At 37.3% G+C, this 144,179-nt stretch overlaps 2 protein-coding genes and 1 long non-coding RNA gene across 5 annotated transcripts; 2 read left to right on the forward strand and 1 right to left on the reverse strand.

Moving 5' to 3' along the window:
• Positions 1–6,356: 6,356 nt before the first annotated feature.
• DTD2 (D-aminoacyl-tRNA deacylase 2) lies at positions 6,357–14,445 on the reverse strand. 2 transcript variants are annotated; one of them, XM_042873936.1, is made up of 3 exons: positions 14,313–14,445; positions 8,652–8,721; positions 6,357–6,638 (listed from the first exon to the last, which is right to left on the reverse strand). In XM_042873936.1, exons 1-3 carry the CDS (start codon positions 14,418–14,420, stop codon positions 6,385–6,387), a joined length of 432 nt encoding a protein of 143 aa, XP_042729870.1. In that variant the 5' UTR covers positions 14,421–14,445; the 3' UTR covers positions 6,357–6,384. The 2 variants fall into 2 exon arrangements, with proteins under 2 accessions (XP_042729870.1, XP_042729799.1); XM_042873865.1 differs by having other exon boundaries at positions 6,357–6,710.
• On the forward strand, positions 11,339–16,208 carry LOC122181499. 2 transcript variants are annotated; one of them, XR_006179456.1, is made up of 4 exons: positions 11,339–11,379; positions 12,336–12,436; positions 14,068–14,146; positions 16,163–16,208. It is a non-coding gene; the product is annotated as an uncharacterized LOC122181499 (long non-coding RNA). The 2 variants fall into 2 exon arrangements; XR_006179469.1 differs by having other exon boundaries at positions 14,077–14,146.
• Positions 16,209–24,471: 8,263 nt separating this feature from the next.
• Positions 24,472–105,314, forward strand: NUBPL (nucleotide binding protein like). The gene is made up of 11 exons (XM_042873748.1): positions 24,472–24,600; positions 25,705–25,852; positions 29,739–29,773; positions 41,371–41,461; positions 52,237–52,276; positions 52,364–52,454; positions 72,449–72,542; positions 84,339–84,424; positions 88,700–88,820; positions 92,633–92,715; positions 103,738–105,314. The coding sequence occupies exons 1-11, from the start codon at positions 24,472–24,474 to the stop codon at positions 103,798–103,800; spliced, it is 981 nt and encodes a 326-aa protein (XP_042729682.1). The 3' UTR covers positions 103,801–105,314.
• The last annotated feature ends 38,865 nt before the right edge of the window (positions 105,315–144,179 follow it).

Below are 144,179 nucleotides of genomic sequence, written 5' to 3' on the forward strand. Positions count from 1 at the left end.
CACATCTGAAACTGTTTCCATAGCGTATCTCACAGAAGGCAACTCTACAAACTCCTGCTGGCGAAGAGGTGTTATTTCCAATACTCCTTGTATCAGAAATAATGTACACCTCTCCCCCCAAAAGAATTATTTGCTCAGTTAACCTCATTTTGATGAGCAAATGAGTTGCTGCTGCTCAATAGAGAGCAGTCTGCCACTGGACTTGTAGAAAGGTCAAGCAAACTATTTGTATTCAAAGGCTGTTTGTGCTGTGGTGTGTTCAGTAATAAAGTCCTGTAAAAACAAAAGGTACTTTCTGATGTTCTTGGGGTAGCAGAAGGACCTGGAAATATATGTGAAGGGTCAATTATGTTTAGGTAATAAACAATAGAAATACTTAGAATAGTTTTTAGAAAATTTTCCTGTTATTACTACTATTATTCACTCTGTTGTGGTGACAGGCAGAGGACCTGCTTGCTATTCAGTATTTCATAATACTAAACGTTATGTAAGCATAGAGCAAGACAAAGCACCTCTCAGAGAGAAATACAGTGTTGCACACTTTTTCTAAGAGTCATTCCTTCTAGACCTCAATATACACAATGTCAGCTCTAAGCAATGGTGTTTTAATGCCAAACTGACACAAGTCCGTAGGAGCAATGAGGAACAGTGGTGTGAGGTGTTACTTTCATCTCTGAGTACATGAGCTTTCAGACTGCTTTGTGCCAGCAGCACTTTATGAGGATAAGAATCTATGCTTATTGGTTTTATAGCTCACCTTGATTCTTTAATATGATTTTCCTCTCCTAAATTGGTCAACAAGAGTGTTAACCATGCATTGATTCAAATTAGCATGTACTTCAGCAGTAATACATGCCATTTTTATCTTAACCCTTTTCAATCTGAAATAGTTATGCATTCATAGTTTTCTGTTCTGAAACAGTCAAAAACAGGATAATGAGATGTATTCACCCTGTGTTAATTCAGTTCCCCATCACTCCATTAGACCTGACTGAGCTTCAACAAAAAATATTTAATAAAATAAGCAAATAATTGGCAAATAATTGCAACACATACAGCTGCTGATCAATCTTCTCTTTATTAGTTTATTTTGGTAAAGTGGGTTGAATGATTTAGTGCATGAATTAGTTCTGCCAAACAAATTTCAGTAATGGTATCTCTTCAGTAACATATGCCTCCAAGAAAACCTTTTTTGTTGTTTGTTTGTTTCTTATAGCTTGATGACTCTACAGCAACATAAAAGAATTCATTCCTCTGATTTCAGTGGGATCATGTAAGTGTGAGTAAGAATCACAGGACTAGGAGCAAAATCAGATGAACTATCACCAAGCAATTATATAGCAAACAATACCAAATTACACTATATTTTAAGATCTTTGTAAGGAATATCTCAGATTAATTTTAAGCTTAGACATTTATCTTTCCTTTATTTTTTGCAATAATATTAAATTACACAATCTAACTACCTCTTCAAGTACAGAGTCACACTGTTAAGGTTTGATTCCGTAGTTACACCATCAGCAACTAGCAATTTACAATTGGCTTTAATCTGAATAAAAGCAATTGCTTCTAAGCAAGATAACATGCTTATTTCTAGAACTGATGTAGCCTTTAGCATCCATGGTTGTTTAGTATTGTTCCCTCAGTTGACACAGTTAACTGTGCTAGTGCTTTTAATCTGCAAAGTGAAATACTTATTTCCCTCAAGTAAGGGCTTTCTGGAGACAAGTAGAATCCAACACAGTATAAGTGTCCCAGCTTTTGCAAAGTCTTAGTTATAAATCTTCAGTTTCTCTGTATTATTTTTTTTGTTTTGTTTTGTTTTTGGTGGTTGGTTTTTTTTTTTTCTTTTTTTTTAACAGATTGAATATTTAAAGTGATATGTAGTTTAACTTAATGCTTACATTCTCAACATAGTTGATTGTTGTACTAGCATAAAATTCACAAAAATCTTAATTCCTGTCAAGCAATTACAGAGTCCTGGTGTTATTTTTAATCCTAAAATGTAAATAATAGGAATATACAGGTCTAGAAAACATTACATACAGTTACCAAAATGGAACTGTGAGATAAGGAACAAAAATGCCCTGTCCAACCATGGCACATAGATCCCAACTGTTCAACATGTGAATAAAAGATCAGTCTTCATTACTAAAAATGAATAACGTGTATTTTTAAGTACACTTTAAATACCTAAACAATCCTGGATAAAATATTGTGACAAGAATTAGCAGCACATTAATATATTCTAAATATGGTTTGCCAACTGATTATTAAGGGCTCCCAGAACTCTTTTGCTTTTATTGTTAATCCAAAAACTATTGTGCAATTTCATTTCTAACTAAGCACATTTAAACAAGCTAACCTCTTCACTCACACTATTAATGCACATTAATGTAACAGGGCATATATTGCATCACTTAAACAAATAATACAATCACAGTGAATAGAAAACAGTCAAATTCCCTGTAATGACACACGTGTGAGCTAGAACAATGTGACAGGAAAGTCATTTATCTGCATTTCCATGCTGCGTAAGCAATTCCTATTTTTGAAATAGCATAGAGTTATTTGTGTGATTTCAGTTTGCTGAGGTACTCAGTGTGCTTTGTGGACGTTAGCTCAAAACACATTTGTAAGGGAGAAGCTGAGGTACATGGTAAAGAAAGACAAACTTAGGCAGCTTCAACAATATGGAAAGATGTAAGTGCATACTGCATTCTGAAACAAAATCAAGAACACACGGGTGGGTTTTTTTGCCTTCAGTAGAAGAGGAGAAAAGCAGTGGTTTTTAAACATCTTTTTTGTCTCCATGTTCACTCTGTCTTATACACAGAAAAAGTGGAGCAGAAAATTGCTTTGCCCAAAGCCACACACTGACAGTGGACAGTGCTGATTTAAATAGAAAATGTGCAGCACAGTCATATTATTCAGGCTACTCTGACTACTGTTTTGTTCTCTTGTCTACCTATACCATTTACTTTTCAACTGCAGTTGCAAAACACTTCCAGTAGCATAATTCTTGCCATTATATCACAGTGTATGGACCCCCAAATTCTGAGTTGCTTTCAAGGAACTTGAAGAGATTAAGAAAGAATAGGAGACACATAGCACTGAGTGACATTCTCAAATTGTAGATGCTCATTTACCAAATTATACCAAAGAGTATAAATCAAAAACTGTATTTCCAAATGTGGATGAACATCTCTACAGCCACTCTGTTCTCCAGAACAGAGTTGGTCAATTCAGGGACACATGTTTAAGGCATTCAGGTAAAATGCTGAAGGCTACTCAAAGAAAGAGAAGGGCCTGTTTACTGTAGTTTGGTGAAGACAAGCTTATTGTGGAATAGGTTTCAGAGAAAGTATAGACATTTATGACCTTGCAATTCTGGACTAATATTTTTATGTTGCATAGTGTATTTAACAATAGAGGTGAAGATTTACAGAAAAGACATGGAAAGGAAGCAGGAATACTGCTGACTCAAAAATGAACTATTGCACCCCTAGTTTTATGAGAGCACAGTCCATAGATCATGCACGCTCACTTTATCCATACTGAGTGTGCACACTGCAAACAAGGTCATAAAAACCTGTCAGAACAGTTCCTCTGTGATGATAGAATTGGAGGCCACAGTAGAATACTATAATGATTACTCATTTCATTGTTTAATTCAAGGAAGTATGGAATATTAAACATCATAGAGAACTGATATTGTCTAAGTATAGAACAGCAGAGTTATTTGAGCTTTCGCGTAGTCATAGAATAAAAACTAAAGCAATGCCACGTCATCTGTTTAAATCATATACTCATGTCAGAAAGTAGTGAGCATTTGGCTTAAAAATAATTTTAATCAATTTCTCCATCAGTATGGTCCATCACATTTAGAAATAGCTTATTTTAGTAAATGGATCATGAATCAATAGTAGACATAAATAAAGCAGTACAAAGGGCACATCATGCAGCAAGCTGCCAATTGCTGTGGCAGAAGATGGCAGAAATCAGTGTCCCAGGAGAGATACAATAAATCAGAAACTGGCAGATAATACACAAAGATACCACCTTATAACAGAAACTCAAGATTTCTGTCATCTCCTAAGAACTACTGAAATACAGAAACATTTATATACTTTATATGACACATCAGCTCAAAATGGAATTTGGTCTGAAGTCTGTTATTCACTAAATATTTTCAAGTTCATTCCTCTCAGGGTTTGTGTAGTCCTTGAAGTATAGAGAATGAATTGTGAGGCTGCTGAAGATCTTTCTGGAGACAGAAAAAAAAGACACTGTTCTGCAGACTTTGTGTTTTAGCTCAAAGGATCAATTCTTGAAAGAAACTGTATAACTGTAATTCCCGTACAGTCAGTGAGAAGTGGTGTTACTCAGCACCTTTTAGGATTTGGCCCACAATAGGAGAAATAAAATTGGTTTTCGCAAGCAGACAAATCATTACAAAATAGTATTAGTTATTCATATCCAAACAATTTTATTTAAATGTCTCTAAAAAGAAAACTCATTTTATCTGTTAGTATTAATAAATAAGTATCTTGTTTGGAACCCAGCTAATATTTCTAGGTCATTTATGTGAGTAGATATTTTCAACTATGAATTCTTGACAGTTGGAATTATCAATGTCCTTAAGTATTTCATAGTCACTAACCATAAATTATGTTAATGTGAAAAATACTATTACTCTTATGAAAACTATGAGCTTTGTACCTAAAGAATGATCCTCATAGTATAATTTGCAAATTAGACAGTTATATTTTATTAAAAATAAAGTTAATGACAGAATATTTGTAAATACCACAATTTAAGATTGCACAGGCTGGCATGAACACTAAGCATGAAGTTTTACATCTTTTCCAAAATAATTTATCTTTTAAAAATTGAATCCTGGATAATTACTGAAAAGCAAATAATTGTCTAATTTCACTTTTAAACCTTTAAAATTACTGACTTGATAGAACAATTATGCAGCAACAAAGGAGAAACTTGACTCAGGTTGAATGTACTTGAACCAGTTTTCAATTTGCCACATTGTAATGTTTTGTTCTCACTGCCTTACAACACAGATTTTCCCCACTTTATCTTCTTAATGCTGCCTGTTAGTAATGTTGATCATAGTACTGCATAGGATGTCAGTTGGAACTGAGACCCCAAACGTGCTAACACTGTGAATATAAGAAAGAAAAGCTAGTCTCTGCTTCAGATCCAGTAGATAAAGAGTCAAAAGGAAATAATACAGGCAGATAGAACAATGAGATTGCAGTATACATCATACAATTTTTGTTATGTCTACATTTTAGTATTCCAATCCTTTTCCTGAGGCCCTGTTAGAAAATAACTGTATGGACAACAAGACAAAGGTAACAAGGACATAGGACAAATTATAGCAAGCAGCCCATCGAAACACATCTGAGGACATTGAGTGCAAACTTCCACAAAGCAATACAGTGGTTCTGCCTCAATTCCAGTTTCTGGATGTATCTCACTATTTCTTCTCACAATGCCTGCATAGGGTATGTTCAGTCCCAGTACATCTGAAAGACCTATCTCTACACACACTAGATGAGAAGAAAAGCCTTTGTTACTTAGTAGCCACCATCTGAGAGGCTAATAATTCAATGGATTTTTGCTTTCAGTATCTTTATGAGCTAGATAGTATTCAATAGATGAAAAACAAAGACAATAACTGTCTGACCTAAGAAATCAGGTAAAAAAAATAATTACATCTACAGCATTCCTCCTGGCTCTTAGTGGTGCCAAAAGACAAGAGAAAGGGCAATGGGCACAAACTGGAACACAGCAACTTCTAAATGACAATAAAACCTTCTTAACTTTGAGAGTGACAGAGCACTGGAACAGGCTGCCCAGAGAAGTTGTGCAGTCATCTTCTCCGGAGATATTCAAAATCCACCTGGATGCTTTCCGGTGCAACCTACTCTAAGGAACCTGCTTTAGCAGAGAGATAAGACTAGATGATCTTCAGAGATCTCATCCAACCCCTGTGATTCTCTTTATTCCATAATCTTCACTTTCTTAAGTGTACTTTACTACAACTTATGTAATACTTCTGTAATTAGTTTGAAGTAACAACTGTATGCACTACCCTACTACTAAAATTCAGGCAAAAAACCCCATCCAAATGAGACATTAATTGGATCAATTTTAAGAATATTTCAGATGAATATGTTCAAAAAACACATGCTCATTATTGTTAAGCAGTCTAAGGCATTCTTCTATTTAATGAGATTAATAACACCAGCACAGATGAGTGCATGTCCTTCTTATATTGTTCTTCCCAGATCATTTAAATATATTAATGCTTAGAAAAGAAAAAAGACAGCCAGTATTGTAACTGTGATAGTATTTATTTTTTCAGAATTCAACTAGATGAGTGTAAGGTCCATTTGTATCCAGCTTTAACACCTGCCTGTTTCCATATGTGCCATGTTTAACAAGAACACCTGCTTCCATGCATTTGGCATTGGCAGCCAGTTGCTTTTCACACAAAGTCACAAACTGAGAATAAAGTTCCATTCCTTTTTCTTTTTCAATGTTTGCATGGTACTGCATCTTTCTTCCTTTCAGTTTACCACCCAGCGTAGCTTGTGGTATGATGAGCACATTGCCTGGTAAATCAAGGACAGATACGTACTCTCCATTTTCATTTTCACTTAATTTAACATTCAACAGCACATTGACTGCAAATAAAATAAAAATTAATATACCATTATAAAACTAGTATACCATTATAAAACAATATTCAAGATTCCACAAGATACTTTAAGATAAGACTAGTCACTCAAGCAAAAAAAGCTGACTGTTACCAAAACAAAACAGACAGTCATTAAATACTATTATCCAGTTAAGATTTCAGAGTATTGTGAACAGCACAAAGGATATTCATATCAATGTAGTATGTCTAAAGAGTTACAGTGGGTGGGACAATGGTTTGCTCTTTGAAATCCTGCAGCTTATTCTAGTTGGAGCTCCCCAGAGGAATCCAGGATCTAACCAGTGACCCTGAAGTAATTACCTGATACTCAGGCAACATTTACACAGGAGCTTACATTGTATGAGATAAGGCCATCTTCAATACACTGGGAGACACTTCTGTCCTGACTTTCTTCTCTTTATGGTCAGAATAGATGGCAGCAGTATCCAACAATGAACTGATCCAGCTGAAGCCCTAGGCTCAGCAGTTTGGTCTCAGAGTAAGCACCCTTTAGTCTCCCTCTCAAAGACATGCAAGTGTCAGCCTGCCTTTTGAGAGGGAATGTAAGCAGGTAGGTCAGAAATGCAATTTGGTCCATTAAATGCTATGCGTAAACTTACAGATAGAAATGTTGTGTTTGATAACATTTTCTAGTGTTTCTATAACAATCAAATGCTTCCCCCAAAATTTCCTCCAACTCCTTAAAAGCTGGGAGAATACTAGTCATCTCTCTAAACCCATTAAAAACACACTAACTTAAACAGTATCAAAACATATTAAGAACAAAAATATTCCATAAAACAGATACTTGGGAAGATGGCATCTCCTAATAGCAAACAGAACTTTCTTTTTCCAGCCTATTCCAGCTGCCACAAAGCTGAAAAAGTGATTATTCTCGAGTCTCATAAAACTCTCAGAAGCACAAGATTTTCATTTCATGCTGTTTTAAATATACCCAAAGATTTCATCTTAGTTTAGCATCACAGGAAGACCGTGCCCTTGAAGAACAAGAGCTATTTTCAGTATTTTCAATAACACCTGTGCTTGCACATTGCTAGGCCTTTCTGCTTGTCCCAGCATGCAGCTTGAAATAGACTATTGTTACATGACCTTCTGTGAAACTACCATGTCAGCAACCCACAGAAACAGGGCACTTTTATGTGGAACACATCACTGAATTCTCCAAGTGATCCACTGCTAGTGATAAAGAGGCACAACAAATTAAATAAAAGTAAAAGAAACTAACAAAACAAAGCAAGCAGCCAACCAACTGCAACAACAAAAGCTAAAACTACCCTAGAAGAAGGCAGACAGAAATCACTAGAGTTTGACCTTATTTGGAGCATCAGTTCCACATGAATGTAAATGTTAAAAGTGCATGTGAAGAAGAACAAGTGAACTACAGATAATGCTGTTACTACTACTGATTCAGAAAGGCTAACAATATGTAGTATGAGATGGGAAGGACACCAGTTAGTTATCCACCCAACTCCCTCTACTGGCTATAATTTTAAACATCCAGCACATGTAGGGAGATCAAAATGAAAATACTTCTTAAATAAAGCCATGAATTATCTGCAAACCATCTTCTCTAAGTTCAATTCTGTCCTTGACTGAAGATGCTGCTTGATACTTGTAATACATCCATTAATAGGTGCACCGCTTTGTTTCCTAGAGCGTTTTCATCATGAACTTTCAATGTGAACAGATCTTGTAACAGGTGAATCATGAACTGACAGTCAGAAGAGATAAGGACAGCTGTCAAATGAAACATAACTGATCAAGCTGTTCTTTCAACCACCTGATTAGTTGGGAATGATGCTATGATGTTTTTTTGCCTTCTCATTTAAATGATTGTTGCCTTTTCTGCCACTACCATTTAGTTCTTTTTGAAACAATACAAGAATTCATACAGATTATATCATACCAATTTTTGGAATAAGATCCTCATCAGCACCTTTGAAGAAGCATATGTAGATAACAAGTCCTCTCTGGATCTACAAAAGATTAGAGAAAACAATATCAATTTTTCTCACTGTCTACCATGCAGGTTTATCCTTAAAACTGATACAGAAAGGGACAAAACTACAATGACAAAATTCCCAAGATTAGTTTTACTTATTCCCTATAGCTTCAGATTTCAAATTTACTTACAGAAGTTTATGAGATATCAACTGATTACCTGCACAGTGCTGCTACCATGCAATAAAGCCAATTTGTTAGCTGCATGTGAAGCCACACTTTGTTGTAATATACCGTGCACAGTATTACTGTTTTTACAGATCAAATAATTTACATATAGTTTACATACATACAGTATGAAACTTGGCTTTATTTACAACTATGAAATGTCAAATACTGTGGGATTTGTCAATGAACAGAATTATATTTTGATGTTAAAAGTAAACTAGTAAAGGATAATTCTAACAAAGCAGTTAATTAAACATTTAGATGCGACAACCAATTTAAATATGATGACCAACAGTTATGAAGTTGTCCAGAATACTAGAAAGTTATCAAAAATGTTATCCATCCATGAAACCTTTTTGACAAAGTGTGACTTTTCCCTTGATTTGTGTGGGATAAAGGATATGTCACTTCCTTAGCAATTTAAGAGACCACTAGAAAGAACTGGCCATTTGAGGAAAGGATTAGGTCTGCAGTAACAAGAAAGCATAAAACAACTCCTTTTAACTTTTTTTTCTCTCTGGCTTAGTTCACAAAGAATACATGTGTGACAACCTGTGGCTTAGTTCACAAAGAATATGTGTGTGACAACCTGTGCTTTATTAAGAAAATAGAGCTATTTGGCTACACAACCAACAAGAACGATGTTTCATGTTCAAGTATATGTTAACAATTTAACCTCTTCAGGAAAACATAGAAAGCACACACAGCTTGACAAAAAAAAAATCATACCCTGTCACTGCTGTTTTGTTAAGAATAATCATCCTTCCATTCCTGTTAGAAGGAAAATTAACATCAGCACAGAGAAAATATGAAATGCTACCAAAGAGATGCAAATTAGATCGGAGCAGGAAGGATTCTTTACTTTCAATGTTTTAAAAACAAAAACATAAGAAATATGAGTATTTTTTAAAATAAACAACAAAAAACACACAAAACCACAACCCTTTGTCTTTTCCTTTCCTTTTTTACTTATTCTTTTCTTTATAAGATAGAGGCTTTTAGTAAAGAAAAAAACTATACACATGAGATTTCATTCTTTTGTTATTGTGGAGACTGAACAAAACACTCAATGCAATGAGTAAGGAGAGCTATATCTTTGTAATTATTTTTCTAGTTACTAACATATGGAAAAAAAGAATGCTCTTCACAGCCAAAATGTCACATGCTGAGATTCTTTCAGAAGCTATAAACTGCTCCTTACAAAACTCATTCTGACCACCACAAAATATTACACAGGTTTCCATTCCCAAATGATTGTCATATTTCATAAACAGTGAAATAAATTGGATGCCCTAAACGCATTGGCATTATGGCATTTCAAATAGCATTTCAAAGGCTCTATTCAAATGACAGAAAGAAATAAAAGCTGCTAAAGGATAGACAGTCTTACTTGCTTAGCTAAATATTAGTTCCAGAACCAGACTAGCATCAGGATGTTAATGCACATGTATCTATTAATAAAAATTATTAAGTTGGTCAAACACATTCACACTACATGTATACAAACACTAACTTAGAAAAAAACAATTGCACTATAATGCACACCCCCCCAGATAACTACTACTCCAATCTTAAGACTTCTGAAAGTTTTTGAATATTTTTACATACAGAAGTAACAATATTCTGCAGAATACTCATTTAAAAAGAGAAAAACAGGAAAGAAAGCCAAATTTAGGACTTTAAAAACAGATAACTAAAAATCATTATTATTAGCTATTGCATTAACTAACGTAGTTTTCAGTCTCTTATATGATTTGATGTTTAATTCAAAATATACTTTTTCTGTCACAAAATTTTATACGTATCAGCTTCAACATCTGTTATGCTCAGAAGGATTAACATAGTAGAAGGGCAACACATGAATGGAACAGCAAAGAGACTATTTTAAATGAAACAGTATTACAAAAGAAAAGGTGCTCACCCATCTAGAAAGGTCCAGGCTCACAGAAAGAACTTCACCAAAGAGAAATCTGCAGAGACCCTTCCTCAGTGGCAGTCAGCCCTTAAATTGGGTCTAAAAGAGGTGCAGCCAGGCTCCACCCCTTCTGGTCACACAGCTGAATTACCTTCACCTGTGCTCCCCTGCCTGACCAAGTCCTTTCCCCAGGTGCTCAATCAGTGGTTCAGACCATGACTCAACAGTTACCGTACAGTGTTTCACAGCAATTAAATATGAAATGCAAAAATCTGAATTCAGAGGCAAGTAAATGCTGAGAATGTTTCTGTTTTTATTATATGCTGTATGGGAACTGCTGAGTCACGGCCTGAACCTCTGATTGATCACCTGAGGCGAGCCATGAGTCAGCCAGAGGAGCACAGCTGAAGGCAATTCACCTGTGCTGCAGGAAGGGGTGGAGCCTGGCTCCATCCCTCCTAGACCTATTTAAGAGCTGACTACCAGGGGGAAGGATTTTGTCTGGAGGTCCCCACTTTTGGTGTTTTTTGTAGGTGAGCATAGCATACAGGTAAGCCTTCCATTAAGCCTTCTATTTATTCTCTCTTGTTATCTTAGTTTACTTTGCCTAACTGTCTTGTTCTTTTTGTGGTTATAGCATCTTAACATCCATTGATTATACATATGGTTATTATATTCTAGAACGTTTAGAAGCTATGCTATGGAGACTATCTAGTTTCCCAAGTTGAAACTCATGGTTTCAACTGTGATTGAGAACTATATTTGAACACTTATTTACAACACGTTCAATCATGTTTCAGCCTCAACCTGTTATATGTTACTTTCTTCTTTTCAATTTTCTTAACTGAGTAGGAGACTTAAAACTGAATTTAAGGAGCTTCCCTAATGGTAACATATGTCAGTCCCTAGGTCTTACACAGGTATTTCACGTGTCCTAGCTGATCAGAGCTACATTTAGCCCATGAAATGTCAAACAAAATAACACAAATAAGGAAGTTACAAATGCAACATGCTGACAAGCAAACAATCACTGGAAAGAACTTACGTAATGAAAGGCAGGCAGCTGTGCTGTGTGTATTTCTTTTTATCAGTAAAAAGCCTACATAAATAAAACAGCAAATCAAGTTACTCTGCAACACTGGCTTTTACTGTATAACTGTCCTAAGTAATATCAGAGTAGGCACACCTGTATCACAAAGGGCTGAAGTACCCAGTCCCTCAGGCCATGTAGCAAGCCTTAGCCACACTGCTTTTTAGCTCCTCTGCAGGATAAACGACTAAGTCCTCTTCCTACCCTCTTTACAAAATGCATTCATCTGAACTATGCAGGATTCCATTAGCAAAACCTAAATATATTTCACAAAACGTTATCTCAGCATGTTTTGGATGTTCTTTTTCTGAAAAATGTAATGCAACTGATAATGAAAACAGAGATGCTTTGTAATCTGTAGGAAGCAAGTTTGTGGGACTAACGTATATAAATTATTCTTTGATATCTTCATTCAGGCTCACTGAACAGTGAGAAGCGTTATTCATGTTTCACCCATTCTGCTGCATCAAAGGGAAATTCCATAATCTACCATAGGTCACTGAACAACCTGTACCAGGTATTTTTTTTACCCCATTTGGTATCTTAACCAGAAGATAAATCAAGAGAAATAAGGTATGGGAGAGACAGTTTTCATTGCATTAAGTATAGATATTTCTTTTCTCCTATAGTTTGAAATACTCAATCTCATTGTATTTACCTCTAGATTTAAACACAGTTCCTTTTTTTCCTTTCAAGTATTTTGTGTATACAGAAACTTTTAATGGATCCTATCTCACCAACATTTCTGCATAAACAAGACCTAGTAATCCTCAGAAGGTCATAAAGCTACAGTTGTGAAAACATAATGAAGAGTAGTGACTCATACAAAAAGTACACTTCTAGCCTTTTTCCTGATAAAGAACATCCACTCCAGAGTTCCCAAAGTACCTGCAGGGGTCTCTTAAAGCTTGGAAGCTCTTCAAAGCCACCTACATGATGCACAATTTATGGCTCACTATAAGTTTCTCAAGGTGAGGACCTACTTTTTAGCTGTTACAGGTCAGAACACCCACACTGATTTATATAAATAATAGTTTCTTTATTTATCATGCCTATATTTCTTTATTTTTCATTGGTACACAGAGTAGCATTATCCTACAGGAAAGCATCAGAAGCAATGATGCCTTTTAATGACCTCTAATGAAAACCATTAAGGACTAAAGAAACAATAATTATATATTTTTTTTTTACTTTCTTTATATTTTTTTGTGCTGCAGGGTGATTAGCTCTTGTTACAATAGATTTCTCTTTATAAGCCCTGATATCCAGGAAAGATTCATAAGGACCAATTAAGCTTCATGTCTGAAAAATACCTGCTGCTCACACTGGACAAACCTCATGGTGATTTCCTCAATGTTATCCACTACTTTTCCAACAATTTTGGTTAAGATATTTAAATATCAGGGGGTTGGACTCGATGATCTCAGGAGGTCCCTTCCAACCCCTACAATTCTGTGATTCTGTGAAATCTTCAAGTAAGAGATCTACACAGCATAAGTACCTTCTAACACATTGACTTGTTATATGTAAAAACCGAAACATGTGCCTCTGTTTGGGTAGTTTAACAGACAGCCAGCACCTGTGGCACCCCTGTGAAAGCATTTTTAGGAGAGGGCAGAAAGCCCATAGAGAGAACATGGGAGGAGTAGAAGGTATGTTGTGGAGAATCTGCTATTCTCCTACAGGGCCTGTAGCCTGGGAGGGCTTGTTCTGATAGGCAGGAAAAGAGGAAGAGCAGGAGATAAGCCTTGTGTGGATTACAGTTGGCTGTACCCCGGTCTTGGCAGTGTGACCTGGGGTGACAGCATGGGGGTAGGGGTGTACTCAGGAGTGCAGATCACAGCCAGTGCTTGAAGCTTAGCCTGCCGAAGAGGGAGGACTATCTTTCCCACACATTTAAGTATTTTTTTTCCTTTCAATACTCAAACTAAGTAAACATTTAATTGAGAATAAATTAATATAAATTCTCCGAGTGAAAGCTGTTTTGCCCATGATGGTAACTGGCAGCGATCTCCCTCCGTTCTGACCTGCCGCTTCTCCCACTCACCCCGCAGGGAGGGGCAGCAGCTGTGCGCCTATCGCTCAGGCAAGCTGAAAAAAAACACTGAAAACTCTTACAGAATGAATATAAGAGGGAACTAATTACAGATTTTGCAGACGCTAGAAGGCAGAAGTGAAGCCTGACGGGAGTTACCACGAGGATCGCGTATCGGTCTTCCTATCTGCGGTAAGAATCAGCGGGCAGCGCCGTCCCTTTGCCGTACCATCCGCAAAGCCCAACGGGCCGCAGCCACGCAGCCCCAGGCTCTGCCCTGCGTCCCCAGCCATGCCCGCCCCCCTGCTAAGGGAGGGGACGAAACCGCGCCCAGCGAGGCGGCCGCGCTGGACGTTACCTCTTCCCACTCAGCCTCCGCACCGTACTCGGGCGGCTTCACCTGCAGCCGAGCGAACAGGCACTGCTGCAGTAAGGCCCGAGCCAGCACCGGCCGCGCCGCCGCCATGGGACTGAGAGCACGCGGGAGGGAGCAGCGTGGGGGCGGGCGCGGAGCACGGGCGGGGCGGCGGCGGGGTCACGGTGCAGCGCGCGTTGCTTTTTCGGGTTAACGGGAGCAGTGGCTGCAGTGAGGTGATTAGGCGTCTCGGCTGGGGCGTTACAAAGCCCAGCGCCTGGGTACCGGCTCATTGGCGTGTGTGAGGAGCTGTGGTCCGGCAGTGGTTTCTGCGGAGAGGCAGGTAGCCACGTGCAGAGGCTGTAGCTTTAGGACAGAAAGCGTTTTAACAGCTCGTACTTAAAAAAATAAATAAATAAAAAACACCCTACTGTTACCTGGAAGCTGGTCGGTTGGTTGGCTTGTTTGGATGAGAAAAATGCTGCTTAGCTTATTTTCTAGTGGGGTAGTGTTACATGCTGTGGAATAGCGTACTGTTTGGTTTCTGCATGAAGGCTAAAGCCCAGTAATGAGCAGTAGGCGGACTGCTTGTTGCTGCATTACAAACTGCAGTGCTTGGATTCCACTTACTGAGGTTTCACATCAGAGGTCTTTTTTCTTAGTGACACTGTTTGGAAGCAGAGGGAAAAACAAATAACACAGTTAAACAAAGGACACTTGTATAGCCAGGGATCAGAATTAAGATCTGAAGAGAAGTTAAAGTATTGCAGCTGTTGCTTCTGTGATCACTCAGGTATCTGACTCTGTGTCCTGACTCACTGAGTAGATGACTTTTGCCCTCCTCACTCTTGTGAGTTCTGATAGAGGTAGCATGGGCTGGTGCAGAACTCAGCTTCTCAGAGTTCCTGTGAAAGACCTAAGATTTCATTTTCAGAGCCACATTTAAAAAAAAAAAAAAAAAAAAAAAGTAGCGTAGTAAGAAACTAAATTTTATTATTTGGCCATAGTCATTAGACAAGCTTAGTGCAGTTAACCGTTGCCCAGCAAGAGGCAATATATTCTCATCATTGTTGCACAAAAGTTGTATTAAAATATGCTCTTTTGCATCAGTGTTCTGTGAGGTTGCTTTCAAAAGCAAACCTTTATAAAAATGATGAAATCACACTAGGTGGCTAGTGCGTAAACTAGCTCATTTGTTAGCTGTAGGGTACTGTTAAGTGTGAGCTATTTTTATTTAAACTTCACTGATTTTATTTAAAATACCTTCTGTTCATTTATTCTAAAGCTCTATCCCCAGACTCATTAAGAAGAACTTAATGAGGTAGAAATCCATTTAAAATGAGTTTCTTCATATGTATTTGTGATATAAATTTATTGTTAAGGAAAATGAATATTACTACAGCCTCTGAGCAAATTAGTAGAATACAAATAGATATCAGCATATATGGATATTAATTATTCTTTGTTGTGATACCATGGTTTACACCAGGATTTGATGCATTTATTCATATGGCATGTGGTTGTGAACCAGTACATTGAACGAGTAGTGCAGGATCATTATTTGTATCATTCCCAATGTAGTTATATTGTTCTTTCCTTGGAAAAACAAAAATATGTTACTGTAGCATATGTTCCATTTCTTGAGTTTTATTGGGCCATAGATGAAAGATCTCTTTTGTAAGTCAAAGAATGTTTGGCTAAATTTTAGCCATTTCAATTTGTGGTTGGTTTTTGTTTTATTTTTCTATGAGAGAACCTCTAGATTTCTAAGGAACGTATCCATGTATAAAATACATTTATATTTTATTATTATTATACTAAAGATGTTTTCCTACATGCTTTGGATTTTATAGCTGTTCCAGAATATTATTCTATCTTCTCTGCTTCTTGACCGTGCAGCAAAGAGTAGGTACTTGGAGATTGACTGTATCCAGAAGACCCTCTTTGTTATTTTCACATCAGTTCTTTTTAAGAGAGGTAGATGGCAGCATGAGTCACTTCTCGCAAATGTAAGTGTATGTGCATTTTTCCTTTAATTTGAGTGGTCATATATATTTCATGTGCATTTAATGGAGTGTCACCTTTTGTGGGGAGAGGTGGGTGCTGGGGCTCTGCCTCTGCTGGTACTGAGGTTTCTCTTGTTTATCAGAGGATAAAATGATCTTTCAGAACCAAAATGATTTCAGATTGTCTTGAAGTCTTCCCTAGGGTTGTTTTTTTTTTGTTAGCACTAACTTTGGTATTGTATGTCACTTGGCAGGGGCCACAGTTGACTGTAATACTGAAGGAACAAGATGCATCTAAGAAATTATTCCCCTGTCTGTGGTGTCTGAAACATTGATCTAAGGTTTTTCAAGCAGCTGTCACATCAACAAAGTGCCCCTGGGTAGTGTCATCTGTCTTGAAGAGAAACAGTACAAAGCTGCAGCCTAGCACTTAGATAGCAAAGACACAAAATAGGTTGATACAGTGAGTTATATTTTGTCTTGTGGGACAGATGTAGCTGAAAGGGTGTAGAGTGTTGATGGAGGAATTATATTTGAACATTACATTTTCTGTATTGTCCAGCGTGGAACTCTCTTCCTATGTGTACAGAGGGGGAAAAATAAAAGTAAGAAAAACTACCAGATCCTATATAGGGAAGGAGTATTTACTCAAAGCACTTGAGAACACTTAGTAAATAATCACAGGTGGGTACCACTGCAGCCTGGAATGCTGTGATAGAGCTGATGGACTCTGCTGTGACAGCTAATACAGGTTGCTGCTAGGAGGCTCTTCCATCATCAGAGATGACCAGGAAAATGGAATTTGCTGCAATGAAATGGCAGGTCTTCATCATAGGAGATACAAAGTATTTTGCGTTATTTTCTGTAAAATTGTTTAATTTGTAAAGCACATTTTTAATTGACCATGCTGAAACAGCAAATCAATCCCTATGAGAAGAAAAAGAAATAGATGTGCAAATCTTTAGTTTGAGAGAGTTAAAATGGCATGATAGCAAAAAATGAAAAGGGATTATTTGGTTGTTTTTAAAGTGATGATTACAGTCTTCTGAGCTGAGTCAAGTTGCTTTCTGTTCTTTCCCTTGCTTCCAGCTTATTTTATTTATGGTTTTGAGTTGTCTAGCTTACCCAGGCTATCCATAAGGAGATATGACTCTTTGGTTGAACTGTTGTTTCTTTTTTGGTGACCTTTTCTCAGTCTAGTTCAATTAAGGTTTTTTTTTCCCAACAGCTTCAGAATTGCTAGGTTAATACTGAATGAATGCATTTAGCTGAAAGCTCCAAATTTCCCACTACCTAAATACAGTCATCACAGTGTCTGTTATTTAGCACTAATTTGTCTCATACTCAAATCATCTTCAGGACATTAAGGTCAAGAACATGTCTCCCTTCCAAACCAGAGGTATTTAAAAGTGTAGAATGTGGAGGGAGCATGAAGACTTACCTTACCACTTGTCAAGCATCAGAAACCATGTGGAATAACAGTGTTTTCATTTGAAGACTCTAAGTGTTGCACAATACTGGTGTAGAAAGCTACTGGAAGTAGCTCTTTGAGAGAACATATGAGGTGAAGATGTGATCTGCTTGCTTACAATGATTGCCTTAAGGAAGCAGGAACACTATTAATTAGTTTCTTTCTCTACAAGTTCTACACATGTTCATCTGCTTGTGACAACTACGGTACTGTTCCTTGCTTGACTGTCTACTGCATCAGTTGCTTATCTCTGCATGACTGACAGATGTTAGTTTTAAAATAAATTCTGCTGATTCCACTGGAGCAGGATACAGAGCAGTAACAGTAACCTACTTAGTGTATGTACCATAGGATCTAATTATAACACTTCATACAGTTAGAAGTTAGAAGCAATGCAGTACTCTTTTTTTTTTTTTTTAATACTATAGAGGTGTGCTTTTTGGAAATTTAATCTGATTTCTTTCATTTTCAGTGGAAAAAGTTTGGTGGTAGTGTGAGGACACTGGACAAAAAAATGCATGAGCATCCTGTAGGTGTTGGAACTATAATTTTCCATAGTAGATGCTGTAGGCCAAAATCTCAGTTGGCACAAAGCCTCATGTTATTACTAAAAAATGTACATGAATTGAGATGCTGCTCTTTCCATTCCTTTGACACACACCATGAAGGGTCATTTATTATTCACTATGTACCTGAAGGCCTCCTTGCCTCTAGTCACTGTCAAGTGTGCAGGAATAATCAGGCTGCATGTCTTTTTTTTGCATTTATATAGATGGCTTTCAAATGAAATTCTGCAGCTTTAGGCCAAAAGTTTTCTCCTTTAGCCATAGCTCCTGTCATTTTTCCTTTCCTCAGGCATACTGACCTTAGCAAGTTGGGAAGACATGCGCACAAATGATAGGTCATTAGAAAATTCTCTGAATAGCAAACCTCTGAAGTCAGCCCAAGTTCTATTTGCTATACATCATGATAAAACTGGAAAGTCAAAGGAGGCACAAATCGTATGCTCGGTCTCTAATCTATCAGTTGCTGAAGATGTTGTTTCCCTAAACTCAACCTCTTTTGCAATGTAGTTCAACAAGATTGCCAAAGCTCAGTAAACTGAGTAAGGTTGACAAATTTTTGGCAATTCTCTTCAGTGTAAGATCATGCTGCCACAACAAAAACAGGCATTTCTTTTTGCCATAACATAGCATCACAGTAATGTTGGTCTATAAGCTTGTTTTGCAATTATATTTTGGGAATTCATCCCATTAAAAGAACAAAATGCAACTGCAGCAACTGTAGGACTTCTATCTACAGTCAGTCCTTTGTTAATGATTTGTTTCTGTTAATGTAATACTGTATATAATCTGTCCATGATTTTAGCCAACAGAAGAAGCAGGTTATTCTTAGGTCTTGTGGGGGGGAAAAAGAGGATGTTTAATGCAGTGGAATAAAGAGTAGAGGACTGTAAATTCTAATGAATATTCATTGAGTTAAGATAGTACACCACGTGTCAAGAAAAAATGTGACTTGCTATGAATTAACATATCTCAAAGAGCTTCCAGTGTAACCAGTCGTTAATATTTAATTTTAATGCTTTCTGAAAGCACTGACTTTTTTTCAGTGCGTGTTTCTGAACTCATTGGAAGTGAGATGATTTCTTTACAATGATACGTGATACCTCAGAAGTACTGCAATGATAAAAGGAGTATTTTTCATATAATCTTTGATTTATTTTTTTTCAGCTTCTAAAGAGTCATGCTTTCTTTTACAATAGATGCTAAATCACTGCTACAGGGTGGAAAAAACAACTATCTTCAATATTAGATGTTCTAACAGGATGAAAAAAATTGTATTTGTTAATTTTTACAAGTGCTTTTTTTCCCCCCAGATAATCCTCCAGTGGTTTCAAAAATTTTAAGTATATGAATAAGTGGGTAAAACAATTAGTTGATAAGTTGAAACATTTTAGTATCAGCTAAAGATATTTAATTCTCCCCTGGATAGTCTGTTACTTACAGGACAAAAAATGATAGCTTTCAAAGTGACAGTCTAAGTGAGATTCATGTCTGCATTAAAACAACTTTGTTTTGGTGCCCAAGGTAAAATGTGTTTTAGCTACTATTGGAGAAAATACATCTATTATGCTTTGAAGCTTAAAGAACGAATCAGCTCAACTTCAGGTAAATGTCTAAGCTACATCTAGGAAGTTCATTAATTGCAAGAAATATCCTTGGATGCTAATTCATCTCTGCTTTATTGGTTCCTATCATACTTTTGGCCAGGGTTTACTTGCATCTAAAAAATTAGTAATTAGATAATCTTCCAGAGTTTGCTCTACTAAAGGAACCCCCCCCCATTTTTTTTTTTCTTTTGCATTTATATGGTAGGCAGCTTATGATAGGATTTCAATTCCTCATTACCACAGCAGCTTTTCTCTTCACTGGTCTACTACTATGGGTCTAAATCTTGTATGTGGGAGATCAGCAGGATTTGAGATAGGGTTTCACCATGTCCAGTTCTACTGAATCAGCAGCATCTTGTCTCTAAGACAAATGTTATTTTAGCAATATTCTTAGATGAGAGGAAAAAAAGGAAAGATTTTCTATTGCAAAAGGTCAGATCGCATAACGTAATTCAAAATATACTATTAGAGGATATTGCTTGCTACATTTTGAAAACAACTCAAATAAATGAAATCTAAGTATTGAAATGGACAGAATATTAAATGTGTTAGGGACAGTGATAACATCTGTAATAATAGACATTTTAGTGGTCTGCCTGCTCTGCCATTGGATCCATGTGTAGATACCCATGTGTGAGACATTAAAAATGCAAAATTTAGTTTAAAATTTAGTAAAAGTTGTGATTAGTGCTGGAAAACTGTCATGCGGAGTGAATATGAATATGCACCTAGTTTAAGTGCCTAAGTAAAGAAATAGAATTCTGTAATTGACTTTGCTATCCTTTACCTGTTATCCATGACTGCAGATATGACCATGACTCAGTAGGTGGCAGAGCCAATGAAAGTTCCTTTCTCAAAACGGCTTTCTGAAGTCCTAAGTGTGAGCTAATAAGCCAAGCAGTGAATTAAACAATCACTCAGTGTCAGAAAAACAACTTTGTATTTTCCTGTAATAGTTATATTTCCTCATTTCAATTTTTGATTAAATTGGTATTATAAAGGGTGCAATCCAGTCCCTTAGTGGCAGTAATTAGAACATAAATTGCATTTATTTCTGTGAGAGTTGATTTTTAGATCTTAGTTTTGATACTTATTGGCCAAGAGCATTCATGCATGATTCACTAGAAAATTGTCTACACCTGAGGCAATTACACAGGTACTTTGTAGGAAGCTGTTAACTGAGTCCCTCTTTTCTTCATGTTTAGAGAGCTGGGATGGAAATAAAACAGATGCTTATTTTCTCAACCAGGAGGAACTTGTTCAGCTTCTTGTCTGTTAGACTTCAAAGGTACTCTAGTCTAGGGTATATTTTCCTTGGCCTATGCTTTATACTAAGGAGAAGATGGCTATAAACATGCTCATCTTCCTCTGTTCTGTCTAAAGAAACATGCTGTTTGGCATTAGATGTTAGCATAAATAAAATTCTGAGATGCTTAGGCACTTTTTTTCTTTTTACGCTTTGGCGTAGAAGATCAGAGATCAAGAACTTTAGATTAAATTCATGGATCTGCCTCTGGCCACATCTAAAGCCATGAGTAGTTACTTTCCTTCACAGTGGTGGGTTAACTGGAGAAATAAGCATTCCAATAATCTGCTGTTCTGCCTTCACAGTTTTGGACTGCCATGGTTTTATATGCAGTACTTGTAAAAAGTGCTCTTGGGTCGGATTTATTTTCATCTGATGTTTCAGCATGCATGGATCAATCTGGAAGATGCTGCTGCTGGCACAACTGTGTAAGTGGTCCATATAAACCCAAAGAACATAAGTTCCCTTTGGTGATGTCTTTGGTGATTAGGACTGCTAATGTACTAGAAATTACAAGAAAAGCATTTTATGGCCACAGAGCAAAAGTGAATTTGTTTGGAATATGAGACAGATTTTTAAAATAATTAGTAAATACAAAACCTGCTAGATGTTGGTGTTGTTTCTCAATTAGTCTCATTGTTCAAATTAGATTAATTTGCTATACAAAACTCACTTATGCTCCAGGTTCCGATGCTAACAAATGCTTCCTGTAAAACAAATTCATTACCAAGCAAATGAATGAAGAACAGAATTAAAATGATTTCACAAATTGAAAATTGTGCCTGAATGACATTATTGCTCAAACCAGTGCTGTCATATGGTTTAGTGAAGCTTTTATGGAAGTGAAGATCTTAATTCTGCATCTGTATGATGTCAAATGCAAAAAAATAAAAAATAAAAAAAATAAAAAATAAAAAAATTCCTTCCACCACTGGAATTACAATTTACGTGCTGTTGGAAGAGAAGGTATTTCTATCCTTCAGTGGTTGTAGCACATATGGCAAAGAATTGGAAAGTTTTAAAAAAATCAAAGCTTACAAGTACAGTATTAATTGGAGTGAGCTAGTTACATTCATGCAAGGAATAAATATCTTGTGTACCTAAGAAAATAATTATGTACCTTTGTTACTGAAAGGTGTATTCAGCAAAACAAATGTCTTCATTTTCTGCACTACTTAAGACTGCTTAAGCTGTCTTCACTGTGATGTGACTGCTACTATAGTACATGATATGTACCTGAAGAACTTGACTGACTTCAGAAGAATCATACAGTAGTTTAAAAAAAGATTCTCTTCTTGACTGTGAAGATCTGCACAGATCATAGCATCCACACGAAAGTAATATACAAACTAAATTGGGTTCAATCCTGTCAGGCCTTGGTCCTCATTTAGTGAACAGGACTAAAGCAGAGAACTTAATTTCTCAGTTTAAGGTCTAGGGAAGTGTCTGCATAAAATGAAGCTACTTTTGTGGTCGTAATGGAAATATTAATATACATTATAAAGAAAAATGTGTATTACTACTGTGTCTTCTGTGTCTTCTTGTTTGTTAATCTATTACAGTTTAAGTATTGCCATGTATTATGGTATTTTGTGTGACACCACAGGTAAACCTCTCTTGTTTAATACAGGTATTTACAATCCCTTGGGCCAAATGAACTTTGCGACAAAAGGGCAGAAATGCCTCACCATCAGGGGTGCAGGCCCTTAATATCCAAGCCTGACAGGAAGACTACTGGCAGGAAGTTACACTACTACATTCAATTGTTAAAATTTAAATAAGAAACTAAAAGCAGTTATGGCATTTTGGAAATGGCTTCCTTATTTTAGAGCAAATTTAATGGCTGAATTCTACTTATCATATTCAGTACAGCCTAGTGCCATAGTAGCTTCCCTATTGCTCTTAAAATTACTTTAAAAATGTTGAAAACCAGTTCTGCACACCTACCACTGATCCTGCATTGCTGATTTTGTTTGTGATGTGTGTTCTGCACTTTAATACTGCCTCTAACACTCAAGGTAGGAAAATGAATAATGCAAATTTCTTGCAAGGAAAAAGCTAACAGTTTCCTGCAGCAGTGAAGAATAGGCCCTTGAGGGAGATCTCTAATGCAGTTTTTGAATTAAATGGCTCGTTGGTTGCCAGTGTTCTTCTGCATTTTGGTTTCTCAGTAGGGTGAATTACTGGGAAACTATTTGACCTCTTCACCTGTCTGTGCTCCCTGTGCAAAATATGCTTAAATGGTTACAGCAAGAACAAGAGACTGAATGAGCATCACTTGAAGGAAAGCAAAAGTTGCGTTTTTATCACTGTAATTTTTCTCTGGCAGCTGAGCACTAGAGTAAGTCTGAAAATGGTGGCTTTGAGCAAAATGTCTGATTAGGGCTTTTAATAATACGAGTCAAAAAAAATATTAAATGAGTGGTGAAAATTCTTTATGTGATAAAGGGGCAATGTTTATTATAGCACTTTAAATGGAATATAAAATCCCTGATCCATTACGCACTACAGCAGGTGCCAACAAAAGGTGCTATATGCTTTGTTTTACCTTTGAAAACTAAGGGCCAGAAACTGCAGAGGTCTGAAGTACTTCAGTATTACTGCTTGGAAAAACAGGCTATTCATGGGATTGTCTGGAATAAATCATCTCAGAAGGCTCTGAATTCCTCCCACAACACGGCCGCAGGCCTCATGGTGGTTTACTCGTGCATGCCTGAATGCTTCAAATGACACTCACATGACATAAGGCACCTTACTTAGAACAATTTGAATTGCATTTTATATATATATATTACCGAAAAAGAGGTGCTGGACCTGGCCACGGGTTCTTTGAACTGATGACTCAATGGCTGAAATGGCATACATCTGTTATATCTGCAGCCGACACAAACCACGGAGGGCCGCGATGCGCCCAAACACACTGAAGGCCGAGGCGAGCCTCGCCGTGCCCATGCCCACACGAGAACCGCGGCCTCCTCGCGGCCAGCAGTCCCAAGCGCCGCTTCCCGTTTGCTGCCACGCCTGAAAAGCCCTCAGGCCTCCGCAGTCCCGGCTGGCTCGGACGCGGTGAGGATGTACGGACTAGCTCCAGGGGCCGCCGATGCTCGAACGCTGTGGAAGTACGTGGGGCAACGGCGCGGCCCGGCGCAGCGCAGGGGGCGGGCCGAGCCGCGGCGGCGCCATTTCAGCGCGCCCGGCGGGAGGCAGCGATGGGGGCCGTCGCTTGGCGCTGGGTGCTGCGCGTCGCTCGATTCTCTGGCTGCGGCGGCGGGGCGCTGGCGGTGCTGCGGCGCCCTCCGAGCAGCGGAGCTCGCGCTGCTTCATCGTCCGGCTCCGCGGTGGGTGAGGCGGGAGCTGCCCGCTGGGGCGGTGCGGGAGAGGAGCTGGTCCTCGCGAGCCTCGGGGTGGGGGGGATCAGGCGAGTTCTCGGCTCGGTTCCTGAGCAGCTGTTTCGGAATCTGCATCGAAGTTGCTCTGAAGTAGCCTCCGTAGGGGCTGGGTTTAGGGCCGCGTTAGCCACGGGGCTTTAACGGCGCGGGCAGCCTAGCCGGCGGACCGAGGGAAGGAAGAGGAGTCTCTCCTGGACCCTCTTTCATTCTGTAGACGTAACGCCCGACTGCTCACCGTCTCCAAAACTTGACCACCGTGTGGTGAACGGGGTGCTGCCCTCTGAGATGCTCACCCCTGTGCGCTGCTCCATGCCCCAGTCCCTGGGGCACAGAGGAACTGCTGTGTGCCTGCCCTCAGCTACCCGGGGCGCGCTCTGGATAAGCAGCTCGTAGGTGCGCTGCAGGAAAGCAGCAGGGGCTTGGCGGGCTGTTCTGCACTTGGTGCTGCTTTGCGCGTGTTTTTAGCTGCATCTGTTGTAATTCTGATGCCCCTAGGTCGCTCTGCCTCAGTGACTAGCAGCTTGGGATGCTGGAGCTCTCGTTTTGATGATACAGTGCTGAAAATACAAACAGCTGATGGCCACCATGTGTATTAATTGTGGTGATGCTAAAGCTAGTAAAAGCTGATGCGCAGCCTTGACTTTAGCTTTGGAGGTATTCAGGAGAAGAGAAGGCAAAGGGTTTCATTTTTAACCCTGATGATTCCATTGAGAATCTTGCAAATCAAGTAACTTTAAGGTGATTTTTATAAGTCTCCAAATTAGCGAAGGGGTTTTGATTTATTTTACTGGAGGCCTTGATTCTTTTTTGAGGTCTGAGACTAATGACATTTAACTGTGTCTAAACAAAATATCCCCAGAGTCAGTGCTGAGTGTAGGCCCCATTCCTTCAAGTGATGCTGAGCATGAGGCAGGTTGCTGTAGGAGTGCAACAAGATTTTTAGGAGCAGTAACAAGGTTGTCTCAGCACAGGTTGGTCTGCACTTGTTCACTTTTTCTGCAGACAGTGCATGTTGATACCACAACTGCTCTGTACTGTTCTTTTTTTGATTAGTCCTCGGGCTCCAGGGATGAGGTTCTACAAGACAAACGCACTCGGATCCTGTCTCGGGGGCTGCCCAAACAGAAGGCCATAGAAGGAGTTAAGCAGGTGTTGGTCATAGCTTCTGGCAAAGGGGGAGTTGGAAAATCAACGACAGCAGGTAAGATTTTTCTTGTTGTTGTGCCATTGTATTTTTATTGTTTTGTAATAGATATGTAAATATTTGTGTGGTTGTGTGGTTTTTGAATTACGTTCAGCTGGCAGCCGTGACACCTGACAGATTACAAAGTTTTACTTCAAGGCAACAGAGAAGTGTGTTTTCATGCCACCCTCTCTCAGTCTGGTATTATGTACACAGCAACTAAACTTTTTGTTGCAAAATACGTAGGTTTTCTCTGATGTTTTACTTTGTATTCTGTACAAAGTACAGAATTCCTTTGCAAGGAATATTTGGACAGTTGAGTCCCACTAACAGAACCCTCAACCTCTGTGAAGATCTGCAGCTGCTGAAAATTTGTATGAATGCAGAGGAGCCAGTTTTGAAGTGGGTGTTGGTAGAGCAGGCAGCAGAAATAACGTGCTTGTAGTAGTGCAGTGCTGTCCTTGGACAGCTTGCTTTGAATTGGGAGTAAGCTAAAATGGTGGGGATTATGTGCTGGTGTAGTGATGCTGTTACTCCTTTGCTAGCATCTTAGGTGTAACTCTACAGTGTTCCAGTGGCCTATGTTGTCATGTGCTCTGTAGGGATTATCAATATTTCAGTGTTCAGAAGGTTCAACATCAATTCTCTGGCCAGTTTTCTCAACTACTTGTAAAGACATTTCATAATGACAAGTGAACAGTGGTGATAAACTATACGAAGCAGTGAGAGACTATTGAATCACTGTGAACTCCCAACTTTTCTTACCCACATGTTAGGCTTTGGAATCAAAAATCAGAAAAGCTTGAATTCTAGGAAGTAGAACAAGATGACGTGGATTCCTAGTACTACATATATCTGCTTGAAGTTAAACAAGTTTGCGTTTAAGTGTCTGGGAGTTAAAAAAAAAATAAAAATAAAAATAAAAATAATCAGTATTCACCAGACATTAAATGAGAGAACTGAAATGTAAACAGACCATTTACTGTATTGTTTGACCAGTTACTGCATTGGACAGCCTTTTGTTGATGATTGCATTTATTTTATTTACAATGTTGAGAAGAAAGAGGACTTTAGATTCTTGATGATTAACATAAGTTGAATGTTTCAGATGAACAGTTTATTAAGATAAAATAATTTGTATGGAAAAAAAGTAGTAGAGGCTTGTAGGAAATACGTTTAGTTACACTTTCCCTAACTGAGAAGGAAAGGAGAATGATAATTGGTAATTAGAGGTGGTGTATATGTAGCCTTAAAGTGCCACAGAAAATATCATCAGTCTTATCTACATTCCTCCGAAGGACTGTCAAGGCTGCTAGTGTTCTTTCTCCCCGTGGGTTTGTATTCCAGTTGTTCCAGATCTCCCTTTCAGATTGAGTGGATATGTACTGGGGTTGAGTTTGTGAGGGTCATTCTTTAATATGTCTCTGTGTTTCTTTTGTGTAATTTTTCCTGTCTGTTGCTATACACAACAGCGTATAGCTTTTGTATTATATTCCTAGTTGCTTCTAGCATTTCTGAAATCAACATAGTTTCCGATGAAAAGATTAACTTTAAAAAAATAAAAATATTTTTAATCTGTGTTTAAATACTTACATTGTTTTGATTATTTTCTTCTCTCTAGTATGAGATTGTTTGTTTGTTTGATTCCTGTTTCCTGTATTTGTTTCCTGTTGAGTTCTATTCTTTTACAGTGTTCTGCTAGATTTCCTCAGTCTTGGTGCAGCATCCCAAAATTGGTTCTGGCATGAGAAGAATTCAGAGGGTGAACTTGAAAGAATAGAAGTTTCTAATTTCTGAAATTCATAGTATTTCTACTGTCTAAGCATGGTGTGGCTTTCTGAATTGCATCTTGTTAATCCAGCAGATTGAAGAGAATATAACTACTGATAATTTACTTTGGTTTTCTTCAGTCATTTCCAGCAAAGGCTATGGAGATGGGATTTTTTTATTGTTCAGGATAACTGATGTAGTCAAGACGTGGTGAAACATATCCCATCACTTCTTTTTTTTTTTTTTTTTCTTGTATGTTTTTTTTTTTTAAGTCTGCAGGTAGGATGCATTAATCTTTTCAAAGCAGTGGCCAAAATCCATCTGTTCATGTGTCCCACCTGGACATAAGTTTGGTCATTGGACAACTCTGATCTCCTTGTATTTCCTTCTTGATGCTGGCTGGTTTAGCATGGGCTAGAGATAGCATGGTGACTTTGTGGCATCCTATGAAGACAAGAGGTGATGGTGAAAAGTATTGGACTTGTTGAATATGTATGCCCTAATTCTTTACAGTCCTGATCATGTTGGAGTCTAATTGTGAGGGCCCGTGTTAATGTTTAGGGTCAGGTTAAGGTTGGGGTCCTGTGTTTCTGAGCCTTCTTGGAACTCACAGCAATACAAAGATAACCAGGTGCAATAATCAGCTGGGATTCAAAATAGTATGTTGTATCCATCTAGAAATGCAGCTAATGAACTTGAGCTTTCCCAGTATATTATTTCCACTGTCTTCCTTCTTTCCCTTCAGTAGTCAAATACCTTTTATTTAAGATGAATTGTAGATCATACTTTAATTTTCACACATTATAATTGTATGGGAAGGAGATAGACTGAAGTGATAGGCATATTAAAGCAGTATGGTGAGTAACTTGCTGCTTCCCTTGTGCTTCTTCAAATGTGTTCTGCAGTTTATTTATTTGTTTAATCATTGGCTTGCATGTTTTTCTCCTTATCCTTGATTTGTAGGTCAGGCTCCAAGTTGCAGAGGATTAATTCTCTCTGCTTGGTTAAGGGAATAGTTAATCATGCATCTATTTAAGTAGCAAACTGAAGAATAAAATCTATATGCTTTATCAGCTTAGGAATAAACAGTACCTGTGCACATCTTAGGGAAAGCGGTACAATTTTTCTTGTTAACCTTCTCACTGTTTTGTTTAATAAAACTTACTACTATTTATACTAAATGCTTTAAGCTGTTAATGTCTTCCCAACTTGCTCTCAGTACCTTTGTCCTCTTTCAGCAGCTTATCTTTCTTAAAATGCTTCGTAGGCTGAAATACGGCAATGTGTAAAGGAGGCAAAAGATTTTGTGCAGGAAAGCTGTGAGGGTTTTTGTTTGTTATAACATGTTACTGTTTGGAATACAACACGTACTGTTTGGTTACACTGAAGTTTCTAGATCTTCCAGTATAGCTGAAGCTGGTGAATGATGCTGTTTCGTCCGTGTGTTTTCTACACAAGTATTGATGGAAATGCTGTAAACAGCTGTAGACAAGCTAGGGGACAAATTAGTTGCTTTTTCCTGTTTTCTGTTTCTTTAGTTGCTAGGGATGCTTTCAGAGTAGATGAGACTTTTTTTTTTTTTTTTTTTTTTTTGTGGCATACAAATTGAGCAAAAAGTAGAATTGCAGCTTCTTCCAAAAAAATGTCTATTTTAATATATCATGAGACATCAAAAAAGGGTTATGAACGTTATTTCTGGTCACTGCGGTTTAATAGCTTAGTTAAATGCTATCTGATGTCTACTTTTAGAAGTTCATTAGAGACTGTGGTATTTTATTTTTGTAGTAATGCCTAGTTTCCAGAAGTCAACAAATAATTCTTTTTATGTTATCCTTTAGCTAAATGCTAAGATTGTAACTTCATATCACGGTGTCCTGTAGAAATCTAGACCTTGTGGTTTTTTGCAGATTAATGTGAATTTGCTATCTACTGTGGATTGAATGGTAGATGCTGCTGTCTCTTCAACTACTAATTCCACAGAGATATTAGAAGCTAAGAACCAACATGATGAGTGCTCTTATTAAGCAAGTGTGGTGTATTTATATTATGTTTTTGCTTGTTAGAAATCATAGCATTTTTAATATTTAGAAGGTGAGTTCTCTTACAGTTAATCTTTTTCTTCTCTTTTTTACAGTAAATATAGCCCTCGCCCTAGCAGCAAATGATTCGGTAGGTGAACATCTAATTATCAGCCTTAATGTTAAACAAATGTGCAAGTCATAAATAAGACGGTTACTGCTGGGGGTGGTTGCATACATTAAGTCTGGCAGTTAATTTCTTTGTTTTTTTTTTAATGGACATTTAAGCTTATGTAAATTTGTTTGTGTCAGCTCTGTGGGTGACACAGCTTTCATCCTTCATCTGTGTACCCTTTCAGTTGTGTGTTTCTGATTACACCTACGGTTCTGCAAGGGTGTGTAGGCATATGGGATGCTGTTTGTGTAGGTTGGAGCTGCATAATAAGTAATTAATTTATATCACTTGAGAGCACTGACTTGGAAAAAATACGAATAACTGCTGGGTGGTGTCCAAAGCATTATTTGTAGCTGCAAAGATTCACTTTTCCAGGAGAAATTAATGTATTAAAATACTTCATGGGCTAGAGGGAGGAAAGAAACTATGTATCTTCCTAAATCTTAGAAATACTTTTTAAAGTGAAAGAATGTAATTGCCCTATTTGGTATTGCAGAACTCAAACTGTTAAATGCTAGAAGTAAGTTTGTATGCAAGGGTATGTAACAACTATAGAACTCGTAAAGCATTGATTCCAAAATAACTAATAAGTTCAAAACAAGCGTACCCTTTAGAATAGTATTCCACAGAGGTTTTCAGTGAAGCTGGAACTTCAGATTTACAGATAATCTTTATGCAAAGGCCAAGAAAGATATGTGAGGAAATATCTTTTCCAGATGATGCACTCCACTATTTAAATTAAAATTATCTAGGAACACAGATTGAGCATGGCTTTGGAATTTCATCACAGTCAACTTTAATTACTTATTTGGTTGAATTCTCAAAAGACTCTTGGAAAATATTTCATAGTTAATGTCAGATATCATTGAAAACAGTGCTTACAAAGCAGTATAAAACAAGGTATTGTCACATATTTTGACGTGGTAAGTGTAGTAACTTCTTATCTTGTAAAAGACGAGTGAAATAAAATAGGTAGGAGTGAAGTTTGCGTGCTCTCTGAACACTTGTAGAAATTTGTAAAAGAATTTTTTAAATTTCTGTAACAACAATCATACTTGGTAAGGAGAGTGCTAAAGCTGTTAAATGAGATGCATAGTGTTTGTAATGGCATCTGATCTTGGTATTTCACAGTGTTTAATTCTGTGTTTTAAATAGGCTGCTGGAGTAATTTGATTTGGAAGGAAAGTCTGCTATCTTGAAAAACAAAACTGCTTGAATGGTTCTTTCTAATTAACTTTAAAACATGACATTTGCTGTAATACTTTTCCAAAATAAATGTAATCCTGCAAGTAGTTCTGTGCTGTAGCATGGTCCTTGAGTAGCTCCATGGAAACCATGTCAACTAATTGCACAGAAACTTTCCATACCAGCTTGAATGTTTTTAGGATTGTGTCTGATACTGCTCATGCATGCAGCTTTGTGCATTGTTTGAATTTAGATAGAACATCTCTTAGTAATCCTGGCATTTTGAAGTTGTGGAGTTGTTCCCTTTTGTTAGGGCTTAAACATCTGGCTTTAAACGTGGTGATAGAATCATAGAATCACAAGGTTGGAAACAACCTGTAAGATCATCTAGTCCAACCATCTTCTCATTACCATTGCTACCACAAACTAAACCATATCTTTTAGATCCTCATCCAAACTCCTCTTGAATACTGCCAGGGACAGCGACTCCACCACCTCTGCAGGCCATTCCAGTGCCTGATCACTCTCTGAGAGGAAAAAGTTTTTCCTCATGTCTAATCTAAATCTCCTCTGGTACAACTTATGGCCATTTCCCCAGGTCCTGTTTGTTGCCTGGGAGAAGAGGCCAAACCCCTCCTCACCACAACCTCCCTTCAGGAAGTTGTAGAGTGCAGTGGGGTCTCCCCTGAGCCTCCTCTTCTAAACTAAACAATTCCAGCTGTCTCAGCTGCTCGTCATAAGACTTGTGCTCCAGACCCCTCACCAGTTTCGTTGCCCTTCTCTGGGCATGCTCCAGGGCCTCAATGTCTTTCTTGTACTGAGGGGCTCAAAACAACACGATACTCGAGATGTGGCCTCACCAGTGCTGAGTAGAGGGGGATGATCACCTCCCTGCTCCTGCTGGCCACACCATTTCTAATGCAGGCCAGGATGGCATTAGCCCTCTTGGCCACCTGGGCACACTGTTGGCTCGTGTTCAGACAAGCGTCAACCAACACCCCCAGGCCCCTTTCCTCTTCACAGTCATCCAGCCACTCATCCCCAAGCCTATGGGGTTGATGTGGCTGTTGGTATGATGCATCACTTCAGTAGCCCACTAAAATGTTTGCAAAATGCATAAATAAACAGACTGATTGAAGAGGCAAATTAGGGACTAAGAAATAATTCTAAATGAAATTGCAGCAAGAAAGTTTGGTAAATGTAGAATGGGACTAGTCATTTCTGATGTTACGTGGTAATATAAAATTGAAGGCCAGAGGCTGGCTAATATTGATGAAAGAGCAGGTAAGACTGATGCGACTTGCCTGATCTGAGAGTCACAACCTAACGAGCTACAAACATGGTGAAATTGTGCATTGGTGTGGTTACAAAATGAGAAGTTGAACTGAATAAAGATAACTGTGTTTTGTTTATGCACTGGTATCTTTACAATGAAATGATTGTGTACATCGTGTTTATGTTTAACTTTTGGACTTGAATATGCTGGTGTTCTCACTTATGCTCTGATTTACTAACAGAATCACCAGCAGCATCCTGCATCTTCATTGCAGCACTTAAGTTTTTTATAAGCAAAATACAAATTTGTAGGAACTGATGCTTGATCTTGATGTACTGTTTAAAGCAGAAGAGAAAGGACTTGTAAAGAAAGGTCACCATGACCATAAAGGTTTGTGCTTCTTCATTAGATACAGTCTATTTCTGATACAAATTCCTCACTTATAATTAAGTTTTCAAAGCAATTAGTGTATTGGAGCTAATTGGCAATAAAACCCGTTGCCTCCTGATCGTTCAAGTATAATCTTTGAGGAGTACAGGTCACAGTATTGAGAATAACTGTTTTCTGGTGAGAGAGAGATCTCTGGAAGATGCTTTCAGAGGAGATTAGAGTAGAGTAGATTCTTGCAGCTTTCAGTAATAGCTTTGGTGTTGCATTGTTGTTTGATAGTGTCATAAGCTGGAAGCAGATAAACAATCAAAGCATAAAGGAATTTCTTGTCCTCTCGATTTAAAAAAAACAAAAACAAAAACAAAAACAAAAACCAAAAAAACAAAAAAACCTGTATGGGAACTACTGAGTCACGGCCTGAACCTCTGATTGATCACCTGAGGCGAGCCATGAGTCAGCCAGAGGAGCACATGAAGGCAATTCACCTGTGCTGCCGGAAGGGGTGGAGCCTGGCTCCTAGACCTACTTAAGAGCTGGCTGCCAGTGGGGAAGGATTTCATCTGGAGATCCCTCCTTCTGGTGTTTTTTGGTGGGCCCAGCATAAGGGTAAGCCTTCCATTTATTCTCTCTTGTTATCATAGTCCACTTTGCCTCACTCTCTTGTTTATTTTGTGATTGTAACAGCTTGATATCCATTGATTATACACCCAACAAAAAAACAGTCTTCCATCTTCTCTTAAAAGTCTGCTTTCTGCAGTCAGAGAGAAAAGAACCACTGTTTCTATAAATAGGCAGTTTTTTAAACATATATTTTTTTAACTGGGAAGCTTTCTGAGCTGTTACAATCATAGGCTGTAGTTTTAAGGAATCAACAGAACCTTGGACGTCATCACTAGCCAGTGTTGTTGGCGAAACTGTGCTTAGCATTCATCAGTTCAAGTCTTTGGTGCTGGTGCTGTTTTTACCCTTGTGGTTTCAAGATAACTGAAGATAGGATTTCATTTAGATATTTAGGTACTATACCTAAATTTATACCTTTGTCATGGGTTTGTTTTTTGTTTGGTTTTCTATTTTTCCTAAGTTTTTGGTGCAAGGCCAGGGAGACAAACAGGATCCCTTTCTGGTTTATTAGATCTTGGTACCTAGATGGGTTAGTTAAGAATTGTGTCAACTCTTTTGGTTGTACCAAGACCTATAAATCCATGCAGTTTTCTTTGTGTTACTAAATAACTTAAAGTTTTAACTCTGTATTCTATTTCTAATTGTTTGCTTAGTTTGATAGCTGATTTTTATTTTTTGGGGGGGTGGAGGGGTTTTTTGATGTCAGTTTGACTCCCTGGGGGCACTTGAGAAGAGTTTGTTGGATTTTGTGCCAGGACGATTCGTATTCAGACTAGAATGACTACTTATGAAAGCTGCCTGGCTGTGACCGATTTATTATAGTAGAAACAAGTTGAATTAATAGGTGCCAGCAATAATGGGATAGAGATTGCTTGTTTATGAACAGAGTATTTTAGTGAGCAAACACCAGCTGTGCATGACTCAGGATGGCACGCATCCAGTTGGAGGCCGTGTGCTGTGCTGTCACTGCAGGCAGGCTCCCAGTCAGATTGCTTCTGACTCTCTTGTTCTTTCCAAGTAGACTTCATTTCCTCACTATAGGATGGGATGGTTTTGGTGCTGTGAAGGACGGAGCGGCAAGCAGTAAAACCACACGGAAGGAATTAGCATTTGAAGCATTAAGCAAGTGGCTTCTGCCCGGAGCTGTCTGGGCACGTGAGGAGAAGCGAGCAGCAGCTGACGTGCTGTGGCTTCACGCCATGTCGGGGGACCTGGGGCGAACAGAGCAGGCTGAAATTTGGGGTACATCGTCAGTGATCTGCAGTGAGAGGCCTCTTTTTTCCCGAGTAAACTCGCAGGTTGCTGAGCAACCCGTGAAGATTGCGGGCGGTGGCAGCCGGCCGGCAGAGGGAGCGCCAGAAGGCGCCGAGCCGTACGGCCGCAGAGCCCGGCCCGGGTCGGGGGCGCGGGGGGAGCGCGGGGCTACGCGTAGCTGCGGCGTGCGGAGATCTGGCTGGTGTGCAGGTGTGAGCGTGGGCATTGCACAGACGTACCGTGATTGGAACAGAAGCTATGTGGCTATGATCAGGGTCGGTGTGAATCACTGTCGTGATGATAAAGTTATTTCAAAACATTTATTTTATCAAGCAATGCACATTAATTTTTAAATTACTTAAAACCCACTCACCCTATTTTCTTTTCGTTCCAGCATTTTTTCTTCAGATATTGGCTGCTGTAACTAAACTTTCAAAATCCTACCATTAGATCAGTAGGTTATATATATGTTACATGTGCCCTTGTGTAGTCCTATAAAAGAATTTAGATAACAATGGCCCCATTTCTCTGAGGAATTAGTTTAAAGGGAAGCTTTTGTTCTGTTTTGTCCTCCTATGTAACCTTCCCAATTATTAGTGCTTGATTTCTAGGCATCTCTCTAGCCACCTTTGTTGCTTAGAGGAGGAGAAGGCTTTATTTGCTATAGATAAGGTGTTCATGCTAGCTTCTTAATGCTAAATAGTATCAGTGAAGCTGGAGATGCCAGTGAGAATTGATTGGGGTTATCTTGTAATGACAGCTCAGCTTCTCAATCAGCTGAGAAAAAGAAAGAATGAAGCTTTAAAAATCTGTTTCCAAGTAAAAAATGCATAGAAGTCATCTTCTTAATCATCCACTTTTTAAAATGATTTATCAAATCACTGTACTTATTTTGAAGAGTAAAAATAAAAAAGGGGGGGGGGGGGGCGGTTTCAAGCATTATGTATGGAGTTAACTACACACATTAAAAGTCTACTGGAGAAGTCTGAAACTGATGTGAAAGTGGTGCGTGTTTACAATAACAATTCAGCACACTGCCCGTGAGGTGAGGCATGTGGAAGTGTTGGGGATTTTGGTGGCTTATTTGCAAAATGGTGCTTTTCAAATTATATTTTTTTCACCTGATTAGATATATGAAGTGTAAGAAAGCCAAAGAAGGCATAATTACTGGTGTCCGATGATTGAGAAATCTGAGCGAGAGCTACTGCAAAACTAATGTAGAAAAAAAATGCTGGAGAAGTTCTGTAGCTGACAGAAAGCTGGAAGATCTTCATATGAATGAAAAAGGGCATTTAAACCAGCAGAAGAATGAGTATTTAAAACAAGCCTGCATTTCTGGGACAGATAATGACAAAATTGCTGTTGGCCTTTATTGGCTTTAATCCAATTTACAGCTAGGCACATAAGTAGTATTTAGCTGAAAGAGTGAGAGAATTAGGGATTAAAAGATGGCTATTCAACGTGTCAGTATGTCAAATGATGAATCCAGAGCCCATCCTGCTTTTAAAGTTCTCTTTTGTCCTATATACTATTGCTTGCAGTTTAGGATTAGCTCTAATTCTATAACCACATTAGAAGGGTAAATTGAGAGTCACTGGCTGTGGATTAAGAACACCAACTCTAAACATAACTGGCACCTTCGCTTAGAAAGTGGAGTTGTCTTTGGAAGGGGCTGCTGCTGCTGAATGTTGGGAGCGCTTCTGGTTTACAGAATCATTCCTATACAGAGCAATGACAGATCATTAACCTGTGTCTCCATCCCTTCCTGGCTGAACACCAGGGATTTCTGCTGGTCTGCAGAGTTTACTTCAAAGTAAAGTATCATCCATTAAAATCCAGTGGGGATGCATGTGCTTTACCAAGTATGGAAAAAATATCAGAACAGATGAGCAAAAGTGAAATTAATGCTGTTTAAGAGTCTCTGGGTGTTTAGCAGTAATGTAGGCTATGTTGATTAACAGCTATTTATAGCAGCTCTTTGTGAACTGGGTTTTCTTTTTTTCCTTTTTTTTTTTCCCCTTCTACTGACATAGTCTTTTATCAGACTTGTTCCTCAATAAAGCAGTTGGCAACTTGGAAGAAATCAATGCAAATCACCACATTCTGTATTGAACGCAGGATTTTATGTGGAGTGCTCATCTGTGATACGTGAATGAAGCTGGTTGCATTTTGATTAAAAAAAAAAAAGTAATAGTTCCTATTTTCTGCAAGATGTAGACCTTATTTTTTTAATAAACTATGAGTGAACATCTCCTAATTGTCTGCTAAAACAGTTGATAAGAGGATAGACACAAATTAGGTTGTCATTAGCATGTGCCTGTGTCATCTGTGCACAGACTACATGTAGTAGAAGTTGCCTGCCTGAGAGAACAAACATAATATCAGTTGAATAATTGCAATACAGAGAAAAAGATAAATGAAAGGATTTTTTAAATAAAATTGTGTATGCCTACAAATTGCATGTTGCCCCATGTAAAGCTGTACTATTTTCATCATTCAGTGATATATGGGAAAATATATATTTTTCATTTGTGTATCATTTTATTTTCTTGTACCTACAGAATCTGTACCTGATGACTGAAAAATGTTTTCATTTCTTGGTGTAGAGAAAATAAATTTTCAGATTGGAAAGCAAACTTCATTAGATTTGTACTCGGGTAAGAAATGCAGTGATTGCATAGATGAACCTCGTGCTGAGTATTTGTCAGAAGTCTTTAAGGAGGCATAACTGGGCACATGAGTTTTATTGAGAAGATGAGTGGCAGTGAAGTAAGGATAGTGACAGTCAAGGGTGCAAAAGCAGAAGATGAAGATGAGTTGCATGTCTTTTACTCTGTTGTTTCTTTTTTTACTGTTTTGAGATCACCAGTCATTGGTTGAGAAGGTGAAAAGGTGGCACTCATACTGCAGAAAGAACAAATCCAAGCAGTAGTTATACTGTGGTAAAGATTGTTTCAGTAGAAAGAGAAAAAATTTGAAAAGCACTGATAAGCTGTATTCAAACAATAACGGATTATAACATACACTTTTTTGCTGAATGCACCAGGAGATAACATCTTTGTTTTCACATGGCAAGGGTATTGTTTTAATTTTGTGTTCTCACTGGCTGGTGTAATATTGGTAATTATGCTATTCACTAGGAAAGTCTTCTACAATTCTGCTTCAGTTTGGTGTACTGTTTCAACTTAGTGTAGGTATGTCCAATGACTTAGAAGTGTGTGATTGAATCAGGTGAGAATAGCTACATTTGCAGTTACGTCTTCGGAGTTTAAGCTGTTCAGGACTTGCAGGTGGGTAACAAAAAGTCTAGGTATGTAGAAGGTGTTTTCTAAAGTGTGGTATACTCAGATTGAGTCAGCCCTTCATCTGCAGCTGGGCAGGTGTATTACTTCGCCAGCTGGAGGGAGTTAATGTTATTTGCGAATAGAGCAGGATAGAAATATTTTTATAAGCACAAAATAAACCCATAAGAAGAAAATGATCGAGATGTTACCTGAATTGGTAACAGGATGCAGTGTAGCAGTGTTAAATCTTGCACTGAAAAAGTAATACAGAGGAGTCCTAGAGCTTGCTTGCTTTTTTTTTTCTTTTATTTTGCTTTCATGGCCCTGCTTTTGATCAATTGCTTATTAACTGTTTCTTCCACCTAGATTTTTTTTTTTACTTGACTGATGTTATGTCTATCTTTTAGGATTTGTGTTAACACAACACCACTTTAGAAGATGTGTTGATTTATGTGTGGTACTGATTATGTAGGTAAATCCATAATATTTAATGAAATAGAAGTTTAAAAAAATCTTGGTTATTATAAGACATGCATTTAGAATGAACTTAAATGAGCACGAGAAGTATCTGGTATTGGTCCTTTGATTTGGACAGCTTCACTTGGTAACATTTGGATCTGTATCAAAGTCTCTTGGGGATTTAAAGCATTCAGTAGATGCTGAATGATGTCTTCAGGACCTGTCTTAGAAGATTTCTGGTTAGCTGCCATAATTCTTTTGTGATGTAATTAAATCTTTAAGAGCATCATTAGTATTATAGAGATGTTCACATGCTGCAAATGGAGTGGTGTTTGAGAGAAATAAAACTCAAACCCTTAGCTTATTGCATCTTTTTTTTTTTTCCTGTAAAATCCACTGCTTTAAGACAGTGTGAACTCTTTTTATCTAATGTATTGAATTGCTTAGTTAAGGAAAACCTACCCTAGGCCATCTTTAGGGTGATCTTCTAGTGATTTAAAGAAGTTTCCAGAAGGTCTTTCTTCTGTCAGCCTGGATAAAGCACCATTCACACAGGAATGCTCATGCTTTTAGTAACATGAGCTGTAGAAACTGGAGAATCTGTGAGTTTTTCTTGTTTCAAGATGTCAGTTGTACCAAGAACAAAAGCAGTACATCTCAGAGACGAACATCTTGCTTGGTTTTGAGGAAATGCGCTGATAATTTCTCGAGAACTGTCAGGTCTATTTTGTTGGACTGTAACAAGGTCAGCTTTGCAAATGCAGCTACTATTCCAAATTACAAAGTCTTCCTGACCAAGGCAGCTGAGGAATATTTTTTTCTCCTTCACATGTTTGTTAAATAATTGCAGGAAATTTGATGCACTCATAGAAAGATGTGATGTTAGTGTTCCTGTAGACTCCCAAGAATAAGCAGCGTATGGTGGTGAAGATCTGATTATGCTCAGGAGGTCGTGAAGTTAATTTAATTAATTTAGATTATCCTATGTCTACAGTCCCTTTAGCCTGAGGACAAAATGATAGTGCATAGTAAGGTGGTAGTAGCCAGTTATTCATAATCCTTGTCACTGTTGGAGAGGAACTCTCAAAAAGTTGAGGGAAGGAATGTCAGTCAGGTTTAAAACAGTATGTAGATTTTTCTGCAAATATTTACTTTAATTTGAGAAGTAATTAGGTGGCGCAGCCCTTAGATGATGTTTTGATGGGTTCAATTAGCTGCTGACACAGAAAAAGGGACTGAGTCATGAATCTTTCTAATCTGTTAAAATATGCATTTTTTTTTTTTACAAGAACAAAGAAGCTCTGATATTCTTTTTGATGTCTTTGAAAGCTAACCTAAAATGGGTCTGTTCAATCTTTTTTAAAATTGCAGCTTTCATACATAGGCACAAAGCAGAATAATTTGTCAGAGTAACATTTGAGCCTTGTTATAGTTTTCATAGGTAAGGAAAGAAGTATTAAAAACTCCAAATGAAATAATCTATTTAATTATGTATGCTTTGCTCTGCTTAATAAAGAAGTATATTGAATAACTAACCCCAAATTAGATTGGTTATTGTAGTAAAAATTTCAGCTGTAAAAATGCATGGTGTTGTTTTTTACTTCTTGGCTATAAAGCTTAAGATGCATTTGGCTTGTGTGAGATTTACCTAATACATTAAATTGCTCAGCTGCTAGGGCTCACTAAATTTAAACAAAATAGTTGAAAAGAAAAAATGCAACCCCCCCCTCCCCTGAAAACAACCCTAGAAAAAGAAATTGATTCATTTGGAGTAAATAGGGTCAGACTTAGGTGTCTTACTGGCATAAGGTGTCTAGACTAGCGTAAGATAGTAAATGGAAATTCCTGTCAATTTGGAAGTAGTGACTTGAACTTAGTTTTCTAACCCAAGTGTGTTTTTGCATTAAGAAACAAACTGAACAAACTGCGGTACAACAGAATATAGTTCATGTTGAGAAATCCTGTTAAAAGCTAGTGATTCTGTAGACCTGCATTAAAAGCCTCCGTATGGTTGTGTTCCAACCACAAACACAATAGTTATTACCAAGCCTTTGTATTTTGTCTACATCTTTCCCACCGAAGTCTTGATTTAAAAAGAAAACAAACTTAATGTGATTCTAAATTATGAAAGCTTTTTTCAGAAAAGTGAAGCACACTTTGAAGCATTAATAGCGAAAGTGTGATTCAGCATAGTTGGAAAAGCTCCCATTGCCTTATTAACCTTTCAAGCAAGCCCTTAAACATACTTTCCTGCAATTTTTCAAAATGTTGAATGCTTTTTATATGTGAGAAACTTGATGTTCAGCATTTAAAAGAGTTTGCTCTTTATTACATAGTTGGCAGAACCTCATAATTGGTAGTTTGTCTTGCCATCTGTAGGAAAAATATTTTCATTCCCACAAAATATGTATGTACTTTAAAAAAAAAAAGTTGGAATGAATCTTGTATGTCTAGACTACATAGCTGAAATAACTTTTATTTAAAGTTTATTGCATGAGGTACCATGTGTTATTAAATAAACCCATATTTTAGTATTCCTTCACACTTGATTGAAATGCTATACCTGCTTAGTTGGCTTTGTAGACGTAGATTATGATACTTTCAAGATATCTGCCAAAATTTATTTTGGCCTCTTAAAAGAAGATAATACATTTTAATGTTCTGACATTCTTTGTGGAGTCATTGATGTAATTCTGATCTCAATATGTATTTCAAAATGTTGCTAATTTTTTTACAATGAAATGTGCTACCTTTAAAAGGCTCTTACTTCTGTGTGCATGGAGTAGAGAGAATGTTGCTTATAATGTTGGTTAATATAAAGTCTGTGCTCCACACTGTAAATAACAAAATGTGCAAGTGAGGATTATATGTTTTGAGAACCTAGATTTTGTGACCTCTGGCTAAAAATCGTACACAGTGTTATCTTTCATGCTCCAATTGCAGTTTAGACAGAAAAGAAATAGTAATAACTTCCATCTGAAGTTGAGTTTGTAATTTTATTTCTGTGGGCAGTTTTAAATTTTGCTTGTAAGATGTTTTGAAAGAAAGACTTTGAAAGAAAGGTTTTGAAAGAAATAAATACTTTTTCTTCGGTTCTTACACAGGGAAAAGAAGTTGGTTTGCTTGATGCAGACATATATGGGCCTTCAATTCCGAAGATGATGAACTTAAAAGGAAACCCAGAGTTAACACCAAGTAAGTGTGATTTTATTTTTTTTTTCTTACTGCTTTTTTGTACAGAGATGAGCAGAGGAGAACATTCATTTATGCTTCCTTGGTGTGTGGTGTGGTACAGGAGGGATGCAAACAGAAATTGAAAACTGAGTGTGTTAATTTTTTATTTTTATTGCTGAGGCAACTTTCAAAGCTAGGTTGTACAGCTAGGACATATTCATGATCTTTTTTTAAGTGGCTCCGTTGGCTTTGGGATTTTCATAGATTGTTACTGAATGGACTGGAAAAAGTAACCAGGAAAGGAAGGTTATTGTCAGCTGGTTTAAAATTGCTATATAGGATCCCACTGTAGAACATCTTCAGATTAGACAACGGTAACAACATAAAACAAAATGAAAGCTGTCACCTGCGGGAGAAAAGTGACAAATCTAGGAAATAAAATAAATGTTATTACAGCACTTTGCCAGCCTCTGAGATGGTGGGATTTCAGTGCTTTGTTTTGCTCCTGCTATGGCAAAGTGCATGTAATTTATATATATATATATTTAACCACAGTTCCATGCTACTAGCACTTGGCCTGCACCAAAATGAGCTAGGATTGTAGTCAAGAAAGGCCAAACTGGCAATAGTTGTTGACGGGGGGGACTGAGTATGTGGACCAGATGAAATGTTAGAAAAAAGGGTTTCACCAAATAAGAAACTGTTTTTTTAATATCGTTTTTAAATATATATACACATATTATAAAATTTTAAATATATATATATATATGTATACACATATATATCTCTCATTAATATTTGTGGGAAGTCATTGCTAAGTAGTAGGCAAGTTAGATATTTCTTCCTCTTTCATTTGTGCCATGATCTTTTTGTATTTCCTCTGCTATTTATATTTACTCTATATTTACTCTGCTATTGTTTTAAAATGTCTATTTCTAACTAATCTGTGTACATCTGTGGGTGTTGTAGTGGCTGTTTTGTATGTCTCAGCTGGTAGAAAATGTGCAGAATGAAACAGTGCTAGCATAGAATGTGAGAATCATAGAATTGCTCAGATTACAAAAGACCTTCAAGATCAAGTTCAACCACAACCTAACCATACTATCCTGACTAACAACTCTCTGCTAAATCATATCCCTGAGCACCACATTCAAATGGATTTTAAATACATCCAGGGATGGTGACTCAACCACCTACTTTGGGAGCCTATTCTGGTGCTTAATTACCCGTTCTGTAAAGAAGTTTTTCCTGATATCCAACCTAAATGTCCCTTGGTACAACTTGAGGCCATTTCCCCAAATCTTTAATAGGTTATTACAGTGTGTGGAGTTAGCCTCTGAAAATAGAAGTGTGGCAAGTTTAGTATTGCTGTTTGTATTCTAATGCTTCTACCCTATGCTCTAGAAAGGGGTAATAATGTTACAGATATGCTGCAGGTGAACTTGAAGATGCATGCTTGTACAAGCAACTGTCAATTTGAGTACTTCTTACATTAAAGTACATAGCTTACAAATACAGACATTAGATACTTTCTTGCAGAGAAAGAGAGTTTGTTTTATTTATTGGGCTTATGTTTTAGTTTTTGAAGGTAAAGGCTAATTCTGTTGTGTAATAAATAGGTGAACCCTCTCACGTATTATTGAGTTTGATTCCTTACTTGTATTGGGAAGAATTCTGAAGTATTCTTATGTTCTCCTGTAATTTGTGCCCAGGGCAAAAATACATTTAATCTTGTATTTTATTAATCCACTCCATGTTGTGAGGAATTTTTTCACTCAGAGGGTGGTGACACACTGGAACAGGTTGCCCAGAGAGGTTGTGGATGCCCCATCCCTGAAGGCCTTCAAGGCCAGGCTGGATGTGGCTCTGGGCAGCCTGGTCTAGTGGTTGGCAACACTGCACATAGCAGGGGAGGGTTGAAGCCAGATGATCTTTGAGGTCTTTTTTCAACCCAGGTCATTCTATGATTCTGTGAAAATGAAATCTATATTAAGAGCCACAAACGAGGAGGAAGTTGCCCAATCTATTTATTTTGGCCGTACCATTTAATTTGCTAAGAATACAAGGACTTCAATTAAGGATTCATTCAGATACTGTGACAGCTCAGTGCTGTGATATGTAAATATTAGTGACTAGGGATGCTTTGAGGATACAGTTGAAAATTAACAATAGACTTTTATCTTTGCATGTTTTGTGTGTTGTGAAAAAACAAGGCGTTCAGTGTAGTAAAAATTGGAGGATTTCCCTGAGCTGAAATTGCCACTGTTGTCTAGTAAACATGTTTTGGTAGTGAAGATATATTCATTCTGCTTTTGTATGGAACGTACAAGTAAATACTATTAGAACCTTTAACAGAAATTGGATTTGTGTCTTTCAAAAGCAGGACGTATAACACATGTCTACAGAGAAAATGATGTAACAATTCGGTGTGAATGATGGCAGGGTAGAATTTGCTTTTCAGAAGTTCTGTTAAGTTTCCTTTGGAGTTTAACTCCTGAGTTGATGCAGCTGTCGAGTAGCAACAATGAAAGTGCTGACACAAAGATGGTTTGGTTGTGATAATAGGAAATACCATGACTCAGGAAACTTTCATAGTGAGCTTGAAGGATTTCATTATTTTAGGGACAACAGGATACAATTGCAAAAAAAAGATCAATTGTAGGAGTGTCTGTTATTATTTTTATGTATATAATGTATATTTGTATACATACATACATGTAGGTTTAGATATCAAAAGGATCATATTTTTCTATAATGAAGTTTAGCCTTACCTTCCAGTTTCTTTTTCAAAAATAAAACCACCTCTGAACGTGTATTGATTTGTACAGTAATTGAGCTAAGCCCGACAGTTGTGTTAAAGACAGGCATTACTTATGTATGCTTAATAATCAGTAAGTCAATTAAAGATATTTTTAATAGCATAGAAGTCAAAAATTACGTTCAAGGACTATTGCTTCTTCAGCATGAGGCCTGAATGTGAAAATGAGTAGCAGCATCCTTTATTACTGGTTACATACAGTAATCCGACAAGGTTCTGGTCACTCTTGTACTTGGATTTTTAAGATCTTCCTCATGCACAGCAGTGAAAAAGAGATTGGGATTGCTTGGTACTGTATAGAAGAAATCTGTGCAGCAATTACTGCTCTTGAATTGAGAATAGTTCTGATACAATAAAGTTTTCAAAATGAATTAGGTATTCTTCATAAGGAAAGTCTGCATAAATGGGAGATACTCAGCTGAATCTTGCAAGCTTTACTATGTTGGAAAGCCTGCTAATGTTTAATAGAGTATCATTCAAAATACTTTAAATGATCAGGGAAATACTGCTTAATAAGTTTATGACTGAATTTAATTAGCTGATGGAGGATAATTAAACTATGGAATAAATACTAACATCAGCTATGATATATCAACATTTCTAACACAAATAGTAAAAGCATTACTTTGCTGAAATGACTTACTTAAAGCTGTTTTCTGACTTAGTAGGCTGCGGAAGTTCAGGTGGTTTTTTTTTTTGGTCTCCACTTAAACTACTTTGCAAAAAGCAAAATCTATTAAATGGCTGAAATGATGTTGCCCTTTCACCAGTTAACTAACATTCTTTCACTTAATTTTAATAATTATAAAGGTTTTAGTGGGCTTTCTTATTTATGACAGTCGAACGCTCTCTTAATATTTCAAAACTTTGTTGCCATTTTGTGATGCCTTCAGTGCCCTTTTTATTTCTTTATAAAATAACATATTGAAAAGATCACTAGTAGATCTGTTCTTACTCTTTGGAATTAAAGAGTAGTTTCTGAGAGAAGCCAGCACTAGGTGTATCCCAGCCCTACTGAGGTTAATATTGCGAGAGCTATAGAAATGACATTACTGATAAAAGTATAAAATAAAACATGGATACTTGGCTCCCTGCCCAACTAGGATACAGTGCTAGTACAGACAGTATGTCTGCAGCACTTCAGTTTAACAGCAGATTCTGTAATATACAAAAATAAGGATTTTAAAATACGATTTATTGTGACTTTTATAAAGACGTCTACATGAAATAGCTTTATCAAGGATTTGGGGAATCCATTTTTTGATATGAATAGAAAATTTGAATTATGAATAGAAAACTTGCAGTGTACTAATTAAAGAAAATGTTATATTGATGGTGTGGTTGTTCATGTAACCATGAAGTTTCCTGGTCATATGTGAAGATTTAATTTTATAGAGCTTGTATTAATCAACAGAGATGTCTTTATCATGCTTCACTGGTGAAGCAGCGTCATGATTAATTCAAATAAAAACTAAATCTGATTCTCTCAACGTCATGTTTTGTACTGCTACTGCTCTTGATTTGTAAACAAGTGGTTGCTAAATTGCCTGTAGTTCAATGTTACATGTTTATTCTTTTCTGAAAGTATTCTGAACTGAAATGTGACGTTTTACTTTGATGTCTTACCACAGCTTATACAGATAACTGAAACAGTTCTGTATCGCTTCCACTTTTTAGGCCACACAGTCCTGTCTTTGAAGATCTGTAAGGACCAGACCCTCCTTGAGTTTATCAGAGAGCTCTCTTAAAATAATACTTTTTTTCTTTGATCAACATCCCCATCCCCAAATGTTTGTTTGTTTTTTAAACTTTATTTTTCACTTCAACAGTCTGATCTCCCATCCTCAATGATTTTGATGCCTGCTAGCTGTCCTTAGTCTAGAAAGCCTAATGTGCCTTTTTAACTTGTTCTCCTTTAGTTTCCAGAAACACTTGCTGTTTGCGCTGTCTGTATTCATTGTATCTAGTTGGAGATTAAGCAGACGTGTCTGCACCACTAAGAATATCTGTTGATTTCATTATGGAAAAGAGACAGCAGCAGTCAGTGACATTGCTGACTGAAAATCCCTGCACTGATGAGAAGACTGCTTTGAGGTGGTTGTCTTTTCTTATTAGCCTGAAGGGCCATCTTACCTTCTCTGGTAAACGTGTTGAGAATAGGCTGTAAAGGTTAAGTAAAAAGTGTAAGCTCTGGAAGAGTGTAAAAACCTCTTTTGTTGTATGAGAGGCAAACTTAAGTAGCTGTTGCAGTAAAAACAAAAATGTCAGAAAATATAGCAATACTAAGGAAGTATTTTGTACCTGCGATAAGCGAAATAATTTAACTGGAAACAACTGTATTCACAGGAAACAGGTTTTCTTAGCATTGTAAGCAGTTCCATGGTTGCTCATGTCAAAGTGGCTGGCTATGCTTTGGGCTCTTATTTTTTTTGTTCTTGTTTCTTATTAAGAACTGATAACTGAAATTACTGGTGTTATAGATTGGTAGATATTTTGAAAATCTGTTTCAAAGTGTGTTGAAGAGCAAGTAATAATTCAGAATGTTACTGTGATGTGTTTCTATTTTGAAGGCTTTTTCATATGTGATGAGGTAGTTAGTACTTGGGGGAGAGGAGAAGTGTATGGACATCATAATTATGGAGTGAGAGAGTCAGAAACTTGTTGAGGATGGGGAAAAAAGACTGTTTTAAATACAGTGAAGATTTCCATTGTTGCTAAACCCCTTAGCTTTTGCTGTTTCTGTCTTTTAGGTGGATTACATGCTTGGCAAACAAAACCTGAGCTTCTCATAACAATTTTACCTGGTTAATCATTTCATTAGGTATTTTGGAATCAGGAATCAGGAAACAGGTATCTGGAACTTAAGGAATCCACTCCAATTACTCTAGGACAACTCTTGAGCCACAAAAAAAACCCAGCTTTTTTGGTTCCACAAAGCTTTGAGAATTCTTCAAAATGTGGGCTATTTTAGTGATTGTAAGAAGTACATTTGTGGTTGAAGGCAATGGAACCATATTTAAAACTAGTCCTGTACCTTTAGTCCTAACTTTACAACTCAAAGATGTCTTAAGATGTAATAAACTCATGACTAAATCACTGAGTTTTTTTTTACTTTTGCCAGACTTGCTTTTGAAGTATACTCTTTCAGCAAATAATTAGGTCTCTTGCTTTTAGGTAGAACTGATGCCATAGCTGCAAAGCAGGCCTGTTAATGAAAATGCTGTCACAGAGCTTTGTTGCCTCTACAATCTACTAGGAGGAAGAAAGCTGTGAAAATCTTCTCAAGTAATGGGATTGGTAGACTGACAAAATATAAGAAGGAATTCTTATGGAAAAAGCTACATTTCTATATGCATTTGTCTCTTTTAAAAAATTGAGTTATTTTCTGAGCACTGAGTTATGTTCTTTGATTATCTTTGGTTGTTTGCTTTGGTTGAAGTATTTGTGATGTCTCCATGCTCAGATAACACTGTTAGTGCAGAGCATAATGGGAAATCTCATCCCTCCTTCTTCAAGCTTAAAATGCAAACTGTAATACCTTTGAGGCAATCCTGCAAATAAATTTATAACACAGTGTGAAATCCATCTTAAAGTCTCAATTAGTCAGTTGTTTGCCTTAGAATATTCTGGGCTTCTGGCATAAGCAGTTAAAGTGATCGGGTTTTTAAAATTTCTGACTTTGACTAATACTTTGGTGTCAGCATCCCACCCTTTCTGTTGGAGGTAGGTTGGGTTCTGTTTTATTGTGGAATGCCCTGGGGCCCAGACGTAGTTTACGGGTCTATTTGCCTCCATCCCCTTCCCTCTGCTTTGCTTTCCCATCCTATTAACACTGTGAGTGAAACTAAGTTGTCTTTAAGCAGGAAATTGGCACTGTTTAAGACATGTTCAAATATGGTTTCTGGTTTTAAGCTGTCTGCTCAGAATGTATGGCTCTCCACTGCAAATCCAGCTCCTTAAGGCATCTGGAATCATGGGAGACATTTATATTTGTATAAGGGGACCTTTGCACAAAAAGAGTTCCTGGTACTCTTTTTCCCTTCCTGTCAGTCACTTTTCCCACCTCTTAGGGATGGTTATTTTCTATGAACCTACTGAAGACATCTACTTCTGTTTGTTGTTCTTGATTGATATAAATTTTTATGTTCAACCCTGTAATGATTGCAGCCTTCATGTCCTTGACTGGAACCTGGATTCTCCTATTGAAGATTGTTGACCTTGGGTGCTGACAGAAGATACTGCACATAACTTACCTAAACTTACACATTAATAGCCATATAAAAATTACTATTTGCTATGATGTGATAAACAGAAAGTTTTGTTAAGTTGGAGGCTTAGATTGGTGGATGTTCTGTAATCACCATAGCATGAAACTGTACACAACTGAAAAACAGATCATGCAAGAAGTTTGAGATTTTACATGTGACCATGCTGAAAATCTGTTTAGCTTGTCCATATGTATGGCACATTAATGAAGTTTGTCTTGTATGATTTTGTTTAACGCAGTGGGATCCGTAGGCTATTCTGACTTGTGTAACAGACTGTAGTGTGATTTTTTTTTTCTACATTTTTTTTTCCTGTTGAATATTGTTTATGCTTAAGTTTGCTGTTTTTATTTTAGTTCTTTCAGGTTTCAATAGAAAATATGTTGTTTTAACAGTAGAACTTAACTATTTATCAGTTGTTTTTATATGCTTTCTAGCACTGGAGGTAAGCAGAGCTGTGGCTCTCTTGTATCAGCCCTTGGAGGAATGCAGTACAGGTCTCCAAGTCTGCAGGATTCTGCAGTCATTGGCAGCAATAACAGTTTCACAGCCTGTGTCTGGATTCTCTCATCTGTAAAATGAGATAATGCCTTCCTACATGGATGTTGTAGAAATAACATCCATGTAATAAGCTATGTTTACTTTCCTTAAGCAGCGTGATGGCTCTTAATGGGGTGTAGTGTAACATCACAATCTTCTGGAATAATGGCCTACGATAAGACTGAATGTAAGCTTTTACTTGCTTTAACGCTTCAATCTGCAGGCATCTGAAAACTGAGCCAATGTCTCTTCCTATGGAATTTATAGCTCTAAGCTTAGTTTGTATTGCACTAACCTATGGATGCCATTGAACAGCTATGTCAGGCATCCCAGAGAATAAGCTCTGTTATTCCCAGAAAATAAGCTCTCTGGGGTAGCTCTGTTACTTTCTTAGGCTAGTAACAAAGTAAGTAAACAGCAAAGTTTGGTTTTCTGGAAAAATACAAAACCAAAGGTGTACGTTTTATGAAGTGTGGAAGATCCTTCCCAAGGATTTGAACATCATTCAGTATCATTCTTCCCTAAGCGAGTAACAATCCAGTCTTCAGGCTGGTCCCTGAACAGTTTTGATCAGCAATTTGCTGTGCTGCTCTAACTTTCAAGTTTGCCTTTTCCAATTCCCTATTTGCGTCCTAACATAAAAGGAATTTTACTGATACTTCATTGATGCTGTTTTGATGTTATTGCTCTGTGGGAAAGCACAGAACTCTATGGCCACCAAACTTGCTTAGAATTTGCAAATGAGGAAACTGATATCAACATGGATAGCATATTGTGGCTCTTTCTGTTATGATTTGAAGAAATCGAATTTATTGTCTATTTTCTTGATTTCTGAAAACTGCATGGTAGACATTTGATAACAGAGAAGGAAGTGTTAACTGTGCTCTGAAATAAACAGGAAATAGAGATGTTACCGAGTTCTCATTTAGCTTAATCTTCTCAACATGCTATGCTTTACAAGTCTTTATGAGACCCAAAGTGATAGAGGAAGGTTGCCTGTTGTGTTTGATGAGATGGGGGTGATTACCAGAGCCTGCTGAAGCACTTCAGGTTTGAGATAGTCTCAAGAATGCTTTTTAGCAGTAGGAAAACAGTAGGGTGCTTCATGGATTTTGTACTACTTTGAGAGTATGCAGCATGTTATAGCCAGAATAGACAACAGGTTGGGAATTGTTCTTGTGCAGCATATGAACTTGATTAAACCTTGCACCTCTGAGCAGTTTATAGTCATAGTTGTTAATCAAGGAGCTAAGATGCAGTGTTTATAAAATGAAGCTCTGCTGTTGAGGAGTAAACAGCACACCCATTCCAGTAACAGAGACCCTCTTTGGCAGCAGGTCAGCACAGCGTGCCTGCAGCAACTCTCCTGTAATGCACTGAGGGGCATGAGAGGTACGTGCATCTGTTGCATAAGGTTCACGTGCCTTACCTGGGTTCTGTACAGAGGTAGTGGATGTTGAGATGTTAGTCTCAGATATTGATATTGTATTGATGTACCTTAGAGCACCTGGGTTGAACTGAAAAGTTGCATGCTATTTTGATAAACTTTCTCAATGTTCTTAGGCTTTCTGCAATCATTTCATTCTTATTTTTCAGTCCTTATCCTCACATGCTGAGCTGTTAAGAATTGGCCTCCTTTTTTTCTTCATAGTTGTCTCTTTCATAGTAAAGGCGAATCAGACCTTGATGCTGCAATGATGCATACTGTTACAGGTGCTTCACTTTTTTTTTTTAAAGAAAAACTTTTCATAGGTAAATATGAAAGTAGTATTTTTTTCCTCAATACTGTCAGCAGAATTATAGCTTGTGGCAGTATGTGTTGTTTACAAAGGCACCAAAGCAGTGCCTAGAGGTGAATCTAGGCTGAAGTTCAAATGTCATCAACCTTTCCATAGCAAAGCCACCTTGCTGCAGGGTAAAGAAGCAAGCCTGATGACTCGCATTGTGATACAGTATAATGCCACCAAAATTTAGCCCTGATTAAAATCTGAATGGAGCTACCAAGATGAACTTAGCTTGTTCAGGGAATCAGTCCAAGCACATCTCTTTTCCTTTAACAGCTTTGTACTTTCTTGAATGCAGTTGTCATGGAAGTGATTTGTTTAGCTTTCTGTTTTGTTCTTTTTGATTTGTAAACCAAAACACAGTGTGTACAGAAACTGTGTGGAATTTATTTTCAGCCATATTTCTACGATTTATCCAATTACATGGCTCAAATGCCTGTTTACTTGATTGCTTGAAAGCTTGCATCTGTATATTTTATTTCAGCTGTTTAATTTGAGTGCTCTTGGATGTTGTTTTGTCTGAATTTTGGAGTTCAGCTTTGAATGCACCGAATTATATTCACATTGTCCTTTTTTTATTAGATAAATGTTTTTACTTTAGTTGCATCAGAGGTTTCTGTCAAAATGCATGTTGTAATATATCTTTATGGCTTAAAGTGATCTCGCTGTTTTCTGCTGGTTCCTGCCTGTACGTGCTCTTTAAAATAAACTGGTGAGGTGAGGCTCAGATATAATTCTTTTGGGTCTTTTGTATGTATGTGCCATTTTGAGGAAAATTGTAAACTTGGATGATGGAGTCTAGAGAAAAAAAAAAAAAAAGAAGAGTTTTGGGCTTTGGGGGGATTTTTTTTTTTTTTTTGAGTGCATTCATGTTATCTTATTGTTGATTTGTTTACTTTTTGCTGCCTCGTCCCTTTGTCAGTGAAGCAATTGCAGTACTTTGCCTCTTTTTTTATTTCTTGAGTCTGGAAAGCATAGGGAGGAGTGTGAAGCATGGCAAGGGCATTACCTTTGCAATTTCCAAATAAGCATATGTCCATATAAGCACATTATATATTTACAAAAGTTTATGTAAGCCCTGAGGATTTTCTTCAGCACTGTTATAGCATGTAATCTAGAGGTACCTTTTAGTTGTTGTTTCTCTGTCAAGATTTGAATGACACCAGTAAAATGTTGCAGCCTAAGAAAATGTAGGCTTAAGATCTCAGGTAGAATAGGTAAAAGTACACATATATAAATATATGGAAGGAATGAGGGGAAGAATAGACAAATTCTGTTGATAGAGAAGGAAAAACTGCTCTTAAAAGAAAAAAAAAAATATCTAAGCTTATTTCTTTAAAACAGAAGAAAAAACACCTTCCCAAAAAAATGTGTTTGCTTTTGTTTTAGAAAATCTAATGAGGCCCCTTAAGAACTATGGAATCGCATGGTGAGCATGTTTTAATTCAAATCAAGCTTCTTGACAGATACTCTTAATATCATGCTGGAAGGTTAAGTTTTTGCTTTTTTGTTTCAGCATGTCTATGGGCTTCTTGATAGAAGAGACTGCCCCAGTTGTGTGGAGAGGGCTCATGGTCATGTCAGCTGTTGAGAAATTGTTGAGACAGGTAAGGATTTATTTGTGTTTCAGACTAGCCAGTTAATTTAAAATGCATCTGATACCCAAGAGTTCATAATATCTTTTTGTATTGGTGGTGAGCATTTTTGTATCTTGGTCTTTTGTATGAACTTGTTTTATTGACAGGCTTCTGAAAAAGTGTTCTGTGCACAAAGGATTTATGTTTGCAGTGTCATTTGCTTAACTGAAAAGTTTTCACTGGAGAACCAAACAGCACAGATCTTTTTGTGAACATTTGACCAGAGCTGTGGAGCTAAATGCCATTTACAGTTCTGCTTACTTAATGAAAGTTTAATAACAGACAAACTACAAGCAATATGCATTTTGAAAAAACTATCCCTGGTGGTTATCTCACATGTGCTAGTAAGATCAGTAGTATGGTGCTTATATAATGTTGTTATGGTCCTTGGCTTTGCAGTTTTCTAGGTGCTTTTGAACTAATACTTGTAAAGCAAATTGAAAAAACCTTCTGGGGTTTTTCTTTTTTTTTTTTCTTTTTTTTTACTTCCTGTGCATTTCAGGTATTTATTATGACTTAGACAACTTTCTCTTCTGTTTAGTTGCTTTATAAGAGGGAAAGTTGATACTTACTGTATTTACCCATTCCCCTTACATAAAACTGTATTTGATGACTGAATTACCCAATTTTTAAAGAGCTTTCCTGTATTTTTCTTTAAAGAACTTTGAAGGTGTCTAAAGGATTAAATGTATAGATATCTGTACTTATCTGTAACTGTATTCCTTTATGCATTTGTTTATTCAACATCACTAAGAATTCTTGGATGGCATTTGACATATGACAGGTACATGAAAATCATTATGTAGGATCTCTATGTAATGCAGGTAGATTATTGGTTATTAAATTTCCTGGCATATGGAAGCAGGGTGGCTTTCGTGTCAGACTTGGTGATTTCTGACAGACTTTTTCCTTCTTAGTGTTGAATAGATTTGTAAAGGGCTAATGAGACAAACAGCTGAAAAAATACATTAAGTTTTTGTGTTTGGACTTTGAAGTGACCCATTATATTTTGTAGCTGACATCTATTCCAAAGATTTAATGTATACAACTTAGAGATCACTGGGTTTCTGTATACATTCTGTAAATGCTTCCAAACCTCATGCTGCCTTAATGACTAGAAAAGAAGTCGTGCTTTTTCTTTTTCTGTAGCCTGTTTCCAGTTTCACTAAATTCTCCTCTTCTTCTAACACAGACTTCAGAATAGTGACAAATGTTGCCCTAGTCAGCAGTGTGAGCACTCCAAAATTTAAGGAAGAAACCCTTTGTCTAGACTTGGCATTTAAAACTAAGGGGCATCCATGCCATTAGCTGTGGAAGGCTGTTCTGCCCTCCTCATGTGTCACATTGTCTTGGCCAGACTTGCAGAAAAGCACAGAGCCTAAAACCTTAAAGACATAGCTCAATTTAGCACCTGCTATACTCGTATTCTCAACCAGAGACACTGAAGGCCTTTGGCATGCACTGCAATACTACTACAATCAGTGCTGTCCCCAGATGGGAGCATGTGCCAGCAGCCCAGTAGAGGGTGTGAATGACGCCATGCATTGAGCTCATAAGTTTCCTAGTAGCTGGGGAAGCAGATGCACACTGCTAACGCAGGGTCCCTTAATGTTCAGGGCATCAGTGATTTCCTTGACAGTGAAACCTCAATTCTGAAAGAGGAGGGCTGAAAAGCTAGTTAATCTCTTGTGCCTGTGGGCAGGATAATTTTTTTTGCTTTACTGAAATTTTTTAAACTGTATTTCTGAATTCTTTTCTGTGAAGATACCATTAAGACCCAGGCACAGAAGTTTTAATAGATCTCCATTGTTATCTGTTGGAGAAGTTTGGTTTTTTTTTTTTCTGTTTAGCATATACTTCAGAAGCTGCCTCCTCATTTGCATAGGTCCCCTTCAGCACTCATTCCTTTACTGGGACTGTCCTGACTCAGTACTGTTGTCTTGGTGTATTTGTTATAGAAGTGAATTCTAAATACAGAAAATATACTGATGTAACTTATTCATTTGAGAGTTACTTGAAGTTTGTACTTGAACAGTAATATTGCTGAGGAGCTCTGAGTGTAAGCATCAAGTAGAAAGCTGAGAAAAGAAAGGGGGGCGGCTAGCAAAACTTGTACTCTGCTTTGAACTGCTGTTGCTGCAAGAATTTTAAATGGTCATTACCAGTGTCCCATACAGTCTGTATTGTAAGTTTTCTAGCACCGTCTCCATTTCTGTCTGTGAACATCTTGACAGATCAATAGCAAGGGAACAAATAGAGGAGAACAGACATAATCCGGAAGTGATTCAAGAATTACAAGATTGGCTGCTGTACATTATAGGGTACATTGTGGCAGTTGTTTGCTGAGTAATCTTGCAGAGGGGAGGTGATGCTGCAGTTGGCTGCCAATTTAAGAGTTGCTATAGTCATAGCAGAAATGCAAGTGAAAGGGAATCTTGTTCAGACTGTAAAGAATATCAGCTGTTGGTTTCTCGCATCTTAACAGATATGAAATAACAGTTCATCAAGTCAAAATATAAGCATGGAACTTTAAAAAAAAAAAAAATCAAGATAAGTTGGAGAAAAAAAAAAAAAGGGAAGCTGCAGGTATAATTGAAGTGCATATTTCAGCACGAAGTGCTTACGTATATTTGTCACATCAGTAAAGTTGAGTCACTACCTACTTGTCCCCAGCCTGTTGCTGTAAGCTGTAGGGCTGGTTTCAGCAGATAGAGAAGTGGATTGCCCACAAGTAATTGGGATGTGATACCTTCCTATGTGGAAACAGGATTGGAACTCAATGGTCGTTATGGGTCCCTTCCAACCTAGGGCATTCTGTGATTCTCTGATGTGGATTATGGATGTCAGCAGTTCTGTTCAGTGGAAACAGTTCCCTTGTAGTGAACCCAGAGAAGCTGCTTTCTTTTTGAGGCAGGGGTCTCTGGTTGATTAACAACAGAATTTCTTACCTTGACATGTCACTGTAATTTATGCTTTTGAAGACTACTCAAATCTTATATGGCAAGACTCTTCTATTTGTTCCTTGTCGTGCTCCTCTAGAGCACCAAGAGCATCCTGGGCATTGGCAGCATCTTTGGTGTAGTATAGTTTCAAACTAAGATGTCGGCACTGCTAAGTATATTGTGAGCTGTAAAGGTTCCTTATGTGCTTCTGAAAAGAATGAACACGTTTTCCCAGAAAGACAATGAAGCTTCTCCTGCAGTGGCTCAGCTGAAAACGAAAAGTCATTAAATACATTTCCTATTATCTAATTTTATTTCCTCTGTCTCTTCCTTGCTCCTTCTTTTAGCAACATTGTAATGCCTCTGTTTAATGGAATGTATGTACTGAATGAAAATGAAATGAACTTTCACTGGGAAGAATATAATTGGAAAAGAAAGAACACAGGGAAGTAAGCAGAAATGATGCAAGCCTTTCAACGCAGTGCATTTGCACATGAATGGAAGAAAACAGTGCCTTGCACTTAAAAGCATGGACCAACTTCATCCCCTGTAGATAGATACTGAAAGAACATAGCAGAACACAAAAATGATTTTATTAGAGAAACCCAAGGTTGACTAGGGCTATATTCCTAAGCTCTAGTCTTGCCCTTAAAAAATCACAAGCAAAAAACCGTGTAACTGTTTATGTGGCTATTACAATTGTACAGTTTGGCTAGACATGGAAGTTCTTTGTGCCACTTTACTTTTGGAACTGGCCTTTGCTAAGAGAAGAGTTGGTTCGAAACCAACACTTAACAGAAGTAATGGTGGTAACATTTGTATAGAGGTATGTGTATGCAAGTGGATCTTTTTTTTTATAGCGTAATTCTTAATGCTTATACAAAATAGCTGTAGAGTATCATGATTGGAAGAAGGGGAGATGCAAACAAATTACTTAATTTGAAATTACTTAATTTCAAAAGGGAATTTATTGGACCGTAGGTTGTAGGGTGTGGGGTATTTTAAGAGCCTCCATGAAAAAGTTGCCATAAAGGCAACAACACAGAGAATGGAACCCTGAAAATGTAAAATGATTCAGGATTAGATTAAGTTTCAAAATATTCTCAGCAAGCAAAAACTATAGCAGCTATACTGTTAAGGATTTTTCATCATTGCCTGTAGTTGTCCATCTACATAGAGGTAATTATAGTAATGGAATTAGAGGCTATTTCTTTTTTGACATTCATTAGTAAATAAGTTATTATGTGCAGTTGGCCACTCTTTCAGAAGTGTGTATCTCCTACTTTCTCCTTTGAACCATTTAACTCTGAGAGATTGCGTATATGGATTCAGGGACAAGTTTTTTCTTAAGTATAATTTATTTTAGGTATACGTAATGCTGCACTTGAGGAGGCAAGAAAAATAGACAAGATATTGAGTGCAAATGTATTTGTACCTGGTAAAAAAAAAATAAAAAATTACTGTTGTACCATGCATGCTCTGTCAGTAGAACATTCAATATATGGTGTCTTTGTACATTAGTCTGATCTCATTTACCTTTTGTTTATAAACGGATGTATTACATCTCGTAAATTCTTTAACATATGTTTTCATTGTTTTGTACCATCTTGCTTATCTCTGCTTATTAAAACATTTGAATAGCTAGGGGAAGAGGTTCTAAATTAGAAGTTGTGTGAAAGCAGTATATTACAAGAGCACTAAAAGGCAGGTGAGTATTATGTGCTGAACTGTCTCATTGATTAGTATGGTTTCTTAAAATTTGTCCTTTTTGGTTTCTGAGTTTATGTATTTTGTTTTGCAGTGTTTTTGGGACTGTGGAGATTTTATTGTGTATAAATATGGTGTTCAGTGCAGTAGTGAGTTACTGCTTCACAAAAAAAAAATGGAAATAAAAAGACTATTATTTACAACTTCCATGTTGTACAATCGATGAATATACAGATGATACAGTATATCCAGGAGTTTGGCTGATGTAGTTATTATACTAGAGTAGGAAAGAAGGACACTCTCCCTATCCTGGGCTCGCATGGTAAACTCTGATGGAGTGGATCTCCAGAAGAGATCCTTCCCTGCTGATAGCCAGCTCTTAAATGGGTCTAGGAGAGGTGCAGCCAGGCTCCACCCCTTTCTGCAGCACAGGGGAATTGCCTTCACCTGTGCTCCTGTGGCTGACTCATTGCTTGCCTCAGGTGATCAATCAGAGGTTCAGGCCGTGATTTGGCAGCCCCATACATGAGTAAATTTAAGCTTCTTCCTTTTATAGTTTTTCATATTCATTATACATTTATTGTATTGAGCATAATAAATTTTGTGTTCCAGGTTTTCAAAGTATGTATATATATCCATGATATAAAAATCTGTTAGCCATCCAAACTGCTTAGCTCTTAATTTGGATATAAATGTGGTGAATGCCAGGGACACAATTGATAATCAGAGTCTAAACATCTTTTGTAGATATGTGCATAGTTGCTTAACCTCTGATGGTACATGCTAATTTACCTGTATCTTCTTCTGTGAAGAACCATCAAGATGATAAGGGGGATGAAAGATGTAATGAGTGAAATCACTGAGAAAATTGGATCTGTTTGATTTTTGAGAAGGTTAAAGGGAGATCTGAACTGCTGTCTTCAACTGCCTAATGGATATGTACAGAGAAAAGGGAGGTAGATGCTTCCTGAATGTGCGCAGTGATAGCACAAAGGTAATGAACACAAATTGCACTATATAGTATGATTTATTATTATGTAACAGTGAAAGCAATAATATGTCTAAAAAGCTTGCCCAGAGTGACTGTAGATGCTCTTTCAGGAGATATTCAGAACTAAGCTGGACAAGATTCTGAGTAATCTGTTCTAAGTTCTGCTTTGTGTGGAAGGATGAACTGGATGACTTTCTGACGTCCTTTCCAACCTAAATTGTTCTATGATTAATTCTAAAATAGGCATCCAACTGCTTATTGAGTAATTGAATGTAACTTTTTAAAGGCTGCAGCTCAGACAGGAGGAAATGGCTAGGTCTTTTAATGAGAAGATTGCTGGCTAAAGTGTTCAGTCAAAACTGTTAGAAGGTGTCTCTTTCATCTAGGTGCCCTAATCATGAAGCTAGACAGTCATTGCTAAAATAAATATATAATTAAGTCTTTCAGTCATATGAGCAAGTTCTACAATAATGAGAACTTATTTTCCTCTGTAGCTCTTCCACTAATTTGGCCACTTGAGAGGTGCTGCATCAGAAGGAAGAGACAAAGAATAAATAAAGTCAAATTATCTCTTGAATGAGCATTCTAAATATGAAATGCTAATTAAATATATGTATATATATCCTATCAAAACAGAAGGTGTCGTAGAAGGACCTTGATGTAGAAGGACATTTAAAAATGAGTATACCTGGCTTGGGTGTCTTGATGATCTCTCAGACATCTTAGAGTTGAATAGCAGTGCCATAAACAAGGTAGTGCTAAAGACTTAATGTAGTTTTTTTTGCTTTAGCTGTAGTAGTTTATAGCCAGAATGCAGTATAGACCTTGTGAAAGTCTGAGGGTATGCAGAACAGTAGGCTGATAATGGTGATGATTATTTTAATCCTGTCATCTAAATTGAACATACAAATTCAAGATGTCAACAAAAGATGTGGAAATATGAAGTTAAACATATAGATTAAATGTTAAGTCCTAAGGTTTCAGAAGAAAGATTGAAGAAAAGAGAGCTGGAATGAGGTTGGTAATGGACTATGGAGTGGAGCAAACCATGGATTTGAAAGATAGCAAATTTATGAATAGGAATTCTTATTCCTTATTTTGAACTTTTTTTCAGTAAAGATATTAGACCCTTAATGCCAGTCTCCCACACTATTGTTTTGGGATTTTTTTTCCTTTTTTCCCCAGTGATAACGAGGTCTTTTCTTCTTTCTAGTAGCTGTAGGCTAGATGAAACAGGGACGTGTGTATTGCTGTGCTGAATGTTGCAGTGCCTGAAAGGTGTGCAAGAACAGAGTTAAGTCAAATAAAGCCTGAGAGCTATCTGGAGAGCATCCCACTCCACACCTGGTGGGATGGTGGGAATGCACCTCAGCAGCACATACCTAGCATTGCTGAGAGGTTATTTGCCCCTCCTGGAGATACCTTCAGACCCTTTGCCAGTGCTTTAGAAGAACAGGTCCTAGCTGTGGGTTAGTAACATAACAAAAACAGGTTTTCTTCATTAACCTTCAGATGTATGATGTGGGATTTGACATAAAGTTACAATTTTACTGTGTTTAATCACTTATTGATAATTATCAGTGGGGCTTGCTGAAAGATGGAATTATTAGTGGTGTGGGGAGGGAAAAAAAAAAAAAAAGCTGCATTTCATCACTATGAAATTACTAAGAATGAATGGGGTGGATGAGAGGGACTGGTGAACTAGGATTCAGCAGAGAATGAAAGTCTTGGATTGGGAGGAAGGCAACAATAACAAGTTGATGGCTTTGATTTTTTTTGCAGCTATATTTTGAGTGAATTGAAAAGATCCCCAGAATAGCAGTACTGAGTCAATGATGAAAATTATTCTTATTGTAAATGTAAAGACCAATTGGAGAGGGGGAAAAAAAGCCTAACACTGCAGCAATGGAAGAAGCAGGAAGATTTTTTTGGAGTCTCGTTTTTAACACTTTTTGGTTTAGGAGAGACACTCTGTCAAGTGATTTCCCTTGAAGGCGTTTAACTTACATTGTGCTGCCAGTAGATTGTAGAGATAAGAAAGGAAAGAGGTACTGTACTGGGAAATCATGGCAGAAGTTCTCAGAAGGTTGAACAGTGATCAGTATTTTATCATATTTTTGCATTTCAATGTATTTACAGTCCATCTTCGCTTGTCTCTTTATGAACAAAATAGATGTACCCAAAGTGTGTATGCTAAATGCAGAATATTCATTTTTGCTTTTTTGTTTTTTTGCAGTGTTTTTCATTTTAGATTTTAGATTCAACACTGAATTGTTTTGCAGTGTTCATGTACTTATCCAGTCTGCAAGTAATGGAGAACTGAAAGCCTGTAGTAGGATATTTACAGTTTACATTTCAGAAAACTAAACAAAGCTGTGTTTACATAATAAACTGCAAAGATGTTTGTACTTAACAGTGCATAATTTTAAAATATGGTAGTCTCACCAGGTGTCACTACATTGAAAAAAAAAAATAATAAAAAAATGTTGTCAGCATTTCAACAATCTTAAAATTATATTTTGAGCTTTATTTTTCTATTGAGTTATCTTAGCCTGAGTTCAGTATAAAATGTTTTTAGTCCAGGTTAAAGTCTTTTCGGGGGGAGGGGGAAAAGCTGAGATATCAGGGTTCTTTAGAACATGAAAACAGTTGCACCTTGAGGGAGTCAGGATGCTTTTCTGTTTATTTTTTTTATGATCCAAAGTACAAAAATTAAAAGATTCAGACACTTAATCATTGTACAGAGTATCCTTGATACTTTTTATTTGTTTTACTTAGAAAGGTCAATATTTACCATTGAGAAAGGGGGCAAAACTCAGTAATAATGCTGGCCACATTTTGCAGCAAGATATGCTGTAATAAGCTCCTAAGACTGTGCTTCATGGGCTTGTGTGCCCAACCAGCAGATCACAGAAAGCAACTCAATGCTTGTGAAGTTTTTCTTTAAAGAAAGATTTAAATCTTCCATGAGCTTTCATTTAAAAGGAAGGAAAGTTAAGAGACGTGCCTTATTACATCATTAAATTTAAGGAATCTTTTTCAAGGGCAAGATAAGATGATTCTCTTACACCTTACAAAGAGTTTGTTTATTAACAAAATGTCTATCCTGATTTTTGTTACATTTTTTTTTTGCACAGCCTAAAGGAAAAATAAGCAAATTTCTTCTCAAGCCAGTGGGTTTGAAACTAAGCTTTAGTTCGTAGCTTTAGTTCGTAGTGTTGATGTTTAGAAAAGCCTGTTGCAGGAGTTATTTGTGTAGTCAATGCTAATTTGCAAAAATACTAATGATCGCTTTGCAAGTCCTTGTCTGTTCACAGAGAACTGCCTAAACCAGTTTGAGCCAGTATGTACATATTGCAAGGGAAATGATTGTACTTTCTGGAGATGAGAAGCTAAGCATTAAATTCAGGAAATATCTAGGAGATTGAAAACTCCTCCTGTCTATCCCAGGCCCCCCAGTTGCCTTGTGAAGTTGCAGCGTTCCTGTTGTCACGCCTTTGTGATGCATTCCTGAATATTTTAGGAAAGGTATGATTGAATGAATGTAGACTTGATTCTTTTGTTTCCAACTGAAGCTACAAAACCTGTTTTGTTGCCTTTCGTCCCCTTATGAAGTAAATAAGATTTATATAGATGCCTGTTGGTTTACTTGGCTTGTGTTAGCAGCTGATATGAGAAAGGATTACAGTCACTAAAAGAAATCAGCAATTGTAAAAAGAAATGAAAGGAAAGCCAGAAGAAAACAAAAACATTAGCCAGCAACTTAGTGCAGAACTGGAAGCATTTGCAGTAAGTGTATTTTAACTGCTTTTAAGGATTTAAAAAAAAAAAAAAAAAAAAAAAAAAAAAAAGTAAAAAAGAAAGGGAAAAAAAAAAAGCTTAACAAGTAAGTGAAAATGTATTTACAGCAAACATTTCTTGGCCTGGTTCCTCAGCTGTCATGGTTATGACTGTGCAGCTACTGCTGTGGGAACAGGCTGTGAGAATGTTTTCCTTGCTCTGCTTCCAGTAGTCTTGTCTCCAGCACAAATTGCACAGGTATGCATGTCTGCCCTTCTTTGTATAAAATGAAACAAATGCAAAACATGCAGCTGTTCTTCTGGATTTGGCTAGGCAGGAAGAAATGGAGGGGAACTCCTAGTTTTCCAAAATGGCTGCTTTAGGGCTAGAACAGATACTGGTTTACATATATTTATATTTTATTCCTGGAGCTTTAAAGAAAACTATTTTGAGGTTTAAAGGATTGCATTATCTCTCTTCAGCAAATTTCAGAACTTTGTGCCTAAAAAAAATGTCATTGTGCTTTGTCCTTTAAGGAAAGAGGTGGCCATTTAATTATGTTCAGAAGTGTTTGCTAAACAGAAATATTGGTGGCAGAGAAACTGAGAAAAGACAAGGCACTATTTATTTTCTTTCCTAAATGAAGCTTTTATTATTTGCATGAGACTTCACAAAATATCAAGTGTTACAGGTACCTTATATGCTGTTTTTCCACTCTTTCCGTTCTTCTGAAGTGATAAGGGAGTCTTGGTAGATCTTGTAAGTTAAATGCAAAAAAGAGTGTGGTTATCTTCATTGCTGTACTTGCACACTGTGTGGCAGTGCTTGAAAGGTGGGTGCCTGGCCTTCAGGAATGGAGTTTGAAAGTCAAAGAAAAGCCTGAACTGGATCCATCTGGGACGGTATGAATGCCTCCTTTGTCATTCCCAGCGTTGCTGACAGATTATTTTCCCATCCTGGAGATACCTTCAGGCTCTTTGCTGTTGCATTAGCAAAACACATATGGTATCATAGAGTTCTGAAGTTTGAAGCTTGATGTGGAATAAATGGAAATTAGTGGTGTTAAGGTCAAAGGTGGGAGGGTCACAGGCTGGAAATTAGCAATATTGTCTTAGGAAAAGCCTATGAGATGTCTCGCTTTCTGTGTGTCCTGGATTTCAGCACTTATGTGTAGCCCAGATTAGACAACTGAATTTATGTATAGGGTCGTGGTTGCTCCTGTGACTTATTTTCCTTGTCTGGTGTCTGAGATAAATGGCACCTGCTTGAGAAAATAAATCTCATACCTTCCATCTTTTGTATGAATTGTCTCATATATCTAATTATGATATAAAAACCCACAATTACAGCAGCACAACCAGTATTCTGGCTTTAGTTTGTTTTTAAATGGCTGTGAGTATTCAGCTTTGTGTTGGATTCAGTGTTAACAGTGACAGTTTCATTTTGAACATGTTTGCCTGATGGGTCTTGTAAGACTGTAGGGCTCCTCTCTCACAAGGCTGTATATAATTATTGGATCACCCCAAAGGGTGTCTGGTTGACACCTGGTGCACAACAGAGATCTTGGTATTTGCAAAAGACTTTTCACTATCTGTCTATTTTATGATGAAAATGTGCGTGGTTTTGACTCAAACATCCAAGTTACTCCGGGTTACAGGCACCCAACTCTCATAATTCACAGTTTGAGTTGCTGTGAATCAGAAGAATTGCTTATGAGGTGTTATGTGTTGGTTTAGGGCGCTGCCTTCCTAATTATTAAGTCAGATATGTTGTCCTTGTGTCATTAAAACTGTACTTCGAAAGTAAACTGAAGTAATTATGGATGTAGGACATTTGACTGAGGGACATTGGTAAATATTGGCTATGATGAAAAAGGTAAAGAAATACTGCAGTACAGAGATTTTTCCTAACTATGAACAAGGAAACAAAATCAAAAGTCAACGTACCTTTTCTAAACGTTCCTTATGAGTGCTAGAGTTGAAATTACAGCTCAGTTTGTACTCTTAGGATAATATTTTCTACTAGTAAGTAATGCTTTGCCAAAGGACACCAATATGTTTGAAGTGGCAATTGGCAAATTGTAGTTTGATTACTCTCAAGCTAGTTTGTCACTTTGGACTTTGCTGTGCCAAGTAAATAGCTTTCTGACACCTAACACTAATAACACAAACACAAAAATATAAGAAGATAAGGAGATATGTGTAAGTGAGGAAGGAGTTGGTCTGCCCACTTCTGTACCTTCTTCAGCTGTAGCTGCATTCACTTGTTAAGCAGTCAAGATCTTCAAGAGAGCTTTGGGTTACTTCTGAATGTGTAGGTGGAGCTCTCACTAATACTGCTTGTTTTGTGGTTTTTTTTTTTTACTTTTTTCCATTTTTGACATTTTTCATATTTTGTTCAAAAGAGTACTGTCCTGCTCTCACACCATTAATAGATTGCTTAGCATCACTCAAATTTACTTTGTAAATAATGTGTGAATTTAACAGATTTTTTTTGAGTTAATAAATTGTTTTTTTTTTTTCAATTGAGTTGGCTTCCATTCTGACCACTGAAATTTTGAGAGACTGATTCTTCACCTATGACATTGTTCTGTATCTCTTTTGCTCTCAGAAAATAAATGTGGGTCTGTGTGCAGGTTTTGTACCTATATTCTTTGCAGAAAGTGATTATTTCTCACTTACTACATGACTGACACAAATATAAAATAATTGTACTAAAGATACTGAAGATTAATGTTTGTTTGTTTGTTTTCTGCCAACCTGAAAAACCTTACCATTCTTCTGGCTTTTTTTTTTTTTTTTGGCTCAATCAGCAATGTCTTTTAAAAGAAAAATAGTTTAAAGCAGAATTATGCCTTTGGAATATGTCTCTTTTTCCATGTAGTTAAATCAGTGCTCATTTTAAGTATTTTTTTTCTGTATATTAATTAAGAAGTAAGAATTGGAGTTGAATAAAAATCTAGAATGGAGATGAAAATACAGAACCTGCCAGTAATCACTTAATGACTCATGGTATCAGCATTTTCAGCAAATTATTTTAATTAGCTTTAGATTACGAATAACAGATTACAAATAATTAATATAAATTAATAAAAATAATTTAGATTACAAATAATCAGATTACTTCTAACTTATTGTTTCAGAACTAGAACTGAGGGCATGGGTGGATGTAAAAGCATGGATCTGCAAGCATGGCAGTTATTTTGGCAATCTTATGTATGAAACTTTCATAGATTTTTCGTCTAATCCATGGTAAATGCTTTGACTACCCTAACAGTAAGTGCATCTTTAAATTGAAGTTATTTACATTTTGCAATTGTATACACAATTTTTAGAATTATTTATGCTGGTTAAAGAGCTTGTCTGCTCTTTTAATACACGTTTTGTATTCTACTGTTTGTAAATACAATCTGTATGTAGTTAGCTTTGCTCATTTCTAACCTAAAGGAAGTTCATTAAACAGAGAACTTCTATCAGCCCACAGTCTATGGTTAAGAATCCCAGTGAGTCAGGGATTTTGCTTGCTCTTGCCTGTGTTCTCGCTTATACTCTCTTCACTCTCTCATCCCCTCGAGTCTTCCTGTGGAAGTGAAAGGTTCCGTATACTTATTATGTGGCCTTGCTGTGATTTCTTGTTTCTTGTTGGATGCATTGATTATTGTACTCCAGGGTAAGCTGAGTAGCGTCCAATGCTGTTTTCATTAGCAAGGGTAGACTATTCAGAATTCAGTGACTAGGGAGCATATGCTTGTGAATTTTAAGTACATAAAAGTTTAGACAGTAGAGTTTTGTCAATGTTTGTGGGAAAACAGGTTATTCTGAAACATATGCATGTAACATTTTATTGCTGAAAATTAATGTTTCAACTCAAGGCTGCTTATTCTGAGGTTAGATAACATCTCACCAGACAGAAAATCTAGCACTATATTGAGATTTACTATCTCTGGCCTCAGTTCAGTGATCTACATCTAATTGATTCTTTTCCAATTCTTATATTACTCTCTTTATGGTAATATTGTAGAGCTTTCTTCAGCATCTTAAGTGATCTGAACAACATATATGATGATATTTTCTTCTGTTATCTCTTTCTTGAAGGTCTTTAAGACTTGTGTCCTGAAATCCTGATTTCTGTACAAAAAAAGCATTATACGCTTAACAGGATTTTTTGACTTTTTAAATTTAATATTTTTCAGTTTAGGTACTAATGTAAAATCAGCTTCTCAGTGAGTCGCAGAATTGTGCCTGTATTAACCTATTAATAAATGAAGAGTTACTTTTTAAAATCAGAATATAAACTGAAGTTTGAAGAAGTGAAATGACTTTTAAAGGCTGTTAGGCAAACAGCTTTCTGTTGTATAGCTTAGACTTTCAGTCTTGAATTATACGTCAGCTTTTAACATCGTTAGAGAAATACTGGCTAAATTATATGTGGAGGGTTGGTTTAATAAATTTTTCCCGTTTGGTATCTATTATGCAGACAGCATATGTAAATCTTATGAGCTGAAATGGATTCCTAATAACACTGCCTCAGAAGTGGTTTGTTAACTTTGGGACTGATGGTTAAATAATGCTGATGTCCCTCTGTGCTTAGGCAGAGCTCTAGGAGGCTTAATTGTTTAGGTGATATCTGTAAAGCAATTGCACCAACCTGGTTATTAGTGTAATTGCATGATGTGATACTAACTCACTTTCTTCCAATTTGTTTAGGTTTATGTTAATTTTTTTTTTTTTTGCTTAACTTTATTGCTGAAAGGCATAAGAAGGGAAAATTGTCTCCACAATTATTTTCTGAACATCATTATTGAGAAGCTGAGCTGCAGACAATTTTATATCACTGAACAGGAAGAAGGTATATTTCTGAAGAAAAGTGTTCTGTGTTATATAGTACAGGCTGTTTGTGGGTCAAGGATAGAGAGCAGCAGCAGAATGATCAATCTCAAGACTGACTGCATAACACAGTTTGTTTCTCAAACTGTCTTCTTTTAGAGAGCAAATGTTTTGAATCACTGTGAAATAAGAGTTTCATCTCACAAAGGCTCTTCCATAGTAGTAACTCAAATGTAGTGGGAAATTTTTATAAACAATATTGCTGGTGCTATCTCCAGTAATTGTTGTGGATATGCACGCAGCTACTCCTTTTCAGTTATCTCCAGTGACCAGCCACAGATTCTTGAGGACATGTCAAACTGCTCTACATCTCAGTGCCTCTGAGGCTGCAGCCTTGGTTGGTCTTCCTGTGGTTGGATAGGAGCCTGGTGTCCCTATCCTCAAACTCGTTGTTATTGTGTCTTCTGGGATGTGATAATTTAGGTGGGTTAACCTGTAGGCTGTATTGGTGAGGGTGACAGGAACTTCAGGCTTACTGCATCATATTCTTCTTCATCTGCCTTCAGATCTTAATGCTGTAAAAAAAAAAAAACAAAAAAAAAAAAACAAAAAAAAAAAACCCACAATCAGAGAGTAGGAGGCCAGTTCCCATTTCAGTGGTTGACTTGAACACAGCTCTGATTTCTAGGCACTTCAAGTTCATATTCGAGAAGAATAGGAGAATTTCCTACTCCTTACAGAAATCATTGGAGAAAACTGTTCTTGGACTTCACCCCAATTTCTCTCCAAACTCTGGCAAAAGAAAAAGTGACTGCTTAAAAATACCTTAGAGGGAATTTGAATTACTGCAGTGCATTGGTTTTTTGTAGTGTTAAATTGCAAGTCTTCAAGATTGGTTAAGCTTCATAGGACAAGTCAGAGTAGCAGTGTTCTTCATTCAGAAAGTGTCAAGTTGCATTAAGCACTGTGGAATCTCCTGCTATAGTGTAAGAAGCTGCTACGGTGCAAGTAATTATTTCAGTAGTGGAGAGAATGTTTCTGTAGGACTGAGCATCTCCTGTTCTTTAGTTTATCAAATATTCGTGAGTATAGGTACTTTTTAATTACAGTATTGTAAGTTTTATCATACTATGAATAATCTGTTTTCATGTAACATGAAGCTGCATTTTAATCCCCACTGTCTATGTCTTTGACAGACTACTTAAGTAAATTTTCAGGGAATTAATTTTTAATGTTTGTTTCATGTATTAACAGATATATGAAAACTTCTGTACATATTCATTCTGAGTTTACAACAAATTTTCTGAGCCTTGTTCTGTTCAGCTGTTTGCCTGCACTAAATCATGTATATATACCCAACACAGTTGTCAGGAGGTGGGGAGGTAGGCAGGAATAGACCTTAGGCTGTCTGCAATGTAGCTTTTAACTTTTCTGATACTGGTGTTCAGAGCTTGGCTGACTGCTGCCAAGTCTGCACCTGCAGTGCTGCTTGATTGAAACTCTGCATGTATTCCTCTTAGTAAGAACAAATAAATAATATCTTCTGTTATTTACCAAACACCAGGATTACTTCAAAACCACAAGCAGCAATCCTTCTTCTATGCTAATATTCTGCCACTTTTACCTAATGCACACAGGATTCTCGGGCTTAATTCCTCAACAGAATGCCATATTTTTTTCTATACTCTGAGGTTTGTATTGCTATTTGGAACCCTTGCTCAAAATGCATATCTGGTGCTTTGATTATGAATTGTCACATAAACAGTGATTGATTCAAGTAATTTACATGGAAGCATTCATGGTGTTTCTGAGCAAGGGAAAAAACACAGAAGCACATGGCACTTAATTATGTTGCTTAACAATAAATGTCAAGTTAAAGCTTTTTTTAAAAAAGATGAATGATGTACTTAAGGAAAGCAAAATTATATTTCTATGGTTTGAAATGTTTTGCACACTGTATATATTAGAACGTTGAAGGTTTTAGCACTCTTAGACATCGGTGGAGGTGCTGACAGGTTACAGATGCTACAAGGCAGGCTTTTGTAACTGCTGTCTGCTTAATGCTTGCAAAAGAAACTCCTTTAGTGTAAAGTGCTGTTAAGCTGAGCTCACTTACTTGTATGCAAGGACATTTGCATGCAGGCACACTTAGAACCATAGAACATGAGGACTGGTGATCCTGGGTTGATAAATTCTTGCATATAAACAGGATTTGCATTCGAATTTGTGTTTTACATCACAGCTTGATTATACATACCATTTTAATAATGTTGAAATAATGTCAGTAAGAGACTTCAGAATGCCACTCCTATGATTATATGTTGCAATTTTAAGTCAATTAAATGTCTCTTTCTTTTTTTTTCTGTTTTATCAATATTTAGTAAAAGACTTGTATTTTTTTTTCCTCATTTAATAGTGTGTGCATTTCTATAATGAATAGTTACACCTTCCAAATTATATTCAGTAACGTGTTTAATAAAAGCCTGTCGTATTGCATTACTCCTGTGGGAGTGTTGGAGAAGAAACCAAACTCCAATGTTCATCACTTTCCTGTTCTGCAGTAAGTGGAAGTCTGCAGAGTGGTGAGGTGCAGAATTCTCCAGCCTGCGTCTGAATAGATCCATGCTGGTTACAGGATATTTTTCACTCCCAGGCAAAAACACTAGCTTAGATCTTTTTAACAATTTAAATAAATATATATATTTTTAATAAAGAGCAGTTTTCCAGTCCAGTTTGGTATCTAACTTCCAGCAGTTGTACTGATGCAATTCTAAATTGTTTAGAGGATGATTCTGGTACGTATTCAACACGTGCATTTCTAGATATATTTCTTGTTTTGGTTTTGATCTAGCATGACAGGAGCCTGTCTTGCTGCTACTGTGTAAAGCAGCAAAATGTCCTTTACACTGCTGCTATATTGGTGTACTTTCTCCTTTTTTTTTTTCTTGTCAGATTTATAGGAATTATCTTCATCAAATTGTGTTCTGCTATAATTTTTTCAATCCATTAATTTGAAGAAAATAAAGAAATAAGGTGATTTCAGTGCCATAAACTACTAAAGCGTTATAATGTAATTGCCCTGTGTGTTAAGAGTATTTTTTCTGTTGCCTAGCAATGAGATTTACCATGAGGTTCACCATGTGCTTAAAATTCCATTGTTAACATCTGTTCACAGAGGTTTATAACTTGAACAAAAATCATTACTTATAATACAATCCAGGAAATTCTTGTTACGGGGTCACTTACTAAGTAAGGTTGAGGCAGATAACTGATACATTCAAATTTCTGTACTCTTTCTCCCATTGTACAAAGAGAATTTTGAAAACAGCTTATTCACTCATCCCTGGTAAAGGTGGTAAAGGTTGTCTTTTTTGTTTTGTTGGTTTTTTTTTTTTTTTTTTTTTTTTTTTTTAACTATTTTGCAGTATTCTTTGAGGTGATGCTTGAAGCTGAGCTTATGTAGTAAAGAACTAGAAACTGCTCAGTATTTAAGTTTTTCTACAACCATAGCTGGTTTTGGCAGACTAGGTAAGAGAGTCAGAATAATAGTTGCATGTGTTCCAGGACTGCATCTTGCTGCAAGGCAGAAGGCAAAAAATGAGTTTATTTGAAGTTTCCACGGAAGGATTTAAGGAAGGAGAACATGATGAGTGTTTGGTAAATTTGGGCTTAACAAAGGATGCCAGGATCATGCATTATAAAGGCACAAGGGAAAAAAGTCATTTTGATGTAATCCTTTGTATGAACTAAACACTCACTACTTTATTGTTCAAAATAGCTGTGATTATTGTGAAAGCTCTATTCTTGTATACTTAAATATGCACCTTTTTATGGCAGATGTGTTTAGCTGAAGATCTTAAAGGACTTTGACTTTTCTCTTGCTGTAAGCTACTGCTGTTTTATAGCATCTGTATCAATAACCTTTCAATTTGTCACCTCTGTAATAGTTAATTTTTGATTAAGAAACATAGAAATTTAAATGTCATGCCTTCATGTGAGCACAGGTAATTTTATCTGGAAAAGGAGACATCTTCAAGCACTGCTACGTAATTAATATTGCTAATTAAAAAACAAGATAAAAATAAGTAAAAATGATACATATTTAAAATCTGGCTTCTGTATCTCATGCTTATGTTTAGGGTGTACACTTCTGCACATAAGTGAGATTTTTCCTTGGAATTATAATCTTGATATGAGTGTTAATTACTTAAGAAATCTGCTCAGCACAGGTCATTTTCACTGACAAAATATTTATAGTATTATAATATAGATCAACACCAAATGTAAAAAAGAATATGCGGTGTTTGCTGTGGTTAAAAAAAGTAGCATTTTCTGTTTAGCTAGAAATGATCTTCGGCACTATTTAATGTTCCTGCAGCATTTGTAAAGGAAACGAGGAAAGGGAGGAGGGCCTGATATCAATTCAGAGTCCTAGTTTAGATGCCAAAAGTAAGATTTGGTAACTCACCTTACCCGTCCGCTTTTTCCAGGAAGTGCTTTGAAATCTTCTGTCTTTATCAGTCAGCCATGAACCATTCTGTTTCTTGCTGGACTGCTACATTGTATTCGTGGGCTGGATTTAGCGTCATTTGTGCTCCTCCAGCATCTTCATCTGTACAAAGACTCAGTGAACATTCCCTTGAGAAAGTCTGACACTCCAGAACAATAACTGGCAACAGGCAAAAATGGCAATTGCTTTTGCAGTTCAGTTGACGCTAAGGAAATGTGCAAAATAAAAAAGAAGATGAAATTCTATTTTTGTTTGGCATTTTCTTATTTAGTGGAGGTCATAGACTGCATCTGTAGTTTGAATCATATACAGCATCTAATCACATTGTCTGTGTGGACAAGAAGAGTGAGGGGAGACATTTATGCATCTTCATTGTTTTTAATGTGGCTATGATTTCTAAAGCTTCCGTACTGCAGAGACAAAAGACCTCATATCACTATTGCTGGCTAGGAAGAGTATTAACCTACACTGTGTCAGAGTCAGATCGTGGGTCTCTTGAGGCTTAGTTAGCTACTGGGAAATGTTTAGGCAAAGCATAGCTTGGCTTTACATAAAATGGAGTAGTACTATTTCCTTTCCTGGGTTAGGAGGGGCTTCATTGTTCAACAGCTCCCCTGCATTGGAGCTTACAGAGAATGAGCACTAAAGTACCCAGTATTTCAAGGAGAGTTATTTAGCTCACCAGGAAGTCTGTACTGGTCAAGAACATAAATAATCACAGCAATTCCGGAATTTGAGCCTAGGACCTTTCATCACTTTCATTTGATGCCCCATTAGTCTTGATTTATTCTGTGATGTCTTATGTACATTGTAGATCTGTGTATTATACCTGGTGAGTTCGATTGAACAAATCATTTTTTTAATAAACAGCTATTTTTCTAGTAAATAGCAGCACATTCAGTACCATGCACCAGTTCTCCATGCATGAATAACTTCGCAGAAACAACCAAAAAAGGATTGCTGAGGAGATTGTACATAATTTCAAAGAACTGATAAGTAGTAAGCAAAATTAGTCAAAAATTGATGGAAATAGTTCCTAAGCAGTATTTGTTTCACAACAAATGACACTGTCTCCGTATCATTCTTTGTGGTGTCCTTGGGTTTACCTGTTCTACATAGCATGTTTTATTTCAGTCCTTGTGTCCTTCAGAGTGCCTTAAATAAAAACCCTTCAAAACTCCAACATATATTTTATTGTTTTCTTCTAGGTTGACTGGGGTCAACTGGACTATTTGGTAATTGATATGCCACCTGGGACTGGAGATGTACAGCTGTCAATCTCGCAGAATATTCCAATTGCAGGTATGTGCATCATAAGACTGTTTCTGAGATTTGAAATTAAGTCTGGTAGCGTCAGAGAAGTCATTTTTAATAATGATGGTAAAAAGTCTGTTAATTGTTTTTATAACACACTAAGTAACTATTGTGTCAGTAGTTTAGTGATGGGAAAAAGTACTGCCAGGGATTTTTAGCATGTCTATATTGAGATTGTGTTGCATTCTTTTGAGCTAAGTTTCAAAAGATTGAGAAGTCAACTATTTCAGTATTCTGGAAAGAAAGGCAGGTGTGCAGAAGACTGTTAAGGCTAATACAGAAAAGTAGTTCCTTTGTCTCTAGCTGCTACATATTAATGTTAATACAATAATATTGTTTTTCTTCATGATTGCTTTTTAATTAGAAGCTGGCAATGCTGTTAATGCACAGCATGTATTCAGTTAAACTGTGCAGCACTGTAATGCACTGATGCATTAATTTTCCTCTTGTGTTATGAATTTGAATTTTTGTAGGTGGTATGAACTTTGACAAATCGGTCTTGAGATATATAGATTGCCTTCTAATCCCATTGGTGTAAGCAGGAGTTAGAAATACTGCTTGTGAAAGGATCTGCTTAGTATCTCATGAGATCTAATAGAGTGTAATGGTCTTACGAGTCTGACATACTTCAACAAAAGCAATTGCTAGTAACCTGTCTAATGAATATTAAGAACTTAGTGGGATGAAGGGAGTCATTTTAAAATCAGGCAAATAGTATGTTTATCTTGTAAGGTGCAGTCTTGTGTGGTAATGATAGTTACTCGTATATCTACAAGCTTGAATGTCTGAAAAAGTTGCATCTAGTGCTAAAGCTATGTGATATCTCACAAGCTTCCATGACGTCAAGTTTAGAAAAACCTAAATGTTTTGACATGTGAAACTCAAATGTTAATCCAGCTGCGATGCTGTTGCCCCCAAATTGTTAATTATCTCAGGGGGTTTACTCTGCTCTCTGTGGTTGTGTTGAGTGGTGAAAGGTTACAAATCAACAGAATTGTGACAAAGGATTTAATGATTTTTTCATTTAAGAAATGTGAGTCTTCTATTGTTTTTGCTTATTTGTGACCTCAAATGTATGACAAGAAGAAAATCATGAGTCAAGCCCATTTTCTCAAAGAATCACAGATATCGTGAGTTGGAAGGGACCCACAAACATCATTAAGACCAACTCTTGGTATTGGAACTTACTGCACATTGTGCACATAGGTCAGTACAAAATTAATGTCTCCTGTTTATCTCCATGGAAACTACAACAGCTACAGAGATCGTCACAATGACATTACTTGATAGAGCAAATTCTCAGCTACCAAAGACTATTCTTCAACAGTCACCACCTTTAGAAATGCATTTTTGCCAGCTGTGAATAAGAGCCTGCATGCCACGCTCATACAGGTCTGTACTAGAGGAGGTTACCAGCTGTTGCCAGTGCATAAATGCACCACCAACTGCCTCACTGTGCTCACATTCACTGCTTGGTCTCCATTAACATTCAGGAAGCACTGATGAGAATGTCAGTGGCTGCAATTTTTACCTCATGAAGTAATTCAGTTCCACACCTTTTCTTCACTTCCATGTTAGATGCCATTTTGTCAGAGTGCCCCTCTACTGCCATCTCTCGTACAGCAACAAAATGTAATGGAATGCTGGTGGTAATGTTCAGCTTCTACTGCCATCCAATCAAAATTTGCCTGTGACGTTGTCAGCCAGCATAATAAAGTAGGCATTACTTTCAGAGTACTGGTAGCAGATCAGGAGGGCTTTTTACTATAAAGGTTTTTAGCAGTGATGTGTAGTATAACAGTGGCACGAAGTTTTTGGTGAGGTAGAATTTCACATTAAATCTTGTATGTAAAGGCAGTAAAACTATGAAATCCAAGAGGTGTACATTATGAGTTGTTTTAATATATGGTGTTATATTATTGATTGCTTTTCACTCACAAAGAGGTCAATAGATCCTTGATCTTCTTGAGATTTTATGCCATTTTTCCCCAGAATTCTGTACTGCCTTTAGAAATGTCTCTGGTTGTGGTGCTACTGCACTGTCCTCTCTTACGGAAGAGTGGTGTTAGAACGCGCTTTAGTCCTGCATTTCCTAGATTTCTAAGTTGCGTTGAAGTATGTTTATGGAAGATCAAAGTCGTTTCTAATTGATATACTGCATCAGTAAATGGGAACCTTAATTTAGATGAATTTTTCTTTTCCTAATGGGGCTTCTCAGAAAGTAACAGATGTTTAAAAAAGATTTTTTTGCTGATAGCAATGTTCTTATTTTTGTGTGAGTGTAACAAATTGAAGAACTAAGAGTAAATATTTATTCATTTTTTTTATTCAATATCTCAGTAAGTTTTCAGTTAAATATGGTTGTCATAAGCATGTGGTTTTCATACCTTTTCAATTTTGAGCTAAGTCGAAATAGACAAGATGTTGAATTAAGATAAAGGAAACTACTTAAAACCAAGAACAAGCAGTACAGATTCTCTTTACATGCCATAAGGGTGAATAATTCCTTTCCCATGCCTCTTCAAACTATGAACTATAGGGTGTTTTTTAAATTTTTAGGACTGATTTGTTTGTTTGTTTTTTACAACCTCCTAGCTGAAGATTGCATGTTAAGTTCTAAAATCACATCCCTACCTCAGTTGCTCAGTTCATCTTGTTACTTCTTCAATCTGAACTTCATAAAATTAGAAATGATGCCATCAGTTTACATTTGCATTTCAGTTTGGTTGGTGTAGTACAGCGTGTTAGCTGAGGTCAACTCTTTTACACTCAACTAGTGTACAAATAAGTCTATTGTGTTTTTGAATAAGACAGGCATCGCAGACAGTGATTAAGATTTATAAATCCATGTGTTCTAACATGGATTACAATTTAGCAATTTATATAGAATTTCCCCTGCTGTCTGTTGTGGGTATTTTTCATTCTTTTTGGAAGTGCTTCTTTTTTTGTATTACAAATTTCACTGTACTTTTTTTCTTTTTTACTCTGGTTAATTGGTTGCTGCAGATTCAAGGCTCCATAGCCTTGTTTAGCATACCTTTATTTCCTTCAGCATTTTTGCTTTCAAGGGTTCAGAAGATAGTGTCACAAATCTCAATGCTGATGTCTTTAGAGCAGCTTACAGGATTCTGCTTTTTTTTTTTTTTTTTTAATGAGCTCCATCTTCATTTGCAATTCATGTTTCCAAACAATGTGCTCTCTTTGTTTTGTTTATTTTTTAGTTTTACAGAAAGTAGTTGTTGTGCTGTTCTGTTTCCGCTTCAGTTTTCTTGTTCTTTGTTATTCCTTTGAGAACACTTGGACAGTCATGGTATTAGCAGGATAATTTTTCTTTCCTCAGAGACCGTGTATATATCCTAGTTAAGTACATTCAGAAGTGCATTATCTAGTTTGCATGAAAGTTGTACTTTGATTTGCATGCATGCATATGTGAGATACAGTATTTGCATTATGTTTTCATTACTTGTCTGTGGCTTCCTAGGAACAGTGTAGGAAAAAAAAATATTTTCTCTAAATAAATTTACAGAACCTGCATGAATTTTTTTGCCAGTTACTTGACCAAGTTTTTCTGTGGGTGTGACAAAGAGCAATGGCAGAGGGGAGGGTTGTTCAGGTGTGACATGTAAATCTGTAGCATTGCAACACTGGTCAATAAGAGATGAGCCTATGGGATGTGTGATAGGGTACTGTGTCTTAATGTTAGAATAACTTTTCATCCTGCGTCACAACTCCTGATATTTTCTTTGCAGAAAGGTTAGAGGCATACATAGTACAACAAAATATATATTTTAATTCTGATCATCGTTAAAGAGAATATCAGCCTCATGCAATTTCAGTTGAAATGGCAGCTTTGTGTGTGTGCAGTTATTCTTTAAAATATGACAACCAAGCTAACTATTGTGATTCTTTTATTATTATTGTTAGTCACCTTACAAGCAGTTATCTTATTTAGCATACTGTTCATTAATCGCCTGTAGCTTTTCTCATGCTTGTTTTCTCATGCTTGCATTCAATAAACTAGCAGATGAGAAATGATTACTTAGAAACATGGAAGATGTTTTTGTTTCACTCTGGCTTCTTTCTTCATATGCCAGTCTGTTTTCCACATAGAAATCCTAGATCAGCTTGGACAGAAAGGTTTTGTTTGTGTCCTGTTGCTGCTTAATGCATGGGTAGGAGAAAGTACCTGTTGTAAAAGGGTTCCTGTGCCCTGTTAACACAAGCACTTCTTCCTCCTTCAGAAGCTGAATATGGAAGCTGTTAACTGTGTTAGTCTGCCTGTTGACCATTCTTTATTAATGTTAAAGTGAAGTTAGTGTTAGTCAAATGTGGCAGCTTGACAGCTTTAGAGATGACACTGTCTCAGTTGACATCTGGCTCTGGGTTAATATTGGAATTGTCATTTCATTTGCTAAACTTTGTCATATGACTTTTTTTTTTTTCTATGGACCTCAAGATGCCATGGCAGTGAAAGCCATTAGAAATATACAGCTGGTCAGTAGGAAGGGGGCTGAGGCAAACCAAGAATTTCACATCTTGCTGAACAGTCTTTTACTTGATGCATTGGTGAATTTATACAGGAGACCTAATGGTAAAAGACATTGTTTTATTTCAGTGTATTAATTTTGCAATCTTTCAAAAGTAACATTTTTTCTCCACACAAAGCATATGTTACTATAACAAGCTTATTATTAAAAGCTTTAAAAAGGCTGCTGTTGAAAGTTAGAGAAGATTATTAGTTGAGATAAGCAAAGTGAAAAGCAATGTGAATACTATTTTGTTTTGTTTCAAGTTCCATAAAAAAGAAGCATTGTCATTGCTAGCCGTACAGGGAATGGCATCCATCACCTTTTACATTTTAAACCTATACAGCACACAGATCCCACCATTTTTTTTTTTGTTGTTGTTGCTTTATCCTGCAAATTGTGTAGTTTTCCTAATGACTGCAGTTTTTCACCATTACACAGACCTTAATCAACTCCTGAATGTTGTCTTTGGATATTTACTGAATGTTTACCAAAGGAATTTTATGTCAAAAAGGAATTAGTAGAAAATTGTGATAAATAGGATTTTTGACTGACTTAAAAACAAACAAAAGCATATTTTTACTAATTAAACTTTAAAAGTTATAGCAATATTTTTTTGTTGTTGTTCAAAAGTGTAAATTGAGGAAGGAATGGTAGAGGTATATTACCAACTTGAATGCCAATTGTTTTCAGTAATTCTGAAAGCATATTATTAACTGTTATGTGCCAAACTGCTGAACCAAAATATTCATATTTATTGCAGTACCACGCAGACCAGAGGTGCAGCCTTGTAGACAACTTGTAGACTGTTACAGCAGTGCGTGCCTCTGTGGTGGTTTCACAGTGACAGCCAACTGAACTCACTGCATCACCCCCCCAACCCCCATTACTCCCCCCTAAAGGAACAGAGGGAGAAAATACCATGGAAAAAGGTTCAAGGGTGGAGAGTATGCAGAGGTTGCTCACCAATTATTGTCATGGGCAAAACATACTCAACAGTGGGAGGGAGATAGAATTATTGCCTATTGCTAACAGACCAGAACAGTGAAAAACAAAAAGCATGCTAAAATCACTTTCCTCTGTAATCCATCCTCTCCTACCTCCTTCTCCTAGTGGTACACAGTAAAAGAGGAGTAGGTAGGTTGTGTAGTAGGTAGTAGTGGTAGGGGGCTGTGATTAGTCCATAATGCTTCATCTCTGCTGTTTCTTCATGGTCTTTCTGCCCCTGCTTCAGCTTAATGTGCCTTCTATGGGATCATGCCCCTGAACTGATCCTGCTTAGGTTTCCCACAGGCTGCAGTTTTTCAAGTACTGCTCCAGCATGGCTCTGTACTGTGGGGCCCATCCTTCAGGAGTGGACTGCTGCAGCACAGGTCCATGTGGGCAGCAGCTCCCTCAGCCCTCCGCTGCAGACTCCTTTGTATGGGCTGCAGCTCCAGCCTGACACTGCTCCTGCAGGTGCTCTCCATGGGCTATACTTCCTCCACACCATCTACTGCGATACTGTGGGCTCCTCTATGGCTGCACATGGAAATCTGCGTGGTGCCCAGGTGGATAACCTGTTCCTCCATGGGCCTCTCCTGTGCAGGAAGGAACTTCTGCTCTCTGTCTGGAGCACCTCCTGCCCTCCTTCTGAGCTGACCTTGGTGGCTGCAGGGTGGTTTTTGTCACGTTTTCTCACCCACAGTAGTTTCTCCCTTTCTCAAATCTGCTGTGCCAGAGGCACACGCAGTGTTGCTCATTGCTCAGCTCTGTCAGTGGCAAGTCCCCCTGGGAGCAGCTGGAGCTGGCTCTGGTCTGACATGGGGCACTGCTGGACTCTGCTCACAGAGGCGCCCCTGCAAATCATTTGACATCAAAACATTGCCATGTAAACCCCATGCAGACAGGACTGGATCTGCCTTACTATGTAATAATGTACAAGAACAGGAAGTTCCAGTTAATAAACAGAGCGTCTGTTCAGAAAGAAGCATTAAAAAGGGGACGGGGGGAGGTGGGGGAGGAAAGATTTTTCAAATAATTTTAAAAAGAAAACAATGTTAATGATCTTAAAAAAAAAAAAAAAAAAAAAAAAAAAAAGTTATTGGTGGTATTAGCAGAAAAAAGAGTTGTGGGGGAAAAGGAGCCATCTTATATTAATAAAAAATGCAATCTGAGCAGGTATGACACCATTTTCCTCTCTTTCCTGAAGAGAGATGATCAAAAAAAACCCCAACCAGTGCAGCCATGCAAGTTGTGTGTAGCAGATACTTTGATGGGAGGTGTATCTGTATTCTGTCACTGCTCTTTGTGCAAGTGTCTATTTGCCCCTTGTTGAAAATCTTTCTTTGATGCAAATCATAGTTGCAAGGCATCTGATCTTCTTTCCTTTTAATCTAACAATGATGCACAATGTTTTTGTCAATTTTTGAGCTTTCTTTCCTCTTTTATGTAGGAAGTGCATTGTTCATTTCTATGGTAAATTTTTGAAGATTCTTTGTGGAAGTCATCTTGATATTTGATAATGGTAAATTTTACTTCATCTGTTTTTGAATGGCAAATATTTTTAGTATCGCATTTTTATACTTTTTTTCAGGTGACCTTGGAGATTTAGTCTTTCTTTCATGCTATATTCGGGTATTTTAAATAACTGCAGGAAAGCAAAAAGGCATAAATTTTGGATGGATTAAAAGAGAACAGCAAGAAAACCTTCAATCACAACATTGGCTCTTTAAGGATTGATGATTGTATTCATATAACTGTAGGTTGTACAATAAAGTAGTTTGTTACTGTTGTCAAAAAACTGTAGTTGACAGATGTAAGCTGGAAGTGGGACGCAGCCAGGATCCAGCCTTCAGGACAGTCCTGAGCTGACTTATGAGTCTCAAGGATCCCTTAAAGGAAAGTCATGCTAATGGTTTTTTCATGTTACTAGTTGCAATGAGAATGTTGCATGCAGAAGCTGAAGGAATTCCTTTATGCAGTTCACCCAAGGAGATGGGCATGTTTTCAGTGTTAGTACAACTTTAAGCATTACCAGCTGAAATCTTAGCAAAAACTAGTCTTTGTTCTTGCAATAGCTTGTTCTGCATCTTCAAGTGTAAACTGTGTGCTATAATTGTAGGCATATTTTATCAATGAAATAACAAGAAGTTCAACAGAAAGCAAGAGAGCCTGTGAGGATCTGCAATAGAGATGATTCAGGTTCATTAGGCTATTTATAACTTGTAAGTCTTGCCTGGATGCTTAAAATTGATGCAGTGGAAGATGTACCAAAAGCTACAAAAAATAAATGAGTGTTGCAGTCAGATCAGGCTGTGGCAGCTATGTGGATGTGCGTCTGCAAGAGTGTTTGGTGCCTGTGTATCAACAGGCGTGATTGTTAGAGAGATGAGTATAACTTTCTGTATTTTTTTCTCTCAGAACTCTGTCAGTCTTCCTGGACTCTTACTTCTCACTCCACAGGTTTTCTAGTTGATGTTATTTACTAAGCTAGTAAAAAATTAGGGTGATATCATCTAGACATTAATCTAATGTTGGTGGGGGGAGTCATAGCCTGGTTATGAGTTCTGCATTTGTAAATACTGGAGGGGGGCAGGGGAACAGCACAAGGAATCTATTTGAGAGTGGTTCTTCTCATCCTGAGGTAGATCTTGTAAACTTAGCTGTTTTTTAGACTTGCCTGGCTTTTTTTCCACTTCCTTGAAAGAAAGCCCATGGGGTTTGCTTAGGTTCAAATAGACTATATCAAAGAGTTGATGAGATACCACTTTGTGCCTTGTAATCCAAGGTGTCTAATGCAAACCTTAATGACATGCTGAATAGAGGTAATGTTTTCTATATCCATAACTTTAAAGCTTTGTCAGCATTCCTAATTTCCTAAGCACCAGTCCACCAGTGAGGTGAGTACCAGTGTTGTATGAGCACACATTTCTTTTACTGGGAGTAAGCACCTGGGGTTTAAGGAAAAAGGCAAACATCAGTCTTCTAGACCCACTGTTCATTCCGTCTCCCTATTATGCATGCTAAGTATTCAAAATAGAGTTAGCACAGTTTTTATTAATGCAAAGTGCATCAGCTTTTTGCCAGCTGAAATATGATGAAGTTACAAAAATAAATGAAATGCATGAATAAGTAGATATGTCAGTTAAACGTAAATGTGTTTAAGGTAGATATCCTCAGTATGCTTAAGGCATAGAAATTATTCTCCATGCAGCTGCTAACACAGAATTTGTGGTATGTTTTAATGTGAAATGTGATAACATTATAGTTTCTGCAACCTCTCTGTTCAATTTGTCAGCCTTCATTTGCCTCCTTCAGTCAAGCTTGTGTAAACATTGCACGTATTGCTTCAAGAGACCTAGTGTGTGTGTGAATTCAGTCATATTTCATTACTTTGTTGATCAAAATAACTCTTGACTGTTTGATATTCCTATTAAACATGTAGAACAGAAACAGCAAGGGAAGTTGTGTTCTTTCTTGCTCATCATTTGAATTGCTTTCCAAATTAAACATGCAAATTTATTCAGTGAAGGGGAGCACCAAGGAAAATCTCTCTGCTATATTCTGCTGCTGGTGGAGGAAATAATGCTGCTAAGTACTTTAAATTCTTGAACTTCAGGTTGAGTTTGTTCGGCTAGCAGTTGTACCAAGGAGAGAAAGTATGATATTAAAGTGTGTTGGTGTAAGTCAGTACAAGCTGGTTGTGCTGTTTTAGTCTGTATGTGAAACACAGATTTCTGACCATGAAGTTTCTGGATCTTCTCCCTAATCAGTAATTACACTTTGAGTTTTGGGTGGGTTATCCATGGAGCTAGATATCAATATTAGGAGTGGAGTGGAGGCCTTTGAAGTCCCTTCCAGTCCTTTTTTTTTTTTTTTTTTTTTAACTGAGTTTCAGTTGATTGCAAAGAAGTAATCACTCACCAAACAGGTATTTCATAAATAGTTCAAAAGGCTCATCAAATTCTACAAGTCAGTAAATCTCTGGTGGCTGCAATATAAACTTTTTAAACTTGTATCATGTTTACAGTTTATTTTAAGAATTTAATCATTACTAAATTATATATGAATGGAGTCTAGGGTAGAAGCTACTGAAGAACTGAAGTGTGCTTCCACTTTCCTAAATTAGCATGTTCAAAACTGAGTCAGGATTACCTCTAATAAGAAGAAGTAAATGAAATCAGTAACTTAATGTGGAAGTTATTTTTGTTAGAATTATTTTGCTAGAATTTAGGTTAGAATTGGTGAGTAGCACTTCCTTGAGACCACCTTTAATTTTCATTTTATTTCAAGAAATTTAATCAAGAAATTTAAATTGGGAGATGTCCTTTATCTTCCATGTTATTGTGAAGCAAATCACTTAGTGATGGTTCTGTTAAGTAGTTGGAGCCTCAGGAAAGTGCATTGGAGCCAGAGGACAAATCCTAATGAAAGTACAATAATTCAAAGTAACCTTCTTTAAACTGCTTATGGAAGTGTCACATTGTTGAGCAACCTTACCAGTCTGATTAGTGAATGCTGTTCTCTGCTTGCTTAAGCCACTGGCAGATAGTCTTAGTGAGGCTTTGTACTGCTGCTGTTACAGTTACCTCAGTGCTCAGAGGAAGCACTATGATGTTGCCTCTTTTTCAAAGATGTTCTGTCCTCAGTGTCAATGGGAGAATTATTTCAGATTTCTTTATTCTCATAAAGTGGAGTAACAACTTATAAAAAAAAAAAAGTGTTTTTTATATATATCCATAATCCTTTTCAGAGTGAAAAGGAAAATAGAAGAGACCTATATAGTGTCAGCACAAGCAGATTCTTCATTGTGTAGACTTTCATTCTATGGAAAAAAAAGTGCAGGCTGTCTACAAGCCTAGTTTTAACTCATGTATCTCAGAAGTCTGCTCTTTTTTTAAAGGGAATTGGTATTCATGACAGCCTAAAGTCTGTGAAATGCCAATGGATCATTTCATCTTATTAGTTTCTCCATTTATGTGAGGTTCTCTAGCAAGAGAATTTGTCAATAAAAAACACCTTTCACGTAGACTGCCTGTGGTTATAGTGGATGTTTTCATTGTTCATAACCTCTGTACTTCATGCCATTCATTTGAGTTGTTAAAAAATATTGGACCAAAAAATGGGGAATTAAGTTTTGCTGACTGCCTGTTAACTGCTACATGGAGGTCCAGGGAATGCTGAACATTTTTGTCTACAAAAAAGTAGACAAAAGCTTGTTGTGTGGGATAGCTAACATGCATGTATAGACATTCAACAGAAAATTCTGGTTTCCTGGTTTTGTCTGAGAAGACAGCTATAAGAAGCTTTTTGTCCAAGTATTCAAAGATCTTCATTTTTACAATTATTTTTTAACAACAAAAAAATCATTTAAAAGATTCAGGGCTGTTAAGTCTGAGCTACTAGTTTGTACACTACATTTCAGTTAGGGTTTATTCATTTTGTGGAATTAACTCTGTATTTCAGTGTTGGCAATAAAATGTAAAATACCCTTCATTGAAAAGACCAGTTTAAGTGTGGATGTAGCTGAAAGGATTCCATGTTATTCTTTGCCATATCACTGGAAACAGGTCAGCTTAGGAAAAACAGCAAATTATTTGCATTCCAGAGTTTTAGAGAACAATAGGAAATTGTTTGCTTAATGTGTTACATACGCTGTTCAGTTTTTAGGACTTAAGTCTAATATTATGTAAGGCAGAGAGAGGCAGCTTTTCAGGAGTGAAACACCAGATTGTATTTTCCTTTTTAACTAGAGGTTAAGCATACTGGTCGAAAACATTCACATGTGCTGTTAGGCAATGTTTGGAAATGTCTGACTGTCGTGCAGGAGAGATGCCGTCAGTCAGCACATGGATTGCATGGAGCCATCTGAGGGTTCCCTATCCCAGTGCTTTGCGAACTGGGAGGGCTCTTAAGATGCTAGGGCTCCTGCTGTGAAGTCCCGTGCATCTATGGTGCTTTGCCTCAGAAAAGCTACTCACGTCCATTCTGTCATCTGTTTGTGGTCACGTGGCAGCTAGATCAGTTTTCTCATTTACATAGTAAAGTAGTTTCCACATAGAAAAATATAGGGTGAAAAAGTCTGAAGTTATTTTTTATTACTCTGCATCATATCTCATGCAGTTTTGGTCACTGCATTGTAAAGAAACAGGATAATTTTCTTTCTTAAACGGGGGAAGAGGGGGGAGAAAGCACCAAAAAACTGTTAAACTGTCAAGATACTTAACAGTTATGAATCATAATTTAAACTAATGATATTTCATATTTCTTTTCTCAGGAGCTGTAATCGTCTCTACTCCACAAGACGTGGCTTTGTTGGATGCACGCAAAGGAACTGAAATGTTTAGAAAAGTCCATGTACCTGTAAGCATCTACATTAAAAATACCAGTAGATTCAAAAAAATAATAATTCCAAAAATCTGAAAATTTTCTATATTTGTGGTAGATGAACAATCCACTTGGATCACTTGAATGTCAAAAATTCTTGTTTAAAAAAAAGTTAGAATCTGCCTCCTATCTGTCTCAGAAGCCTTCTTTAGTAGAAGGAAAAAAAAAATTTCAGCATCAATTAATAATAGTATTCAATTTATTTTCAATCAATTTTTTTAATCACCTGGAATGGATCAGAATGCTAACCAGCTAAATAAAGTAATTTATAAAGTAATCTCTTCTTTCAAATGTACTGCCTTTCTGTATCCTCGTTATGTGTTCTCAAGAATAGCTCTAACCTAACATTCTGTTAGATGAGAGGAAAATCATGTATCTCTACAATTTAAAAAGGAAGTTTAAGTTTTGGGGAGTTGTGTGTACCTAATTGTCACTGCCATTTGAAAGGCTCTGTGACTGTCACTGAAAGAAGTCCGTCGTTTTCACCTTGTTTTCATTATGCTTAGAGCTTATGTGGTAGCTTGCTTGTTTGGGGAATGCAAAGTTCAATATTATCCCCTATATTCATATGGACTGAAATGGAGCAAATAATAGAATTAATGTTTTACATTTAAACTGAATGATAGAATCATAGAACTAGACCAGGTTGCTCAGGGGCCCCATCCAACCTGGTCTTGAACACCTCCAGGGACGGAGCATCCACAATCTCTCTGAACAGCCTGTTCCAGCATCTCACCACTCTCAAACTGAAGAACCAAATAAGGGAATTTGAAATAGATGGACAAAAGTAAACAAAAATATATTCATTTAAAATAAACTAACTAGGTTACTTCTTAAATGTTTTCTTCTTTTAAGTAAGATTACATTGATTTAAGGTCTTGACAGTGTTACAAGTTGCTAAGTAACAGAACGTTCTACTCTAGTGCGTGTTCATGAAGACTCATTTTTCATTTGAAATGTGCATGTGATGAGAAAATACAAACTATTCATTATTACTATTCATTATTTGAAACAGTAAAGGAAAAAGCTATTTACGATACTTAAAAAATTGTTGTCTGGCTCATCTCTGTGAAGGTTACTTTTACTTTTTGTTAAGACAGGGAAACACTTCAGTAGCTTCAGTAGCATTTTTAGCTCTTTTGAAAGCCAGCATTTTTTTGTTTTAGTTTGCAAAATAGCATAACAAAAGACATAAATTGACACATTCCTTATTATTAACTGCTCAAGTGTCTTTGCACCAAAATGAAAGTGTGGTAGCATTTGCTGTTTACTACTAGAAGAAAAAATATACGACAGAAGAGCAGCATATGAAATGTTCTATTTTGATTATATGTTTGGATTTACTAAAATTGTGCAGAATGACTTTTCATGTTAAGATCACATTTAATTTAGTAATTTGCTGAATTTTCCTTCTAATGAGAAATTCTCCAAATTTCTTCTTAAGTCAGTTTCATTCAATGTTTTTTGCAGAGAATGGCTTCCAACAAAGCCAAGTATTCTGTGGTAGGCTTGGCTTAACCTGATGCATGGTAGACAAGATTTAAGTATGTTTGTGGACTAAATAGAATGACTAGTTCTATTTTAATCAAGTGATAAGCCACAACAACACTGTTATGCCTGATGGTGGATTGCAATGCACTGAAATCAATGCACTAGAGTTCTTACATTTTGTTCCTTTTTTCTTTTCTCAATTTATACATACATCAACATAAGTGTTTCATTTACATCAGTGTTAAAGAAGGTCCTGCCTATGTATTGCATTTAGTTTTAAGTCAAAATTGAATCTGAGTCACAATTGTTAATGTTGTTTGTCCTTTACTGATTTGAAATTTAAGAGTTTCTCAGGATTTTTTCCTTGTCTGGAGAAGGTAGTGTATATTTGGATTTGAGCACCATATGTTGTGTAATCAAAAGGTTAATTGAGCAAAAAGAACTTATAAGCATTTAGAAACCGTATGTGCACAGATAATTCATAATGAGAATTTGCCACTTCCATACTTTCTTGTTATTTCTTGATGTCTTTTCACTATTCAAAATAAAACAGTTTGACCAAAGAAGTTCAGCATTAGAACTATGACTTTTTGTAGGCTATTGTAGGTATTGTAGGCTGGCTTCTGTGCTGCAGAGCATCTAGTGTTTGTTTCACTGAGCCAACTTTTCAGAGAAGTATGCAGGCAGAAGAGCTCACTGAGGAGCAGAACAGGATTCATGCATGCTTGTAGAATAGTTCGTCCAGACAAACCTGGAGGCTTTTCCAAAAATAGTATTTAAACAGGGAAATAAGAGTCATTATTGACTTTATTAGCAAAACCTATTACATTTTCTATAGATTTAAGGGCTCTGAAAGTAATAGTGAAATCTCTTGTTTATCCAAGTGTCTGCAGTGATATGTGCTAAAAATACACTTCAGTGATCAAGGTTTGCATATTTGCACAGATTCTGAATTAAATTTAGTATTTGTAATTGGTAACTAATATTACAAAAGTCTAGTTGTGTACAAGAAGAACAATTTATACCTTAGTAAATATGTACTATTTGGTGTTTGACAGATGGGAATGAGGCTGAGATAATAAAAGCAATATTGTAGTGCTGAAATGTCACATACTTTTAGTAAGGTTTGTTTAAATTAAAACCAAAAAGGACAGTGAATAGGACTTCTAAAGCCAATCTAGCTTTGGGAATTCAGCTGTAGCTCAGTATTTGTGTTAACTGGTGCAGACAGACATCTTTAGGTACTAGATGATCAAAGAATTAACAAAACAGCTGTAATATTTCTGAGCTGTTCATGAAACATTAGTAGGCTGAATGACTTTGATTATGAATTTGCTGTATCATAAACATTGTATAAACATATTGAGGAGAATAAAAAGTTAAAGACCCAAGTTATCTGGAGTGGGATGAATTCCTTTTGAGTATAAATATCGAGATCTCTTTTTTCATGTGCTACAGATGATGGCATGCGTATGTTTGCATCTATCTATCTATCCACACGTATATTGTCTGTTTCTTTGAAAGTTGCTTACTTTAAACTCTGAAAATTTTACATGAGTGAAGATTTAAAAAGTAATATGGAACATGTAACAGTGGTACGGGAAACAAAAAGAGATTATCATCCTTTGATTAGTTGTAACCTTGATGCAAGGAAACTTTCTTTAAGAAATTGTAAATAACAGGCCTTTACCTGCTCACAGTGCTACCTCCGTATTCTTTTAGTTAAAACTTTAAGACCAAAGGTTGTACGTTACTGTTAATTAGTAAGGTAATTGCTGTTGCTTGCACTGAACCAGCATCCTTTTGGTTCATTATTTCATTAACACAGTGGATATATTATTTCTCTAACTTTGTTAGTTTCTTCAAAACATGTAACCAGAATGCTTAGGCGAATTTTAAGAAGCACAGAATGTCACTAGATATGTAACAGCTTTTCTGAACTTAAAAATATATATTCATCTGTAGCATAAGTATCTTGAACTGAAATTTTCTAATGTGGAATCACCAAAGCGAGTCTTCTGTTGATTAGCAAATAGGGATGAGTTCTCTTTCTCAGTGTTTGTGTGCTGTTGTCATCACTTCTGAGAAATTCTGCTCTTCCTCAATGAACAGGCTTGTTTACTAGGTGAATAAAATGAGATCTATTTTATCATGAGCATTGCTGTACATTGTGAAAGAAGATATTTATGTGCCTGATTTGGCAAATTTGCAGGAGATGTTTTACAGGGATGTAGATGAACATCTGACATCAACAGAAAAGTAGTTTTTGTCACTTCCTTTCACATAATTATTCTTGTTATTTGATCTTTAAAATTTTTTCCTCCTTTACAGAAAAATAGCAAATCTGATCCTTTTTGAAAACATTTTCTTTCAGGAAAAGTTGTAAAATATCTGAAAAGCACATTTGATTGTTGTTTCTTTAAATTTTTTTAAATTATTATTTTGTATCCCAAAACCTCAAATTACAAAGCTAAAAAATGCTATTCAAAGGTCAGAAATGTAACACATCTTGTCTGAGAAGGAGATCTGTTGAAAAGTTAGACTAGTGCAAGAGGTACTTTTGTGTCGTGTAAGTTAATCCTTTAGATGTATAATTATGGAAAAAAATAAATAATGTAGAAATAATTTAGAAATGGAAGTGAAAGTAACTGATGATGATTTGTTGATGCTGTGTTGATAATCTCTTCTTTGCTGTCAGAGATAAATAAGAACTGAAGCTTGAATCCCAGTTGTTAACATTCTCCTTTTTTCATTTGACAGGTTTTAGGTCTAGTTCAGAATATGAGTGTTTTCCAGTGTCCCAAATGTAAACATGAGACACATATTTTTGGAGCAGATGGTGTAAGAGATCTAGCAAAAACTGTTGGATTGGATGTTCTAGGTAAGAATACAGAAATAGCTTATTAATGGCATGAATATGGAAGGCTTTAATTGAAGTATAGATTCTAAAGTATTGTATATTCAGACATTGTTTGAATACGATAGAATTATAGTTTAAGATATTGAATGTCACTTTTGTTGCGTGCTCAGACTTATGCTCAGGATTATTCTTGTTAACTCTTGAACTGCATCTTAAATCTCTTAAATTATATACTATGCAGAATGTGGATTGTTGTTTTTTTTTTTTTTTTTTTTTTTTTGATGTGCTATATTACCTGAAATTCAATATATTACATATCACATACCAATAATTACAGACAGTCAAGACTTCTGTGTGGTCCTGTAGAACATAAACCTAAGGACTATCTTAGTGCCTATAAAAGTTTTATTTCATTTAAATGAAATACGTTGTTATATTTGTGAAATAAATATGCCAGTTTGATATGCAGTTCATTAGAGCAGTTATTTTTATGTCCAAGTGAAGATATCTTGACTCTTGCATGGAAGCAAGCAGAGTGTAATGATTATATGTAAGTGTTGAAATTAAAAGAATATGCTGACTTGCAAAATGTTGTTGTGAAGAGAAAATTATATTTCTTTAAAACAGAAATTGTCCATGATTAAATAATCTGGCATAAATTTAAAATATACTTTGATCTATAAAAAACACATTGCTGCTTTAGAAAGGCATATTTCAACCTGTATTATCAGTGAAGAAAAAAAAATTGTAGAATATAACACAGCATAATTAAGTTGGTAAATGGGATAATTGCATGTGTTAATGATATGTTTTCATGTATTACTATAATTATCTCAATGATTTTCCATAGCTAATTTATTAAAAGAACCAGGAAGCTCACTTAGAAAGATCAACACAAAAACTTCAAGGTCTGACACAAATTAAAAATAGCACGGCAGCACATAATTAAAGACACACATTTGGGCTATCTTTTAGTGTTCTGAGTGTATAATGAGTTGTGATCAGAGTCCAGGGGGAGACTTCTGCAGCCCTGGGTGATGTGGATGGATGCAAATGTTCTGTAAGGAGTTGAATCAAATCTGCGGTTAGATACACAGGCACAAAAGATCTGTCCTACCATTGGTCCTGTAAATGTTTTCTGGTATTTCCTAAGAGGGCAGAACTGATTATAATATTAGTAATAGTATTTAATAATTAAAGGTCTGATACGTTAGGAATTTTGTTAGGGGATAAATGCGGTGTATGAAGAAAGGCAGAGTGAAGTTTACCTGAGTCAATCCTTCTGACGGCAATTTTAAGATTAAGAAAAGTGCCCCAAGGGCTAAATTTAGAATCAGAGTACTTGATCTGTTTAGTAGGTTTGTATTTCAAGGGTGACCACTGCACAATAATACCATATGGTATTACAAACATTTTTGCTTACAGCTTATATGTTAATCTTTCCCAAATGGTAGTTTTATCCTCTTGCTATTGAATTGCACCCAAAAGCTTTGAGAGATTTTATCTGTATTTATCTGTAAAAATTTATTTTGTTTATATCTTGCTATTCTGTTTGTTCAGCTACAGACCTAGTTCTCATCTAAATCCTGATGGACCTTAGTTTCTCTGATAATATCCAGTAAGTTCTGCAAGCTAACAGTGTGCAGAACACAAAAGTATTTTTCAACTACTTTCTCAGAACGTGCAGCCTTTAATATTGTTGAAAGCCTCTCTAATTCTTGTTTATGACAGAAGACAATTAAGTCACCAGTACACTTTCTGAGTTTCATTTGTTATTTCATGTAGGTTTTCTCTCATCTTTTAATTCTTTCATGTAGGAAAGAATGCTGAAGTCCATAAGATTTTGCATTGCTGATTATTTCTTTCTCTGTCTCTGAAATTCCCCTATTTTGATATTTTTTTTTCCTATTACAGTTGAGTGGCCAGAATTATGACCAGAAAGATATGCCATTGATTTACATACTGCTAAGATAAATGACTGCTGTGCTCTGTGTGCTGACTTCTGCACTTCCAAACTTATTAAACTGTCTGCTAATAGAGCCAGCAGAGACTCTGAGATTTATTTATTTATTTCCTATAATATAATAAAAATTTTTGAGCGCTTGGGCTTTCTTTGCATTATTAAATGATTAACATCAGGAAAATGTAGATCTGATACATTGATAAGTTCCCATCATCTTCTAAATGATGAGCAGTGCAAAAGCTTCATCTTCCTCAAATTCTTATTATCCAAACAGATGCACAGATTTTTTTTTTTATGGTTTTTGTGCTTCTGTTTAATAAAGTTTTGACTTCTTTTTTTTTAATTGGATTTGCCTGTTGCTTTGTCTTCTCTGACTTGCGCTTTTGTGCATGAAAGACCTTGTGCTTCTGTTGGGCCATCAGATCTTTGTAAGTGTTGGGAAGATAAGAGAAAAGCTGCCTCTCGGTAGCAGGATAGTTCTTTTTTGTAATTTTGAGGTTGTTATTAAATTGACAGAGAACGTTGTTTGGAAAAGCAAGTGAAGATTAGTCTTTACACAAAGTAATTGTAAGAGCTAAGTTCTGGGATATTTATGAAGTTACTCTTATTCTGTTAATAAGAACATTAAGAGTAAAAGAAAACTTTAAAGGACTCCATTTGTTTATTTACTTATTATACCTAAGAATAGTCATTCAAGATTGGAAAAAAAAAATAAGCCATAGTTAAATTTAAAGGATGGTAATAATAATAAAAAAAACCCAAAACACCTGAATTTCTTTAAGCATTCTGCTCCGTAATCATGGAGCCACTGCTTTTGTCTGCTATTGATTTCATTTCCTATGTGTTTTTCATTTTTTTTTTTTTCTTAACAAGCTTTGTAATTTCTAAATTTTGTCAGTTTTTATAGCACCCATTTAAATGTTTCATTCTCTAACTATATTGGACTTCATTAATCTGCACTGGCTTGGTTGAGGCTAATTAAATGTTGCTAAAATGTATGAATTAAAATTGCAGCTTCTGAGACAAGTCAAAATTGAATGAAGCATGGTGTGTTCTGTCTAAATCAATCTGTGATGTAAAGTACAGCTATATCTTTCATTACAAAAGTTGGTTTTCAATTCACCTCTTAATTATTTCTGTAGTAATGAACTGAACGTGGTAGCTTCAAGTTTTCTTTAGTGCTGAAAAGCTGTATTTCAGAAAGTGTGTTTCAGAGTGGTATAGGGTGACTAATTGAGTCTTCTTCAGAACGTTGCTTTCCTCTCTGATAGCTCCCTACTTGTTATAAAAGAATATAAAAAAGATTTCTGTTGGAAAGAAGGAACTCAATACTTACCTATTTTTTAATTGGATACAGAACCTAATAAGGACAATAACAAATGTTATTATTTGGAAATTAAGTGTTCAAAGAAGTCTTTGAATGGCTATTAAGATCTTTAAAAAGCACTGAAAATAATATAGTCAGGGGATAGGAACTTGCATGAGTAGTTGCCTAATGTTGCAAACTTCATGTACTTGAAATAGTTTGTATCTCAGCTTGTATCTTTCTGTGTAATCAAGAGAAAAAAGCAAGCAACCTGTCCTTATTTATTACCTAGGATAGTCTGTCATATTCAGAAGTTGAAAATGCCAGATTATATTTGGCATTAAACACTGGAGATATATAGAAATTGTTCTGCAGCCAATTTTCATTTGAAATGCTGATTGGTTTTTCTAATATATATATATATATATATATATTTTATAATAAGTGATACAAAGAACTTCAAGAAAACTGGAGTTTGTTTTCAAGTCACTTCAGGGCTATTTTGATGAAACATTGAAGATATATTAGGTCTTTGCTTACACGTGTTTGGTGTCTTTAATACAGGAGACATTCCACTGCAAGTTAATATTCGGGAGACCTGTGATTCCGGGCAGCCTGTTGTGATCTCACAGCCTCAAAGTGATGCCGTAAGTCTGGTGCACTGTGATTTAAAAACAAACAAACAGCAAAACAAAACAAAAAAAAACACAAAAAACCCGCACTCCTCATCTCACTCTCACCCTTCAAAAAAAAAGTGGATGGAGATTGCTTCTTTTTATTACTGTTTGAAAACAAATATGTGCCTGAATGTAACTGAGGAAAATGAAGTTGCTGTAAAAGAAAGTTTAAGTAATTTTGGCCCTTATGTTTCCCAGTTTTTTGAAATGCTGATGATGGGTTTTGCTTGTGTGCATGTGTTTTTGCTTGATTCAGAATAGCAATATTTGATTCAGGATCTGGTATGCTAAGGAGGAAGGTCAATGTTAAGCCACATGAGACCATGCAGTTAATGGAGGTCCTCTAAAACTGTCAGTTGAGCCTTTGGTAGTGGGGCCTGGAAACTGTCAAAGGATCCCATCAAAAAATGTTTGAAGCAAAATCTGTGTATTGTCAGTACCTGGGTTGTTTTCAGCACGAAGTGGAGGAATTTGCACACAAGAGGAAATGGATTTTTCTGTGCATTTACCATAACATTTTATTGCCAAAGGAAAATGTGAGTTGTCGAGATGGTGGCAGTCAAATATGTAAGTCTCAGAGGAAAAGCAGTTGTGCATATAAAATTTCATTAACACTTGGAGACCAGGTTTTTTTTCCTGTCTCCTCTGCTGGAGTTTGTTTGCCATGCTCTGTAGGGCAGGATGTTATCTGCCATGTTGTGTAGGCACAGTGTACTGAATAATGCAGCCTTACTATTGTAGGCTGCATAGATGATACCTTAAAAAAAAAAAAAAAAAAAAGTGATGATAATAGATGCTAGAATTAGTTACAGATAAGGTAGAAAGTACCAATAATGTATTCTTTCTAATACAATAATTGCTAGGTACAGACTGAAATAACTTTTCCTGCCCGTTCTTTTTAAATAATGATGGGGAATAATCCAGTATTGTTAATGTGCTGATGAATAGTGACTTACATTGCAGCACGTTTTTTTTTTTCAAACTGGATAGAGCAACAGCACTACAGCATCCCTATTTCTAATTGAATGCATAATTTTGCTAGTCTTCAACAAGACCTTTGCTGACTGTGGAATAATGTAGTGATCTTCATTCTAGATCTTTGTGGAAAGGAATTATTTCAACCAATATTGTAGTTTCTATCTGGGAATTCTGATCAGAAGTGCTAAGGTTTTCAATATATGTATAGTTTAGGTCAAAGTTCATGCAAAACAGTTAAGCATACCAATATGGAACGCTAACAATTCCTGAAATCTGTATTAACCAAGCGTCTGTAGCCTGCGGGAGTCTGAGCTTATATACATATGTGCAGGACAGCATTCTGAAAATTAAGAAAGACAAGAGAGTCTGTAGGGTTGCCATCTGTTCCTTCTTGGACTGTTCTTGGTAATGAAAGGAGGGGTTATAAGCACCATTTGTGGCAATTAAGTTAAATATGGAGTGGAATAAAGATTGACAAATATGTGTGACTCTGGGGAAAACTTTTAATATTCTTCTCTGCCATTGTGTCTGTGAGATAATCATTCTCCTCAGAGAGTGAGCTTCTTTTTTTTTTTTTTTTTTAGATATAACTAATCTTCACAGTATGAAAAAAAAAAAATCACTGATTTGCTTCTCGTAATAAAGACAGAGAAAGCGATTGTTGTTCTCTTATATTTTAAAAGAAAAATGAAATTCTTAGCATATGCCTGATGGTGGGAGAGGACTTATAAGGTCAGATTCTAATCTTTAATGCATGACACCCATCACCGTGAGTTTATTTCTCAAATAAACTAAAATTGTGGCTATTCGGGCATGAACAATCATAGCTATTCAGATAGAGAACAATGTGTTCTGAGCTGCTGAAATTATCTCTGCACTTGTCCCTTAAATTTACAGATTTTTGTATACAAAATTCTCTTGTCTTTGTTAGAACACACTTAAAAATGAAATAGAGGCTCACAGAACTGAAATAATATCTAGTTAAGTTAGGCAGTGGGGGATAAGAATGACGACTGACTTCTCAGAAGCCCAGCATGTTGTCACACCTTTTAAGTTCTGTCAAGAATAACAGGAGTTGTTGAAATGTTAGCTAGTACTGTTTTTTTGCTAACATACCTCTGGGTTCACCTTGTTTGGCTGATGTGTAAAAGCATAGCTCTCAATTTCCACTAGTATTTTAAATTGTATGAGCAAACTTGTTTAGATTATTTATTTTAAAGCTTAGTTTGCTTAGATGCAGTTAGAGGAAGAAAACTGCCTTTATACAAAACTGGCAAAGAAATTACTAACAACCAAAATAACTCTTCCAGAAGAAATAAAATTACTTGTAAAATAGTGGATGTTTCAGTTTTGAAACTTCTCCCACAGAATCTACAGGATACATAAGATTCATTTTGCTAAAGCATGAGTCCCCAAGTGGTTAATGTCCTCAAGGAGAAATACAGAATATTAGCAAATTCATTTTGCTCTTGGTATAACATTATCCACATTAACATGTCTGTCAGCTTAGTTGTTTAAATTATGACTTTTTTTTAAACAGACTTTATTGGCAAAACTTTTTTATCTGCCGTAGAAATGTGCTGTGAAAATTGAATATTGCTATACTTGCATATTAGCCTAAATAATAGAGGGTAATCTAACAGAAAGGTAGCAGACAGCAGCAATTGTTAGTGATCTAAGGTCCTGTACAGGGAGCTTGTCATTTCTTAAATCAACAGTGAGGATTTACCAGGCCCTTCTATAGGTAATTGAGAGTCTTGGGAATGTTTCCTTCCTCTCTTAGTTGTGGAGGCGGATTGGCTGGATAGGGCTTTGCTGTTTGCTCGTCCAAACATACAAGAGTCTCTGGACAGAGCTAGAGGAGCTAGTTTAAAAAAATATTAATAATAAAATAAAAATCAAGAACACTGTTAAAATGGGCAACATAAAATATGGAAAACAAAAGAATAATCACTGAAGCTAGGTAGGAATTGTTAATGCTCAAATGTGAGAGAACCTATTAAGGATTGCAAATAAAAAGCAACAGAAAATGAGGGTTTTGAAACTGGGAGGTGAGAGGACTAGATGTACAATGAGAGATAAACATGATTATTTCCACTGGAGTTACTCTTCCACCAAACTAATTGTTAAAAATGTCCGTTGAACTCCCCATCAACAATGGGATAAACTTAGTAGGGGTTTCTAAAAGCTTTTCCATCTGTGAGCAAAAAACTTAAGGAGGTTTAGGGTGGTTATCTTGTGAGCACATCCAGGCTGAAACTCTTGGGTATCTCACAGCCTCAGTGGCACAGTGGATTTGCTCATGCCTTGCCAGAAGAGGCAGACTAACTGGTACCAAACTGCCACCTAATCCAGTGTCAGCAAGCAACTAAAGAATTCAAAGTATGTTTTCTATACCACTGTAGCCATTCACCATTTAAAAACTAGAGTGTGTTGGTTAAATAGAAATTTCAGGGAGGAGATGTGCTGGAGGCTGAGATAAGTAGGAAATGTAGTCTCCCTCTCATGGCTTAGGAATGAGGTGATTTAAAAAAAAAAAAAAGAGTTATAGTGAGATGATACACCTCTAATATTCAGGAGGGATGTTGTATTTAAGACAGCAGAGAAGACACGATAGAACAAAATTTTATTTCACCTTCTTCCATTACAAAAGAGATGGTAAGCTCTGATGGCAGAAAGTATAGAAGATAAGTACATTTGGTCAGTCAGCTCTTCAGTTTTTTCATGCCAAAATTGTTACAGAAAACATCTGGAATCTATTAACGAAAAGATACTCTGAGTTCAGCCTCATAAAGTCAAGTTGAGTACATTGGGAAAGTATGGCAAGATGAGAGGGAGCAAATTCCATTAATTTGCTAGGATTCTGTGCAAACTTGCTTGCAGTTTAGTTTGGCTTGGGTAGAAAACAAAAAAAAACTTGTCCTGGAGTAAGGAAACTAGGACTTATTCCTGGAAAACATGCTTGTCATAAAGACCAGTGTATGATAGAAAAAACACATAATTCTTATTGTCTAGTTTACACTTAACTGTGTGAAATGTGTTCAGCCCCCTTGAAAATGTTCGTACGTATTGGTGAAAGAATTTGAGGCCAGTAAGTGGTACAGAGCTCTGTAACGGGAGGGAAGCCCAGTCAGGTGGAAAGCAGGGGCACTAGGCTTCAGCAGTCAAATAAATTAGGAATGTTACAGACTTGAGTTTGATATTATCCAAGGGGACAGTTGAAAATTGTATTCATAAAGACTTCTTCTGTAGAATTATTTGCAAGGATGAAGTGTGACTAGAGTAAAAATGTACCACGCTTAAAGCTTTGCTTTAGTTGGAAAAAAATTGAAATAGTGGTAGCAAACTATGTTTGCTGTTGTTTAGCTGTCATCAGTGATTTCATTCGAAGAGAGATCTGTCCAGAGCATGATATCTTTTAGAAAAGCAAGCCCTGAAGACTGCTTGATATGATGTATACTGTGCCTTACAACCATTCAGGCTTCCTCCGAATGATCACAGTAAAATTTGGTATGTGTAGGTTTGAATCCTTCATTCAGGTAGTATATCACCAGACCTTCATTTTTACATTCTGCTGAAGAATGTGCTGAGTGTTAGGATAGATAGTCTGAAGGATGATACTGTATTGCATTTGAATTGCACTATTCTACTTAACAAAAAGCATCCTGCCTGGAAAACATTGTTATACATAAAGGCATTTGAGTAATGTATATGTGTAATGGCACCTTGAGGCTAGCAGTGCTTCACAGCTGAGGCTCCATCAGAGGAAAGCTTAGCTTTTGCAATTGCTCATATATAAATAGGATTAACAGGAGATTTCCATGTCCCGTGAATACTATGGCTTTTTTTTTTTTTTTTTTTTTTAATCAGGAAACATCCACTTTATTTAACCCATCTCCTACATTGTAGTTGTAATTTATGGGTTATCTTTTATGTTTTCAATAAGTCCCCTTTCTGGGCTTCACTGCAGTTTGGTAGAAGTTGCCCATTCATCAGAAGAAGAATCTTATCATAGAGAACTGCCAAGAGGAAGACAGAATGGAAAAGATTCTAGACTTCTTGTAGCAATCAAAACTTTCTTTGAACGTTATAAATTTTTTGTCTGAAGTGGAAACTCATTTAAAGCTGTGCTTATTGTTATGTTTTTAGTGCCTCCTGTGCTGACTGTGGTAAAATAGAGACATCAGTGGGCATCTCAGGCACACTGGAATTTGGAGTTGTGTCAAAGTCAAGTAATTTCCATGAAAACTAAAACTAAAAGATGTTACAGAAATGAAAGCATGGATTGTGACTGAATAGAGAAAGAGATGCATTTTTTTCAGTAAGATATAATCAAGCATTGTCATCGTATAGACGTTAGCCAAGTTTAGTGTTTATCTTTGTAATGCTGCTATCTCATTAGATGCTTGTTGCCTAAGGTTGCTAGTTTTCTTTAGCGATGATTATACTACAAGACCCTGACAGCTCAGCTGTGCAGATTAAAATATTTGTACTCTTCTTTGTAGCCATAGTTGCATTCACTGTTCCAGACAGTCAGTGCTTGCATAGATTTTCCTTTGGATTGCTGAGTTAGACAAAGCATCTTAATAGTCTTGGAATCCTTTAATAGAATTTAGAAAGATGTTGCTATTTGGATTTGTGCTCTTTGGTGTCCTTGGCCCACAAACAAGTCATGCGATCAGTATATATTTTTTTCTGGGTTGCTGGCATCCCCTGGTTTGGGAGAAGATGAATGCAATACCAGCTCTTTCCTATTTTGGTTTTATTGATGGGTAAGTTCTATTCTGTGGTTGTGTGGCCTTTGCACTAAACACTGTGAATTGTTCACAGCCTGAGATCTGTACTTCAGTGAAGATGAACTGCAAGGCAAATTAGCAGGTCAAGCCAAGCCAATCCATGGAAACAACAGAGTCAGCTATAAGCTGTTTGGTGATTTTGCAGTTGCCTTAGGAGTAATGCATACATACTTCATGGGTAAGATTTTCAAGAATTAATTACCTGAAAGGAATTTCAGTATAACTGACAGGCTTATATTTGTCTAGGTTTACTATAGAACTTAATCAGAGCAATAAAAAGATAACTTGCATTTTAATTCTACTACGTGTCTATTATTCCATGAGTAATGAATTGGGACATTCTGATTATGTAGGCAAAATAGGATTCTTCAGTCCTTCAGAGTTCATTACATGCTCTCCAAGTCCTACCCCAAGATCTATGTTATCTTTAGTTACTTCATCCAATGCACACTCTCAGTCCTAAGAAGTTTTGTCATCTAAGGAACGCTGCAGTCTTTTCTGACAGTGTTTGTACAAGTCTTTGAGAGGTGAATAGTCTCTGTGATCATTATCAACTCTTTTTACTCACTGACATTACCTTCTGTCTCTACCTCTACTCTTGCACTGCTGCTTTCTGGCCCAGCGTCTTCAGCATTTGTAGCAAAGGAACTTGATCTTTTTTTTAGAGCATGAATCTTCTGTATGCCTTTTGGTGCTCTCAAGGAAGGAGAATGTTTAGCTTCCAACAAATGTGTTTCCATTAAGTATCAACTGTCCATCAGCAAAAAAAAAAAAAGATTTGAGAAGCTTATAAAATATTTCTTTAGAGCTTCCAAACTGTAAATGGAGAAACTGTCATGTGAACTTCACCTTTAGCCTATAAAAATGAAAATGGTTGTCAGCAATGACTTAGAACTCTTCTCTTTTGTCTTGCCGACCAAAAAGGAAATAAAAATCCTTCTCCATTTTTTTTGCTGCAATCTATCTTCTTTTGCTTAGTAGTGACAGAATAAATAGTGGAACTAGGCTCTGATATTTGTGTACAGATGCTGCATTAAATAGATTGTGAGTAGGATGAAAGGCTCAATATATACAGAGTTGTGTTTATTTAACAAAAGGTGTATTGATGATTAATATGATTTTCTGTACGTTGATGTATGCTACTGCTAGTAGAAAGGTTCTCACTTATAGTTGAGTGACTTGTTCAAAAGCTTGAAACTGTTGATTTAGTCAAAGATGGATTACTGGTGGAGTCCTTGTAGCAAAATGCAAGAGACTTCTCTATTCAGTGCATGAAGCAGCTACTGGGGGAGGGGAGGAGCTTAAAAAATGAAGCAAAATGAAAACAAAATAAAAAAGCAACCCAATAAACAATGCTGATAATAGGAGTAGGTAGTAATAACATGCTGGTTTGCAAAGGGTTGAGACAGGAGACTCCTGTTACTGCATGACAGATCAGACAAATGGCAAATGGAAGTTGGCGTACATAAATATGAAATCATTGCCCAGACACTTGTGAACATTGTCTGGGAGACAGAAAAATCTAGTTTATTCAGATCTTGAAATAGGGTAATCTTTAAGGAATCTGATCTCCCAAGAATGTTATCTGGTTGCTACCTGGATGGTTATGGAAGTCCTTATCCATGGTGTCTTCATCTGGAGCAAATGAGCCTCCCTGATCCACTTTAGTCATTGATCTACGTGACTGCTCCAGCATATGCATGATCTGTTGATGCTGACTAACTTGAACTGTGTGCTAAACATCTCCTATTTTCCTTTCCTCATTTTTTTCAAGTTGATTTGTTGTTCCAAATTGATCCATTATCCTGTTTATGCAGACTTGTAGCTGGGGAGTAGCAAGACCACACAGCTGTGCACTGCTCATTGACGCAGCTGCACTACCCAACACACTGCAGTTACAGGACCACTTTGAATCACACAATTGTAACTTAAGTTCTTGCCACAGATTTATGTATACAGGAGAGAATATTGTTTTCTATAAGCAGTAATGAGCTCTCAATTAGAGGGATAAACACCTTGAAATTATAGCAGTTCTATGAAAGTCAGCTTAATGCTCAGTAGTGCCACAGTCAGGAGTGCAAAGTATCATAAGATAAATTAAGAAAAGTCAATTTATGTCTTACACATAGACATCCCACTCAGGAGATTCCTGAGTCACAAATGGGTGGAGGCCTGCAGAGAATCCTAGGGAAGTATCCTTCGTTTGTTCTAGTAGACTCCTGTCATTAGCCACAGTTGAAGGAGACTGCTGGGTTGACGTTTGGTCTGAATCTTTGTAGCTATGCTGATAGCTACAGAATTGGAAGGATCTATTTTTTTTATCTTGACCAGTCTTTTAAATTTCTTATTATTGTCTTTAGCTCTGTCAGCCTTTGCTCTGGCTCATACTTTTTGCTTTCATTGTTCATTCTCTACTTAAAATTTTTAACCTGTCTGTTGTGAATTATCATTTAACAAGGGCAAACCTTTTGCTGGTATTTTCTGTACTCTGGAATAAAAGCTTTTTTGTTCTGTTCTTCATAAACTAAAACCCAATGTTTACTCTCACGTCTCACTTGAAAATTTTCTTCTAATTTTTTCAAGTAGATTCTGTTGTGATCACTGGTCCCTGGGTATTTATTCTATCATAATGTGGTCCAGAATAGTAATATTGTAAGATATCAGGTGCAGTCTTATCTAAGCTAACATAATTATTTTTTCAATATTTTATTTTGTGAGTGACTGAGATTTCCACTCTATTTTCTAGTGAAGGACCCTACAAATACCACAGCTGTTACTTCACAGGTGACCAGGTAGACCTGAATGTCCTATTGCAGGAATGGAAGGAAAAATTAGTCTGGGGAATGTAGCCTAATCAAACAGGAGATGTTAAAATGACCAAGTATTTACACCCACTTCAGTTGTAGCTGCAGTATTGTCTTCACTGTGCAATATCTGTTCTGTGCTTCTTAAGTCACCTATTATATATAAATCTTTGTGAGATCCTGTAGATTTGAACTGCATAACTCTCTTGGGAATAATCATGCTTTTTTTTTTTTTTCTTCTGGAGTGTATTGGTATGACCTAAATAGCCATGAGGATGTATAGGTTGTTTTTAAGCATGTATAATATTCCTAGAGTAAATGAAGAAATAGTAGCTTTTTTTAAATTAAAATTGGTGCCGTTTAACCATGAATAATAGACTACTTATGACAGTATAATTCACTTTTAGATGTTTTGTCAATTTATGTACTGAGAGATGTAAAAGCTACTCTGAAACAAGAGCCATCTTATCCATGATACAAAAGGCTGAGCAAAAGTCAATTCTTCAGACTCACTCATAAAGAATCTTCAGTTATCTGTGTGTTGCCTGGATTTAGCACTGCTTTATAAGTGTAGATACACAGCTTAATGGTTTTAAAGAAGACTCTGACATGTAGTTCGTGTGAGTGCTAACTATGTAGGACATTATAGTGTAAGCCTGTGGAGAAACTAAACATGAATGGCACCAGTCTTCTGAAGACATTCTAACCATAATCATCATTTTATTAGAAACACATTTTTAATCTCTTTAATAGTCAGTAGTCAAAGTTGGTTACAAGAAGGAAAAAAAAAACCTCTTCTTACACAGGATTTCAGAATAGGAAGTAGTACTTTTTTGGCCGTATGTCAGAATCTCTTATAGCTCTTATTTAAAATAAGTCTTAGCTTTGTCATTGTGTAGCTAGAGGATATGAAGCTGAGCACAGGCTTAAATCACATGAGTAACAATTGTAGATTGCTCACCGGACTTTGATATAACCACTTGCATGAGAACTTGTGTGTCCAGAGCATTTCAGGATTAAGGACTTACTATGCTGTGGTCATAATGCATTTGATGTGTTCTGTTGTCTGCAAGTAGATGGTGTCTGCATTCCTTACAAACTCCAGAATTACTTGATTTAGTATGAAGAGTATCAGAGTCTGAGAGTGCCAGAAAAGAAAACTGACAGGTGAGGAGCAAAGCTTGGAAAAGAGAAAACATGCAGGGTTGCCTGCAAAAAGTGGCTGTTATTGTGCTTAAGCAGCTGGTGCTCGTGGTGTGAGCAGGATGCAGACCTTTTCCTTCTGCCCCTCAGGCTCTAACCTTATGTATTTGTCAGCTGATTTGCTATACTAAAGGCCCAGATCTAAATCACAGAGCCAAATATGAGGGGCTCCAAATGCAAGCTTTTTTGAGGAGGTGAAGAATTGCTGTGGTTACTGTCTAACAAAGTGGAAGCAGGCTGAATAGCAGGGGAATCCTTTCCTAGGCAAACATGATGTACCAGCTGGAAACTGAGGCATGACAAATTCAAATTATAGATAAGGTGTCTATTTTAGCAGTGGAAGTAATCTCTGAAGAGCATACATGGTAAATATGTACACGCATACAGTACTGTTTCACGTGAAAATCTTTATATCAAGAGACCTTTCTAAAACAAATGTTCTATTTCATCTATCAGTTTGTTGAGTTTGATAAAGAATTGTTTAATTTTGTAGTTTATGCTTAAGTAGTTAAAACTTAAGTAGTGTCATTATTTACATCTTCTGGCAGTAGGTTTATGAATATTTGAGGTTAGATTGATTATGGTCTAAGCTGTGCCGTGTTGTCAGAGGTTAAAAGAGAAGCAAGCTTGAATTGAGTCACTTCTCATAATCTTGAAGCTTTGGTTTCTGCCCTCTGACTTAGAGCATCTTACTTCATGTCTCAGGTTGGTGTGAAAGTGAGTTTTTTTTTCTTGATACCTGTTCCAGTCTCTTGGAAATGTCGTTTTTTGTTTTTTTTTTTTAAGTGCATAATGAAATTATTATCTTAATTTTTTATTGGAATGCCATTATTTTCTCTGATTCTATCTCAATCCTGTGTACAGTGCATCCCTCTGTGAGGTGAGGGATGTTTATAACTAATAGGGGGCTCTAGTCCCACAGGTCCTTCCTTCTCAGTGCCTCACATCCTGAAAATTTGATTGTTTGCTGCAGAAGGCAGATCGTTAAGTCAAATTGTATCCTAAAAGTAACACTGAAGTTTCATTTACTCTGATATTTAAATAATCCTTGCACTTACTTTATGTATTAATGTATAGTTTTCTTCAACACAAAACTAGCTGAATAGAACACACTTTTCTTTAATTTTGTGCATGAAAAAGCATATGCCTAAAAAGACATAAAGTATTGTTTTATATTGAAAAGTTCTAAACATATGTTTTTGTTTTTACAGGCTAAAGCGTATCTGAAGATAGCTGTAGAAATAGTAAGACGACTGCCAGCACCTCCAGCTTGAACAGTTTGTCACAAACTTACAAATGAAGTAAACTTTTGATGTGACAAGTACCAGAGTCCTGCTGCTTAATGGTGTGGACACTTTTTTTTTCCAAAGAGCTTCTCTAGGAGTTAATTTATCACAGTTTAAGTTACAATTGTGATATTTACCTGTTTTCAAATCATTATTTGGCCGTGCCCAAATGGATTCAATAATGCAAAAGATGATAGATGATATTTAACTGCTGGATTGTAACATTATCAAGCAAGAAGGGACAAAGTACATCTTTCAGATAGATGTGTCCTGTTTTAAGGTCAAGAAGGCAGCCTGTCCAGCCAAGCAGAATGATGAGAAGTATGCCAAGATGTAAGTCCTGCTTAAGAAATGACATTTGCAATGCTATAATTTCTGTAAATTCTGATTCAGCTTTTCATCTTGCTTGACTACCAAAATGACTGTAACCTTTGCAAAACCTTAAGTATAAAAATTCAGTTATGTAACTGCAGTACATTTTTGCTCCTTAAAAAAAAAATACACATATACTATCATTATAATGTGTCATGAACAAATTAATTTGTTATTAGATAATGTTCAATCATGAAGTAATTCAGTTTACTGGATAATGGATTACATAACCCTTAGGCTCATTTCTTGACTGCCTTACAATGTAATAGACTAGCATGGGACACAAGGTAACTGAGGTCTTTGTGGAAAACTCCAGAGCTTGATTTGCCAGGGTATGTTAGGGGAAGCAATCGAGATAAATTAAATTCATGAATGCATATTTCTAATACAGTGCAGCAACTTGGAATTTAAGTGTAAAGATAAAATTTTGAAGGAGGGAAGACTTTGGTCTTCAAACTGCGTGGCCCTTTTGATTTTGTTACCTTACTGCTTCTGTGATATTTATTCTTGTGTTGTTGATCAAGTAAAAGAATATGCCATCAGGGAATGAGTTTCTGTCTACAATTAGATGTTTGAGTTGGCATTTGGGCCTTTTCATCTAGTCAGTAGTAAGTATAGATATCCTAAACACGAATCTTAACTAGACTGGGAGATTCTCCACACTAAGGAATTCTGTGTGCTATTAAATTCTGTGGGACACAGATTCTGCCTGTAATACAAATAATTATTCATACGTTTTTCATTAGTTGATTTTCCTTACTGAAGCTCTAGAAGATGAAAAGAAAAAAAAAGTATCCATTTACATTAGGAACGTTAAATTGTATGTACCCAGAATTTACATTGTGAGAGGGGCATAAATTATGGGTTAAAGTTCAAGCTTAATTGAATTTGCAAGCATGTAAATGATGTGCTTCAAAACTTAGTTTGCTTATTTAGTTATTTCAAGTCAATCTTGACACGTATAGTTGAGCTGCCTCTCCTGTGCCTTCCCTCATGAGGTCTTGTACCAGTGTTTTATTTTTCTGTTGCGTGTTGTCCCGGACCTTTAGAACTGAAACAAATACTCAGACCCTTACAGTTGTTGACTGGATTTTACTGAAATAAAAGCTGGCTGAATATTCTGTTCTTTATTCCATTGGTAGCATCATTCCTTTATATTTTCTCTGTGCATTATTTACTTGTGTTTTACCTGTTGTAGTATTTACGTCTATAATAACTGTGTGATGGTTTTGGGGTAGTAAAGTCATTTAAGGAAAAAAATGGGATTTCTGACTTTTTTAGCAAAAGACTGTGTTATCCTATTAACTTTGCAAAAAGGTTTGTGAATACCTCTGACAAGCAGTTCATATTGAAAGTGAACAATGAGCACACCTATACTTTTACTAATTTTTACTTTTCCTCCATTTGATGAATTACTGATGAATTACTGTCTTTGCTGTGTTAAAACTGTTACCTGTAGAACTGTGTTTAATGCACTTTTATTACAGAAGGGAGTTATGATTACATGTAATCAGTTTCTAAACCAGTTTGAAAATTCATATTTAATAAATATTTTCGTGGAAGGATTGAACAACTAGCAGATGAAAGCTGATTTATTGATTTTTTTTTTTTTTTAACTTATCAGTCATTAAAATATATATATATATAAATATATATAAATATATAATATATATATATAGTTGCATAAAGGACCATGAGAGTAGGTGGGTATCTTAGCATTTCAAATTTAAAATGGGAACATAGTTGCATTACCTTTCCTTTTCTCATGAGCGATATTGGTTATTGGTTGGCAGTTGGATCAGTCAGGCTAAGCAGGATGCACTGGCATTTAACCATACATTTACAAATAAGGTCACATACTTGACATACAGTGTTGTTTGCTCTTTCCAGCTTTAATATTTTACTTCTATCTGTCTGATATTTCCTAGTGTACCACTGTAGTTTTTTGTGAAGGTGCTAATCCTAACGATAGGTCTCATCTGTCCTGAACTGCAGGGTCAGATGCTCTTTGCTCAGAAGCAGTGGAAGACTTCTTGCAGAATTACCATGATCATGGGTTAGCAGCACATAATAACTGATGGTTGTGCTGGAAGTTGCAATTACAGGCAGCAGCATCTCCCCAGGCAAGGGAGGCATGTGGACAGAGGGACAGAGGCTGCCCCATGCCATCTCCTGTGTGTGCTGAGGGCGCTGCTGCTGAATTGCCTTGCAGTGCTGCCCTATCCACGTGAGCTGCTGCAGTTCCTTCTGTCCTCTTTGGCATGCTGCTCTTCAGGTCATGAGCACAGCTGTGCTTGTGGGTAACTCCTGCTGTTCCTTGCTGAGAAGCACACTGTGTCTTAACACACTGTGTTTCCTGGCTTTCAGCAGTCTCAATTTTGCTGAAGTTGAAGCTCAAAGCAGGTATGAAATCACGTTTGTTGGTGAAATATTTTGCTATAAAACTTCTGTTGCTACATTCTGATTGCTTCAAACTGGTAAGCCACTTAAGACTGTGGTTTGTGCATTCCTGCAGATGTTAAATTTCACAATAGCAGTGACACTGTAATTGTTCTTTGAAGTTGTGAGAGGAAAGTTTACAAATCAGTTTTTTCTCTACTAATTCAATTAGACTTTAAACTACAGCACTTTTTGGTTGCTCTGATTGGTGAGCATGGAATTGAAGCAGCTCACTTCAGTGTATCAACAAGAACAACAAAAGTAATTCTGAATTTGCTTCAAATAGACTGACTTGGATTTAGTACAGCAGACGAATCCCTCCACAGTGTCCTTCTCTTTGTGGGAATGATTCTCATCTGGGCCTGCGCCAGCTCCCTTTAGTCCTTGCTTGTGATTCTGCTGGAGCCATTGAAGTGGGCTGTTGGTGTGCTGGTCAGCTGTGCTCTGGTGGTTACTGGGCCTCATAGTGCATGCTGAGGGCTGCAGCCAAGGGGGAGAAGAAAGGGAGGTAGTGCTAGTGAGAATATCTCCATGTTCCCAGAAGGCTGTGCCTTACTAACACCCAACTTGCTGCTGCTGGGGATAATCAGACGGAGAATGACAACAAAGGAAAAGCCTTCTGTTGCTTAGGTGAAAGATTTTAGTCTGTGAGTGACTCTGGGGGCTGCAGAATTGATTTGCAAAGGCCCCTGTGATACTGTGCAATGAGATAAAGGGGATTTAGGTGCCCCAGCTGTGCAGAGCACTGCAATAGCAAATACAGCCCAGAGATTGGCATGTGAGCTCTGTACATGAATAGCCAGGGCACTCCTTCAACAAGGGGAGCCAGACTCTGTTCCCGTCTTTCCAGATGTTGGTGTGGGTGATGTCTCCATGCCTGCATCTTCACAAAGACAGCAGTGAAGGCACAAAGACCTGTCCTGCGTCTAAGATGCAAATGTGCAGCCCCTACACTTAGGGTAATTCCTCAGTTTAGTCTTCACTAAGGACAAGCAAGGAGCTTTTGCTGTTTCTCCTTATAAAGCCATATTGCTTATAAAAGGAGTAAGGAGCATAGTCCTAATTGCAGGAAGTGTTTTTAGCCTAATGACTTGAGCTGGACTTTGATCCTTGCCTGAAGTGTTTTTGATGAATTTTACCAAATTTTTGTGTGTCTGAGTAACATAACATGTTTGATGGGTAGGAGAAGTCTGATGCTGTGGCTGCTCACAGGCTGAAGGAAAGATGGTACAACTCTGCTCTGGGGTTTGGTAAGTGAGTGCTGGACGAGTGTCTCACAGCCCCATCTGGGCCCATATTGTCATTATCCTTATTTAGCAGAAATAGCTCTTGATGGAGATGCTTAGGCAGAACAGTTCTGCTTAAGGAGCATGACAGCAAGATGGATCTGAATTGCTGATTTAATTTCAGAACTGACTTACAATGACAGGAGTTATTCCTTATGATGATGATTATTTTTTATTTTGGCAGTATAGGAGCCAAGGCACCAGTATGTCAGCCCATATATCAGCAAAAGAAAAAAAAATCATTCAAAAAGTAGCTTTCAGCTAAATTTAAGACTTATCTTTTATGTGGATTCTGTTTTACATTATGAAGATATTAAGTCTGAAAATAATGTGTATATATAAAGATCTGTATTTTTCCATTATCTTGACACATTCAGTGAGGCTTTCTTTTTGGCAAAAAGAGGACAGGCAGAGCTTGTTATTTCTTATGCACCTATTGCTCTGCTTCTCTGTTTATGAGTTTGGATCTGAGTACCCACTTTAATCTATGTAAATAAATGGCTTCTCCCAGGGTGTACATGAGCCCTCGAACAAGCTGGTGGGGAGAACATCTGTTGTCCCTTAATGTTGTTTTGAGGACTCACAAATTTATTTGAAGTGCTTTCACTCACACCACTGGGATTTTATAAAACTTGTGTTATTTCCTGTGGTCCAGAGGTTGTTTCTTCTTTTCCAAGAGAAAGAAGACTTCTCACACTTGCCTCCCCCATGAATGCTTCTTGTTACTACATGAGGGCTGTTTTAAGAATACAACCTTCTGACAACTTTTTGTCTGAAACATGTTTATTTTTAATGATTTTTTTGATGGTACTAGAGCACTTTTCCCTTCAAAGGGTTTCTTTTTTAAAACGATATTGAGGAAATGCTCTAACAGTTTTAAAGCCCAGTTTGGCTGCTATTTGGTTGAAATAAAATGTGAGAAGCCTATTAAGGCAAGCTCGTGTGCTGTTCCTCTAATGTGTAAATGTTACAAATGTTTTTACATTTAAGTGAACCTGCTAAAGTAAACAAAAGTTGAAGAGCCTGAACGTTTCCTGCTCCACAACGAGCATTCTGGAGGTGATGTGAGACCTGACTGTGGGGTGGTCGAACGGGTGGGGATGAGTTTGTGTTATCTGCTGGATCAGGAAGTGTCTGCCTGCCGCTTTCTAGAGGAGGAATTTCCATATAAACAGGCTTTTGTCTCTGATACCTTGAGGCCTCTAGTTAGTTTCGTTCAAGATTGAATCAGGGAGGATTTGGGTTTGCACCACTTCCTGTTGCTGGATAATAGGACTCAATGGCTATTTCAGAGAGTTACTTTTTAAAACAAGCATTAAAAGGCTGGGAAAATGTGCCTCCTAAGCATCTAGGCTTTGAAAACCTAGTCTAACAAACCCGAAATTTATTCGCGACTGCTAGCGCTACTGACATCTCTTTTGTAATGCTATAATATCCCAAGCTTTTAGAAAGCCTGTGAATTTGTTGCTTGTTTGCACTTTTTTAATAAATGTGTGTTTAATACATTTCTTATATAACATAGATACTGCTGCTTCACTACTACTGCTGCTTAATTTCTCTGCATAATAAAGCTCTTATTTCGAAAGCGGATTTCCTTGCCTTTTGGTCATAACACATCTAGAAATTATTATTCTAGAGAAAGAGGCAATACCGCTCTTGGATGCTGAATGTCATCCTTCATTTTGGGTTGGTGTGGAAAACTAATCTCTGTCTTTATGAATGTTCATGGGTTTGTTACCCTGATGGGAAATAAATCTTCAATAATACAAAATGAAACTGCTGATAAAACGTCTTTTAATTATAAAGAGCTGGTGGTTCATGAAGGTTGAAAAAAAATACGCACTAGAGATATTTATTTTGAAGTATTTCTATTTTTATACTTTTTAAGTACAGCTTTTAAGGCAGACCTGCAAAGCAGTAAGGACATTTGGACAAACTCTGCTATGGAAATGGATTATTTTCCACTGGCTGAAAAGTTCTGCTCTTCTCACACAGAATGACTCACACAGGTTAAGTATTGCTCAACGTCAGTATTTGTGTACAGAACGCTGCAAATGAATCTGCAATAGCAGATGAGAGGAGGGAAAGCAATGAAGTGCCAGCCTTTGCCTGCAATGACCTCATGCCAGGAAGCAAGAGGAGTTTGGTACAGCAAAACTACAAGCAGAATTACACCTTTAGTGAAGGCAGGTGGGTCAGGGCAGAACAGAGGATGTCTAAGTAGTTTGTAAACTGGAGTGGTGTATGAGAGGAAATAAAACATTTGTACTGATAGAAATAAAATTGGAACATACCTGTCCTGCTTTGACGGAATTGTTCACATGTGAAGTGTATGACTAGGGATGTCTGGCATCACAGAGACATATTGATCTTGGTGCTTCAGGAATGAGGAGGGACAGAAGGGTCAGATCGCTGCAGTCCATCAGGAGTCCTGATCCATGATGCTGTTTCTTCATGGTAGGGAGGTTACAGGAATGTATATTTACAAGAGAACTGCTTAAAAAGCAAACAAACAACAGCAGTTGCCACAGAGTGTTACTTGAGAAAATAGACCAAAATAAATTAACCTGAAGTTTCATCTATTCCAATCCTTTTATGTCAGTCAGCATTATACAAATTGTTTCATGTTTCCTTTTTCAGCACTTTACTGGTGCTGGTTGGTAAGTTGAAAATAAATGGGTCTATATATAGGGGCTACAAGATGGGTAATTGGTGTTTTAAGGTGAGATTACAGAATTTTCTTCAAAACAAAATGAAGAATGGTGTGGTCATTCTGTATTTTCTGTTTTGATTTGGAGAACTACAGTAAGAAAGGATACCTGTCATTTTAAATAGTTTGATGGAACTCTGCTAGCCAGTAGCTAGTCATATATTGACAATAAGAACATAGCCCTTAAAAAGCTCTGGGCTTTTGTCTTTATGAATGGTGTGTTAACCTTATCTTCCTTGGCATGAGAACAATATCAAACTGGCTCCTAAGATCTGAAAGGCATTTGAGAAGGATGGGAGTTTATTGTCACAGAAATGGTAAGTAAAGATCTATTTAATTCAGATTTTCAATGCTGTAGGAGCCTGTAACACTGAAGTAGTGCCATGGAAGTTTTCACCTCCTAGGTGGGTTCCAGGTTGTCTGTGACTTAATATGGAGACAAGTCACACCCCGAACTGGGGCAGCATTAAGCCTTTAGAGTCTGTGTTCTCATTTCCCTCACACAGGAAATGACTCATTGAAATATTTATTCTCCACATTGCGATCTGTGCTGCCCAGGGAAACAGGAATCTATTTACTTTATAATGTATCAGTGTATCTTATCAGACTGTAGGTCTCTGGGAGCCAGAGTTGGCACTGGCCACTGTTTATTACTGGCTGGGGTTTGCTGTGTAGGAGCCCAGTTGCTATGCATGATACTTAGCAATGATGTTCTCTAATTGCACCTGACCACACCTGACCGTTGTGGACTAGGACTGCTGCTTGGATTTGCTCTCCAGCTGATCAATGCTGTGTTGTTTGTAGGCCATGCCTGGCCCTTCACATCTGAAGTTACCACAGGTCATGAGAACTGCAGCTATGAGGGGACACCAGGAATGACCCTTTAGCAACCTTCACTGTGTAATTCAGTGCTTTTGGTTGTGCTCAGGCACAGCAAGGGACATGGAGATGGCAGAGCTGTCAGGAAACCTGCCTGCTTTCCCTTGAAGGACTTACGAGGGCCTTGGGACACCCGGATAGCTGCAGGGCAATAACATGATATGGGAGGTGGTCTTCCATGTTGCTAGAACATGAAACTAGTAGGGAAGGAAACTAGGAACCTCGGGACCGTGATGCCCTTCTCCCAAGGAATGGCAGTCACTATTGTGAGTTAGTATTTTAAGGCACACTGATTTGATGAACTGTATCTTTACCACTTGTATTGTAATTATGAAAAGATTAGTGGGATTCCTGTGCACGTCATCTATACCTATGCTGTATATTGCTCTTCAATCAGATTGAATATGCCCTGATATTTTAGCGTCATCATACTCTGGTTGTCTATTTGCAGATTGTCTACTAATAATTTTAGTGGTATTGCTGGCTGCATCACTTTGTAAAATAGATAATTATTTCCTTCAGAGTGTGTGTGTGTGTATATATATATATATATATATATGAGGCATTATATATATGATATATATATAATATATATATGGTGCCTCACCCTGCTTTTACCTATGTATACACCTCTGTATATATCTCCTGCTTTTTCCATGGGGTCTCTACTACCACTACAAAAAATGGAATAGGTATATTATTTCTTTATTTTATGTTTTTTAAGCAAGTTTTAATTTCTAATGTGCTAGTCAAGCAATACTTGCAGCAAAAATGGAAGATGTTTCTGATATGTTTCTATTCTCCATGTTCTTCTGAAAGAGGATGTCATTCATAATAAAAACTTTAAAAGATGGCATTCATATATTAAACCAAGAAACAAAATGAGGAAAACTATTGATGTGTGTGTATATATATATATATATATATATACATATACATACATACATACATATATATATATATAAAACAATTCTGTAGTTTCTGATGGGGCACATTGAATGCCTGTTTTCTGTAACATGCACTCACTAGCTGAGAACCACTGAAATAAAGAAAGGAAAAAATAGAGCTTGGCATCCATGGAAGCAGGGACGTGGTCAACATAAATGTGGAGAGAGTGATTTATTGTTTGCCTTAGTGTGGAGAGCCAGTAAGAAGCTGGCATTTTGAAGCTGTAAGAGTGGTGATCTCACTGCAAATTAGAAATGTTATGACTTTTAAACTCTGTTGTAAATGGGAATTAATTTTACTCCTGTGATGTGTTGTGGAGAACCAGATCATGGTCGCTGTAGGTGGCCAGTTACTGCTTGACAAGTCAGGCAGCAGTGAAGCTTCCTAGCAATTAACGTCTTCCTCTTTGAGAGGATTATTACAATTTGGCCAAGACCTATTTATTGGCATTACTGCATACAAACGATTTTATTCAACAGCTGCAATCGCTTTAAAGCCTTTTCCTGAATGTTGACCTCCAGAAATTTTGTCCCATAAGACATCTGTGACGTTAATTTGACTAATTGACTGACCTCCGATCTGAGGGGCATGCTTTTGCATATGTGTGAGGGAGGCACAGATTGCAAAACTGCCCTGATTGACCATCTCACACAGGAGCCCTCTGCCAGACACAGTTCAGGCTGTGCTTCCAGTAAGAGTTTTGAGCATTGGTGCTCTTTTAATGAGGTATTGGTAGATAGTCTTGTGAAGCAGCGATTCTACTACAGCAGAAATCCCACGGTAGCTAATTCATTCTGAAACGTGTTTTAACTGCTCATTACCAGTGTTTGTCATTATGTTTATTTCAGCTGTTGTTTTGATGTAAGCACAGTCAAGTGATCTGACAACAGCAGAAAATCACACTGCTTTTGGAGTGTTAGATGCAGTTTAAGTGTATTTGCAGCAATTAGTAGTCACCTGCAGTCTGTCATCTGTTTCTTGGGGACACCCCTCCTTGCAGACCTATCCAGATTTCAGCGGAACAGCACTATCTGTTGGGGTATTTCAATTGTGCAGTGCTGTTAACTTGCCCGGTTTCTTGCAAAGCGAGCGTGGCATAGGGCTTCTCTGTTTTGAGCCCCCAGCAAGTTGCTGACTTACTGCAGTCTGCTGCAGTCCTTCTGACAGCAGTACAAAGGATGCCCCTCTGGACTGCAAAACACTTTTGTAAACGTTGGTGCATGTGATATAAATCCTGGTCCAAGCCCCTTCCATGCAGTAGAGGGGCTCAAAACCTAAATCTCTCTGGAGAGAAAATCAGACCCATTAATTCACTGTGAGGACTATAAAAGGGATGTTACAGGAAGTAGGTTCTTTTCCTAATGTGTCACCTCGCTGGGAAAATTGCCCATAGCAGAGCTGCTTGGGAGATAAAAGCAGGCTGCCAGCCCTGGGCTTGGTTATGGGCTGTGCAAGGGCACCTCATCTCCTGTAGCCCACAATAAGGGTACAACCCATCCCTGTGGCTTTGTAATGGGATTGCATCCTTTCATTCTCTGTACGTACTGAAGCAAGTTCAAGTGTTGCTGATCCCTTTCACATCCTGGCCTGTATGGCCTGCCTGTTCCTTCAGATCAGTTAGGTACAGGGAAGATGTGGGAGAGGAAAATGGTGACAGTTTACAAGGTTTTTTTTGTCAGTGTCAGAGTAAAGTCATCGGGCTAAACTCCCCAGCAGCTCTGCAGGAACATTTTTGCAGCATTATGACGACCATTTCCTAGACTCTTGCTCCATCATCAAAGTTGTTTATTTCTTTAAGTGTCTGTAGAAGAGTGGAACAACACGTAGCTATTTATCTTATGGTTATCTAATTATCTTTGATATTAGTTAAAAGGATTAAAATCTCAGATTATATTGGTCAGAAATGTGCTGAATTGTTTCTTTGTAACTCACACATGTAAACTGCTTCTAAAGAGGCAGATATGAGAAAAATGAACACTTACCTCCTTTTCTTCTGTAAAAATTGCCCTGTCCAGAAGTCGGTGACTTGCTTTTCAATGAATTTCTTTTGTCTTTCATAATTTAGCAAGTAAAACTTCCCCGCTTCTTACTTTTCTTTCTTTAAATGACTCAATTACTCAACAGGGAACATTGAGGCAGGTCTTATTAGTTACAAATAGCAGGAGGCTTTGGAGCCAGCAGAAACATTTAGGTAAAGACTTCAGAATGTGCTAATCCAGGTAGTATATTCATTTGAGGTAGACTCCATTATTCTTTACCAGAAAACACCCATTTTTCTTGGTTGTCTAAATGAAAATACCAAGAACCTGAAGTTCCCTTGTAAGTTTCATTCTTAATGCTGTCCCATGCAATATGTTTGAAGGAGCCAGTTTAAAAAAATACATTTATTTACGCAAAATATGTAGATATTTATCAAAATAGAATCGGTAACAACTAGGCTGTGATTTTCAAAACTGAATGTATTGCAACTACTTTGTAAGAACAGTTATTCTCAATTCTAGTATGTTGTCATTGGTCATTGTTAAAATTATTCCTGTTTCCTGTGCCTGAATTTTGAAATGTTATGACGAAAATAAATAGGTGTGCAAGTGCTTCATCTCTTTTGCTAAATATGTAATTATAGGATATATACCAGATATATTTGCTTCTAAATCAAACTAATTGATTGTGTCAGTTTTTGTAACATTCTGTTCTAAAAGCATATAATTTATATTTCAGGACAGGCTGTAACTTACATCTGTAATGTTATTTTGATCTAATTGATGCTAATGCTGAGATTTCAAAAAAGAAAAAGAAGCAATCCTACCCCCTCATCATCCCTTTTTAGAGTGCAGTTGGTGTGGCTGGGTGAAATAGCTCATGGATAAGAAATCTGCCTTGTAGCCTCCATTCCTGTGGTCCTGTTCTGAGATGGCTTGATCAAGTGTCCCTGGAGCCTTCTCCTGCTATCTGCAAAATGAACAGATTTGTCACAAATGTTAACAGCAGAGGCAAGAAAGATTCTCAATATGTCATGGTAGATGTTATTTGAGAAATCCACTTTACATTATATTGCTAAAATAAAATGCAAAGAGATGGCATAGATCACATCTTGGATTAGGTAGCTGTTGCCAGGAGGAAAATTGGGCTACAGCCCAATTTAGTAATATTACAAAAACATACAGAAGGAGTGGAATGATTTCATTCTCTAATACAACCACTTTAAACTACAGTTAGTACAAAGATACCATTTTCATTTGCATACGCAATATTTGATGCTTGCATACCTGGAAGGTATAATATTTCTGCAGAAAGTACCCATGTGCTCGCATTTGGCATACCAAAGAATACCTGCTCCAGGGAACAAACAGATCTGAAGAGATGTAAACCTTTCTCTACAAAAGGATGTACTCTGTGCTATCAGAACTATTCAGAAGCTTTTATGCTTCAGATTCCTCAGTGTCTATAATTTCAGCATACTTATACAAGGACACAGCACTTGGCACGTTTATGTATGTGTTGTGCCTAGCACTACTGCCCCTAAAACTGGTATGCTGTGGTGTTTCCTTTGCATATATATCTAGCTGTAAATATTCCTGGAAAATGCCAGTGACTGAGCATTGCTGGTGCTGCTGCCTACACCGCGTGCAGTGGAAGTTGCTGGTGTGCTTTGCACTCCCTTTTGGTAACCATGAGTTGTTTGTTCTGTGGAACAAGTTCTACTTAGTAAAGAACAGTAAGATAAATGATATCTTCAGCTGTTGTGCTAAAATAACCAAATGAAAGCCCTGCCTCAACACTTCAGAGGAATTTGATTTTTCCTGTTCCTTTAGTTAGGAGCACAGTTCTTCTCTCCTCATTGCCATTCTGACAGGAGCTGCTTATCTGATTGATCTCTCAGTTACTCTTTCTGTTATACCAGAGATGACAAAGGGAGGAAAAAGGTTGAGATTCAGAATGGCTTTTACAGAACAATTAAAATACTCTATTAAAAATAGTATTATTTATATTGGATTAAGCTGTCTAGATATGACGCATGTAAAATGGAAATGCTTTTTTATAGAAGCTCGCAACCAGTTGATTCAGAGAACAGTGAGTGGACATCCCTTCTGAAGAGGAAAGGTCCTCTCGAGCGTGTATAAACAGATGCTGCCAGCTATTCTTTAAGAATTCTTAACTATCCATCACAAATACTTCAAAGTCACTTGGCACAGCAATATATTGTAGTGATCTTCCTGTGCAAACAAACATCTAAAAATGCTTCTGCTTATGCTCATTAATATAAGTGCCTTCAACAACATATTGAAAGCGACTTCTACATCTGGTTGCTTTGAAATTTATTAATAAGCACATGTTGTTTAATAAATGATTTTTTAAATAAAAAATATTTAGAATTTATGTTTGGGAGATTAATTTTTTTTGTCTTTTCAGACAGCGGAGAAAATAGACAGTTTTCACTTTTTTTTTTCTCTATGTATGTATCTGCTGTGGATTACCTGTATTTTCTGCCAAGATACCAGGTAGTGCACAAAAGGGGGAGCTTTGCAAAGGTCAGGGAAAACATCCTTTAATGCCAACGAGACAGTGAAATACTGAATTGGGAACCCACCCTGGAAGGTCACACTGTGAATAATTTAAAGAAAGAAAAACTGTACCGGTTGTGCTTCATGATTTTGCATTACAATGATGGCCTTACCCTGCAACAGTGCAGCCATCTGGATTTCTTTTACAGCTGTTACTGATTTTTGTTTCCACACTGAGAGGTGGTTAATTAGAGCCTACTCTTTTACCATTTGGGTTTGCATTTTGAGGATGCTTCCTTGTGGGTTGAAGCTTTGATGAGCTAGTCAAAATCTCTTCGTTTCCATTCTGCTTTTATGTAGGATATACCCCCCTATATGCATGGCAGACCTCTTAGAGAAATTACAATTATCAAGCTGGTACAATGTTATAGGGCTTGTCAGAGTGCCTGAACATTTGCTGAGTATTGATTTTTCTGCACTATGGAAATTAATGGGAAAAATTTAAATCTTGAAGTCTCCTTCCTGACCTACTGCTTTAAACAAATTGTAGAGAGGGCATTATCAAAGCTGGGATCTGACAGACGGCCAAGAGAGAGTGACGTATGAGTGCTTGGAGTCTTTGCACAAGTTGGAACAATTAAAACTAAGCAAAAAAATGTCAGGAAAGTGCAAAATAGTGTTTTATCCCAATTGAAACCAGATTACTTCAGAAACCAAAAGGTTCCTCTCCTGTTACAGCTTTCAAATAGCCCTCACAAACTTCAGCTGTCACCACCTGGTGCAATAGAGGCGTGTTTGCTGGCCTCTGGCCGTCATTGCTGGCCTTTTCTGGCTTTGTTTCCAGGGGAGAAAGAGGTCATGGTGGCTAAAATAAAGTTAGCATGAGTTTTGAAAAAGGTTTGTATTTTAAAACACCTGTTACGTATTTCACCATGTGACTTCCAGTTCTGGGCAAACAAAAGTAAAGGTGAGAACAGAAAGTCAAGTGCTAACATTGACTTGAAGTGCTCTTAGTTCAGTACTGCCAAACCAGAATTTGCAGACCATCAACTGCACAAAACCCGCCATCTGCTTAGGAAGGATAAAGAAATAAAAACCAGAAGTTTGTTCATTCATTCATTTATTTATTTTGAGATTTTATTCACAAATTTCTCTCCACAACTGGAGGTGGAACCATTTTGTTTTAAGAAATACCGAACTCTCAGCGCTGCAGTGTACAGGGAAAAAAATAGGAGCACTTTAATGAAATAGCTAAAGTGGGCAAAATTGCAGGTTGTTGAGATACAGGGCAAAAACACATTGCTATTAAATTGTTGCTTAGACAATGACAAGAAGGATTAGTTTTTTGTATTCCTCTACTGTAATGAAGCTGTTGGATGAATAAGGCAGCAAATAAGGCTAATCAATAAAAGAGGAAATCCTGTGGCAGCAAACAGACTGCTGCAATGCAACAAACTGTAAGTACTGAGTGAATTAAGATCTTGGACAGAATGATTCTGTGAAGGGGCTCACATCTTTTGTGACAGCTGGACCTGAGCGAGAAGAGGAGTGACTTTGCCACAAACATCCTCGTTCTCTCTTACATCACAGACATGGAAAATTACACTGCTGGGGTACCTTGCCACTGCACCGTGCCACAGATACAAATTTACATTTGTGGGAGGCTCAGCCTGCCCCAGTGTGTGTAGATGCTGCAGCCTCAGTCAGGTGCAGGTGTTGGACGGGTTCTGTATGCTGCATCTAACTTCCTCCTGACACTTGGATGATGGCAAGGAAAGACCGTATGCGGCACATGAATTACTGTAATTTCTGTTCTTTTGTACCGAGCAGATCTCCACTGACAACATTAAGACTGAAGCTGTACCTCTGATGCACCAGACACTATAAGGCTGAGAACCTCCTGGAAAAATGGTGTTTCATCAATAAATGTTGACTGCATAAAACCCAATTAATTTACATGTTGGTTTATATTTTTTTCCTTTTCTCTAGTTCCTGTCCTCCTTCCTACTGCTTTTTCCCTTTTGTTCCTCCAGTTAGCAATGCTGCAGTCTTCCTTCACCAATGGCATCTCTCAGTCCTAGTTCTGCTTCCTGTTAGACAGGCTCCAGGTGTTCAGAGATCCAGGAGTCACTTCCACGCATTATACACAACTTCATCTCTCCCTCTCTTTATTTTTGTTTGTTTTTGTTTTAGCCATGTAATTACATTTTATTTAACTTATAATACTTATAAACACAAACTCTCTGACTTTGTTTCCCCAGCCTTGGGCCCTTTTTCTGCTAGGTTTGTAAACATTTAAAATTTAAAGATTCAAATTTAATTACGTGTTAAGAAATTTTGCTGAGCTTTTTCATTTTCTCAGAATTGTTCATCTCAACAATGCTTCTTGTATCCTCAGATTCAGGCAATGTCTCAAATGTGCATAAGAAACGTGAGAAGTGAAAGGGTGACTGAGTCATACGAATTTACTTTCTTGACTTTTTGTTCAGGGCATTTCTTCACATGAACTGCTTTCCTATTTGTACTTCCTCTCTATTTCTTCTTCCTTGGTCTGATGAAAGAGTGCTAGCACAAAGAGCTGCTCAGTAACAACAGCCTTTGTGTGGTAAAGGGCAAAGAGGTGAGCTACTTCCATCCAGGATGGAAAGAGAGAGATGAAAAGAAGGACACATGAGGAAACGTATTCACAGCATGAGCATTAATAACTGGTCTCTGCCAAACACTTTAAGGTTGGTGCTTCTGGCCACGTAAAATGTCTTGATCACAGCTGCCAAGTGAGTCAGTATGTTTTCTGTATAAATTCAGAGGTATGACCCAAAGAGCTTCCTGTGGCAAATTACAGTTCTAAGAGCTGACAGATTGCTGTACTGTTTGTAGTCAGTCTCTGCCACCCCAAAATCCTGGTGACTGCCTGCTTGCAAAGACGAAGAAAGCCTGCATTTTCCAAATGACCAGCAAGTTTCCATTTTCATTAGATGTTGACATGCCTAGTTTTGGCATTCTTGTAACATAACAGCAATCCCTGTACATTTCTTAGTCACAGCCAAGGCTTCTGGGGATTTCGCACATAAGTGTATTAAAATTGCGAGGTAACGGATATTTGATATACAGATAAGATCAGTGACTAAAAGATGTTTTGAGAGCTAGGAGAGCCACTTGTTCTGTATCTGTGAGGAGCAGAGCTTCTCCCCTCAACTCACTGCGTGCTTCAGCTGAGGGAACAGACACTCATGGCGTTCTCAGACAGCTCTAGAGCTGCTAAAAGCAGTGATCCAGAGCTACACATATTGAGGAGAAAGAACACCAATGTAATGGCTTTGGAGCAAAAATGATTGTTTTGACAACGTGTCATGACGTCCCAAAGGTGGTGCAAAGAGAAAGAGGAAAAGATGGAGAGGATAATATCTTAATTTCTTCTTTTCCCCAACATCTGCAGACTTCTGTTGATATTTTCCCCTTTGGGTCTGAAGGACAATCGTGGGCCTTGGAATGGATTATTCATCTCCTGGATGAATTCTGGATGTATTTGCTGCAAAGGAAAAATGATGAAGACAGACGTGGTCTCTTCACTCTAACGTCCTTTAATAACCCATAATCTGCTTTGGCAGCTTATTTCTGTATGCTAATACAATGGATTTGCAGTTCTGAAAAATGTCAATATCAGCACAGTAAACAGACTTTTAGCATGCAAAAAAAAAAAAAAAAAAAAAAAAGAGATGTTCATAACCTCATAGGCTCTAGTAATCGCTGCTGTTAATTAATGTCTTTATTATCTCTAAATTGAAGTAATACTGTGAACCACTTGTGCTTACTGCTTAACTTTACTTAACTGTCCAGTCATTTGTCACAACAATGGCTAACCAAGATGCCAAGCCCCTATGCAAATGTGTTCCCCTGCTCTTAGGGGACTGTTAGCAAGCTGCCCATTTAATTCTGAACACGCGGGAACTGCTGTGTAGTGTGAATATGATGGACCAGCAGACTTGTTTCAGTGCCAAAATGCATCACAATCAGACACAATTTTTCAGTGCCACATTACCTTTCACAGAACTCTCCTGACACACATAGGCTTTTGTTTTCTTCTTTCTGAACCATCATTAGATGTTCAGGGATCCAGGAAGTGAAACTCACCATGAGACTTTTTACATGGCTGGCACACAGCCTTCTTTTTCTTCCAATTCCGAGGTAGAAATGGCTGTGAAAGAATTTAGCCGTCTTTTTTTTCCTTGTTTCCTGTTACTTTTGCAATGACCTCTGAACTTGCATTTATTCTAGGATTATACCAGGAGCTGTGGGATTGAAATTTATGTGAATAAAATAATGTTTTTTTAAAGTGCCAATTATTTAGTAGGGTCATGTGATATGATTTGGCGTGCTAACAGTATGATGCTGAGTGTGATACCTAACACACCTTAGCTCTATGCCCCCAATTTGCAGTGGGGTGCAACCAAGGAGTTTCAGCCTCATTAAGTACAACCTGCACATACTATTATATAAAGCTATAAATGACAGCCATGAACTATGAGACTGCTTCTGTTTGATGTAGTATTTTGCTGCAGTTCTGACAGACCATTGTGAGGTGTGAAGGTGCACAGTATCTTTTAGGGAATCACCAGAGAGAACTGGAAAAGCTGAAAAGCTCTCAATACCAAAAGTTTGCCTCTGGGTTAGAAACAGAAGCTTCAGTATACAACTCAGTGTTGCAGAACTGTTGTTGATATGAAGAAAGACAAAACCTTGCCCACCTTTCCAACTCCGCCAAGAGGTCTAACAAAAGACGCTACTGCTACCTTCAAACTTTATAAGCATTGCTTCTAGGAGCTGTACGATGTAAAGGTGAGGCCCAGCTTTACTTACAGGAATGGTATTTCCTAACATCGCTGGCTTGCTGGTGCAATAGAGTGGATCCAGGCTGTCCTGCTCCTTCAAACCCCTCAGATGGGAGCTGTATGTCCTACTGAGGTGCTAGAGAGGCTCAGCAGACTAGAAAAACTGAATCACTGTATATTTTCTATGCACTTACATGAGCTATTGTCCCTCAGCACAGCTCTCTCTTCAGGCTGCTGTGGTCAGTTCACGAGCAACAGCAGACTGCCAAGTCCATGGTTATTGTGAGGCAAAGTCTGTACATTTGTGAGAAGCAAAGGATCAACAAATATTAAATAATAAAGTAAAAAGTGAGAATAGAGCACTATGCTGTCCTTGCTTGTATTCAATCATGCCATTGGTCATCACTTTCAGTCTGTTTCGTCTTCCCCATTTTATGGACAGTATTATTAGCTCTATATACTCCCATGGTCCTATAGCATTGCACTGACCTGTAGCTTTGCCTCCTTTTTTTTGTGGAGATCTTTGCCCACCTTCTCGTGGAGCCTTCCTTCTCTTCATCATTCACACCAATCCTTATTTTGTTTGTCACTTACTGAGAATGGGCAGCACCCGCTCCTAGTGCTGTGTGCTGGTCAAGCAAAATGAGGTCTGTCACAGGAAAATTTAGAAAAAGGTCATTTCTTTCCTTCCTGCAGGGCTCTGCAACAGTGTGAGTCTTGAGCCTCAGCAGGGCAGTGAATGGGACATGGTATTTTAAAACTGGATGGAGAGTGCAGTCCTCTCACAGTTCATGGTATCATGGATGATTGATCATTGCAGCAGTTTATTAGTCTGACATTTCACTTGCTTTCACATTTTGAACTGAATGGAGATTTCTGTATTCCCAACAGGCCAGGGAAACCTCAGAAACAAACTTCGTACTATGCATGCTTGGAAATTTTTGAATAGTCCTTCTTTCAGAAAATTTTATTTTGAAACTGAAGAATGCTGATTTGGTGTTGGATCTTTTTGTTGTTTCTATTTTTTTTTTCCTGTAGATTATACTATTATATAACTCCAATGTTAGTCAGTATGAAATGAAATACAGAGCAGCAACAACAAAAAGATGTAAACAAGAATGAAAAATTTTTACTTACTGGACTTTTAACGTTGTTAATTTGTTGGCAAATTGCCATTTTTCACTCCATATTGGAGAGAAAATTTTTCTAGCATCAGCAGTTCATGACAAGGTATCTTCTGCATTCTGATCAGCATTCTGTGTTGAACCACATTGTTTGTCTTCCTCTTTCCTGTTGGCTGTGCTGTGCGTCTTTTTCTGTGGTCAGTGGTGTTACCTGGTAGGAATTGTTAGAAATGCCTAAGTATCAGCAGTGAGAAAAGAATTTGGCAGCAGTGAGTGACTCTTGCTGAAGAAATGCAGAGGATGTTTGGCTAATGGAAAGAAAATGGAGGAGCCTTTCTGGCTGCAGTTCTGATTTTGGAAAGTCTAATGGAAGAGTTCCAATAATGTTCCTATCTATTACTTGCGTGGCAGTATTCTCAGCAGAAAGAGATGAGTTATTCTCTGAGTATTGAGAAAGCAGCAAATAACTTGACTTCTGGTACTTTTTTCTTGTCTATATTAATATCTCAGGAGGCATGGTACTGCCCTGAAGTCTTATGATAGGGATAGTCTATACTGTGAAAATCCAACAGTTTTAATTTACCTGGCCACCATAGGGCAGGAGAATCATGCAATTATTCTTTAATTATATGATTAGTTAACAGAGTTTCCTATTAAGCACCATGTAACTACATGAAGATTACTATGTAATTACCTTTAGTAGATCCAAAATTAATTAGCATATAACCTGTATTCTTGCCTTTGGGTTCAGAAGGCTATAATCTTGTAATGATATGGTACTCACTGTGTTGTTATCCTGCCAATACATGCTAATTTCCACGTAGTTAAATGCAAGGTATTTTTCATACCAGTAGTATTTGTGCCCTCTTACAGTTATCCTATAAACTTGTGCCCCTGTTGGCTTTGACAATGACATAAACCAATTACATTTTCAAATTGCCCTTGTGAAATGCTTTTGTTATATCCCTTCTTGCTGCTATGCTGTAAACTCAGCTGGATATGAACTGTAAAAACAATCATAAGGTAAGGCAGCTTGATTAGCTTCATTCATTTGCTTTATGGCACCAAACCTAGTGCAAAATGTACACATCCATGTGTACACTGATGTTTACTGCTCATTTGTTGCCAGCAATGAGTTCTAGGTAGTAAATGTTGCAGATAATGCAGCATTTCAATAATCATAATAAAATGATGTATACTTCCAAGATTAGTGTCTCTGTCCAAGTTAGAAGTTTTAGCAGAGGTAAAGACTTTCTGCATGCTGTCTCTTCTAAAACTCAGCTGAAATACTGGTGAGCAAAGCTAACTTGGTTTATAAACAGAGGTTAGATTGTATCTTTTCGTAGATGAATAAAATATTTTAGAAGTGTTGGCTCTATCTTTTTCCATATGTAAGAGCAAATAAACTGTTCTACAGTGTATTTTTTGCTATTCAGTTTCTAATAAAGAGCTCCATCATACCTCTCAGCTGGGACAGGACAGCAAAAATGACAATATAAATACAGTCAGTTTGATTTTTTGGTGGGTTGTTTTTCTTTTGCTCATTTTTGTTTGTTTGTGGATTGTTTTGTTTTATTTTGCTTTCATTTTGCCTCCTCCTGTTTCCTTTGCAGTGGTTTTCCACGGTAGAAGAGAAGTAAAAATAATTTTTCATCGGGCAAGAATTGAGCTAACTGAAACTGTACTCGCTCTGTGTAGGACACAATATTTTATATCCTGTAAATCTGTATCCCTTTATACAGGCATGGTGTAAACTACAACTGTTCCTCCTTCAGGTTTGAAACTTACCCAGTAATTTGCTATTAAAATGAATAGTGTTTTTCAGGCATTGCTTCTTAGCTACAATCATAATTTCTGCACTGATAATTTTCACTGTGCACAGTATGTGATTTCAGAAGCTAATGCCAGTTATTAGGATGTAAGTATGTACTTTGTCAGTATTTTTTTGCAATAGCTCTCCATCCCATCAGTCTTCCTGTCTGATACCTATAAGGACAGTTTGGTCAATCAGCAGCAACATTTTCATTGGGCCATTTGAACAGTAAAGGGAGGGGAAAAAAAAGTATCAAATTAGTAACTGTGGGGAGAGTGGTTGTCTTGCAATTTTTTACCTTAAGTATTAATTAAAAGCAGAGAATCAAAGAATCATAGAATATCTTGAGTTGGAAGGGTCCCATAAGGATCACTGAGTCCAACTCCTGGCTTCCCACAGGATCACCCAAAAATCAGATCTGAGAGCTCTTGTCAGACTGAGAATGTTATCCAGACACTTCTTGAACTGTGCTATGACCACTGCCCTGTTCCAGTGCCTGAACACACTCTGGTGAACAGCTTTTTCAGAGGACTGGATGTACAAATGAAGCTGTGCCTAAAATGTTATGGAGATACTGCATCCACCTGCAGTATCCTTCCAGAGGGAATGAGACCGCCATAGCCATGAAGGCCCTGCTAGCCTCGATTCTCCAGGCCAGGCAACCCTGGGCAATCCTGCCCAGGCCCAGGCCTCCATGTCAGCTTCCCCCACACAGAGACTGCAGCAAGGCTGGGCTTCATCTCCCTAACCATGAGTCCTGATGAGCGAAGCCAACCCCCAGGCTCATGACCTGGCCTGCCTTGGCCTGCCCCAGCTCCCTGGGAGTGCCCTGTGTCCCTGGCTGCCCGCCTCCTGGCAGGATGGCCCCTGGCTGCCGGGCCCTGCCCTGATGGACCCTCATGGAGAGAGAGCTCCTGCCACTCCTGGTGCTTTGGCCACAGGGAGTAGGTAGACCCAAGTGTTCCTGACAGGAGCAAAGGGCGGGAAAGCATCTGTGGCACCTCTGTTTCTGTGGCTTCATAAAGGACAATAAATGCAGGCAGGAGAAGAGAGAAGAAAGCTTCAGTATTTCTTACACAAGAACAAGGCAGTGTTTTTTGTTTTGTTTTGTTTTGGTTTTTTGGCTGAAGTACAGCTGAAAGCAGGTATATTGTGAGCAGATTGCAGCATCAGAGAGGGGCACCATGAACCTTGTACAAGTACTGATGAACATTAAGCTAGTCCCAGGCATCTGATCCCAGGTGGCCTTTGCCTTTGTGACATGAGGCCACTACAGACTCATGAAAACCATAACATCCGTAAGGATTTCCAGAGACACCCCCTGAAGCACACAGGCTGACTCTCAAAGATGGAGCAGGAGGAGCTGGTTGCCATCATGCACATGGCAGCATGCAATCAGAGGCAAAGGATTGTTCCACCTGTATGTCTTCTATATGCAAGCAACCAGCCTGGTTTTGAGGTATGGAGGTTTGTGGTCTATCAGTCTCTCATTTCAACCTTACTTCTAGGAAAATGTGTTTCACACTGTGATTAATTACAAATGTGGTGATTTGCTGCTTGCACTTACGTCTGGCTTCCCACCCAGAGAATCTCTGTCTTCTCTCCTGCCCTGCACAGCTGCCTGGTCTGGGCCCTCTGCAGCTATATTCAGTCTGACATCTGGTTTGTGCCTGTCTTCTGAAAGGCCAGTGGCCACCCAACACCTACCTACTGCTTCCTCACCTCTGCAGTGCTCCCAATACAGTTTACATGCGTCTCTGAACCTAACACAACAAAAGACATGTAAATTTTGTCTAAAAAATTGCTGTTTTTCCTGCACTTGGCATAGGTAGTTTCTAAGCCCAAGGACAGGGTGACTGTGAAGAAATTGGTTTTTAGAATCCTAGGTAAGCCTTGATAGATAGCAAGGTGAATTGGTGATGGCCTGGGTCTGCTTAATTTTCCACCTGCACTGCAAACTGTTTACGGCCCATTAGCATTCCATCAGCTGCAGGTGTAACAAATTTACTTTAAATTCCCTCTCTGGCTGCTAATGGAATTACTCAGTAGGAATAGACCCAGGCAGCTATCTGTTGATTTTACTACCCAGTATCTATCTTTAATTTTGATGGTGAGATTCTGATGTTTCTGAGTATGTACTTTGTTTCCAGCTTGTTTTGCAGCCATCCTCAAATAGTTTCATCTCGACTATATTTCCCTAGTCTGTGATGTTGTGTGAGAGCGTCAAAAGCTTTAATAAGTCAAGAAAAATGATGTATACTTACTCTTTTCTATCTGTGATGTCTGTCTCTTTGTCAGAGAAGGAAATTACAATAGTTTGACATGACTTGTTCTTCGCAAATCCATTATTGGCTTTTACTTATCACTCTTCCACCCCCTCCTCTCCTTTTTTTTCCTTAGACGTAGTTTATTTATTTGGTCCAGTATTTTTCTGATAAAAAGGTTTTCACTCCTGAAGCTTTCTCTGATTTATTTTTTTTTCTTAGTTATATCAGTTAGCTTAATAAAGTTCATTCTCTCTCCATATTAACCCTTTCTGGTTTATATTTCTATACTCTCTGAGCTACAAAACTCTGCTTGCTTCTGTTCCCCATAAATCAAAATTACACAGGTTGATCTGAAATTTTTTAGCTTATCTATCCATCTCTTCTAAATAAAAACACAATACTGCTCTGTTCTCCTTTTTTTTTTTAAATTCTTTTTTTCTTTCTCGTTCTCATCACTTACTATCCATCAGCTCCAAGAGATAACTGTTAATACTCCTGCTGTTGTTTCACCTACATCTTTAAGTTCCACATAATGAAATCAGCCTGGCCAGAGAACTGAAAGTGTCTTAACAACTTTAATGTCCCTTTCTCTCTTCTAGGCAGAAGTATTAACCCGTGAGTTCTTGTACTACCAGTGTTAGCAAACTGGCTGCAGCGAGAAGAATTAGATGCTTTGACCTCTTTCACATCTTCTACTGACAACTCTCTGTAAGTGGCAAGCCAATTCTTTCCTGGCACTTCTTTTTATTAGTAACCTATTTATAGAAATGAATTGTTGTTGCAATGGATGTTCCTAAATGAAAAACACTCATTCAGTGCTTTTCAGATTTAGTTCCTGTCTTAGTTTTATGTCTGCTCTTCTGCGTCCTGTTTTCCACGTTTATTGTGTTCACTTCTTGTGTTGAGAATAATGGAGAAGTTTTGATACAGAGGTAAGTATGTGGAGATGAGTATAACCTTGTATTTAAATACTCTGAACACTTCAGAAATACATGAAATGCACATCTGAATTGCTGCATGTTTTTATATTTATGCAAGTGGTCACAAGTTTAGTGAAACTAGAGTTACAGAAAGTGCTCCTGAGTCATGTGTGATTTTTATAATGAGTTGGTTATTTTTTTTGCAGAAGAAAATGTCCAACTTTGTTATATGCTGTTATTATGGATTGATTATGTGATTTATAGTTTCAGAGTAGCTCTAGGAACTGAGATGAGGCAGCAGCAAATTCTCTTGGCTTACAAGAAAGCTGCAAGATAAACTTTGAAGCGTCTTTTATCTTTCAGATTGTTTGTATCAGCCTTCATTTTTTTCTGTCATTTTTCTCTGTCTCACATTTCCACTTTTCTTTCTTTGTCTTGTGATGATGAAAAAGTTGAAACGCCATGCACGGGCTGGAGAGGCCAGCATGCAATAGGCAAAGGTAGCAAATGGAAGGGAATTCATAGGTGCTCCCTTCTGCAGTGCCTTCTGTTTGAAATAAACGATCCATAATGAAACTTCTTGACTGAAATGTGAAAACCTGATGAATATAGCATTATCCATCTTTCTTTCCCCTCTGGTCTGCAATCTACTGAATAACTTCTGGGATGTGTTGTATGGCTTGTGTTGACATATGAGGTGGGTCCCAGTGAAGAAGCTTTCTGTGTTTGCTAATTGGACTGATGCTGTTGAGGCAGACTCAGTGCTAACTGCCTGTTAGCACTGTTTAGTTCATGATGTTTTGTGCTACCTGCTTTTGCCTTGCATGCCAATAATCAGGTTCCAGGGAGCCAGATTTTGTGTACTTTTCCTTTTTTGGGAGAAATTCTTGTGATTTTAGTTATGATGATTCTGGTGGTTCCATCATGGGACATGAATGTCTAAACTCTAAAAGGCAAGAGATGGTAAATCTGTGGCATATGTAAATTTCACATCTGGGAAAGGATGTAGTCTGTTCCTGAAGTTGAATGTGGGAATGTTAAAAGAATGATGGCCTAAAAACAGCATGACCTCTTGGCCATGTACTACTGGTGATGAAGCTGGAGGAATATCCTGGGTCTCAGTTTTCCTTCCCTAAATAAAAGCTGTGTCATTTGGCAGTGTCACTTTCTAACAGGTTGGTGTGATGACAGAAGCACTGCGGGCAGAATCTGTCCTTTCATCTTTCATTAGTAATGCATCCAGATCTCAAGCCACTCGTATAGGACCAGGAACCTTGGCTTACCTCCTTCTGGATAGGGTGTTGTCAAGTGGATCACACTGCAATAGTGTTTTTGAGTAGTGTTGAGTAGAATTTTCTCAGAGCAAAAAATATGTAATATTTTGAGGTTATCTATGCATTATTTTTTTTATCTTATCGTATTTTCTCGTAAGATTTTCCTCTTTAAGATAAGAACATCTCTTCCATCTATGTCTCTGAATCTTGATTGTGAGCAACATACAACCAACTAGCAGCAGCAGTGTTCATTAAGAACTTCACAGATAATCTAGTCTGCCATTCTTCAGACATTTTGTCTTCTTTCTTTCACAGCGACTCAGTAGACAAAATCACCATGAGTACTACGATCTATTTAAACTAAATGGTTGTTTTGCCACACTTGAACAAGCATAAATTGTTTAGAAATTTCTAATACCTTTGTTTTTAAGTAATTCTTTCAAATAACTCACTGGAAAATTTCCACTCTGCATGTAAAATTGTACATGTCAAAATCTGCTTGTGTTGTGCCCTCCAATCTTACTATGGAATTTTACTATTAATTACAAAGCTGTATAACGTAAATGGATATAAATCCAAACTTTGGTTAATCCTTTAAACTACGAATCTTTTGCTTCTCGGATTACAATAGAAATAACTTCTGAGGGAAAAAAAAGGTGAGTCCTACTGAAGAAAAAATGAAGTACACATAAATACCAAATGAATAATAAAGTACTTGTGCTTTTCAAATAAAATTTGACACAAGTCTATTTTGAAATGTACTCTGACCAATGTATTCATGGCAGCATAAGACTTCTGCAACAAAAAAAAGTACACAGATAGCATATATCCATATTTTAGATTCATGTAGTTTTGGAATTCACCCCCTATCTATCACATAAAACTATTGCTAAAAAAAAAAAAATATCACTAGAGCCATTCTTGCATTTTCATATATCTGGCACTTTTGAAGAAGTACAAACATAATATAATGCTTTTTCTAATCAGTAGTGGGATGAGTGCATCTCTTTGTCAGCCTTTGTAATTGGTATTTCACTAAGTGTGCCCAAACCTTTGCACCTTCTTAAACAACCAAGACAATCATTTCTCTAATTTAAGCAAAATAAATTTGAGTTTTCATTCTGCTTGCTAGCTATGTGCTATACTTCTGTACTATATACACGTATAGCTATGTGAAACTATTTCTGTAACATCATTTCTACCTCTAGTTTTTTGCTTATAAGTCTTCTAAGGGTCATGTCCTTAGGCTGAGATAGCAGTCATAAAGCCAAACCTGAAGTTCTTCAATAAATTTGAATTAATTTCTGAGTCCTTGTTTTTTCTCTAGTGTGTATTTGATTAAAAACTAAGATGCTGCTACTGATGAGTTTAGAGCTTCAGTTTCAAGACAGAACATGGACATTGCCCTCTTGTGACTCTGATAACATTAAGTCTTCAAGTCTGGACAGATCTTGTATTGATGATATCCCTCAAAAGAAAACTAAAAAACTAGAATTTTATTCATGCCATCCTAAATGTCACTTAATAGAAATATTTTCATGAGAATAAGAGCACAGACAAAAGGGGAGAAGTGGCAGAGTAACAGTCAAGAAGGAATACTTTTTTTCATGAAGATGAGTAATCAATTTGGTACTCTGAACTAAAATAATTTCCAGATGCAGTTTCGCAAAATTCAAGGAGATTAAGCACACAAATGGATTTCAAGTACGTTGTTATTATAATGCTTGTAAAGGACAGGACACTCAGTCTTTGTGGATTTGGAACAGTCATTACAGTTTGGACTTTTCTTTACCTGTCAAAATGCTAGCAGTTTAATCTGAGCTAATCTTCTAAACATTCTCTGTAGCATCATGGGAAAAGGAAAGACAAGAAACTATTTCTTTGATGTTTTAAGGCTCTGGTTCTGCAATGAGCTCTATATTTATCTGCACCAGACCAATACTTCATCAGGTGCAGACAGCAAGAGCTGTACTGATCATGCAGGGCTTAGATAACTAATGCCGTTCGTGACTGAGGATCACTGCATTCAGTACTGTGGGCCAGAGCAGGTACAGATTCAAACCACACAAAGCTCCTTTAGGACTGGGACATGAATATGATCTATGGAGATTACTTTTCTAATATCATCTGTCTAGACAGATGAGTATGTTCTTGTTAGCTGATGAGTTGTGTTAATGGCATTGATAGGAATGTCTTCAGACAACCATTTACTTCCTCTGAGAACTGCATTTATGATGTTCCATGAAGACTGTACACAATTCAATAGATGCTGAAAAGCTTCTGAATGTTTTTCATAGTCTCAATGCTTTATTTTAAATAGCATGTCACTTACAAGCGTCCCAAAGACAGATAGCTCTCCCTGCTAGCTTGCAGTCACTCTGCAATTATATGGAACAGACTTTGAAATGATGATGGTGGCGTCTCACTGTTACACTTTGCTGCTGCTATGATCTAATGTATTTCAGCAACAAGCAATTCCCTCTGTATTTGTATTCATCAGATGTTGACATTAACACATTGTCACTTCTAGCAGCTATACTCAGTTTTTTTCAAACATGAAAAATCATTTTTAATCCAGAAAAAAGTGCCCCTATACTGCTGTAACTGTAAAGGTAGAAATTAACCTATGCAAAGGCACAGTGATGCCTTACCATTTAAAACCTTACTTGGAGTGTTAAGATATGTAAATAGATATTTATGGAGACAAGTGTCCTGGCCAAATACTGTACGCAGTATGCAATGCCTATGTTATTCTCTGCTTCTCTGTCCCCCTGCAGCTAATGTTCACATTGACATTGATTTACTTAACTGATGATGGCTTAAAATCTCCTGTTGAGGTTCTGGCCATCTTTGATCACATTGAAAAAAAAGAACAAAAAAAAAATACATGTAATGAATTTAACTCACAGATAGCATTAATGTTACTGAAAAAAACTCCATGATGTTCCAGTCATCCCTAAATATGCTGCATCTCCCTGGGGAACATGTGCTTGTTTGTTTCACTGCAGTATCACTTATCCTTAAAGAAGTTCATAGATCACAGCACATTCTGTATCTCCTTTCTAATCTATGTGATATAAAGTCTGTCAGGCTGGTTATTATAATAGAGCAAAGCACGGAGCTCTAGAAGACAACAACAAGAAAAGGTATTTGTTTGGTTTTCATCCCCATGGTTGTAAATCAGGTAGTCAAAGAAATATTGAAAATCCACCAGACTAGAAAGGTGAGTAACTGAGAGAATTTTCTAGAGGTGATTTGGATACTTTGTGCACATGGAGGAACCTGAAAAGGCACGGACAGTTTGCTCTATCTATTTATTTCTCTTTATATATTGAGTTTACAAACACTGATGGTTTCATTTTGCATAGAAAGTTCTCTCCACACTTCCTTCTGGTTGAAGATTTCATTTCTTGTACATCTCTAAAAATACACAGAACGATTAAAAAAGAAATCTAGATGCTGCAATTTACCACTATGCTGGGACTTCCTCTGCATATGCTCAATGTTTTAAAACTGCATCAGCAACGAAAACCACACACGCAGCATTTATTACTGGTGTGCACTAACTCTTCAGTCACCAGGCAAAAATAACCGCTAGAGTTTTTCCCCTTTTTTAGCTTGTACTGAGCTTGTGCCTTTATGTGCTGTACGTAGCTGAACAGTCTTCAAGATCAAAGCCTCATGACTGAGCACAATCTTGTTCCTGGCATGTTGTGCCAGGCCCTTTTCTGTGCGTGAGTGCTTTGATGCAGCAGCAGCAGTCAGGAAATATAACAAACCAAGAACAAACCGAGAGAGGAAGGAGGCAATACAATGCTTTCTCATGTCTCTAGGCTTCTGCATTAAAGATAATTTGAGCAAACCTCCCTGGTCTGTTTAACTTCATCTTCGTTATCTTTGTTTTCCTTAGTTGCTATTTCTATTAGACATGCCCGGAGACCTAATTCTCATGTTTTTTGTAAATACCAGTGGAAACATAAGGGTTTCAGGCTAACAAGAGACTATATTCATTCATTTTCAGAGTAGAAAGGACAGCATATTCATCAATTCACCCAAATTTGCACCTGGCTGTCAGCAAATCAAAATGTTCTGCATGATATTATGCAAAACCACTAACTTGGGAGGTTTGCGAGAGCTATGAAAATACTGTATATCCCTTCTGTGCAGCTATTCTTTGCTCTGGAGTAACTGTCCTCAGTGGCTGATGCTCAGATCTGAGACTCCTAAGGGAGCTCTCATATGGCTCTGTTCTGCCAGAAGAGGCCATGACTCAGGTCTGTAAGTAAGGATCACAGATAAGACAACTCAGAAGAAACTCTAGGAGTTGTGAAAAGAAAATCTGTTATGTGAATGGGGAAAAAAAAACAAAGCCCTTAATGAAATCTCCAGGAATTCAGTAATGCGAGGTAAGCATAAAAACAAAACAAAAAAGCCACGCCACTTTTGTAGTAAATGAGAGGTGATACAAGAAAGTACAAAGAGATTCATTTCTATTTTATGCGCAGCTTGTGGAGGGAGCCAGACTTCTTGTTTTCTTCCTGAGAAATTGCTGTTGGTGTAGAATGGCTAACGCTCAGCTTATGGTTATGCTAAAATACCATGTTTCCACAGATGCTATCTTTTTACCTCAAAAATGGGGCAGGTCTGTGGAGGAAGTGTCCTCAGTCTCCTCTCCATAGAGAAGATGGAGACGAGCAATGGCAAAGAGAGGAAGACTTTTCACTGGAGCTAGAGGAGAGGCCCAAAGGTAAAATCCGTGAATCTATTGCTGCAGCAATAGCTGCTGAGATGGTAAAGCAATACAGGAGAATAGTCCTCCAAGCTAAGTTCCAGCTGCAACCTGGGGAGTTGTGGGGTGTATGCTGGCAGCCTTTTGTCTGCAGAAAGCTGAGCTCCAGGAAATAGCACAGGAGTTTCATAGCTCGTGCCTTTGGCCTGCCAAGGACATTTTTCTATCTAACTTCTGAAGGTAAATAGGTGCTAAAATAAAAAACAGAAGAAGAATACCTTGATAATAAGCATATTTATGATCTTTTTGTGCTTTCAGCCTTTACCTAGAGGAAAGTCCTATTGATTTACTAGAAAATTGCATAAACTGAGATTTTAGGAATGAAAAAGGATAAGGATTAACATAAATTTCCTGTATTTACTTATGACAACACTCTTAGTGTTAATTATGTCACTCTTATGACAAGATATGAACAGTTAAAGTGAGTTGACCCTATGAAAATAAACACCAGATTATATTCCAAGGGGCATACACCAAAGAAAAGGCTAAGAAACTGCTACTCCCAATTTTCTTCAGTACTTGCTTCTACTGGCCTGCCCATATAGATCTGCCAGCTGGTAACCAGTGGGGCTGACAACTATTAGGGAATACTGAGAGGCTGATAGCTATTAGGGAATACTGAGATTTTCTTGCTTAATTGAAAGGATGCTTTCTTTACCTTACAATGAGTTGCTGTAAACAGCTGATTTTATACACTTTATTTAGACTCCCATCTGACTTACTCTAAATGCCTGTTTTTGTTTCCTTTCTGTCTCTTCTTTATTTAGGGTATTTTCTGCAATTGTTTAAGGTCTCTTTGCTTAATTAGTAGATTAATGAGCACATTATAAAGAGCCTATAAACGTACCACTTACATTTCTTTTTCCTTTTCATTCTGCCCCCCCTCACCCCCTATAATCTAGAAACCATTGTGCAACTGGAACAGTGGCGAGATTCTGTAGCATAGTTGCTTATTTCCATTTTGCCATCTTCATGCTTATCAGTAAAAATACTTTTGATTTCTCCATTGCTAAACTAGCAGTAAAAGCACCTTTGAAAGACTGACCATGTTAATGGGTGTGTGGGCAATGCCAATCTTCTATTTTGCTTTTGTTATATTGGTATGACTTCTGTGTTGTCATATCAACAGGAATAAGTGTTGATAACAGGTGAGGAGAGGTTTGGTTGAATTCCACCAATGACCATAGTGTTTGTACTTTTACAGGTGTTACCTGCAGTAATTTAATTTAACACCCCCATCTGCTTTTGAGCTTCAATTATTGAGTGCTATCACCTGTGTAGTAAGGCTGGAATTCACTCAAATAATATTAAGGGGATCCAAGGACCCTGCATCTATTATGCTCTCAGTTACAGCTTTTTCCCTCTTTGACATACCAGTTCAACTACTGACCCAACAGGAGGACTTAGTACTTGCATCAATATTTAGGAAAAAGAAAAAGAAAAAAAAGAAAAAGCTCAAAAAAAGCAAACAAAAACAAACCAAAAACAAAACAAACAGAACTCCATAATATGCTGCCATTAGATGATCTAAACCAGAAAGCTGCTACACATGGTGTGTTCTCTATAAGCACTCGTATTGTGTGATTTTTAGAGTATTATATTTTCAGTGTTAACTATTAGTAGGTCATTAGAAAAGACTGACATCCTTCAACAGATCACATTAACTATTTCCTAAGTTTCTAATTAGTAACCACACTAATAAATCGGTTAAAGATTCTATGATATGATACTATGAATCAGTTCATTTCAAACTTTAGGACACTTCTAGACAATGATCTGAAAAACGCCCACTCTACGTGGATTATCCTTAAGAGTCTTCATCCTGTGCCATGAAAATTCAGGAGAGTTTTCCCTACTGTTTCATGGAAACAGGATGAAACATGTTATCCTGCCCACAGTTAAGTCAGCGTAAAAACTGGCAGACTCTGCCTTCATTGCTAGAATGTAAATGTCAACAATCTAACATCTGAGAAAGCTGAACAGGGAAATACCATGTTCTCCACTGCTGTAAATAACAGTAAAAAGCAGTAAAAGTTGTTTTTTCTTAAGTTATCTAAAAAAAACCAAAATTTTCTTCAAATAATTTAATTAGAAGAAAAACTCACAAATGCATTTTGGCTAAAGATTAAAAACATGTAGTATAAGCACTTTTCAAAATTGTGTACACATTTGCCCAATATATATACTCACCATTTTTTATTGACTTGGATCAGGTGTACTTTGTTGTATAAATATGATATGATTTGTGAGCTGAAAACAAGACTATTTTCCTAGGGACAGCACTCTTATACAGCACTGAGTAGGTCAGACTTGCATTTCTTTTTTTTTTTTTTTTCTTTATGAACATTATTCTGTTTAGATAAGTATTTATATTCTGCTTTAAATTCTTTATATTTAAAATAGCAATGAAGGCATGTTTAATGAAATAATAATATACACAATGATGTAGCACTCACAAATCCAATAAAGACTTTTGCTAATCTCCTAGACAAAAGCTTGTCTTTCAGTTAAGAGCAAAGATAAGGAAGGTAGATCCAAAACTCTATTCCAGATTACTTTACCTGTCCATTTTTCTCTTTCCATTCTCTTTCTATGTACAGTAGGCGAGGGAAAGAGTGATGAGGAACATGGCAGTCTTTTGTTAGTAAGTATGTATGCATGATATCTGTCAAGTTGAATTTCCATTACCTCAGGAATGCAACAGCTCTGGTGCCATAGTATTGAATGTGAACATTAAAGCAAAGTTGTGTTAAATTGGTAAGTCTGAACTGATGAGTTACATTAGCAATCATTGTGTCTCTACCTCAACTGCGTAAGATACAATGGATAGCAAAAATTGATGCTAAAAACCATTTTCCATATGAGGAAATGAACGTATCACCATATAACTCAGTAGGATCTCTGGGAACTCTGCTCTCCTGGAACTTTGGCCATCTAGCTCAGAAATGGTCGGAATTAAATATGTAACAAAAGTGAGGAGCAGCAAAGACTATATACAAAAAATGTCTATTTCTTAATGAATTGTTCCAGTCCCAGAATCAGCACTGGAATGTGTTAACTGCACAAGCTATAATAGAAGCAAGAGAAATTTCTTTTTTTAGTGGTGTGCACAGCTGCCAAACTTTTTATCGCATCACAGACATTCCCCATGAGTTGTGTATATCCGCATGCTTGTGCTTTCTTATCACTGAACACTGTAGCCTGTATTGCACTACATACTGCTCAGCTGCTTCCCTTTCATAAAGGCTCATTTGTCATGTGTTCTGGCTTGTGCAAGGGTCTTTTAGTTGCTGCCTGATGTGAACCTGCTTTTCATAACTTCTCAGTATAGTCAGTCTCATTTGTTCTTAACAAGTGCATTAATTACACTTAATCATGCTTTTTAGCAGGGACAAACGTGATTCCCCTGATCATATATCTTTGCTCAGTGTTCTCCACAAAAGCCATACTCTAACAGAAAAAGATCCACATTCCCCTTCTTCAGTCATATTATCACATTTCTTCTCTCCTATCCCTTCCCAAAGCTGTATATTCTTAAATTTTTTCTGAATGTATTTTCTGTACACATTTGGACTTGGGTCACCCTGCTTTCTCAGGCATTGTCTTCTTTCTCTGGGCTTCATTTTCCTAATACACCCTAACACACTTTGAAATACAAAGTAGAGTTTATTAGACTCACTGCTGTACGCTTTGACAATAATGAAATATGAGCATATAGAAGGGTATATTTACTCTGTATATTTTTAAAATGCATGTAGGCAAAATGTAGGCTAGTGTTCTTTCCTCTTATGCTTATATATTGGTGAGGAATGGGGAGCTGGGCAAATGGGCCAGGGTTCTCTGGGAAAGGACAGACTTTGTTCCGATGTTTTCATTTTCTCAAAGAATTTATATGTTGCACTGCAGTTATGTTGCCACCTAAATAATGCTTTGCACCAAACTGAAGGAGAGTATTCAAAGGCAGAATCCAAGTTTCTCCTTCAGGTACACTTATGTTGTTTTATCTATTAATATTCATCTAAGAGATCAGCCAGAGATAAAATGAAGTGCATGCTGAGGCTCATTCTTGTTCACTGATGCAAAAAGCTTGTTTTTCAGGACTAGGAGTCCATCCCTTGCATATATTGCCTATAGGTTTACTTTTCTGGTGCACTTTGTTTTGCTTTCTATTCTTATACTCTATCACGCTTTCCTGGAACCTTTTGCTTGAAGACCTTTCACTTCTGGACATTGCTTCTGCCCTCCCCACAGTAACAGTGTGCCAAGAGCTGCCAGCTCCTTTTCTAAGAATGTAATGTTCTTGGGAGCAGACAGAAATGTAATTGGCAGTGGCGTTTAATGGATATATCCTGCTCTCCACCAGTCAAGGGTAACAGCCTGCAACAATGTGGCCTACAAAAAAAGCCTATAAATTGCTTTGCAAAATTAGTAGTGCACAAATAGCTGCTCATGCTTCTCCATCTAGCTTCTGCTCCATTTCCAAAACCATGAGTACTCATCTGTTAGTGTTTCTCTGGGACACCTTATGTCTCCACATCATCTTTCCTGCCATTTTCTTCAGCAACACTCACCAGCAGTCTCTTGGCCGTTAGGACAGGTTGAGGTGGATGAGATCTCCCTTGTTGTACTCACACTCTGCATTCTTTGAAGAAATCCCAGAGTATCTCTTTTCATAAGGGAAAACTTATTCAGCAAACAGCAGGTAGCTGTAAGCCTACTTCAGTAGTGTACATTCCTTGCCTCCAGCTTAGAGAGTTAGCTCAGTAAAGTCTGAGATGTGAAATTCAATACAATTTGAATGCCTAAACTCATCATGTTTCCATTAAAATCCTAACCTTCACTTGTGATATATTGTAATCTTTTATGCTAATTAATCACCTGGACAAAGGCCTTTTAAAGTCACTGCTGTAGGAAACCTAAGAAGCTCTGTCTGTATATCTGGGATTAGGGCTGCGACAGAACCTTTTAAAGCCTCTATCCATCCTTGTTGTCTTTTGAAAAACATTGTCTGAGCAACACATAGTTAAAACAACAACCCAAGCCCAGAGCCATGCTTCTGTTTCAAAACCTTAGGGGTACACTGTAAAGACTGCGAGTACATCAGAGCTCTCTTGTATCCTTAAAACCTCAGCTACTAGTCCCAGCTTTGGGCTGAAGAGCAAAGCAGGTTTATTGGGTTAGTACTCCTAGCCCTTTTCAGTGCAAAGTCAAACAGGTTAGGTTAAACTATACTGGGAGTGGATTAACTTCATTGTAAAATATATTAAGAGTTTCATGCTTTCATATTCTGCTTCTCATCACATTAAAGCAGCAGGAATTTGCTGTTGGGAGCAGCTGTGACATATTTAGTTCTTAAACTGCTACAGCTGTTTTGCAGGGAAACTGAGGAGCTTGGCACTGACACCCCTGTGCTTTTCCATTCATACAGTCTTTGAAGAGGAAGGTCAGACCTTCCTCTAAGCAGCCTTTAGAGCTTTGAAAAGGACTTATGTGCCCATTACAGAAAAATCATCCTGGTCTAAGCAAATGGATGTGCTGTGTGGATGAACAACAGGTGTAGTGTTAGTCTCTGGTCTCAGTCCCAGGTCTTAAATACCGATGTGCAGGCCAGAATTGCTTCTGGCTTAAGTCACTTGACATTAAGTCTTCTTGCCCTACCTATCTCAACAATAAAGACTGCACAGTTTTTTGTTAAAACCACCTCTGGGCAATGAGCACATTTGCACTCTGTGCAAATACCAGGAAAATTATGGAGCTGGCCTCTAGAATAATTGCAGCCATCACCACAAAAGAACAATGGCTGTTGTAGTGTCGCAGAGGTCTGCTCATAAACCAAGGCAGTAATCATGAGCTGGTTTGCATTTTTAATATGGAAGTTTTAGTCTTAAAATCTGTGCTCAGTATAGATTGCACAGGAGATTTGCTGCACTGAGATGCCTGTAGCTCCCTGAGAACTGCACAGGGAGTAGGAAATGGGACAGCATGGTGACAATTAGGCAGGACACTGGTAACACTGGCACATCTCTGTATGTACAACAGTGAAATATCCTATATTCGTTACTATCTTTTCACCTGAATGATTGATTCTCTCTGTCACCTCTTCTAACCCAAGAGAAGCAAAACAATCCAGAGGAGACTGAATTACTGAGCATTTATTGGAAATAAGAGTGAAGCCAGTAATTACTTCAAGCTCAGCTTAGGAGTAAATAGCAGTGATCAAATGAAATGGGGATAGAATTGAGCCCTGTGCCTCTAAAAGGACAATATGGAAAGAATAACGGGGATTATATCATCATCATAATAAAGTTGAATGAGTGCACATTAGCTCTCACACTGATGTTAATAAGAAGTGAAATCTTTTCTTCTGAATGTATATTAACTAACAAGTAAATCGCATGCATTACTAATAGTGGAAGTACTTTGTTTAAGCCAAAGCAATCAGAAATTGTAGCTCTCTGCCACCCATCCTCATGAAGGAGCTCAGCAGCAAAGGATTTTTCAGCCAGTGTGGATCAAGGCTGCATGCTGGGCAGATTGCAGCATCATCCAGCCCTCCAGCAGCATTCACAGACTGACACAGCAGCTTGTTGCCCATCCAGCTCTCCCAAGGCTTGGCAAGACTTCCAGGGTCAAAGCAATGCAATGCAATGCAATGCAATGCAATGCAATGCAAAAAAAAAAAAAAAAAAAAAAAAAAAAAAAACACCAAAAAAAACAACCAGCAAATAGTTTGTAGTTCTGTGTAGTCACTTGGAAAGTGTGGGTTACAGTAGCAGTGAAGGCAGAGCTTTTCAGGAGAAGCTGCAAGTATTTGAGCCCACAGGGGTGTAAATCTCCCTCTTGTCAATGTCTGCTCTAACAGCTTTGGGACAGCAGCCAGCTGGATACTGCAGAGCTGAACTCCTGTCAGGGCCTGGGTGCTAGGCCTCTCCAAAGCCTGGCAATTAAACCAGGAAAACATTCAGCTGGGGGATAATTTAAAACTTTAAGTGTAGTACTAACCAGAACAGGAAATGCCATCATTTAACAGGATTGGTAATGGCCAGTTACTGCTGTTTGCCCTACAATGAAGGGAGAAGCACAGAACAAAGTTAATGCTGTGAATAAATCTCTCCCCGCAGTGAATCCAGACTCAGGTTTGTAGATATTTTACTGAGTAAAGAAAGAGAAACAAAGAAGCCTCTTCCCTATCCCCATACAGATGGTCGCTCATCTGATGAGCGCTTGTGGGGACTCACTGAACTCTCCTGCAGAGTGCTGCTAGCCAACCGTTGAAAAGATTGCCACCTGCTAGTTATCTGACCCAGGAGGTGCACTGCTTGAAGCAAGGACAGGAAAGAGGTAGGATATATTTGGTAAAGAATTTCTGTCCTGACATGTCAGCCTGAAGGTGCAGTAGGGAAGGTCTGTGTTCACTGAAGTGAAAAGCCGAAGGAAGTGCCTGTGGCTATTGCTCATTTTTGTTGAGGTTGCAGTGCTGTGTTTCTTCTGGCTTGTGAAGAAGTTATGGAGTGACTGTAAAGTGTCTGTAAGTGTGTAGTCTAAGAAAGTGTATAGTCTAAGATCTCTTTATTTCTGCTTTGAACATTGCTTTGCTATGTATGAGTACTGATATCCCTAAGGGAGCAAAAACTGCAGGCCAGGTCTTCCCTGGATGTGTTCTTACTGAAGATATTATACTGTTCGTTTAAGCTCTTTGGTCTAATGAATATTTCAATATGTTGTCAGTATTCTGTGTGATTCAATCTCCTCTAGCAGCATGAAATTGTGGTACTAAATGGCCAGAGAAGGCTTGAGGAAGAAGAAGGTAGTGTGGGTAGTAGCAACATACTAATGTACAGAAGCTACTCCTACTTTCACAGGATAAAGTTTTTTTCTCCCTCTGCTTTCTGTTCTCTCCTCAATCTACTGCTTTGGCAGAATTTGATATGTGGGGTGTGTAGCGGAAGGAACAAGGAAAAGAAAGGGAAAGCCCTTGCTGCCCTAAATTATTGACTGCTCACCTAAACGCAGCCAGGCCTTAAGATTGAGGGCCTGCCACACTCTAAGCGGTGTTATACCTGTTTTTTCAGCACAGGAGCGATGTGACATAGGCACTGATGTTTAGAAGAGCAGATAACTGTGAACGTTCGTGAGAGTCTAGAAGACAGTGACGCAGTCTATGAGCTCTAGCCTTTGTGGTTGCATTTTCTGCTAGAAATATTAGGTTGTTCCATGCTCTGTCAACCAGTGTCTTTGAATGCCATCCTTAAGCATCTGTTTCTCTCTGTGAAGCAGGAAACTAGGCTCAGGACCAGGACTCACTAGGGAGCCAGGTCTCTATGCCTATGTTATGCCTTACAATATTGCACCTACTTTGCCTTTAGGAATTAAACCCTTAGGTATTTCTTCTATACTGTAATGTTTACAATCCTCCAAGTGCAGTTAACTCATGTCTCAGCATCTATAGTTAAATAATGCTTTTCATTTATTTAAATCCCTGTACAAGAACTTGCCTGTTTGAGAATTCACCAATAAGGCTAGCAAGGTGACTGCTGTGTTTCTAATCCTTTAACTATTTGTTTACAAACAACAGTTGGGTGTCTATGCTGTGCAAATTAGTCACTAATAGGAGAAATTAACAAAAGGCACATGAAAGAGTATTCAATTTTAACTCTTTATTTTTCAGTTTCTAAGAGAATAATCAGAAATCTGCATTTTTCTGAAATTTGCATGCTTTAGTATTTGTTGCCAAATCTTTAGCATTCGTTCCAGAGGGACTTGAAGCTGCCAGAGTCCAAGTCAGAGAGACTGGGGTGACACAAAACCATCGGTTCTATATTTGGGGATGTCTTGAAAGAAAAAAAATCTCATAAATGTAATTTAACATCACTAATGTGGTTTTAGTTTGAAAGCAAAAAGTTTGTATAGATGATTTTCATTTGTAAGCTTTCATTTGTACAACTCAGTGGGCAATGCATAGTTAAGGCCTAACCCTATTCTAAAGGCAACTTGAAGCATAGATTTGAATGCCTTCTCTCATGCAGTCCCTACCTGTGTATCTTTCCAAAGTGAAGACTCTGGTCATTTAATACATACATAGGACTACACTGTTTGATATCAGCAGGGTGTATAAACTTCAGTTAAATTAGATTAAATTGCCATTCATATATATGTTCTTCCATGATATTTTGGAGCTATGAAGTTATTTTTAGAATTTAGTCAAATGTACATAAATATCATCTTATCCTGAAGGGATTTAATACTAGAAGCCATTGTTTATCAAGAGTATCTTGATTTTGTTTTATACCTATTCGACTATCAAGTATTAATAGCTATAAGTATTGTCTCTGTGAGAACATGCCCCTGAGCACTTTCCAAAAAAAAGTTTAGGCTAAAAAAAGCTCCTGAGTAGTAAACTGAAAATAATAGCCTGTAATATTCTTCAGTGAGATTCTGTAAATGTAGTAAACATTGCTACATGCTTTTATGTTATTTTTCTAGAACAGTGTAGTGGTTTTTTTTATGATTGTTTAGACAGATGTTCTTCCTTTTTTGTACAGGAACTGTTTGCTCTTTTGAGGCTCAGAGATATTCCTTCTGAAGTTGAATTGACATCTGGTCTCACTGTGGCAGGATGTCTGCAGGTAGAATTGCTGTGGAAATGCATCTGTTAAGTAATTTAAGTACACAGAGTTTTATATTTGTGGCAAACAATGCATTTATAAAAGCACATATTCTGACCTGTATTAAACGTCTCTCCTAGTGAGCATGAGAATTTAGGAACTTTTAAGATCAGATTTTCTCTTAGATGTTTCTGCTACATCTTGGATAGATTAATCTGATTGTTAACACTGCAGTTCTGAGATTCTGAATGATTACACAGCAATTTTTCTCTGAGAGACTTAAGTTACAGACTATGTGGAGAATTCCTATATGAGAAGGAGCAGTATCAGAGAGACTGCTCTCTCCATGTCTGGTCGCTCACTTTGTGGGGATGGATGAGCATGGGAGAGGTCTCAGCAGAACTCATACTTGGTAACTGTTCCATTAGGATGACACAGTGGGAGAAAGGGACAGACGTTCATCAGTTCAAAGAACACTTTTGTTTCACATCAGTTGGTATCAACAAATACTGAGATGATTATCTTTGGTATCTACTGACCAGTGCACTGTTTTCATTTCTTCAGATATTCAGAGTTTTATACTACTGCAGTTGTATATTTCCAAAATGTG

Source organism: Lagopus leucura, unplaced genomic scaffold (genome assembly GCF_019238085.1).
Source record: "Lagopus leucura isolate 7727_CA_CO unplaced genomic scaffold, USGS_WTPT01 Super-Scaffold_1, whole genome shotgun sequence".
NCBI classification, from domain to species: Eukaryota; Metazoa; Chordata; class Aves; order Galliformes; family Phasianidae; genus Lagopus; species Lagopus leucura.

Coding starts and splice junctions, on each gene's coding strand:
- NUBPL (XM_042873748.1), top strand. CDS start 24,472: ATGGGGGCCGTCGCTTGGCGCTGGGTGCTGCGCGTCGCTCGATTCTCT. Junction 41,462..52,236: donor AAACCCAGAGTTAACACCAA/GTAAGTGTGATT, acceptor CTTTTGTTTTAG/AAAATCTAATGAGGCCCCTT. Junction 92,716..103,737: donor CACAGCCTCAAAGTGATGCC/GTAAGTCTGGTG, acceptor TTGTTTTTACAG/GCTAAAGCGTATCTGAAGAT.
- DTD2 (XM_042873865.1), bottom strand. CDS start 14,420: ATGGCGGCGGCGCGGCCGGTGCTGGCTCGGGCCTTACTGCAGCAGTGC. Junction 8,722..14,312: donor CGGAGGCTGAGTGGGAAGAG/GTAACGTCCAGC, acceptor AATCTTTTGTAG/ATCCAGAGAGGACTTGTTAT. Junction 6,711..8,651: donor GGATCTTATTCCAAAAATTG/GTATGATATAAT, acceptor TTTTATTTGCAG/TCAATGTGCTGTTGAATGTT.